This window comes from Furipterus horrens, unplaced genomic scaffold (genome assembly GCF_987537825.1).
Source record: "Furipterus horrens unplaced genomic scaffold, mFurHor1.1.pri manual_scaffold_1, whole genome shotgun sequence".
Lineage (NCBI taxonomy): Eukaryota > Metazoa > Chordata > Mammalia > Chiroptera > Furipteridae > Furipterus > Furipterus horrens.
Genome location: NW_028327171.1, coordinates 30,905,553 through 31,027,448, shown reverse-complemented (window position 1 = coordinate 31,027,448; position 121,896 = coordinate 30,905,553). Strand labels below are relative to the sequence as shown.

The 121,896-nt window shown below is 35.2% G+C and overlaps 1 protein-coding gene and 1 pseudogene across 1 annotated transcript; one reads left to right on the top strand and one right to left on the bottom strand.

Moving 5' to 3' along the window:
• The first annotated feature begins 850 nt into the window (after positions 1-850).
• ZBBX (zinc finger B-box domain containing) lies at positions 851-104,448 on the top strand. Its single transcript, XM_090285909.1, is given in 20 exon segments — positions 851-918; positions 5,432-5,545; positions 8,843-8,933; positions 15,659-15,707; positions 16,566-16,675; positions 23,764-23,859; positions 45,008-45,166; positions 50,465-50,639; positions 58,878-58,998; positions 68,063-68,172; positions 68,550-68,650; positions 69,787-69,866; positions 71,914-72,050; positions 79,087-79,394; positions 82,763-82,916; positions 83,713-83,808; positions 92,576-92,806; positions 102,324-102,462; positions 104,203-104,281; positions 104,284-104,448. Coding segments are annotated over 20 exon segments (2,583 nt in total).
• LOC150020828 (ATP synthase peripheral stalk subunit b, mitochondrial pseudogene) lies at positions 61,156-61,922 on the bottom strand (annotated as a pseudogene).
• Positions 104,449-121,896: the final 17,448 nt, after the last annotated feature.

The following is a 121,896-nucleotide window of genomic DNA, read 5'->3' as shown; positions in this document are numbered from 1 at the left end:
AAGTAAGGACTCTATGATATTTCATTTTATATTTCTTTAAGAGTATTTTGAATTTAGAAAATTTTATTCATATAAAATAGTTTTGCATATGATTCTGTAATTCATCATTACAGAGTAAATTATTATAACACCATGAATAATTGGGAAACTCAGGAAATAGGGTGTTGTGAATAATTTAATTTTCCGGTTAACTTGGAGTTAGGCAGAAAATATTTTTTGTTTCATTTCTTGTTGAGAATTCTTTCTAAATATGCTAATTTTCTGTCTTAGGCAGAGCATCATTACAATTTTCTTTGATAAATGAGGATATTAAAATGCCTTGGGTAATCATTACCTACTTTAATTCTCATTTTACATTATCATATATGTAAAAAAAGAGGTTTTAAAATTTGGATTGTATCTCTTTACACTATATTTAGCCTTGGATATTATATTTGGATGGGGACAAATAACTGATATATATTTTTATAATCTTAACATAGGATAAGCAAGAATATGTATTCTATTTGTCTTTATGAATGCATTCTTCACTTTCAGATAAATATTTGCACAGCCTTTTGCTGCATAATTATTGGTAAAATTTTATTTCCACTAAAAATGTTATATTTATAACTTTATTAGTATGTAAATTTATATAACTTACAATAATTAACCATATAAAATAATTCCTTGTTGTTTAACCTTTGATTTAGCCTTTTCCCTTGTAACAATTTCTGTTTTTCACAGTTATATGTAGTTTCAAATTTGTAAGTTAACTTCTTTCCCTCTGATATAATTCTGTTGTCTTTGTTACTTTTTTAGAAGTTTCCACAAATCATAGTTATTTTTTGACAACACTAAGACAGCGATCATGAACACCAAAGATTTTGTAGTTCTTCCATGGGGAAAACCTGGACATTCTGTAAAGCTAAAATATAAGTAAGTGCATACATATTCATTTAAGTAGAAATAGTTACTAAAGTCTCTGTATATTGTAATTTAAAATGTTCTTTTCACATGAGACTCTTTAATGTTTAACTAAAATTTTGTGAATTTTTACTCGAGTTTCTTCACAGCTGTATTTTTATCTGTAAGAGAGTTAGTTTGAAATATAAATCTATATAATTTTAAAAATAAAAACTAAAACTATTTATGCCACAGGAATCGAAGGGAAAAGTGAAGGTAGGGCTTACTAACTATTAAAACAATAAAAGAGAGTTACAAACATTTTTGTGACATTTATTCAAAAATTTAAAAAGCATTAACCTGAAGAAAATGAAAGGAACTTAAAATTGAAAAAGGAAATACTAACTAACCTAGCACTTTGTGTAATTAAAAGATGTTATGTTGAATTCTCCTTTCTCTGGAGGAGCACTTTCTGTTCTAGATTGTCTGGTAGATGCATTGAGCCAGAGCTGAGCAGTTCTGCGTACCTTGGGAATTTTGTGGCATGGCAGGGATACCAGAAGGGTCGATGTGCTCTTTGCATTTGAGATCATTTAGAGTCACTGAGAATTCCCAAGATCTTTCTCTCAAATATCACTAGGGCTAGCCAGCATGGGTTGGGGAGACTGTTGGATTTTATTTATTTATTTATTTAAACTTTATTTATTTTTAATCCTCACCCGAGGACATGCTTATTGATTTTTTTTTAGAGAGAGATGAAGGGGGGAAGAACTAGAGGGAGAGAAACTTCAATTTGTTGGCTCTCATATGTACCCTGACTGGAAACAGACCTGCAACCTAGGCATATGCCCTGGCTAGGAACCGAACCCGTGGTGTTTGGATTTGTGGATGACATTCCAACCCACCGAGCCACACCAGCCAGGGCCAGACTGTCAGGTTTTAATTTTAGTTTCTGACTTCCCTGATCCAGATCAAGAGTCCTGTGGTTGTTCAGTGTCTTTAGAGCTTTCCTAATTCTCCATTTACTATAAAAGCATCGTGTAAACTGGAAAATGTTACAACACAAACTTATGGTATGATCATGATAAGGATTAACATATTTTGGTGGGGATGGGAGCTATGCAATTGCTAGTATTACCAGTATCCTTTTTTTTATGCAAAAAGAGAAGGGCACATGCATTAGTTGATTTTAGTGATACGTTTCAAGTCTTTGTATATATACTTACCAATATTCATCTGACAAACATTTATTTAGAATGCTAGGGAATGGTGGCTACAGAAGTAGAAAGTCACAATATTTGCCATCAGGTACAATAACTTGTAAAGGATGTAAATAAGTAAAATTACATTTACAACATGGCATGAATCATGATGTGGTATGAATGCAAATGGCCTCAAGAACTTGGCCCAAATTGCTGGATTAAGGTTAGGTGTCCTCCAAGCTTTGTCTGGAAGATGCAGTTAGTTGGGTGAAACTTGGGCAAAGGCACAGAGACTGCATGGCCTGGGGACTTTCAGATATACCCAGTTGGCTAAGACTTATAGAACAAAGTTGGAGAGAAGGGCAGTGTTGTATAAATAACAAACTAACTTGTATACCACACTGAGGATTCTGGAATTTATCTTCGATATGAGGTGGGGATCACTGTTTTCTGACTTGTGTGTCTCCCTGATTTATCCATGATCCACAGCCTATAAAAACTAGAACTGGAACAGCAACCCTGTGGTAGTTACTCTGGAGATCCATTTCTTGTCCTTTCCTCATTCCAAGCCTATTTTCATTTGACATTGTCCTAACAATTTTCTTAACATTTGTCCGACATTTTCGTGTTTTCCATTTTCTGTACCGCAGTGGAGGTTTCAAAAACATTAAAAGTTCTCTAAGCAAATGAGTGACATAGTCATGTTTGGGCTTTTGAACTCTTCCTCTGGAAACCACATGGAAAATATTGTAAGCCCCTGAGACTTTGGGCTGGGACACCAGCTCAGGGACTAATCCCAAACTGTCCCCATCCCATCCCAGAGTGATCTTGTTCAGGAAATGGCATCATGACCTCCTGGTCACTCAAGAAAGAAACCCTGGATTGCTTTAGAAGTTTTCTTTGTTCCTTCCCTTGGGCAGTAATCTTCTTCTGGTCAGCCTCCAAGTTCAGTTTATGCGAATTTTTTATATTCTCAGATGTGCCCATTTTTCTCTACTGTCTCTATTATTAAGATTATTTTTTAAAGTATATTTTATTGACTATGTTGTTACAGTAGTTCCAATTCTTTTTCCCTTTGCTCCCCTCTGCCCAGTACCCCGCTTCCTCCAGCAATTCCCCCTCCCCCCCTTAGTTCATGTCTATGGGTCAGGCATATAAGTTCTTTGGCTTCACCCTTTCCTATATTACTCTTAGCATCCCCCTGTCTATTTTGTACCAACCGGTCATGTCCCTTAGTCCCTGCACCATTTCTCCACCTCTCCCTTTACCCTTCCCAGCTGATCCCCATACCTATGATTCTGTTCCTATTCTGGTTTGCTTAGTTGCGTTTTGTTTTTATTTTTTAGATTCAGTTGTTGATAGTTGTGACTTTGTTGCCATTTTAATGTTCATAATTTTGATCTTCTTTTTCTTAAGTTTAAGTTCCTTTGACATTTCATATAATAATAGCTTGATGATGATGAACTCCTTTAGCTTCACCTTGTCTGGGAAGCACTTTGTCTGCCCTTCCATTCCAAATGATAGCTTAGCTGGATAGAGTAATCTTGGTTTAAGTCCTTGCTTTTCATCACATTGAATACTGCTTGCCAGTCCCTTTCTGCCTGCAAAGTTATTATTAAGATTATTAAAATAGTTTCCTAACTGATTGCCTTGACTCCAGGTTGCACTGTTGTTTAATTTTACATTATGCAACCAGAGTGACCTCTCTATACAGCAAGTTTGATCAATTCTCTTAAAATCTTTTAATGATTCTTATTGCTCATAGATTCCAAATTTCAATTTCTCATCATAGACTCCTACACTGTCACCCTCAGAAATTCCATTTCCTCTCACTTTTGCTGCCCTGCACTTAATGCCTGGTCACATAGAACTTCTACTCCCTTGGCCCACATGTCACTCTTTTTACTGGTGCCTACACTTTTCTTTATTTCTGGAACATTGTTCTCACCACCTCCCCTTGACTGGCCAAGTCCTTTCATCCCTTAGGGCTCAGCTCACTCTTCACTTTCTCTAGCAATTGTTCCTACAGTCTCCGGGGTTGGACATTGTGTGTGACTTTCCCATATGCTCTGATACCTCCCTGTGCATCTCCAGCGAGTTCACTGTCATACTCTATCTCAGTTACCTTCATGCTTGTCTGTGTTCCCCTCCATACTGGAAGCTCCATTGGGTCTCATATCCTATCACCTACTTTAGTGATGGTGTGCACTCGGGCCTGAATTACTCCTTGTAGAGCAGATACAATGAAAGTAATGCCTGTGCCTCAGTATCTTTGCAGCTTCTCTGAACCTTCTTGATAGCTTTTGCCTCCTGTCACTTTTCATATATCTCTCAGGATCATGTCCATTTGGGGACATATCTTTGATCCACTTGCTCTTTGGTGACTGCTCACCATCTTTATAAATTAGTTCTGATCTCTATTATTCTTAATTTGGTTCCTTGCTAGAGCATGCATGGGTGCCCATGGTACAGAATTAGAGTAAACTGCTAATATAATAATGAATATACAGTTTTAAACTCACAATAGATCATAAGGATAGACAACTATGTTGGCTTAGACCTATGAAAGAGTCAGTAACTAATGCTGACTAGAGAACAGAATTGTAAATGAAGAAAATGGCTTGTGTCAAAAGCTTGATGAGCTTCAGATATTAATATTAAAATCTCTTGTACAAGAATCTATAAGGGGGCTCTTCTTTGTTCTCCAAGAAAGGTCTCTTATTGCCTTCCTTCAGAGGGAACATTTGATGGTATTTGGCTCAGTTCCCATTTAATCTTTTTGATAGCCCCTGTACCAAAACCTTTAATAGATGTTTTCCTCAAGCAGGCTCTGCTTTTTTATTTTTAAATTTTTTTACTATATACACATGACATAAAGGTAGAAATTTACTTAAGGTTTAGAAAAAATATGCTTATACAGAAAAAATTGTTTTTTTAAATTGTCTTTTAAATACTGTGTTTCAAACTTCTTGAATTCTTAGATAAAATACAGTATAAAATTAAAAAAATAAATTTTCCTTTGTTTGCTACTGTGTACCATAGATATTCATATATGAAGGCATAGCTCATATATAAAGTGAATTATGATTTCAAACCTCTAGCAATGCAATGGGGAAAACAAAAGTATATGATTTGAAGACATACCTTGTTTAAGGAGAATATTAATAAACAGCAAATGCTAACTTTAGAAAGCATAGTTCAAAGACGAGCAAAGAAAGTAGTTAAAATACTTTGTTTATTACTCATAATTTTACTTAAGAGACAAAGATGGTATACAATTATTTAGCCTTGTTTTTGTTTGTTTGTTTATCCTGCATAAACACTCTACCTTTAAACCTTATCAGAAACGCTCGAGAACTGAGGATGGAGAAAGTCCAGTTGGAGCTGGAGAACCAAGAGATGGAAAAGAAACTGCAAGGATTCCAATCAACAAGGAGCAAAGACAAGGAAGAAAGACAGTAGGTGGAATTCTTAGAGAATTTTAGAGGACTAAACTGAATTAAGAAAAAACTTAGGTGCTATGGTCATTCCTATACAGATCTGTCCTGAAAGAATAATTGCTGGCATTTCTTGATGAACAGGCAATATTAAATTTCTCAAATGCCATATGATTTTCCTTATATGTGGAATCTAATAAACAAGCAAACAAGATAGAAATAGAGTCATAGATACAGAAAACAGAAAAATCTCGTAGGCACAGACAACAGTGTGGTGATTACCAGAGAGAAAGGGGGTGGGGGAGGTAAAGGGGGGCTAAAGGGTGATGGAAGGAGACTTGATTTTGGGTGGTGAACACACAAGACAATATATGGATGATGTATTACAGAATTGTACACCCGAAACCTTTGTAATTTCATTCACCAATGACACCCCAATAAATTCTATTAAAATTTAAAAAAAAATTTCCCCCTACTTTTCATATTTTTAGTTTCTTGTACAAGGCATGTTCATTAAAAAAAAATTACCATTTCTTTTATTTTCCCTGAATCTTATTTACTCTTATATTTTCTTATTTCTTCTGAATCATTTATAGTCTGAAAGGTTTAGGACATTATTACAGTATTTGCCCTTTGCTCTCATAAAATTGCCATCAACAGGAGATTGTCAGTTAATGTTTTGGGACATTTTTCTTCATTAAAAGACTTTTTGAGGCAGAAGATTACATGTACATGTATAAGAATCACTCAAACCTTTAAGTACCTTTGAAATATTTTTAGCAATGTGGTTTAGCTGAAATTTTATGAGAACTCTCTAATATGATACCTCATATTTATATTAATTTTTACTGAGATTTGGTCTGATTATAAAAATAATAAGTAAATATGATAAAAGTCCAATAGAACTGAGAACTATATAATGGAAGTTATCTCTTAGCTCTAAGCTGATTCTCAGCCAATTTTGCAGCACCACTTTTAACAACTAAAATTTTTTTCACCACAAATGTCTTATCTTTGTACACGTTTATGTGTATATATGTGTGTGTGTGTATGAATGCGTGTGTAGCTGATGTATTTTATGTTTTTTGCAAATGAAATTATAAAAATATGTGAACTGATTCACAACCTACATTTCTACTTATATCATAGTGTTCCCACCAAATCAGCACCCATTGATATCGTTTTTAATGGTTGCATAGTATTTCTTTGTGTTTATGTAATAGCACTTATTTTTCATATTTTTATTAAGTTTTCAGTGTTTTTTGATTATATATTCTCCTATGGATACACTTCTCTATATATTTTTGCTTATATGTGCAAGAGTATCTATGGGATAAATTCTTATCTGTATATTTTAGATTAAATTATATGAGTAGTTTTGATATTGGTAGCCATTGATGAAATTGTCTTTCAAATAAGCTTCAAATGTAACTTTCTCCTAAAGAGAATACGGGTGCATGTTTTATGTGCTTTTGCTGGTAATGAATATCACCAGACTCTATGTATATTAAATTAGTTTCTGTTTGGTGCAAAAAGTGATAGTGATCAGATTTCTATGAAGTAACTTCTGGACCATTGAAGAAAATTCAAATGTTTATTGTAGTTTTAGTAATATTTATTTTTAAGTATAACTCTTTGAAAAATGTTCATGACATTCACACACCCTTTCTAATAACCAGAGCATTGGTTTAATCAAGGCACTTTAATGTTGTACATCATCCCAGGTGACAAAGTTTATTGTTTATCTTTCTGTTTTCCCCCTAATAATTTAATCACTAGTTCTATGTTTGGGGACTTCACTGCTTTGGACTTCTCAGTGGATCACAAATACGTCTGTGAATCAGAGTGTCTGAAATCAGCCCTCAAGAGGGAGTGTTCCTTAGCTCTTTTATAGAATTTTAAAAAATGTTCTAAAGCTTGACTGAGTTTTCAGAATAGTTAAATGCTTTTCTAAGGTCACATAGATAGTAAACATCGTATTCAGAATGAGAACCTGTCATTTAGTGGTTAGGACATTAAAAGTCCAGTGTTCTCATCTTGGTTTTATTTTTTATTATCTGTGACCCTGAGAAATTTTTCATCTTATTATTTTTTAAGTGGGAGTTTGACTCCCTCCTCTGTTGACTTAAGAAAAATTGTGAGTCTCAAATAAAGGTGCTTTGAAAGTAAACTGTAAAGCCAAACAGTTTGCCTTCTTCATAATCTCTGTTATCTTTCAGTGTAGGGCTAATTTGAAGCTTTAATAAGGAATTGATCATTTAGTAGATCTGCTGAATCTTTTTGGTTATTGTTTTACTTTTCCTCTTTACATTTGTGGACCTTAAGTTTTAAAACTGTAAAATTTTCTATAAATCAGCAAAACTATATTTAGTCATTATAATGTCTAAAAATGGAATTCTTCATCTCTTTGGATATTTCACTTTTATTTACTTCATCTCAAAAGTTCCAAATATGGTAGAGCTATACAAGGTCTGTCCAGAAAAAGTCCAGCCATCATCAGTATAATGAGAATGTTTTGCATGACATCAGTGTAACCTGGCAGCCAAGGAAAATGAACTGGAATGCACATGCATGAACAACGATGACTTCACTGTACTAGTCAGTGGGGGCGATAGATGCCATTCAGTGAACATGCCCACTGTGTGGCTGTCGCATTTAAAATGAATGAGCAAGTAGAGCAACAAATTTGCCTCAGATTTTGCATTAAGCTTGAACATTCATCTGTGGAAATTCTTTGATGATTCAGAAAGTGGCAGCTGTGGGCAACCAGTGATTGGCAGCCTCATCATGACAAGGCACCTGCTCATGCATCATGTCTCATGACGTTTTTTGGTGAAATCACCCAAGTGACTCAGCCTCTGTACAGCCCAGATTTGGTGCCCTGCAACTTCTGACTTTTCCCAAAACTCAAATCACCTTTGAAAGAAAAGAGATTTTAGACTGTGGAAGAGATTCAGGAAAATATGACTAGACAGCTGATGAAAACTGGGAGAACTGTGTGAGGTCCCAAGGTGCCTCCTTTGCAGGGGACTGAGTTATCATTGTCCTATGTACAATGTTTCTTGTATCTTGTATCTTTTTCAATAACTGTCTCTATTTTTAATATTACATGGCTGGATACTTCTGGACAGACCTCATATTTTAGAGTTACTGTGAATATTGTGGCATTATTAGTATTTCATTTTCATTTTGTGGTGGTCTGTTACATGTTAACAATTGAATTTCCATTTCCTGAAACAGGAAAAAATATATTTGTTTTCATTAAAAGGAGAAATGTATTTAGTTGTTACATTTATCTTCTGTTTATATGTATTGAAGGTCAAGCGGATATTACTGGAAATCTGGAAAAGTGGGCAAATTGGGTAATCAATCATATATAATGTCACAAAATAAAGGAAACGTTATTAAGGTAAGAAAATACTGTTTTATTCTCAAGCAATTTGCTAACAAGAATACATAAATTATTTCTTCAGGTCTTGCATTCCCTTCCTATTCTTGTTTTAACAACTTCGTATACTATTGGATTATGATTAATTGTTATAGGTTATGTAGAGCTTTAATATTCAGATATCTTTTTTGTTTTCCATCTACAAGCTGATCTTTAGAAATTCACTTTGAGTTGAAATTTTTTTTAACTAATTTTTTTCTGTTAAGTTCAGTGTTAGTTTCAAGTGTGTGAAATAGAACTGTGTAGTTCTATTTTAAGGTGAAAGCTCTTATTTGATGTAACAAAGAACAGATTTTTTTTCTCTGCCTTTTCATTATATCACGTTTGTTTAATATGTTAATGTTCTGCTTAAATAGTAATTATTATTCATATCATGTTGATTCTATATGTGAAGATACCCAAGGGAAAAAACTCACAGATTTTCCAGCTATAGAATTTCTTTATCTTTACCTATATATTGTAAAACATAACATTGCATTATATGTATGATTAAAACCAGACTGTCTTTTTGAAAAGAAAACTTTTGTTTCCGAATTCTTTAGCACAAGATTCATGAATTTGTAATTTTTAACTTACATAGCTTTTTTGTTTTATACACCTATTATTAAACTTTCATTGGGCAGTTGGCATCTACAAACATCTTACTTGATGCTTCTAAACTTATTGGTTTTGAAAAAGCATTCTATTGTTTAATGTAATTTTCTTACTAAAGTAGGTTTCTTTAATTTTTGGATTAAATATTTTATAATCCACTTTCCATTTTTTATTATCTTTCTGAGATATAGTGTTCCATGTTTCAGATGTTATTTTACATATGACATATTAAAAAGTCTGACTCAGTGGTTATTGACTTGTTTATTCTTTAGTATTTTTTAAGTGACTTCTTTGTCATATAGTGAATCTTCCTATTCTCCAGTAGATTCTGATCTAATGTGAAAGATGATTCATATATGAAAATATTTATAGAAAGCAACAGTATGTAATTTTGCCATAACTATTTAGTGTATGAACCATCTGTGCTTGGGCAATAACAGTTTAGTTCTCCAAATATTTCAAAGTCTACTAGATGGGTTTGTATAAATCATAATGCTAGTCCTCACAATCTTCATAATTGAGTGGAAGGATGAAAGCATGGTGGGGAGATGGGTGCTGTAGAAAGTGGGTGTAGAAGATGAGCTAGAACTGGAGGGAAGGCCTTCAATAACAGGCTCAGGAGTCTTAATTTTTAATATTAATTTGGTGAATGGAATTCCCTGACAGTTTTGGAGCAGGAGGATAGCAAAATTAAGATGATAATCTTTGATGGTTGATTTTGTTCAAATATCAAATGCAGTTGGAATTTATAAATATAGAGCAAATGATATCCAACCTATTCTGATTATGCATCACATCAATAAGGAATATATTTTAAGCATAGCTTTGTACACATGAACTCTTTATTTATTTATAACTAGAATTCATTTACATATATATATATATATATATACTTACTAATATATCATGTGCATTGTAAAGCAAAATATGGAGATTAATCAAGAGCAATATAAACATAAATAGATGTTTGTTTTCTTCTCTCTGATCTTTTCCTGAGCTCCCTCAGGCATACATACAAGCTACTTTGGTATTGAGGCAGAGAGACTACTAAAAAAATATAGAGATTCAGATAAGAAGAGTCTAACTTAAAATGTAGCAGAATATAAAGGAAAATATTAGACCAAAAAACCAGTGATAAAGGGAAGGAAGAAGTCAAATATATAATTTATATTGCAGCCTGAATTGGCTAGGAAACAGAATAGAGAAGAAGGTTAGAAAAAAAGTTCTGGGATATTTATTTAGACCTTCTTCCCTGTCTCCCTCCTCCATCCCTCCCTTGCTCCCTCCCTCCCTCCCTCCTCCCCTCCCTTCCTCCCTTCCTCCCTCCCTCCCTCCCTCCTCCCTTCCCTTCCTTCCTTCCCTCCCTCCTATTTTCCCCCAGTTTTATTGAGGTATGAGTGACAAATAAAACATTTAAATTGTACAATATGATTATTTAATATACATATGTATAGTAAAAGGATCCCCCCACTGAGTTAATTAATACATCTATCACCTCACATATTCCTCTCCTTTTTTGTGTGAGAACATTTAAATTCTACCCTTGTAGCGAATTTCAAAGATTTTGAATTTTCATTTGAATTCTCATGTGTTAGTTGAAGCTGAGAGAGTAAATGTGGTTCTTAAGAATTTACAAAAAGGAGAAGAAAGGTATAAAGGATACAGTCGAGGATAGGCAGGTGTGAGGGTAAAGTTCAAAGTATATGCAGGCAAAGAGAACTTTAATATTTACCCACTGTTTTGTATCAGTCAACAGTTTAGCTCTTTATCTGTTTTATCTCATTAAGTGCTTATATTACCCTTAAAAGGCAGTTGTTATTTTTTTAGTTCCACAGATGAAGTATTTGCCATCGGAAACATTAAATAACTTGCTGAAGGTCAAGTGCCAGGGCCAGGATTGCAAATGCAGGCTTTCAGGCGGGTCCTAAGGTAATTTGCCAGCTCTGCAGTAAAGGCAGCCTGAGAAGAGAAAAATGGTAGGAATAGAACCGAAGTATGATAATGTGATTTCATAGAAGAGGAAAGGGAAGGAGGGTGTCTTTAGAAAATATGGAGAAGTCAACATTGCCTAATACATTGTGTAGTGGACCAAGTTTTGAGTCTAGTTTCAGACCAGTGTTTCTCCACAGGGGTCAATCCTCCCCCTCCCCATGCTGCCCCAGGAGACATTTTGCAATGTTTGGAGACATTTTTAGTTGTCACCCTGAGAGGGTTTTTTTGTAGAGGCGGCTGTTGTAGTTGTTCGTTGTCCTAATGGTAGTAACGGCTACAGGCGAGGGGTGCTGCCATACATCCTACAATGCATTGGGCAGCCCTCACAGCAAAGAATTATCCTGGCCAAGGTCAAGAAACCCTGTTTAGACTAAATTTCTCATTAATTTTATTAGCTCTGTGATTTTAGGCAAGTTATTTGACCTTTGTGTTGCCATGTTTGTAAACATGCATCATGGTACTTGCTAACTACACAGAGTATTTAGCAGCGTGTGAGATACTAGGTGTGAAACCAATTGTAACGTTACCTGAAAATCAACTGAAAGTGCCTATTCATGGAGAATGAGAATTTCTAGAAACACTGAATATGGTTTGATGATTGGATGTAAAAATATTTTCAAGTGGTTGAAAAAGAAAGGCAGGTGGCAGTGAGAAAAGACTAATGTTTCAGTGATCGTGAGAAAAAGGATGACCTCCTAAGGGTTTGACAGGATCAAGGGAAGACTTTATTACATTGTTTTTTAGATTCAGGGAGAAGATGAGACAGTATGTAGTTGAGAGATGAACTCACAAAAAGGAAGTAAAAATTAAAGATGCAAATGAGAGAGGTGCCGGTTTCTGGGGGTGTGGTCTTTGAAGAGGCAGGTCATTAGGAGTTCTTCTCCACTGGGAAGGAGGGTGCATTTTCTCTGAGACCAGGAAGATGGGAGAAAAAGAAAAAGCAGGTGGCAGTAAAAGTAAATTTTTAGAGGTGTTATTTGACAGTGGGTGAGGCAGAGGAAGCAGTGGGAAACTTAATGGAAAGACCTCAACGTTTTCAGTAAATTTGAAAGCAAGATCACCTGCTCAAATTAAGGAAGAGAAATGGGGTAAATTTGAGTTTTTTGGAGTGGAGAAGTTCTGCAGTATACACTGTGTGTGACTGAGAATTAGCAGCAAAAAAATACATAAATTGTGGAAGAGCTGTAAGAGCCCACTGGAGTTGCTCAGCATGGATTAATAAGGGACCCAGTCAGTATTATTTCATCACAATGCTAGGTATGTATGGGAGGTTTAAGAGGAAGGAGGTAAGGTGATTATGGTGAGCACTGAGAAACTCTGATTTTGGCATTTTGAATGTGTGGCCATGTGGACTGATGCTTAGGTTCAAGGCTTTGTCATAATGGTCAAGTGGCTGAAGAGACACTTAGAAGTTCACAGTAGTCAGCGTGTTGGAGGATTTTCAGCTTCAGGATGTCAGGTGAGCATGGACATTGAAGTGTCCATGATCCTCCCCCAGAAATGTAGTGAAGAGAAACACTGGGCAGATTGCTGACCTTCAGGTGGACAAGGATTCTGGATATTGATAAAGGCAGTAAGCGGATGGTGAGAACCCTCAGCCGAGGCAGCTCAATGGTAAGAGCAGAACAATGCTGTGGAAGCAGCACTGAGGAGCAAACGGGGACAAAAGGTTTTCTTCTCCTGGTGAGTGAAAGGGAGTACAAATGAATCTAGTTCCTCTGAGAGTCCTGTGGTGAGGGAGGTTGTGTCAGAAAAAGATAGGTCCAGTTCATGTGAACAATTCGCAAGAGATGTTTTTAGGAACGGTTTAAGGCATAAGACAGTTAAATGACTATTTTATAAGTGCTCCATCGAATGACAGGGGGGCCTGGATAGAAGGACAAACAGGAGAGATGGCAAAGGTCAAGTAGTTAGTTAGATTAAGAATGAGAATATTTGTGTGGCTTGTGGGAAGAATGTGGGCCCAGCATAGCAGATTAGGGCATTGGAGGGAGTTTGGAAGCATCTGTGAACACCAGGGAGGCAGATGATGACAGAAGAGTCTGACCCCAGTCTTCCAGATGATATTATATGTCAGTGTGGTAGAGCCACTAAGCTGCCCTGGTCCTTGATGGCGCCCCTTCAGTGCCTGCTGGTGGAGGCATAAGTGGGTTAATAAGGCATACACTTTAGTATATTGAATTACTGGTATTTGGATATACCTACATATGCATATATGTATAGCCATATGTATGTACATGAATGTGTATGTGGATATGTGCGTGTGTGTGTCCCTGGCCCCTCAACTCTTTCCCAAACAGATAAAAATCAGATTTAGGAGGAAATTCTATTTTTGGAGAAATAGCTACTAACAGTTTGTTCACTGAAATATTTTTATGCAATCTGAATTATTTTAAATATATATGAGCAGGAAAATATTATTCACAAAACTAAAAACAAAGTATTAAATTTCCCTAATCTTCCTAATAATGGGTTCTGTTTGCTTTAGCAAATCCTTTCTGCCCAGGTAGTCTGCAATTCAGATGTATCACTAAGGTAATACTATTAGATAAATTGGTTATAAAAATGAGATTAAATTATTTGTAACTTGTATAGCATTGCAAGTTTAAAAATAAAAGCGTGATTCACTAAGAATTGCTTATTTCAATCTCATTTCCTTTCTTTCTTTCCTTTTTGCTGTGTTTGGTACATAGCATCTGAGAAACTACTTAAAGAATGTGAACAACAAAAGCCCTTTCAAAGCAAAACCATTAGATTCACTGAGAATAATTAGGCTGAAATTTTCAGATGACTGCATTTGGTACAGCCATAGACAGAGAGGCAACCATTGTTCTCATATCCTCATGTACAAATTGGGCAATTGAGCGTGCAAATTGCAAATTGAAAACTAGGCATACATTAACAGTGTCTGTGTAAATGTGCGTCCTCCTCCATGTTCACTTGTGTACTTTGAATGCAGGTTTTAATAAGACCAAGGCAGGTATGTGCAGTTGGTGAGTCTGTTTTACTTCTTTAAACCTTAAAATCCCAGGATTTTAAGTGAATATTTATCTGAAATACCTAGCAGTGAGTCTTAATTACTTATTTATTTATTTATTTTTGGCTAAGTCAGGGATCACACAAAATATATTTGAAGGTTAAGGTTATAAGCATTAAAACATGTGGTTCTCTAAATTAGGCAAATAAGATAATAATATTGGTTCCTCCAGTTATGTAAGCAGAGTAGCTCAGTCAAAATTCAGTTTAGACTCAGTCTACACAAATATTTGACTTTGTGTTTTTTGGAAAGATTAGAGATAGAAAAACCTTTAATATCTGAATAGTAGTGCTTTCCTTCAGAGAAGGAAAACTCTGACTCCAAAAAACCTCCGCTGCCTTGCGGCATACCTCTTCAGGGGAAAGGCTAGGGGAGTAAACCCCGACAGAAAATCCGGAGCCGGAGTCCCTAAGGCGGTTTGACGTTGTAGTCAACACCGGCAACTCCTGCGGCGCACCTGAAGCCAAGCTGTATTGACTCCGTCTTTCCCTTGGACCCTTCAGCTGCGAAGAGAGGGGGGGTCTGATGCATGGGCAACAGCAGACCCTCCATATCACCCTGCCCAGGCTCTGTAGCTTCAGCTTCACTGGAGAGGACACTCCAGCGTCATCGCAAGATGTCGATTCAACACTGGAGGAGACAGATACCGTGTCACTCCCGAGTCGGACTGCACAGCCATTCTCGGCGGTGCAGATAGACTCTTAAGAAGCTACACCATCGTCTCTCGAGACGGACGGCTGCCGATATATTCGATATAGTGCTTTCCTAAAATCTCTTCGTGATGATATATTATGATTTTTGTCTAACACATAATTTATGGCATGTTTAAAAGACTGGTTTTTATATATTTCCAAAAAATTTTAAATAAATTTTTATTAATTTAATTTAAAGGTTTTTTTTTTTTGCTTTTAGATGATCTATTGTATATTATTCTTTCAAAATGTTTGGTTTGTTCAAGATGCACAAAAACGTTATAGCTTTCTAATGTTTTTGTTAATGACTTAAACTTTCTTTGAATAAGAAAACGTATACCTAACAAATAGTGTCTATTTCATTAATACAGTTTTCTCCTGGAAAGATGAGATTAAAATTACTGAAGGAGCAGCTTCAAGGTAAACAGCTTACTACTGTATTATTAGCTGCTACAGATATAATTTCTTCTACATTTGAATTACATAAAAAATTAAAGTGCTAGAATTGGGGATTCTAAATCCCCAAATGGTGACTCTACATTTGATTTTCAGACTACATTTCACTTATGTTTGTTTGAAGGGGGAGCTTATTTTATTGTCAAAGAATGTCAACTTAGAATATGATTATAATATAGCATTTTTCATAATACTGGTCCTTAAAGTTTATTAATATAATCTTTTAACTAAGATAAGAATTTCTCATTATGAATTTATAAACTAAAATTTTATTCTAGGAAATTAAGATAATATTGAAAAATTCCTTTATATTTTGAACCATTTTGACAATACCCAAAACCCAGATCAATTTTGAATATATACTAATTTCAAATGAGACTTCTTAATAGAGGATAAGCACATTTAATTTGAAAGGTTAAGATGATTTGGTAGAACAAGTTCTAGATATATATATAAAACATTTATTACAGATGTCCTGTGTGGGCTTCCGTGTGATCCAGCGATGGGACAGAATGCTGTAGGTATTCTATCAAGAGCATAGTTTTTAACATTTATTACATTCTATAATTTTACGTGTCCAATTTAAGTGAGTTTTAAGCAAGGTGGATATAGGTGGATATGTGTGGACCTGTGATCACGGGAGGAGGATGTGAGCTCCCCAGCCTACTGGGAGAACTAGACTTGGCTACATGCCATTCTTATTAGGTAACTAATATTTAAATATTATTTGAGCATTTAGAAATATGCATACTTTCATTACTTCATCAATCAGAAATCTGAACATCATATTTTAAAGTGATTAGTCTGACTTTTTTCTTCCAGAGTCAGTAAGACAACCATTTAATTATAAAATGGCAAATTCTTCTGAAAGTGAAAAACCCAAGACGAAAGGGAAGCTTTGTGGACAGTGTGAGAACGAAGCTGCGCTGGTAGTACGTACACTTAATAAGATATTGGAGTAGAACTTACGCACGGGCTCAGCCCCTTCTCCCATCTGAGCCTACCTCGGTGGGCACGTGCTTTTCCTTTGTGACTCGTATTAAGGGCGAGGTGTGTGCATGCTGCCCATCCTCTCATTCCTGTTTAAGGCACTAGCTTAACCCATCCTCTCTGCCTGGGAGCGGGCCTATCAGCACACAAATATGCCGCAGTAGCTTCCATCTAAAACCAAAGCCAGATCTACAACAAACATTCTCCTTTGTCACCCACATCTCCCCTGTACTTCTCTTCTGGTAACACTTGAAGGGTTGACTGTACTTGCTGTCATCATATTCTCTTCTCCCATTCTACTTTTTTTTTTTCATTGAGATATATTTTATTGTGAAGTGGACAGACCTTAAATGTATAATTAGATGCCTTTTGACAAATGTTTACACTCTCATCAAGATAATGGAATAGCCCTGAAAAGTTCCCTTGTGCTTTTTCCAATTCATCTTCACCACAAAGGCAGCCACCGCTCTAATTTTAGCACTTTACATTTAGTAGTACCTATTTTTGAACTCTATGTAAATGGAATGATAAGGTATATATACAGGTGTGGGCAAAGTAGTTTATAGTCATGAGTATGCAAAACACAGAGTTTATTCCTGCATTATTTATAGTTATTATTAACCTTTTGCCCACTCCTGTATATATATATTTTGTATGTACGTTTTCTTTTGCTCCATATGGAGATTCATTCATGTTACATTTACTAGTAGTTTGTTCATTTGTATTACTGAGTTGTATTCCATAGTACAGATACATCAAAACTTGTCTATTCATTCACATGTTGAATGACGTTTGAGTTGTTTCATTATATTTCCTGTCATGTTTAAGGCTTCTGTGTACATTTGTGTGCAAATCCTTCCCACCACCACCCAAAATGGCATTTATTCTTTCTTTCCTTAAAAGTTCTGAAGTGAAAAAAACTGCAAAAACATAATGCTTTCTGATAGCTCTTTAACTTTTCGTAGGTGTCAATTCATGAATTAAAAAAAAATATTGTAAAATACACCATAATTTAAAAGTTACCATCTTAGCCAATTTAAGTGCACAGTTCATCGGCATTAAGTATATTGCTGTGCTACCAGCACCACCATCCAGCCACAGAGCTCTTTTCAACTTGCAGAACTGGAATTCTGTACTCAGTAAACAATAACTCCCCATTTCTCCTCCCCTCAGCCCCTGGCAACCTCTACTCTATTCTCTGTCTCTAGGAATTTGATGGTTAGGTTTCTCATATAAATAGAAACATATAGTATTTGTTTTTTATCAATATGTAGTATTGTCCTCATTTCACTTAGCATAATGTCTTCAAGATTCATCCATGTTGTAGCATGTGTCAGAATTTTCTTCATTTTTAAGGCTGAATAATATTCCATTGAGTGTATTTCCCATTTGAGTGTTTATCCATTCATCTATTGTTGGACACCGGATTGCTTTTTACTTTTTGGCTACTGTGAATAATGCTGCTGTGAAATGGGTGTACAAATATCCAAGTTTCTACTTTCAGTGATTTGGGGTATATACACAGAAGTGGAACTGCTAAATTCCCATTCTTTCTTGAACCCTCTTCACTCAATACAAGGTCTCCACTACTGTCCAGTAACTGCTCCTGTGATGGTTGCCAGTGACTTATGCATTCAATTCTTGATTCTTATTATATCTATCAGTGGTTTTTTCTTAGTTTTTATCTTCCTCTATCAGTACTATTTCATACAGTATCCCTCTCCTGTTTTATGACTCTTCACTTGGCTTTCTCTGAAACACCATTTTCTCTTGGTTTCATTTTATTTTGCTGGCTATCCTTTTTCAACTTTCTTTGTTGGTTTTCTGTATTCTTGATCCCTTAATGTTATGATGCCACAGGCCTCAATTCCTAGTCCTCTTCTCTAGTCTATCTATACTTACTCTTTAGGTAATTTCATTCATTCTCTTGGCTTTAAAGACCTTCTCTACTTCAAGGGTTAAGGCAGTCCTCCAATGACCCAGCTTGGTGGAAAACTCTCTGTCCAGCAGAGGTTTCAGGATCATGGATGAGAGAACAAATTTACCCAGGACATTGTCTGGAGGGAGGAAAGGTGCCAAATCTCTCTAGTGGAGAAGTGCATTGAACACTTTCTCCTGGTCCCTTTAATTGAAGAGGGAATTTGGGAGATATGAGGTCAAGACCTATGAATCATCAATAAGCTTTAGATGCTTGGGTTAGAGTTGACAGTTACTGATTACAGGTATCAATGTAAAGAACACCGTGACCAGTCTGTGTCAGAGTCTGTTAAACATCCTGATGACACACTGACATCAGGTACAAGGCTTCATACATTTTCAGCAATACACTGTTTATAGTCAACTAAGAGATAAGAAAAGCAGAGCAAGCTCTGAAGCATAATATGCATTCTTCAAATCCAATTCCCATGGGAACCTCCTGGGTGGCCTTCAAGTCATGTCTGCCACTTAACCTTTTCTGGTGTTCTGGTTGAGTCTGACAAGGCTCTCAGGAGCTTGGCTCATGGTTTTGGATACAATTCTTGAAACCACACAGAATGGTCCCCTACAGAGAGTTCCCAGATTTACATCTCTGACTCATACCTCTCCCCTTGAACTTTCAACTTAGTCTGTCTAATCAGCACTTCAAGATGAATGCCCAACAGGAATCAGTAACTTGAAATGTTCAAAACTGAACTTTAGTTTTATATCCAACAAATTTCCTCTCCCAACAGTCCCCTCATATCAATAAAGGTCAACTCATATATTACTGACCCCGACTGCCCCTTATAAAATAGCAATAACTGGGTGGCAGTCTCATTTTATGAAGCTTCTTCATTCATCCACATAACAGTTATTACCCTATAATGTGTATTTGTTTGTTTTCCACTCACCTTTAATGTAAATTTCACGAGAGTTGTGATTTCATTTTGTTTACTTGCTGTGGGCCCAATGGGTATTTGTTTAATGAGTCATTTCTTTAAAACTGTTCCGTAGGATAGACCTAAGATCTATCTTCCTTTGAGTTAGTATTGAAGATACTCCAATACTTTTTGTAATTTAATATATTACACATACATAAAAGGCAGTTTTTCTCTCAAAGAATTTAGTGATTATAACTAATATTGTGGAATATATTTTAGTTTCAGAGAATTCAGCCATACTCACCTTTGATTGAAGGCTATTTTACTAGCCTTATTTTGTGGCAGATTTAACTGGGCTCAAAGGATTAGAATGCTGTGAATCTAATAAAGGGCTAATAACAATAGTAAATATAAAACTCTGGCTGTTGGTAAAATGCTCTTACTATTGCATCATACTGTTATCTTATTTGATGTAATGGTGGACAATCATTTAAGAAAATCAGCCAATTATGCCTGTGTAGAAATGTTTCCAAATATAAACAAAAATGTTAATATTTTTGAAGTTGGAAGTATTAAAGAGACTTACTGGTTGAATCAAATTGTTGAGGTTCATTGTTCATGATCTGAAAAAAGGATTTATGTAGTAACTATGAGTCAATATTTCTATAGAATCCTGTTCTATGTTGAGTACTTTCTAAAGGCTGTGGAACCTGAATATATGGCATATGTAGGTAAGACTTGACCTGAAAATAGAGGGCCAGTTTTTCCATAGAATAAGAAACACAAGAAAATGACATTTCAGACAGGATAAATGACATATGCCTTTCATGGAAAGCAGCTGAGTGACAATGTATGCAGTGGTTAAAAAGCTGATTTGCCTGAAAACTATAGTATATAGAAGCTGAAATTTAGGACCTAAATGTACTTAAACATTTCAGTCAGATTTTAGTAAAGGATGTTCTTTGATTTGATGAAAATAATATACTTGTCAAAGCACAACAACAAATTATTTAAAAATTCAAGCTAGGCAGATCTAATGAAGTAGACTGTGGTAGTGTTAAACTCTGAGGTTATCCTGTGTTTTAGTTTCCATCATTCAAGATGATAATGCTGGTTGGATAATTAGAGTCAACCTTTCTATATCTTATGATAGGGTCTTCATCAGGGAAAATTGTATATTGGGGTAGCGGTTGAGAGCTTGTGTTTGGGGGGGTTTCAGTCTCATCTTTACCTTTTATTAACTATGTGATCTTTAGCACATGACTGGATTTTTCTATATTCCTGTTCTCTCATTTGTAGAATGGAATAATATGAATAACAGTAGTCTATACCTCTGAGCTATTGAGGACAGTGGATTAATGTATGTGGGGTATTCAGCATTGTGCCTGGTATATTGTTAGGAGACAATAAATTATATGTCTTTGTTCTTAGCATATTTACTTATGTCTTGATGCATTTACACATATTGATGGTGAAAAGAAAATCACACTTCTAATTTTTTTTATTTTTTAAAGAAGTTACAGTAACTTTAGGCTATTTCTATATGGCAAAAGTGAACTGGATAGTTAAAAATTACATATTAATTTGGCAAATGTGGATAATTTAATTAAACTCCAATGATTTCTGAAGGCTTAGTACAACTGATTGATCTAGCCTTGATCAAATTAAAAAGATGTTTACTGAAACTGCACTTGGATGTTCCATCATTTAAGAGGTATCTGTGCTGGAATGGAGTGCTTATCTATGTTCTTATTATGTTCCTGCTAGTTATACAAACTGCCTAAGAAGACTTTCCTGTTGGTGGTCATTTTAACTCAATTTAAATCCAAATATGCTTGTATAACAAAATATATAAGCTTACTCTGCCACTCCAGCTCTGATCTTCCAGTCCACAGTGTCTGTTCAGCTACTTTCATTAAGAGTCTGTTGTCAACAGATACTCGGCTTAGAATTATATGTTGAAACTGATTTTCTTTCCTCTCTATTACATTGTAAAACCATTGCTGAATATTTGTAACAAGTGTATTAAAAGATTAGCAGATAAGTAAAATAAAAGTTAAGCAGAATACCTTTTGAAATTACAGTAATACAGGAATACTACCATATATGTATATGAAAGTATAGTTTTTAATTGTTTTTGGACTTGAAAAGTTATGGACTTAGATGTGTTTATCATCATTTCTCCAAGAAACTGTAGCTTTTGAAACAAAAGTTGAAAGGCTAAGACCAGTTCTCATACCTGGGATTGTGTTTGTTTTTCTTCCACTTAAATAAAAAATCCAGTGCTGTGTAGCTAATCATATATGAAAAAATATATACTTGGATTTTGACACATACCAGAATATGCAGTCACTTGAAATATTAATTTTATTCATTTATTTAATTGCAGATTTTATAATTTTTTTCAATAAATGATTAGTACTGAAATTAATGATCAATAATTGATTTAATGATTAATAATGTGGATTATGAGTAAAAGCTTGAGCTTTGAGCCAGAATGCGAAGTTGATATTCTGGTCTTATTAGCTGTACTACCTGACACTTTTTAAATCATTATAATCTTTTGTTACCTCATCTTCACAATGGACATGTGTTGATCTTCACCACTTTAGAGGGTTATTGTGAGGAGCAAATGAGAGGAGCTATGTGAAGCCCTTAGAACAGTGAGTAAATTGTGAATATTCTTATTTGATTCTAGCCTTCCTTTTCCATTTCATCATAGTTACATACAAATTTCTCACTCTTAACCTTTTTGTAGTGCCGTTCTAATCATTTTACACCTGATAAATCTGTCTGCATCATTGTAGGTAACTATGTCATCCTATGGGGTCTTATACAATTAAAAAAAATTAATGGACTTAAAATGTCTATTGGATTTTTAGTAAGAATTAGCCTGCTTTTCTATGTCTTATACATTCTAGTGCCTGATTACTCAGCGTGCGGTCTGTGCCCCAGCGGCTGCGTAGTGCCACCTGGAAGCTAGGTAGAATGCAGCATCTCAGGTGGCATTGCAACAGGGTCCCCACGATCCATGTGCACATTGCACTTTGAGAACCGTCACCGTATTGCACATTTCAGCCCACCATTGACCAGTACAAGGCAAAAGAGCTTGGTCAACCTCTCCCCAGTCTGCCCCAAATGCTTTATTTTATGCTTATGTTTCCCTCATATGAGGGCAGAAGGAGGAGGGGGAGAACAGGTGGTGGGCACCCTGAGGGTGGGGAGGAAATAAAAGAGGGTCAAAGGGAATGCAAGCTCCTTGACCTAGACTTTCTGACACCACCTCTCCACGCCTCATGCTTTGTTATTTCCAATAACAGTTCTTTACCTAAGCAAACTCAAGAAAAGAGAGCGTTTAGCTTTTGCAATTTTTTTGTAAAATATTGTAAAGAGTGTTGAAGTGGCTGTACAACTGCATGGTAGTGATTTCACATGCAGCAAAAATTTCATTGTCTTTTAACTTTTAGTTTTGCTTGGTACCATCATAAATACAAGTGCATCACATTTTTCAATTTATCTCTAAATTTTAAAAAATTATAGTTTAACACTGTAAAGAATTTGGAAGATAAATATATACTTGTCCATTACCATTTCATTGCTCATAAACATTGCTGATATTTCTGATGCAGTTCTATCCAGTTTTTAAAAATATTTTCCTTTAAGGAATCTTCTAAGAATATTTTTAAACCATATTTTGAGAATCATCAGTGCAGGAGTGCCATTCAAGGGAGAGTGTGGGGACTTTTGGAGACAAATAGTGTACATATCATTTGAAACTTAATTGTTCCCTGTAAATCCATACAGACAGATAAAAGAACTGAATTTGAAGTAGTCTTTACCCAGACAGAGATAGTGCTGTTTAGTTTTAACCAGGTCAACAAGTTTGACCTGATGCTGCTGATTGTTTTATGATTTATTCAGAAATTGTATATGTATACCTCTATCTAACACAGATATAAAACCTGCATTCTAGCTATTATAGTTATTTTGATATGAGAGTAATTTGTTTACAAATTAGTTTTTCTCAGTTAAATCTTATTTGGGACAAATAGTTGTCTCAGTTATAATGACATATAGGTATATAACTAGAGAAATAAAGATTTAATAAAGATAATAGCAATAACATATTTACACAAACTTTTTCTCAAAGTCATATAATAAGATTGTAATTTTAAAAAATATCTTTTAAGGTATGTCTTGAATGTGGAGAAGACTATTGTTCAGGGTGCTTCGCTAAAATTCACCAGAAGGGGGCACTGAAGCTCCATAGAACAACTCCTTTGCAGGTATGACTTGAAAAACTTTAAAAGTGCTTTACTGGTAGTGTATTTATAGAATGTTTCAAAACAAAGACATTAAAACATGCTTAATTATCTAGAATTTAGGATGATTTACATTAATTTCTAAAATTGTATGTACAGTCTTTACATATATCTTAAAATTATTTTACTGGACGCTAATCTGGATTCTAGTTCGCTATTTAAACTGTGTTTTAATATAGTTTATGAAACAGCTTGATTAGAATTTTTAGGTTATGCATTCTACCTGTGAATTTGAAATTTAAAAATTAGACAATAGTTTTATCTATTGTTTTAAGTGAACACATGAGTATTATTTTTATTTATAAATAGAAATCTCATGTTTCCTTGTTTAGTTTTTAAAATTATTATTTTATTTATCCTCACTCATTATTATTTAAATAAGCTTATTTATCAGGTTTCTACGGTTTCTACTTTTCCTTCTACATATTAGATGCTTTATTTAACTCTCATATAGTCATAGCTTTTTAAAATGCTTCAACTCAAACCATGTCAGGTAGTCTTAAAATTCTAATAGTTAAGCAACAAATATGGTTAAATATAGATATGATGCTATACCACTTATATGTAATGCTGCATTGATTTCATTCATTGGACAGCAATTTATTCCACAAATGTTCATTGACGCAGTGTGTGTGGTGAACAGCGGCCATACACGGATGAGTAACATTAGGATCCAGCTCTTGGGCCTCGAGATAAAACTGACAACCATGGACCTTGTGTAGTGGGTCAAGGATTTTATTATCTCAGAAGCAAAAGGATGGAGATGATTAGATCTGTATTTAGAAAGATTCAGTGGTAGATTTCAATCTTCACATGTTACTTGAATATAAATATTGGTAGCTCTACAGAGCCAAGTTGTGATAACCACAAAACATAAAATAGACCTTTCTCATATCAATATTTACCAGAGTGGGTTACTTTCAAGTGGGTACTCAATATTTAGGGCCTCCTGGCAGAAATGACTGAAGAAACAAGAAAAAGGAACAAATAAGAAAACCAACTACCTGTTATTCCCCGCCCCCCAGGATGGTACAATCAAATGGTCATAGCAAATAAAAATTGATGTATATAAAAGTGAGTGTAATTTTTAACATAGAAATAGTTTAGAATTTAAATAAAGACACTTCCCTTTAAGGGGAAAAGGTGTAGTAACCCCACTGTGAGTTCATGTTAGGAATTTTTCATTCAATGATTTATTCAGCACGTTTTTTGAATTATCACTCAGTAACTTTAGGTACTGTGCTAGATGGTATAGAACATACAGAGGAATGAGACATGGCTTTCCCCCTCAACTTCCAGATTTGACCTTCAAGATTTATCCAAGTTTGATTCCTCTCTCTGTCTCTGTCTCTCTCTCTCTCACACATGCACACCCACACACACAGGGAGCAGGAGAGGAAAGGAGAAAGAGAGAATATCACTATCAACCGTTGTTGAATAATTATCTGCAAAGTAAAATTCATGATGAGAATTACTAAGTTATCTTGCTTTTTTTCTCCTTGTTTCCATCATCCCTGTTTTTCCCCGAGTTAAGGTGCTCGGTGCTGTGCCTTGCCTGATGACCACTGTGCAGCAGTTAGTGGGTATCTTGCTGTGTTTAGCTCTTATAAAACCAGTCATATCATGTTTTTAGTTTTCCACCATTTTGGTAACTTCAAAATCATGAGATTTTTTTTTTAATTGACTGTTGAATTTATACTGATTTGAGAAGTTCAGGCAGACAGCTAATATCTGAATATTAATCATTATTATATAAAAAGCAAACAATCTAGGCTAATAGCTGCTGTATTTTGTATTCTTTACCCATGCTGATGTTTCTGGTTCTTATAACACATTGCTAAATTTGATTGTTGTAAATCATTTAAGCCCCTATCCTATAGCTCAGTGAGCCTGTACAAAGTTCACAGTCAATAAGGACCATTTTATTCTGGCATATCTTGTTTTATTTATGACATAAATGTCTGAAGAATTGAAGGCAAACTATTACCACTTCCATGTTGACTAACATTATAATTTTTCAGGGCCTTTCTTTTGATTTATGATTAATTTATACTTGGTAGTGAGTCTCACACAAGTTTATTTTTTACCTCTTCCAAACTCTGTTAAATAATTATCTGCAAAACAAAGTGTAAATGTATGAGGGGAATTACTAAGGATGAAAATTCTACTTCTATATTTAGAATGATCTTCAACAATAAAGGTTTAAAAAAAGGTTATCTTAGTAAGTAAACCTCACATTGATGAAAAACAAGGTCTTGGTATATCAGGCATTTCTATTTCCTTTTAACAACATACAATCAAACAGAAGAGACAAGGTTAATCAGGGAGAATAGAAACTATGGGAAAAACAAAAAGCATTCATTCTAGTGTGAAGTATGACATGCACAAAGGGAGGTTGGACTGAATAAATCATTAATAGATTCTGGTATGTATATATTCTTAATTGGAATGGAGATTTTCTTAAGTGGAAAGGGGAGACCTTGGAAAGTGGAGAGGTTAGTGAAAAGAAATAATTGAGGCATTTATATTTAGCCTCTTACATTTTTATCTCCAAAGAAAGGTATGCCTGTATCAATATGGATATAAGTGGTGATATATGCTTGTTTGAATATACTTACAGGAAAGGATCAGGAAGAACCTCCGTGGTCATCAGAGTACAATTTATGCTTACTGACTCTGGTAGATTTTATTTTATATTTATTTATTTATTTATTTATTTATTTATTTATTTTGGTGATCAAGGAAATGTCTATTCAAAAGCAGTTATTAAGCCTATCAAGTCACAGCTTTGATTACTTAAGCTTATCAATTAAGGTTAAACTCTAACATCTGAGTTCTAGCTTTTACCCTATTAGTTTTTACAGGGTTGGTTTACAAACTAAAACATAATGCACAAAAGCTACATGATTCCAGAAGAATGACAAGCTTCTGCCTCAAAGCCTGTTTCCTCTAGACCATCCAAAGAATAAAGCTGCCACCCTCTGCCAGGTCAGCCCGATCTTGGCTGTGCCTGGAGTTCCTTCCTGTACAAAATACCATCAGTTGGGAAATGCAGGCAGCTGCAACATGATCATCCATCTGTCCTGGAGGAAGGAGAGCCTGAGATTCAATTTTTTTTTTCTTCTTTTAGTTGACAATGACCAATACTAGTTTTGGGCTCACATTATCATTATTCTGTTTAGAATAATACCGTGTTTTTATTTTATTTATTTTTTATTGAGATATAATTTAGATATTAATTTCAGTTTTACAACATAATGATTTAACATTTCTTTTTCTGCAAAATGTTCACCATGATAAATCTAGTTAACATTTGTCACTATACATAGTTACAAAAATATATATTTTTTTCTTGCAATGAGGAATTTTAAGGTCTACTCTCTTATCAACTTCCAAACAAGCAATACAATATTACAAACTGCAGTCACCGTGCTGTACATTACATTTCCGTGACTTATTTGTTTTATAATTGGAAGTTTGTACCTTCTGACCCCGTTCACCCATTTTTCCCACCCCCCAACCCCTGCCACTGGAGGCCACCAGTCAGTTCTCACAATACAGTATTTCTGAATCATAGTCAGTCGTTTTGGATAACATGCTTACTTAATTGGATGACCTTATTGTAGCCTGTTTTAAGTGCTGTGCATACACATATCTGTAGAGGCTATGGCGCGCCACCCCGACCCTGCTCTTCAGGACTGAGTCGCTAACTTCCCTAGCTGCCCCAACTGCTGTCCACGGATGAACCATGGTTGAGTCTCTCCCCAGGAATTTCCTTTGCTCAAAGGGAACTGTGACCTCCAAGCTCAAACTCCATCTTCAGAGGCAGCCCATTTTCCGATCTAATTTCTGGTCATGGTGAGGGTACAAATCACCAGCAGTCCACTTACCTCAGTTGTCAATGACTCTGATGGGCCAACAAAGCTCCTCACCTTGGGACTGGCAAGTTGCATTGAACTCAGCTGTTCTCTTTGCCCAATTCTGCTTCCTTCACTTGTCCACAGGTATTCTCAGGGCACTCTGCAGTAAAAGGCAGGCAGACAGATCTTTGAATTCATTTCCTGGGGAACCTGACCCATTACAATAAGTAATTTTGGGTAAGGTTATAGATAATTGTTGGCCTAAAATTAGAATAATTTAGTGCTGCAGTTTTGAAGGCCAATATATAACCACTTCTTCTTTACTTTCCAAGTTCTGAACCAAGTGAGAAATAGTCAAAAGGTGAAAATCAAGATATTTTATTACTGAAACAATCAGAATCGGTGGTTGTGGAATGAATGTACAGACAAATTCAACTTCCTGATGTTTCCTTGAGTTGAACTATTTTTTTGTATCATCACTGCCAAATTGTAGGCATTTACCTTAGGCAGGGAAGGGCCTCCCTGGTAAAACTGCTTAATGGACATCTACGTTGGAATTCATCCCTCTTTGGGCAGGCCGCTCTTAAAGAATCTAGAAGGGGCAGAAGGCTCACTTTCTCCTCCTAAAGTCTCACCAATAAGGTAGAAATATAAGGACAGGGAGTACATGTTCTCTCATAAAGGAATTATTATAATTCACATGATTTTAGAGTCCAGATGATGTATAGACTCTAAAATGTATGTTTTTGCTGTTCACATTACATTTAAAAATAAAGCACGACTGAGTATTGTCACGTTTTACCTATTTCTTTAATGGGAATAATGTTTGTTTTTTTGCCCCTCAAGTCTGGGTTCATTGTCCTTCAGGATGATTATTACTTTGCACTTTCTCTACCAAGAGGCTTTAAAAAAATATTGTTATTGATTAGTCCCTCTTTTATATCTTCTGCCAAATTTTAAATTTTGTGAAGAGAGGGACTGTGTTTCTTATTCATCACAGTATTTTCAGTGCTTAAGTTTGTACCTGGTACATATAAATCAACTTTTGAACAAATGAAAATGTGAATGAATCCCTAACGACATGTCCAAACTCCTGAAATAATTTAAAACTATATTTTAAGTAGCACTGTTTATTTTTCTCTGAGTGTTGAACACCAGAGAGTGGATAATTAAAAGAATTTATGATATGTTAATGTGTTACGTTGGTGAAGAGTTAACAAAAGCCTTGGCTCGTTAGTATGAGAATTTGACATTTAGTTAATTTTCTAGCTCTCTCCCTGGGAAACAGATAAAAGAAGTAATGTCTGCTGCGTTTCTAGACTCTTGATGGGCAAATTGCATCTAAACGAGAGAACTAGAAATAACCTGGGGTAAGACATAGCTCTGAGTGTGGTGAGCTTTACGGCTGGCACATGCGCGCTGGGGCTCTGGCAGTCCTGCAGGCAGCTAAGCGAGGTTTATCCCGCAGCTACCTGCGCTGTGCTTCTGCGTGAACTGCCGCAGGACTCCAACCCCAGAAGGTGCTGTCCTGTTGGCAAACTGTTGTTCCTGTTCTTGTCCTCAGTATACCGATGCCAAGCCGTATACCGTAACAGCCCTATGAGCCTGGAAGTTCAGTTAATCCAGGCAGACTCCTTGGTAGACATTGCAATTAAGTGTTTAATTAACCAGCATTTCAAAAATCAGAAAGGTGGGATATCAAAAAGATAAATGAAGAACACTTTATGGGCATTATTGACTTGAATTTTTAAAAAAGAGCTTTCTTGAGATATACTTTATCAATGGATTGTAGTAGAGCCACAGATAGGTGCAACTATCAGCACAATTAATTATAGAACATTTTTATCAGCTCAAAAAGATACCCATTTGCTACTACTACTTCCATCCCCTCTATTTCTCTCCCTCAATTCCTTAGCAACCACTAATCTATTTTCTGCCTATTCTGTACATTTAGTTTAAATAGGATCATGTAACACATGGGCTTTTATTTTTACTCAGTATAATATTTTCAAGGTACATCCATGTTTTTGTACTTCCATTTTGCACTTCCACCAGCGGTGTGTGTGAGTTCTGATTTCTCTATGTCCTAGCCACCATTTGTTATCTGTCTTCTTGATTCTAGCATCTTAGTCGGTACAGAGTAGTATCCCACAGTAGTCTTTATTTGCATTTCTCCAATGAAAAAATGAGGTCAAACAGCTTAGGGACTATTTGTATATCTTCCTTGGAAAAATGTTCAGAAGAATTTTTGAGAAGACCCAGGTGTGGGACTGTTTATTAGCCTGCACTTCTGTGAAACTACGTGGGTGGTGATGACCTTTTAGATGCTAGTACTAAAAAAAGCTAGAGGAAGAGAAGAGATGATACTTGAAAGGAGCATTTGAAAGGGAGAAAAGAGTTTCTGTTACCATTAGTGAAGATCTGGAGGAACATAGTGGTTTAGGGAGCATATTACAGAAGCAAGTGGCAGATACAGTGGAGAGGGTAGATCAGTGCAAGGGTTTAATGCAGAGACAGCCCGAATCAATGTCAAAGGGAAAAGCAGGGTTTCTAAGATATTGACACTGAGGAAATCTTTAAGATAACACTCATATATGCAAGCTCAGAAACTCACAGGGTGGTTGTGTGGGTCAAATTAAATGACAACACACATAAAAGTATTCTGCTCTTGTCAGGTGCTCCATCCATTAGGTTTTAGTAGTCAGGATGCATTGTTAGTAGAAATTCAGTACAATTCCTACACCGTCTAAATTTAGAAACTGGAAAACAAAGTAATATTAATAATAATGAATCTAAAATACTAATGAAGTGGTTACTTTTGGTTTTAGAGCTCTTTTCCAAAATATTATAGTAATATATATTTTGGAATGCTTTTGTGAAAAACAGTGAAAAATACAGACTTTCTTCTTATCTAAATAGAGGATAATTGAATGTCAGCTTTGGAGGGGACCATTCAGATCATTAGTCTAATCCCATGTCTGAAGCTTTATTAATCACATTGATGCTGGATATTTGAGGAGCCTTTGTAATTTGCAGGTGCTACTTATTTTATCTTTGGTTTTATCATGGATTCTGACAAATTTTACAGTAGTTTTATTTACTATAAGTGTGTTTATTGGATTTAATGGAATAAAAATAATCTAATTGTGATATAACAGCACTACTATATATAAAAATCAGATATGACAGATTATTGATTGTTAGTTAATGAATATTATTCTAATCTGCCTAAGAATCTGTCATTCAAAGGATTGCATATAAAATCATTTGTTCCTCAGGTAGCTCAAATATGAGTAATTGCTGAAAGTAGCTAACTCATCTGGATGCATTTCACATGTAATATGAGTTTAACACAACAGTAAGTACTTGCTAAGATAATTAATATTGTGCATAATTATATGGCATCAGAACTGCAAATAGAAAGCAGATTGCAGGTGTGAATTTTCTGCATTGTTTTCTTGTTGCTATTCTGGCTCACTTTTAAGATTACTCTCTAAAAAGAATTTTTTAATGTTCTAATAAAACTTGAAAGGCACAATTATTTATACTGAGATCATGTTTTGGTATTTTTTGATACCAAGGTACCGGTGTTTAAAACTTTTGACAAATGTTACCTTTTATGCTATTTTATGCTATACTGTCTTATTTTAAAATACTTTAACTGCATCATTTTATTTTATTATTTTTCAGATGTTACTTTATGATAGTACTAAATAAAGAGTCTAGATTAGTTTTATTTGACATTTACTATCTGTTGAATAGCAAACAGCATTTATATCAGGGCCATGTGTCCAGGTCAGGGGAGAATAATAATACATAAATCTTTGATTAATAAAACCTGTGGTTTCTGTTAGACCTTTATAAGAAAGGTAAATCTGAGGGTCCTTTGAGTTCTACTTAAAATTCTACTTAAATGATACCGAAATAAGCAATAAACTTCAGTCACATGAATTTCACACTTCCAGGATTTGATTCCTGTCTGGCTTGCACCAAGTAGTTTTTTATACCATTGATATTTTTGTACTATCCATGCATATTCCATTTCTGTTTTTAGAAACATGATGAGCAGAACTGGATTTAAAACATGATTCTGTTGTAAGTTCCCCTGTTGCAGTTTTTTAAAAGCATATTGTATACTAGTGTATAGTTTATTATATATATATATATATATATATATATATATATATATATATATAAAACTTCAGAATAGCTCAGTGTATGAATTAGATTTAAGCTCAGTACATGTGACCTCAGTGTTCAAAAGCAGTGACACAAATGCATTTCTCAAATCAAAGGCTGGAAGTAGCCAATCTAGGGTAATATGGAGCTCCAAAGGATTTAGGGATACTGTACAGGCTCTTTATGTTTTTTTCTGGCTCTAGCATTGGGGAGAGGGTGCTCTGGTTCCCAAATTACCTCATGGCCTGAGATGTCTGTGAAGCTTCAGTTGGCACCCGTTGCAATTTTATTTCACCCTGTACATTTTTGGTTTGCTTCTGTTTTTCATTTATTTATATGATGATTTTTATTCAAAATCTGTTTTTATTTTTTAGTTTCTGGCACATGGAAATTCCTGTCCTTTGCTTCTCTACTTTTTGAGCTTGCTGGAACTTAACATTTTTCTTATTTCCTCTTGATCCTTACAGTAGATAGATGTAACTTTTGGTTAAATGATTTGTAGATGTTTTTTCTTTAACTTCCATAGAAAATTCAATTTGACTCTGTGTCAAAGCATAGGGAACCAAATTTGTACTAGAATACTTACACAGATGGATTCATCACTAAAGCAAAATAACAATATGCCCTAAGAATAGAAGGCGCATTTTAATAATGTAGAAAAACTGAAAGATAAAGCTTATTTTTTCATTCCTGTTTAATAAATTAGGATGCTTAAAATTATGTATTTTTATAAGTAAATTGTTTTTACATTGCAAAGATATTTTGACTAAGTGGAAACTTAATGGGATCTTTGCATCTTGTCATAGATCCATGATAACTTGAGGAATTTATCTGCTTGGTGTAGTTAGTATTCCTTCTTTTCCATGTAGTTCTCAGTTCAGAGAGATTTAGTCTGATTTGTTATTGTTGATTTTAGATAACAGAACCTTTAGATTGTAATTATGCAATGTGTTCAATGCAAGGTATAAATAGAAATATGCTGGCAAAATAATTTGTAGAGCTTTATTTGAATAAATAGATCTCGAGCAAGTATTTTATAATTTTTAATAAAAATTACTTTGCTATAAATTAAAGCATAATTCGTCAGTATATATGTGTTTCTGCCATAAAACAATATAAATTTGTATGTTATATTATGACAGAAACACATGTAACATCGAAGATATGATTTCTGGAAAATTTCGCCCTCTGGAAAATCACCCATTAAACTAACAGGGCTTCAGGAGAAATTAGGGTTAGGGGAGGGCCACTCAATGCCTGTGGCACTTGGTAACTGGAGCCCTAACAAGAACAGTTAACCAGCCTGATAAAACCACGCATAGGTGCCTTGAGGACTTGTTTCCTTCTCTATGGCATAAATCCTGGTAGCAATTCACTTCTAACAGAGATCATTTTCATCAGAATGAAAAATCTCAATCAGGCTGTCACTTCCTTTATTAATCAATTGTTTAAACCCAGGGGGAGTATTTTTATAGTGTATTCATCTGCACTCACATTTTTCCAGATAGCTTAACTTAGTGGAATGCATGGTTGTTCAATCCATTAGACAGTCAGTACTTGTGCTAAGGGAATGGATTTCTATATATTTTCAGCTTTTTTCTTAAGGTCTTCATACACTGATTGCAAAGGTTTTGGCTTTAATTGTGAGACAGCTTGCCCCCACTTGCCTCCAAACAGTAATGTGCTGGAGAAGAAGACGATAAGAATCAATAAAACTCCAGTTTCACTGATACCATTCTTCTATTTACCAATTATATATGCTGTATTTTACAGCAAGGAAAACAGAACAGACTGTACTTGGGAAAATATTGCTGATATGTGAGGGGTAGTGTTTTTCTCAAAAGCAGGCCTCAGTGAATGAATGAATGAATGAATGAATGAATAGAATTATATATTTGAAATTTTAAAATTCTATTTAGTTCACAATATGATATTTCTTAAATGATTTATCATTTAAAACTATCTTGAGTACACCTATATTCAACACTATGACTCACTGAAGCCAATTAATTAATGTTTCTTCTGCTGTAACACAGTATTTTTTTCTATGTGTTTATATGTATCCAGCATTTCCTTCTTCACACTTAAAAGGTAATATTGGTCTAAATTATGCGTGCATTTCTGGATCACATAAGGCAGCATGGCGATGTCCACATGATCATTAATATTTTTTGCTGGGTAGTCAGGGTTTGGGATGATGATGGTAGGTAGAGTTTTGAAGCCCTGACGCTATCATAAAGTATATCATTTTTCTAACTAAACCAAAACTTTTACTATTGGACCTTAACTTCTACAAGGTGCCATCCCTTACAGAATGCTGTAAAATATCAATTCTCTTTACTTTGATTAATGATACATTGTCAGAGTGATGAATTCTTCTAGAGTGTAATTTGAAAGATAATATCATTCTAGGGAGAAAATATAAGAAGTTCAGGTGAAATCCTACCATCACCCAGTGTAGTGAAGGATGTGGGGGGAATCTGGAAATGCTGGCAGTAAATCACGTTCTTTGGTTTTAGTTTAAGCTTCTATTCTATTCTACAGTGAGATACATGATTTACTATGTGCCCTGAAAACTGCTTTGGTTTAGTTTATAAACATTTTTAGCATGTAGAGAAGTTGCTCAGGTAATTTTAATCATTTTCAGTCCCCTCTGCTTCCTGTTGATGTTTTTTAGTCCTGCTATATGTAAGTTTCTATATTTAGAAGATGGAAATACTATTCCATCTTTGTGAGTTTTAAAATTTGAAAATATCTTTGATAGATATGATACAGTGTAACGATATTTAATATGCACAGTGTTCTACTTCAAGTATTTTATAATGATTCTCACTCACTGGCTACTTATTATTTAAAGTGATAGTTTTTATTTTATCAAGTGAAAGATAATTTGTTTTGTGTTGCAAATCTAAATGGGTCCTTCTAAGCAGAGACAAAAAGGCTGTAGAGATACATATACGCCAAATTCTTAATAGCTGTTATCCCTGGGAACTACTCTTCATGAATTAGAAAGAACCTGTATTTTTTACTTTTTAATTTGGTGGTGTTATGATTTATTTCCACTGTTTTCTGTAATTTTAAAAATGTTGTTAATATAAAGCTACATCTATGTATTTCTCTATGGCAATGCTTGAGTATTTTGGGCAGGAACTTTCCTTCTTACACTGTACTGTCCCTCACATTTCAGAATATTTGTTAACCTGGTCGTTACCCATTAAATGTCGGTGATGCTCTCTCATGATTGTGAAAACCAAAAACACTTTCCTATGTTTTCAAATCTTGTTGCCTAAATTGGGAGGCACTGATGCTTGTCTTTAGATCTCTTTACACTAGCTTGAGCAAAAGAGAATTTTTCTTATTGCTGAAGGCCTCACAGATGTCTTGTAAGGGAGTAGGGATGAAGTGGCTGAGTCATGGTAGGAGCTAGGACTGGAAATGAAAAAGCTGTTGCGAGCCCAGGGAAACTCCTTCTTCACTCTCAACTTTATTTATTTATTTTTCTGTGTATCTACTTTATTCTTTTCTTATAATTAACAAATTATGTATTGACATAACAAATGATCACCAAAAGACCAAATGTTGCCTTCTTGATTCCAAATCTAAATTCTCATGAAATCAGCCTGGACCAAGTGCTCACTTCTTGTCCAATGAACCTTGGCTCAGAGGGCAGATATTTTTAAAAGTAAATTTACAAATGTGTGCAACAATCATTTTTAAGTATATAGTTCAGTGTGTTCACATTATTGTACATTTAAACTCCAGAATGCGAACTTGCAAAACTGAAATTCTATACACACTATAAAACGTTCTACTTTGTTTCTATGTGTTTGACTACTCTGCATGCCTATATAAGTGGAATCATACAGTATTTGTCTCTGGTGACTGATTTATTTTATTTAGCATAATTTCCTCAAGGTTCATTTATGTAATGTGTCAATTTTATCTTTTTTAAGGTTTAATAATATTTGATTGTATCTGTATACCATTTTGTTTATTCATCCATTGATGACACTTGGGTTGCTTCTCCCTTCTGGTTATTGTAAATCATGTTGCTTTGAACATGGGTGTACAAATATCTCTTTGAGGTGCTGATTTCAATTGTTTGTAATATTGGATTGGCCAAAAAATTCATTTGGTTTTTTTTCTGTAAGATTGTTTTATAACACTTAGTTGTCTTTAACTTCATTTGAAACTATTTTGTTTGATTGTATTGTGACAGCTTTCATGTCAGTGTGCATTTAAAAAATAACTAAGCAAAATTGGTGAATTTTCTGTAACCATTTTAATATTGAAGATGGAGGAAAATACACAGCATTTTTGGCATATTATGCTTCATTATTCAAGAAAGGTAAAAATGCAACTGGAAACACAAAATAATTTGTGCAGTGTATGGAAAAGGTGCTATGACCGATCGAATGTGTCAAAAGTGGCTTGCAAAATTTTGTGCCAAAGATTGCTCGCTAGATGATGCTCCACAGCCAGGTAGACCAGTTGAACTTGATCATGATCAAATCGAGACATTAATTGAGAACAATCAATGTTACATCACTCAGTAGACAGACAATATACTCAGAATACCCATATCAATAAAATTATTGGTGAAAATGAAAGAATGTGTCTTTTATTTTATGGAAAAAACTAAATGGACTTTTTGGCCAATACAATATATACCCAGAAGGGGAATTATCAGAATGGTAATTCTATTATTAATTTTTTGAGGACCTTCCATTTTTTTACAGCAGCTAACCATTTTAAATGCCCATTAATATTGTGCAAGGGTTCCAATTACTCCACATAGTCACACTGTTAGCTTCTGTTTCCTTGATATAGCCATCCTAGTGAGTGAGATGGTATCTTGTGTCCACATACATAATAGAATAAGCCTGTCAATTGTACAAATAAAACTTCTGATGGAATTTTGATAAAAATTTTGTGAAGTCCTCTTGGGGAAAAATGCCATCATACAAACATTGAGTATTTCATTCCATGAATGTGATTTTTATTTCATTTATTTAGAGCTTATTAAATTTTCTGTCTTCTTGAAGTGAAGATTGAATTACTGATTGTAGACCTTTCTTCCTTTTAAAACAAGTACATAGAGCTGTAAATTTTACTCAAATCACTCCATTAACTGTGTCTTATATATTTTGATATGTTCTGTTTTCATTTTCAGTCAAATCAAGATATATTCTAATTTTTCTTGTGGTTTATTTTTCATCCAGAGGTTACTTACATGTGAGTTGTTCAACTTCTAAGTACTTTGTTATTTCCAAAAATTATTATTTGCTGATTTTTAATTTTTTCGTTGAGGTCAGAGATCATGCTTTCTATTTCAATTCTCATAAATTTATTCCCTCTTATTTTATGTGGAGCATATTGTATGATCTATCTTGAAGAATATATCATGTAAACTTGAAAAGAATTCATATTCTGATGTTGTGAGGTTGAGGGTTCTTTAAGTGTCACTTAGGTCAAGTGACTAAAGGTGCTGTTGAATTTTTCTAGATCCTTACTGATTTTCTGCCTAGCTGTTTCATTAATTTCTAAGGAAGAGGTATTGAAATTTCTTATTATCCTTTTTAAAGGGGTTATTCACTGTTTAGTTGTTTTTTATTGCTTTGTGTAGGTTAAGGCCCTGTTCTTAGTTGCATTGTAATTATTATATCTTCCTGTTTTTCTGACTGTTATTATGAAGTATCCCTCTTTGTCTTGTTATATTTCTAATTAATACAACCACTCCAGCTTCTTTATGCTTATTAATTTCAAAGTGTATATTTATTTTCATTCTTTTACTTATAACCTATTTGTCTTTGAATCTAAAGTCAATCTTATAAATGACATATAGTTGGGTATTGCTTTTTTTAAAAAAAGTCTGACAATTTCTGCCTCTTAGCGGGAGTGTTTAGTTCATTCATATTTAGTGTAACTATTGGTGTGGTTGGGTTTACATCTTCAATGTTGCTCTTTGTTTTTCATACATGTCCTTTTTTTTCCTTTAGTTCTCCTTACTGCTTTCTTTTGTGTTAAACAAATATTTTTTATTCCATTAAAATCACCTTTTTGATGTGTGTATGTATATGTATATATATGCATGTATTTACTTAGTGGTTATTCAAGGTAGTACAATATACATCTTAGAATAATTTACATTAGTGGTGACTTATTTTGATAAAATGTATACTATTTTAGTTCTATTTTCTCTACTTCTTTGTGATATTATTATACATATTATATCAATGTTATAAAGCCACAGTCGTATTAGTTATTGCTCTATATAATTTTATGTATTTAAATTAAGAGAAGAAAAAAGAAAATAAATATTTAATCATTTGTTATATTTACCCGATATATTAATGTTCTTGGAGTTTTACCTTACTGCTGGTGGATTTAATACCTTTCAGCCTTAAAACCTTTTTTCAGTATTTCCTTAAGGCAGATCTGCTAGTAATGAATTATCTCTTCCTTTGTCTACTTGAGAATGTCTTAATTTTTGCCTTTATGTATGCTGGTAAGGAGGTCCGCCTCCAACGCCCCGGCTCAGTGGGAAACTCTGTCCAACAGAGGTTTCAGGATCATGGCTGAGAGAACAAATTTATCCAGGACACTGTCTTCTGTCTGGAGGGATGGGAGGTGGCCAATCTCTCTAGGGGAGAAGTGCACAGAACTCCTGTCTCCCATGCCTTTTATAGGGAAAGGTATATATGGGAGATACAAGGTCAAAATTCATAAATCATCAATAAGCTTTCAGAGGCTTGGATTAGAGTCGACAGTTACTGATTACAGATATCAATATAAAGGACACAGTGACCAGTCTGTGTCAGGGTCTATTAAACATCGTGACACCACACTGGCATCAGGTGCAAGGCTTCATACATTTTTAGCTACAGATTGTTTATAGCTAACTAAGAGATAAGAAAAGCAGAGCAAGCTCTAAAGCATAATATACATTCTTTAAATCCAATTCCCATGGAAACCTCCTGAGTGGCCTTCGAGTCATGTCTGCCTTATAACCTTTCTCAGTGTTCTGATTGACACTTATAGCCTATGGGCCTGGCTCACGGTTGGGTCTACAGTCCTTGAAACCACATAGGATGGTCCCCTACATGCTGGTTTGCTGAATATACAATTATTTTTGGCAGTTTTTTCTTTTAGCACTTTCTATCATTCCACTGCTGTCTGGTCTTCGTTTTTTTCAGATGAAAAACTAGCATGCTTATATATGATGAGTTATTTTTCTCTTATTTCTTTCAATTTTTTTCTGGTTGTCTTTGGCTTTTGGTTTGTTTATAGTATGTCCTGGTATGAATCTCTTTATGTTTGTTTTTTTGTGGAGTTTGGTGAGTATCACCTTGGCCTTTTAAAGTAATAATTTTCATCAAATATGATAATTTTTGGAGCATTTATTTCTTCATATATTTTTTCCTCATTTTCTTCCTGTGATACTTCCACGAAATATATGTTGGATGCTTGGTGCTGAGCCCTAAGTCTCTAAGGCTGTGTCTATTTTCTTCAACCTTTTCCTCTTTGGTTTTCAAATTGGATAATTATCTTGATCTATCAAGTTTACTGTGTCATCTTTCTTCCATTTCACATCTCATGTTAACCTATTTAGGCCATACTCAAGAATATTTATTAAGTTCACTTTGATAATTTCCATTTCTTAATCAACCCTTCTGTAGTTCTCTCATTTTCAAGAATATCCCATTAAATGTTTGGCTCGTCTACTGCTCACCCCAACTGGCTCCGACACCTCAGACTGTCAGAGCCGTAGGTTTTCCTCAATCATTTATAACCAAGTTTGCTAGTTCGTTGATAATGTCATGGAAACTTCAAGATCCTCTCCTCTGCTGAGAATCAAACACACTTGGAATTGAGCAAGACCAGTCTTGTGCTAGTTGCACTGATAGACTTGGGAAGGGAGATATAAAATAGGAACAGCCCCATGCACTCTTGCTCTTATTCACTAATATCACAGAAGTTTTTCTTGTGTAAATAGTTCTCAATTTGTTGTTTGCTTTGGTTGATTTCCTGTAATAGTTTTTAACAAAATTTATCTAATTTAATATTTGTTTTATGGAGATATGTTTATTTACTGACTTCTTTAATATATGGAAGTCTGAGATTGACTTCTGCCTATTGAATTTGGTAGAAATTCTCTTTTCTGGATATTTGAACAAGTTATCTTACAGAGAAGTAGTATATTGTTATCTAAATAAAATGGTAGCAATCATTTGATTGCAGTACTTTGTGTTATCACTCTGCTAGGTGTTTTTCATTCAGAACATATATGCAACAGTTCTGCAAGGTAGTTCTGTCTTCATTTTACAGGTACAAATACTTAGACTCAGTGAAGTACATGATTTGCCTTTTTGTGCATTATTAGTAGTGTGATTTATTCTACCTGTGTTGACATTGACTTAGCTTGCATATAAAGGACAAATGTTCAAATGGAATTTTTAGACATTTTTATCTCAGTAAATCAGTTAAATTTGATTCAACCAACATTTCTCAGGTATTTAACCAGCGTTAAGCAATGTTCTAGTTGCAAAGTGTGAAGGACAGGGCTGCAAGAGAATTGAAAGAGGGGGATGTAAAACATTGTATATAAGGCAGGAGAAGACATGGTTCCTTCTCACAAGGAATTCATAATCACAGTATTCAACCAATTGTATCACAATTGAATGATAAGTGTTTTGATACAGTGATGCTCAAAACTTAATGCACATTCAAGTTACCTCTTAAAATTGCAATGCTGATTCATTGAGTCTGAATGGGACTCGGCATTTTGTGTTTTTAGAAAGTTTCCAGGTGATGGTAATGCTGCTGATTTATGAATCGCACATTAAGGAGCAAAGCTCTAGTATCAACATAAGCAAGGATTTAAAAGATCACACAGAAGATATGTTAATTTTGCTACTGTTAATTGAAGAAGAATACTTTGTTTCAGAGAGATTAAACAATTTGCTCTTTAAAGCTATTTTTTGTAATGTCATTGTATATACACTGGAACTGGATAACATTTGATCTGGGCCTAAAATAATAAGTAGAATTATAATAGGAACACTCACCTTTCCAAGTAGAGAGGGAAACTTTGGCATGACATGGAAATCATGTATTTATGCACATTATTAATGAGAAACGTCTTTTTGAAACAACTTTTTTTTTCTTTTTTTGCTAGTTGAATCAACATCCAATTAGGGGTAGTTTCTAAATATGAGGCTGTACATTAGAGTAATGCTTGCTGCAGTGTCTTAAAATGGTGAATTTTAATATTTTACTCACTTAAGAGTTCACCAGAGATATATGTTTCTAAGACATCTTCCCTCTTAAACAATGATTTGGTGACTTTTACCTTTATCATTCACCATATTTGATATGCATCTTCCAAGGTCACCATACATCTTTTTTTTTTACCAAGCTTGCTGAACAGTGAAAAAGGTAGAGAAGCCACATCCATTTCTTACCACGTTGCCAAAGGAAGGGAACTCATTGCTATTTCTCCCATTCAGTAAACTATCACAGAGCTCCATCAGATTCAAGGGGAGAACCTACGTAGGTGGAGAGATGTGAGAATCTAGCAATTAGTTGTCAGTTCTTCTAAGGAGTGAGTATGGGAGATTGAATCAGGAGAACAGGAAACTGCAAATTATTAAAACGTGATATATTTTTCACATATCTAGGAACTTTTAAATATTGCAAAATAGCATGTTATAGTACTGTGGTGAGTTCCTAATCTCACTAATTCTGTTAAATTATTCACCTCTTAATTAAGAGATAGATGATTTAATTTGTTCATAATTCTACTCTTAAAAAATACTTTTAACTATGTTGTTCAAAAGATAACTTTTTTCAAAGTTTATGTTGCCTCTCCCAACCCTCCCCAAATATGTAGGTGATAGAGAAGATGAGAAAACATGAAAATAAACCAGCAAAATAAATTAAAAACAAAAAATTGAAAATTTATTTTATTTCCAAGAAATCACAAGTAAAGCACGTTTTCTGTGTTAACATAATTTAGTAGGGAAAAGGATCAGGCTAGACAGAGGAAAACCTTGCTTTTAATCAAACACTGGCATTTTGTATCCATTGGCTTTGACCTAAGCTTTACGAGCTTGGGTTTTCTTGTCTAAGTAATTGGGGATCAATCTGTCTGTTCCTTCTCCTGGAATGATTATTTTAGGAATAAGAAAAATTGAGTAAACATATCCACTTTTAAAACTGAGGAAAGTAATATTTAAGTATATGATTTTCAGGGAAAAAATTATCCAAATTAACAGAACTTTAAGACATCCAAATAACAGCATTCCATCTTATCAGTTATCCATGGTGTTTATCATATTTTTAATAGTAAACAATGTAAGAATAAAATCATTTTTGACCACTTCATAGTTTTTTAAGATGCTCCCTTAAAATGTTATAAGAATTATTGTAACAGTGATAGCAAGGTTCATTTTAGGACAGGAATAATCTTTCTTTTGTATTAATTAAAAGTAGTTATTTTAACTATTTTTAAAATCAACAGATCTTTATTTTAGGAAATTTAAAATCAGGCTTTGGTTGGGCTATTCTGTTCAAAAACTATTTATGACAATACAGGTATTTCTGGAAGGATAAAGCATCACCATTGGCTTGAATTTTTTTCTTTTCTCTCGCCTTCTTTTCAGTTTTCTTTTTTTTTTTTTTTGTTATATCAACTGTATTTAGCTCCAATTTATAAACTATAAAATGTACCCATCATTTCTATGTGCTCATTATTTAAAAATCATGGTAAAAAAACCAAATAACATAAGTGTTCCCATCTTAATCATTTTTAAGTGTGCAGCTCAGCAGTGTAAGTATGAGTAGTAAATCGTCGTCGGCAGCCGTCCATCTCGAGAGACGATGGTGTAGCTTCTTAAGAGTCTATCTGCACCGCCGAGAGTGGCTGTGCAGTCCGACTCGGGAGTGACACAGTATCTGTCTCCTCCCGTGTTGAATCGACATCTTGCGATGACGCTGCAGTGTCCTCTCCAGTGAAGCTGAAGCTACAGAGCCTGGGCAGGGTGATATGGAGGGTCTGCTGTTGCCCATGCAGCAGACCTCCCCTCTCTTCGCAGCTGAAGGATCCAAGGGAAAGACGGAGTCAATACAGCTTGGCTTCAGGTGCGCCGCTGGAGTTGCCGGTGTTGACTACAACGTCAAACCGCCTTAGGGACTCCGGCTCCGGATTTTCTGTCGGGGTTTACTCCCTTAGCCTTTCCCCTGAAGAGGTATGCCGCAAGGCAGCGGAGGTTTTTTGGAATCAGTTTTCCTTCTCTGATGTGCCCTGACTGGAAGATCGAACCAGCGACACTTAGCTCGCAGGCCGACGCTCAATCCACTGAGCCAAACCAGCCAGGGGATGAGTAGTAAATAAGCCACAGAGATCTAATGCACAGTATAATGCACAATAATAATGTACTGTAATTATGAATTGCTTTTTAAAAAAGGGTTTCATAGGTCTAAATGGGCTTTTGAATCATCATTGGGAGATTTGAAGCAGACACCACAGATTTGAATATGCACAGCAATATATGTGCCTAGGTCACATTAGTTGTTTTTTTAATGTAATTTATTGATTCAGTGTGAAATAGTACTAGTTAATTTGATGTTCACTGATTTATTCCAGAATCAGACTGAATCTTAACAATTTTTATAAAGGTCATACTGGAAAGTTTCCCTGTAATCTTATCTATTTAAATAGGGGACTAGATAAAAATTTAAAAATAAGAATATTTTTTATGGGAGAGCACAAAATAAATAATTATTTCTGATCCCTGCTGGAGTTTTCCTCTGTTTTGAGGACATTTACTAGGAAATAAGAACCACTGCTTTTGTTCCTAATGCCAGGTTCTCAGAGAGCCTCTGAAGGGCCTGCATCTTTCCCCTGGAAATTGTTTGGTTCAAGCTCAGATGGCATTCATAATCCTGCAGTGTCCTTGGGCAGATCAGGGTTGCTCTGATAGGAGACTCCTCAGTCAGTGATAGAACCTTCCCAAGATTTTCCTGTTCCTTTTTAGCCACTCAGAAGAACACACCTGTAAAGGTTTTTTGAATTATGTTTCTTAATCATTTATTTTAATTCTGGAGTCCTTCTCCCTCCCCTCACAACTTATTTTCCCATGTGTTGTTTTCTAGGCATGGTGGTGGCATTCCAAGATTTAAGGAGACATGATATTTTATTCTGTGAGCTTATGTACTATCATAGAATAGATAGACACCAAAGATGATGTAAAATCAATATTGTAGAGGTTGATAGAGACCTACTCAGAGTAAGAAGAGGTTACAGAGATTGGGCACCTCACACAGTTGAGAAAGGAAGACAAGGAAAGGTTCCTAGAGGTGAGAGTAACTTGAGACAAATCCAGACAGAGAAGTAGAAGTCTGCCAGGCAAAGAAGATAGTAGAGGATGGAGGGCCTTCCTGATAACTGACTCAGCAAAGGCAGGCCATGAGGAGAAACTAGGAGTGCACTAGGGAAGTACAGGTAGACACTTCCTGATCTGCATTTTTAAATAGTTAATACTTCCTAAAGATGCTTTATCACCAAAGAATACTTATTACTGCTTATTCTGACTCCTGCTAGATTAGCTATATTAGTTCTTTAGCTATGGTATGCCTGAAATAACATATCTATTAGTTTGGGTTGACAGAGCAGGAAGGCTTATGAGTCAGAATTATATACTTCTGGGGTCATTTCCCAGCTCTGCAAGCCACTCATCATGTGACCAAGGGCAAGTTAGTTGAACACTCCAAGCTTTTGTTTCTTTATTCCTGAAACAGAGATCAAAATAGGTAGGCTTTCCAGTTGACTTTAGGATTAAGTAACATGTTTCTAAGAGACTTAGGATAGTATGAGCCCAAACTAGCCCCTCAAAAGAATGGCAGCTTTTAATATTATATTGGTTGATGTAAATGTCAATTTGTATTTTTAAATATTAAATAAAACATTGAATTTAGTAGTCATGGAGTAATGAACATATGATTTAATGTATCTAAGTTACTTAGGCTTACATATTAGGCTTTTTATTCATATTTTGTTCCTTTTTTAATAGGCAAAATCTCAAATAGTATCCAATGTATTGGATGTCGCCCATCAGTTTATAAAAGAAGTTAATCCCAATGAACCCAAAGGGGAGAATCACTCTTCAGAAGAGATTAGTATAACTCAGCATAAACCTAAATCTCCTGTCCTGCAGGAGAACAGCTCTGAGGTAAGCTGAAGAGAATATAGTAGACATTTTCTGTCACAGATGATCATGGAGACTGTCATGCATATACTTAACTAGAGCTGTAGAGTTTTGAAGATTATTGTATCATATTGTTGTTTAATATGAATTTGTTTTTTATAATCAAAAACACCCTGACTATAAAAATCCCTTTAGGAGATTACTTTGATTCCACTGAACACTGATTTTCTGATGAATGATCTTTTGCCCGTGTGGCTTTCTGGGCATTTCCCCCATGTCAGAAAATAAATGAGTGTTTGAGGAACATAAAAGTAGATAACACAATGCAATATAATGATTTTATATTAATCAGAATTTCAGAGAGGCTTAAACTACAAAATATTGCCAAATGTTTTGGTGACAGTAAATCTCCAAGTTATTTAAAATTGGATTTATAACAAATTCTGGTAGTTATTGAGATTGATTACTGATCCCACCATGTGCTAGATAAGTTTTCATCAGCTTATGTCCATATTTTTATGATAGACTTGTGTACTGAATTTTAGCAAAAAACAAACTTCCTCAGATTTTGAACTGTGTAGTAATTCTCATTCCTTTAGATATAACTCACCTTTTCATTTCAGTTCAGAAATAGTATGTAACTTCTTCAAAGTCACACAGCTTGTTACTTGGTGACAGAGTGAGGATTGGACTTCATCAGTCTATTGAGTTCCAAGCTCATGCTCATAGAACATAAAAGAAAACATACTCTATGTTAGTGGAATCTCTTTTCATTAGGGTAACTATGCTTGCATTGTCCAGGAAAGTCAGCATATTTGAATGGATTTCACATTCTAATAGACCTGTCATGGGTGTTTGTGAGGAAACTCTCATAATTATAATAATAATATATTGAAGACTGATAATGTGCCAGACACTTTCCTAAATATTTTATGTATAATATCCATTTTTGTCATTTCTTGATTCTTTTTATTCCAGATGAGAAAATAGTGGCAAAAAAACAGTTTTTATAAAGCATCCAAGAAATTATTGATAGCGGAACTTATATTTGAATCCAGATCTGATATCAAGTTATTTGCTTTTAACCACTACTCAGAGACTATTTCCTTCATGCCTGCCTTTTTATCTAGTTTATCTTATCATTAATAATAGTGATAAATCAACAACTAACATTTATTAAACACCTGATGCTAAGCATTGTGCTTAATATTTTACCTGCCTTATTTTATTCAGTAATCACAATAACCATATGTTTTGCATTATTATTACTTCATTTAATAGATAAGGACAGTGAGGGTTAAGTAAGTAGCTCTACTAAAAAGCTACAGAGCTTATTTCTTTGCCTGTGCTTCTAATTCCTACATTAAATGCTGCCTCCTGTCCACATAGGTAACTGCTGTATAGACCCTCCACCTCTTGTCTTAAGAACCTTTAGTTCAGTAGCTTCATCTAGAAGTATATATTTAATCAACTTGAGAAATGTTAGAGAAACACACATAACTCAACTCAGTGTCTCTGTGGGTAGGGTCCAGATGTGTGGTTCTAGCGACTGCTCAGTGGTTCTGGTGAGTATTCCTGGTTGGGAGTCACTGCTCCTGACCCTCAGATGTGCACCTGTGTGCAGTGTATGCACTGAAGCGATGCCCCATCACTGATCACTGGTATGCTTGGTACGCTTCTGTGTTGAAGAGCAATGGCTCTCCAGCTGTAATAAGCATCAGAAGCACCTGGTGTGCATTTCTGGTCTGCTGTTCAGATTCTGATTTTTTTTTTCACATCAGGGTTCCAGGCCAGGAATCTGATTTTTAATTAGCCTACTTAGCAATTCCAAAGCCTAGGAGAGTCAAAATGGAGTAATGCCTAATATCAGTCTAAGGGCTTTGCTTATGGCTTCAGGCCCTGGATATCCTTGCAAAAGGGTGCAGTTCATGAAAGAGCTTTCATTTTAGAGACTGAAATCTGGGTTTGAAATACTGACCCTGATTTTCTTATAGCTCTCATAACACTGGGCTATTTACTTAGCCTTTTTGATCCTCTGTTTCCTCTTCTGTAAAGCAGGGACATATATATATATATATATATATATATATATATATATATATATATATATATATATATATATATATCTTCAAATTTTCTACCTTTTTAGAAGTGGTCAGGGTCATCTTGGTCTCTGAGTAGAAATAACATATGACAGTTCTGGGCTGAAACAGTTAAGAGCCAAAGTACAATCCACTGACTTTTTCCTATCCCACCACCATTGCATGGGAACCAAGTAATCCAAAGGCATAGCTATAAAATCCAAATGTCTTAGAGCGCTGATTCATTCCTTGGAAAGGAGCTGCCCTGCAGAGCTGCTGGAATCACGGCATACTTAAAGCATTTTGTAGTAAATACCAAGTTTCCAATGCTTCTGCATCAGTGCAGTGTACATATACAAGCATATGTTCACATATTGCTTACTGGGTGCCTGTCATTACTTTCCCACATACTTCTAAAACTCACTCTTTTCAAACTATGTTCATTATTTCTCCTCCACAACCTGTAGGTGTTACTGGAGGTGTCAGCCTACCTTCCAGCTTCCCCGGCTGACAAGGACAGTTATCGTCTACGGTCTGTTCTCTCCCGCCCCTGCATAGCCATGCACTTACCACGTCCCATGCAGTCTACCATCTAAAAACTCTTTTGAATGTTTTGTCATTTCCATTCTTATTGTTATTCCAAATACTGAAATTAGTTTTTCCTTAAAGTGCAAAAGGTTTATAGAGTGTAAATTTCATTTCATTCTCTCCCCTTCTAGAAATAAATATTTCCAATTTTGTATGTAGTATTTATTGAAACCAGCATTACTATGCTTTGCATATTGCTCTGCAAACATGTTTTTTATACTTAACAAAATATTTTGATATCCTTATAAGTACATTCTAAAACCTTCTCATTCTATTATAGGGGCTATAAAATACTTCAATTTTTGACTTTTAAAAACCTAATTTCCCCTGATTCACATTTATACTATTTCAGTTTTTGCCAGTACAAACTATAGTATAAAGAATAATTTGGAAAACCGTTGTTTTTCATATATATGTATATTTACAAAATATATTTCTAAAATTCCTAAGTGAAGAGGGTTATGTATTTATGATGTTGGTATCGTCAAATGGCTGTGACATTTTCTTTGATTTCTTTGCACCCAAACTCACTATTCCCCAATTTCTCTCTTTCCCACAAAACCGTGTGGGACTCCTCAATGGCTGTGTTTCCAATAAGTTTAGGTCTGACTTACTCTGTGTGGGATCCTCCATGATCTGCCCCCTATTTGTCTTTTCACCCTTTACATTTTTCATATCCAACTTACCACAAAACAATCAAAACTACTTGCAGTTTCCTGCCTTTGTGCTGTTTGGCTCCGTGTGTCAGTCTATGTATCATTCCTGCTCTCTGGTATCCTGCCCCTGCCCACTTTTTCCCCATAGAATTCTTGTTCATCTGAGTTAAAACCTGCTACTCGCACCTGTTTCTGTTGTGGGATTATTAACCTGTATTTCTGTGGCCACAGAGAAGGAAAACTCTGACTCCAAAAAACCTCCGCTGCCTTGCGGCATACCTCTTCAGGGGAAAGGCTAAGGGAGTAAACCCCGACAGAAAATCCGGAGCCGGAGTCCCTAAGGCGGTTTGATGTTGTAGTCAACACCGGCAACTCCTGCAGCGCACCTGAAGCCAAGCTGTATTGACTCCGTCTTTCCCTTGGATCCTTCAGCTGCAAAGAGAGGGGGGGTCTGCTGCATGGGCAACAGCAGACCCTCCATATCACCCTGCCCAGGCTCTGTAGCTTCAGCTTCACTGGAGAGGACACTCCAGCGTCATCGCAAGATGTCGATTCAACACGGGAGGAGACAGATACCGTGTCACTCCCGAGTCGGACTGCACAGCCATTCTCGGCGGTGCAGATAGACTCTTAAGAAGCTACACCATCGTCTCTCAAGATGGACGGCTGCCAACGATTTCTGTGGCCAACAGCTAGCATAGTGTTTGGCAGGTTCCAAGATCCTTTTTCTTTATATTAAATTTTTTTATACACTTATTTAATGACCTTCTCTCAATTGTACTCTAACAATCTGCCTGTTTATTTTGCAATTAAGAAGTAACCATAAAAGATTCTACTCTTGTATCTAGAAGATACACAATGGAGATTTAGTAATGTCATATCAGTATAGGTAATTCACATTTGATAATTCCACATTGGTATGGAATTTATTTTCCTTTAGTTTCCTAATTTGGATGTTTTCTGTGATTCAGTGGATAATTGCCAAATCCTACTTTTATTTTCTTCTGTGTGTTCACAGTGGATCTTTATTTTATACTGAATTCAGCCTTTCCCCCATCATTATGCTAAGAAGTATGCAGTGTTTCATGTGCATTTATTTATTCATCCACTCAAGTAACTTACTATGAGCACCAGTCTGTGTCAGACACAGCTCTTTCCTGATTTTTTTACATTCTAATGGGAAGAGGAAGACAATAAATGAATAAACATGTACTGAAATTCACAGAGATAAGTTATTTTGAGAAAATAAAGCAGATACAGGATTATAAAGGGGGGGTCTCTACTTTTAAGGTCACCAGCAGGGTCATCACCTGCTCTCTGAGTTGGTGACATTTCAGCAGAGACTGAATGAAATGAGTGGAATGACTGTGTGGCGACGTGGAGAAGGTGCATTGGTTGCAGGCAATGGGTCCAGTTAGTGCAAAGCCCTCAGGCAGGAATGTGCAGTGTGGGTTCCCAGAACGGCTGGGATTTAAGTTTGGCTGGATCCGGGTAAGTGAAGGGGAGAATTGAAGGAAGCGAAGTAGAAGGCAGGAAGCATAAGGTTGTATTGGCCCTTGTAAGTCCTAGTAGGATCTGGGGGCTTCATAATCAGTGGAGGGTTCTGAGCGGGGGCCTGACATGATCAGACTTACATGTTCTAAAGCTGCTCTTTCTATTCTGGAGAGGTTGCAGGAGCAGGAGATTGGAGGAGAAATAGGAGGGTCACATACAAGGGTGCTGTCACTTCCCAGGGAGAACACTGGTGAATAACGTCATGATAAATCCTCAGTTCTGTAGGCTCCAGTTTTAATAGTTTCTGAAGAGGCCATTTATAATTGCTGATACACAGTTTTAAAGAACGAGTAAAGCATATAAATAAGCACAACTTTAAAACATTCTATTCTAAGTTAAAAAAAAAAAGTGTGACTTAGAATGCCTCACAATTAATGCTACCTGCATTTTAAGATACAGAAAATTTAGAAAAGCATACTTAGATACATTTTTAATTGGTTTAGATGGAAGTTTCAACAACACAAAAAGGAGAATGTACAAACCCAAGAGATAGTCTCATGTGTGAAAGGTCATTTGATGAAGAAGCTTCTGCCCAGTCCTTTCAGGAAGCTTTAAATGAATGGAGAACTGGACATCATTCTGACAATGAGAAACAAAACTCAACTGCAGCAAAACCAGGTATAGCTATTTTTATAAAATGAATGTTGTAAAATAGAGCTGAACTTATCTCCATTCTCTGTGAATACAAAAGCAATGTTCAAAACTACTAATATTGGGATAGCAGTTTGACATAACTTCTCAAAAGAATATTCACTGTATGACCATTGGGTTGTGATTTAATATTTATAGAACCGCTGAACTGGGAATTGGGGATGTTTATGCTTGTTTCCTATGTTAATTCAGGTTCTCAAATGAATAGAGAATTGGTTTCTTTTAGCTTCCCTTCTCCTAGCAGAAAGTTTTTTCAAGACAACTATTCCTTTATTGGACTGAAATTAAAACACATAATACAGGAGGGTCTGTGAGATAAGGAAGTAAAGAATTGTTTTATATGTGTCTTGAAAAAAATGTTTCAAATACTGCCAAGAACTTCAGGGGAGATGTGATTTGTCTTCTGTTTTTCTTTGTTTTTGAAGAGATACTTTCTGTTTTTATTTTTTCCTGATGATTTTCACACTCATTTCCTAGACACTTAAGAACTAGATGACTGGCATGTACAGTATCTTTGCTTTGAGTTTCTCAGTATCTCTTGAGGAAAATCATACTTCTAGAAGTATTTGATTTATTAATTTTATTACTCAGAATCTTGTAAGGACTTCCAATAGCTTTTCATTGAAAACAAAGTGTTAGATAATACATTTCAATAATGTATCTCAGTTGATAGCATCCAATTTTGTTATTTTTATTTTTATTCTTTTTCAGTGAAGGAATTCTCCTGATTATTCTTCCTTTATAACACAGTATAATTTCTGACATCTTACCACCTTCTTATTAGAACTGGATTTTTACTAAATAATGTTCTCTCCTTCAAATATTTTCTTACATTTTTATGATACATAAATTTATTAATATTTCTAAGACTTTATTTGTATACTCTCTTTTTATTATGTGCCTCAATATAATGTTCATTGACTATGTTTTTTATGTACTTTTTATTTTAACTTTCATATTTTAATGAGCTTTTTAGTTTTCTGCTTTGAAATGGGCTAAGTCTTTAATAGAAATATGTTTTCAGTTGTCCACTTTGAAAGACCTAGTATTCTAAGTAATAGAAGGACTGATTTGATAAGTCAAATTAGGTCAAGGAAGTCCAAAAATGACTTAAATTAAAAAAAATTTTTCAATTATAGATTACATTCAGTATTATTAAGTATTAGTTTCAGGTGTACAACATAAAAAATCATACACTTTAAAAGTGTTCCTCCTGATATTTCCAGTACCCACCAGGCACCGTACATAGTTATTTTAATGTTGTTTACTATATTCACCGTGTTGTATTTTATATTTCTGTGACTATTTTGTGACCACCAATTTGTACTTCTTAATCCATTCACCTTTTTCACCCAGTCCTATCCCACTCCCCTCTGACAACTACCAGTCTGTCCTCTGTGTATATGAGTCTGTTTCAATTTTGTGAAGTCATGTGGTATTGGTGTTTCTGTGACTCATTTATTTCACTTAGCCTAATACTCTGTGGACCCATCTATGCAAGTGGTAAGATTCCATTCTTTTTTATGGCTAATATTTCATTGTGTATATGTGTACCATAGCTTTTTAATCCAATAATCTGTTGATGAGCACTTGGGTTGCTTTCATGTCTTGGCTGTTGTAAATTACACTGCAATGAACATAAGGATGACTATGTTCTTTAGAATTCGTATATTGGGTTTCTTCAGCTATATACTCAGAAGTAGAATCACTAGGTTATTAGGTAGTTCCATTTTTAATTTTTTGAGAACTCTGCACACTGGTTTCCATTGTGGCCACACTAATCTGTATTCCACCAACAGTGCATGAGGGTTTTTTTTCTCCTCATTCTCACCACAACTTGCTCTTTATGGATTTACTGATAGTGACTATTTTGACAGGTATAAAGTAATATCTCATTGTGGCAAAACCATTTAAAAATATTCTCTTTTATGTAGAAATAACTAAATTATAACATCAATATCGTGATTATTTTAAATGATTTGGTTATAACAAAAAAGTCACCAAGAAGAAAATGTAAGTAACTTAATCTTACAATCTGATGGTGAACAGTGTTGACATGTTGCTAAATTTTTTTCTACAGACACAGTTACGCACACACACACACACACAGAGGAGCATAAGTGAAGTAAAACTGTATATGCTATTTGTTACATTTTTACTTAGATTCTGTTATGGATAACTTTTTATATAAATGCATATGTTGAATACACCATTATTTGCATAGCATTCTGTATGCCATGATTTACTTTATCAGACCTTTACTGGCAAAAATTTGTTTCTAATTATCACTATTTATAAAAAAAAGTTATAATAACTATCTTAGCTATTTGTATACTTGTATAATTACCTTAAATTAAAATTCTAAATGTAGAAATGTTATGTCAGTGTTGATTTATTGTATGAAATTTTGATGAATATTATCAAATTGTCTTCTAAAAATGACTGTTAGTTTTATGCCCACTACCAATGTGAGATGACTATTTCCCCATACTTTTTAGTTTTTTAACTTTAGCTAATTTGATGGACATTAAATTTTTATCATTTTAGTTGGCATTTTCTGTTCTCTTGTGAAGTAATATTTGGTTATTTTAATTTTTTGGTAAATATATTTTGTTATTATTTATGGATATTTAGGTACAATTAATGTTTTAAATATTAGGGGTATAAAACATTCCTTTCTTTTAATTATTCTTTCAAAAGTAATAAGTAAATATTATGTGCTATATGGGGAAGTGATGTGCAAAAGTAGTCATAATCTATTCTGGAACTTATAGTCAAGTGGAGGTGACAAAATCAATCAAATGACCAGCAGAAGCTGGAGAAGCACAAAGCCTACATCAAGTGAAAATTACCATGCCCTGAAGAAGGTGCAATATCTTGTCAATTTGTATCACATAAGTCTGTGAAGCAAGCAGAAGAAGAGGTTTTTAAGAGTGTTAGATTAAGGAAAATAAAATATAAGAATAAATCAAGTTGGATTTGTCAATATAGATGAACCCATACAAGGATGGGTTTTAATGTGTTGGTTCAGGCACTTTAGCAATGACATTAACAGTATTACAAGTTGGTTAATTTTAGCCTGGACTTGATTTTTCAATTAATGACAGAGAGATGCTGCACGTTTCCTGATATTTTGTTGAGAAAGGACTTTGAAGGCACTGAGATATAGATGGGAAAGTTGGAATTGATAGTGTGCTACCTACTCAGTCACCCTTTGACCATACCCCCTACAAGGGCCTAGAGGACCATCTCATCATCGAGGTGTTAAGCAACAAACTCTTGTAAAAATGTTTGTTATGGCTGAAGATGATTGTGGATGTAGATGCTTTAATGGAGTTGAACTGCCTGATTTCAAAGGAATCATGGCAACCTGGAATGGTAGAGGCCAGGTGTTGGCACATACTCATCAAAGTTGTAGTGGAAAATTGCCAAAATAAGTGTCAGGAAAGAGTAGTAAATAGATCGAATCATTTAATTTATAGAGGTCTATAATGCTAACTGGGATACCTAAGAATAAAAAAAACTGTAGTCTTCTGTTTTGCCTATATAGGTAGCAAATTTCTATCTAATGGCAGAGACCCAACCTGAGCCACCATATTGGAAATTCAGAATTTTTATAACATTCCCAGACCTAAGCCAATCCACACATTTGTATCCTCTTAATTGAGATAGAGTCAAGATCCTCCTATAGGATATTGTATTGTGGCCATAAGGGTACACTATGTACCCTGCAAGCCTTCACTACAGAACTTATGGGTATTTACCAGGGTAAGTATACAATGAGGAGAAGCAATACATCTTCAGAAGGATTATTAGATTCTGGCTCTGGGCTTACACTTATCCCTAAAGACCTTAAGTATCACTATAGTCCACCAGTCAGTCTTAAGGACTTAAGGAAGGGAAGTGATAGATGGAGTCCTGTCTAGATTCTGTCTCATAGTGGTTGCATTGGTACTGTGAGACAATTATGTGGTTATTTTCCCAGTCCTGAATATGTTTTGGGAATGAATATATGTAAAAACAGGCAAAATCCCTATACCGGTAGTTTGGCCTGTGGCATAAAGGTTGTTATGGTATTATATCAGTAGAAGACCCTAGAACTCTTTCCCTCCCCTATCAACTTCCATGATAAAATAGCATTCTAGGAGCAATAAAACATTTCTGGGGATTATAGAGATTAATGCCAACATAAAAGGCTTAAAAGATTCAAGAATGCACCTTTTTATTAGTTTTTTTATTTAACTTTCCTTTTTACTGCAAAAGCCAATGAATGGTCTTGGAGAATGACCATGGGTTCTAGCAGACTTGATTAGGTGATGATGATGATGTTGCCAATTGCAGTTGCTCTCCTGGATGCAGTGAAAATTAACACATTCTCTGTGGCTGGGTGGACAGCTGTTGACCTAGTATAGGGGTAGGGGTTGGTAAATGTGTTCTGTAAAGGGTCACATAGTAAATATTTTAGCTTTGGGGGTCATTCACAAGTAATCAGCTCTGCCATTGCAGCATCAAAGCAGGCAAAGACAATACATAAACAAATGAAGTGTGGCTATGGTCTGTTAAAACCTTATTTATGGACACTGACATTTGGATTTCATATAATGTTTACATGTCACAATATGTTATTTTTTTGATTATTTTTCAACCATTTAAACATGTAAAAACCACTCTTAGCTGAAAGGCCATGTAAAAACAGTTAGTGGATAATATTTGACCTGTAGGCTGTTGTTTGCTGATCTTTGACCTATCAAATATATTCTTTTCTGTTTCTTTTAATAAGGATAATTAGAAATCATTTGTTTTCATGAGGAAGAGGTAACAGTATACCTTCACAATCTCACTCCAGACCTACATTAATTAACTCTCCTGATGGACCTCGATGGTCTTGATATTGCATGAATGATAATGCTTGCACATTTGACTGATGACATGGTGCTAAGGGGATTTGGTGAATAGGGAGCATGCGGTATAGGCTGATTATATTTCACCCTATCATGGATGGGGCTGTGATTTGTCCTATGGGAAAATCTACATATTTTAGATACAGATTTGCCTGTAGTATGCCTGCCAGCAGAAGCTTGTTTATCACTGTGGTATCTCACACATTGTCTCAAACCAAAACTCTCAATTTATTATGAAATAGATATATCGATCAGCTCTTACCCATGGAATTTACTGATCTTACCATGTACAGTGTTTCCAGAAGCAACTTACTTGACAGTGTTGTGGGATGCCTTGCTGAAGGTCCAGCTCAGAAACAATAATCTTATGAAGTTGGAGTGCTTTTTCTATAGGGTGCTGTATATTATGTGAAATGCCAGTCATGCTTTTATTAAACAGGTAGTTGAAATTGCCCACAGGCATTTTGGATCTCAGCATCAATAGTCAGGAGGGGCACAGTACAGCTATACTGGCTGAGCTTCAGACCCAAAGAACCATTGGATTGTTGCTACACAATGAAGGAAAGATAGATTTCATATGGAAACCATTCAATAGCACACTTATTGATCTTTCTATATTCAGTGATAATGTTCATTGAGAAAATGTGGCAACCCAATGAAAAGTGGACTCATATTGTTTTGGATCCTTTGGGCATGAAGATTTGAGTCACTCCACCGGGTAAAAGGTGGTGGCAGACAGTAAGGTGAACATGGAATGAGGGGGAAAGAAGGAGGTTATGGTAATCACATCAACTTGGGCATCAAAACCAGCTACAAAATTTTGACCATAGTTATGTTGAATTTTTTTTCTCCTTTTTTTTGTAGCTTTTTATAATGTGTACTACTGGTATCTAACATTATAATTTAGGTTTCACTTGGGAGTATCATTAAATTGAAAGCTCCCCATGATACAAAGTACCTATAGAACTTTGTGTTTTTCCTGTACTTCAGACATGAGTTTTTCTTTTTATTTTCTTTCTTTCTTTTTATTTTATTTTCTTTAATTTTTTTTTTTTGAGAGAGAGAGAGAGAGAGAGAGAGAGAGAGAGAGAGAGAGAGAGAAATTATTGTTTAGATTTAAAATAAATAGACCCCGTCTCTCCAGATCCATTCTCTTCCATTTCTGCCCTACTCTGTGACCCAAGAGGTTAAACTCTAGGTACTACATCACCTGAGCTACTGAGCTTCTTTGTTCTCTGGTGGTTTCTAGTTGGGTTTGGCCAAGTTGAGACACTAATAGGACACTGAAGGGTGAGAAGAAAGAGGCAGAGGCATTTACTCTCCTTCTCCTTGTTGATATGCAGTGACTGCATTCTCTACCTCTGTTATTAGGATCACTCAGACAATCTCGTCCACAGCTATTACTCTCAATAACTTCCTGTAACAGTTCTCTGACTTAGTCCACTCGAGCCTAGGGTTGGTAGAAGCTTTCCACTCTTCCCAGTCTCTAAGTGCTGCAACATCACTCAATCCCTTAATCCTAACAAGTGATTATTAATCCCTTCATTTGATTTTCTTCTTATTACCACTGTAAGTTTTCTTTTTCTTGTCAGGACCCTGAGATACAAGTGATCAGAAAAAAGAAGCATAAAGTATTAGTAGAGCTGAAGGTAGGTGGGGGTGTGTGGCTAGACCTTAGACAGCAAAGGATAATATTCTAGCAAACAGTCTAGAGACAAAATACAGGTCTGGAAATACAAACATGTAGAGAAAATATAGATTGGCATAGAGATAGGTGGAAAGTTGGTAAAGGCATTATCATAAAAAGATAATGTTTTAAAATGAAGAAGTGAAGTCAACAGTTCAACAGTGTGGTTGCTGTGGAGAAATTATTAAGATGAGAACTTTTGTTGACATAATATGTGATTTTTATTTGTCCTAGAGTATTACATGTGTGATTATCTGTTCATATATTATATGTACATATTTGTAAATATTTTCCTTTTCCTAAAATATTAAGTAGATACAAAAGAACATTTATAAAAGTTATATAACTTATAAAGAAAAACAAAACAGCAAGCACATGTTCTCTCCCCTCTTCCCTTCCCTCTAAGCAATAATCTCTAGCTTGAATTTTGTAGTTTTTCTTCCCTTGATCTTCTTGCAGTTTATTGCATGTGTGTATCTCTAAACAACATAATATTAAATTTGCAGGTATTTGAATACTAGGTAAGTGGAAAGCTAGTATATATTTTTTTTTTTTTTGCAACTTGTTTATTTTACTGATTATTATTTACTGGCATAGTTGTATTTCCTTCATTTTCACTGCTTAATGATCTTCTGTTATATGAATATAGCACTATTTACCTGTTTAAATATAGATGGCTGTTTGGATTGATTCTCATTTTTGCAATTACAAGTGATGTATTCTATTGTGTAGTGAATTCTATTGTGTAGTACGATTCTCCTGGAACACATGTACACACATTTCTAGGATGTCTGTTCCTGGGAGTGGAATAGCTGGGTCATTGGTTGTGCATATCTTTAACTATACTAGATACAACTAAATTATTTTCTTATATGTTTGTACCAGTTTACACTCTCATCTGCAGTGTATAAAATATTTGGTTGCTTCCCATTATCACCAACACTTGTCAGATTTTTAAAAGTTTTGTTGGTATGATAGAGATAAAATGGTATATCTAATTTGTACACCTTATTATAAATGACATGAAGTATTTTTTCATGTTTCTTGGCCATTTAGCTTAGTAATTTACTTTGAATTTCCAAGTTTTCTAGTTATTTCTTTCACAGAAATCTCCATTGCTTTTAAGCATCTCTGAATAGTGGTTTTAATTTGGTAGAACTTTAGAAACATCTGAAGCATCTGGAAGTAAATTGCCATGTCTTCATAAATTCATGAAGACAGTTGTTTCCTCCAGGTGCCATTCTGAGTTGTTTATTTTCTGTTTCCCATAATATGTAAATATTGTCAGTAGCTATAATGCATACCTTTATGTTTGTGTGTGTGTGTATAATATATAATGAATCTATTTGTATTTATTTTTAGTATTTAAAAGAATTAGTTGCTTTTAAAAACCTTGTGAATCATAAGATTCTTTCATTTCAAGAGATTATTGAAGAAAACTGTCTATATAGTCATTTGATAAATCATCAATTTTAAACACTTGCATTATTTAAGCCTAGAACTATTGATTATAAATAAATATCAGAGTATGTTTGACAAGTTCTGTATGTTGAGAGAAGTTATGATACTTTATAGACTAGGTTACATTAAGTGTGTATGTTATGTTTATTGTTATAGACTCACTGGAAGAATGTGAGGTACAAACAACTTTGAAAATTTGGAGAGAACCACTTAATATTGAATTTAAAGAAGACAGTATATCTTATATGGAAAAATTATGGCTTAAAAAACACAGAAGGTATTTTCTGAATTTCTGCATTGTTAATAAATATAAAAGCTATGTTTTTCACTTATGCGGCATGCTTTTTGTAGCAATTTTATGTGTGCTTCACACTTGCATAAATAATTTTAATGCAATATTAAATTTCCATGAAGCTTCTACTGTTGTAATAAGAATTTTAATTCTATTTATGTATATGATATATCATTAGTTTAGGGTTTTCCTTGAGAAATGTAAATGTAAATGTAGGGAAAAGGCACACAACAGTATAAAATTGAAGCATAATAGCAAAATCATGTGAAATAATGAAAGACTACTTTGAAAAGTTAGTGCTCTCGGACACTTTACATTAGCATAAACTTTTGAGGCTATATTTTTCAGAATCTACTTTTAAGTTTAATTAGACCTTTAATTTTATAATTTTATTAATAGTATTCAAATATCTTTTATTCAAAGATATTATCATTAGATTCACCATTTCATAAATTATTTAAAACTTAACATTAAATATTAATAAACAGCATTTATTTTTCATAGTTCTTAAGGCTGGGAAGTCCAAGTTAAGGTGCCAACAGATTCAGTGTCTGGAGACTTCCTGGTTCGTAGGTGCCCCGTCTTCTCCTTGCGTGCACACATGCAGATGGGACTAGGAGTACTCCTCAGGTCTCTGTTATACGGGCACTAATTCCATTCATGAAGGCTCTACTCTCATGACCTAACCTCCTCCCAAAGGCCTCACCACCTACTACTATCATCTTGGAGGTTGGAATTTCAACTTATAAATTTTGTGGGAACACAGACATTCATAACAGAGTTTTCTGCTCCTGGTTGCCTGAAGGTGATGTTCTACTTTCATACAAAATATGGCCATTCTATTTCAGTAGCCCTACAATTCTTAACTCATTCCAGCACCAAAAATCTAAAGTTTACATTATTATCTAGATATCATCCAAATCAGATATGGGTAAGACTAATATATGATTCATTCTGAGGCATATAATTTTCTAATTGTGAACCTGTGAAATCAAACATGATATGTGCTTCCAAAATACAGTGGTGAGTCAGACATAGGATAGATGTTCCCATTCCAAAAGGGAGAAACAAGAAAGAAGAAACAGGTACTGAGCTAATCTGCAACCCAAGAGGACAAATTCTATTAAATCACAAGTCTTGAGAATTAGCCCCTTTGTTGATGCTGTGCTCTCCAGATCCACTGGGATGAGGTCCTACCTTCTAGATATACTAGAACAGGGGTCCAGCCTTTTGGAAACACTGAGCCAGAAGTCTTGCCCCCATAGCTTTGCTAGACAGAGATTGGGCCTCCAATTCTCTGGGTGGCTCTGGCCTTGTGGCTTTGGATGGCCTCATTCCTACAGTGTCTCTGTGCTGGGTCACATGCCTCTCACTCTCCAGTGTTGGAATCTTGTTATCCTTCTAGTCCAGGGTCACAGGGGTAGCCTTGTCCCTACAGTTTACAGTGCATTGCTGTATGCAGTAGCCGGGAGGTTTCTTGCTCTGTGATGAGGGGGATCATCCAGATGACTTCTGAATTGCCTTCAGGTCATTCTTCTATTGTATTGGACAACATGTCCTGGCTTCTGTTATGATGGCTGACTAATCTCTCTCTCAGATGATCCTTTGGCCATACACTTCCTGTTTTCTCCTGAATAGGCTCTTTCATTCTTTTTAATATGGGTAGGCTGGGAATGTTCCAAATCTTTAACTTTTGCTTCTCTTTTGATTAATAATTCTGTCTTTAAGTAATTTCTCTCTTGCATTTTACTATGAGCAGACATGAGAAACCAGGACTCTCCTTCAACATGGCTTAGCAATTGCCTCAGCCATATAATTTTGTTTTGTTTCAACTTTCACTTGATTATAAGATGGTGGAATTAATTACAAGTTTAAATTATAACTTGGTAGTCTTTAGTCAAGCATCAAATTTTATTAATGGCAAACTGCTTATTCAAAAGTAATCATGGAACAGTAAGAGGGACAAGAAACATCTCCCTGGTCAATAGATTGTTTTAATTCTGTCATTAGATGAAACTCATACTTCTCATTTTTATATGAGGTAAACTGTACTCCAGTAGGTGGCGATACAGAAAGCTTTTGTCATAGCTTAGTTTCCTTTCAGTCAAGTGTTTATAGCTGTCTCGGTCTGGATAGGTTTATTCACAGAACTGGCTGTGCTTGAGCCTTTATTGCAAGCAGTTGTAGATCTGCAATGCACTTGGCAATTGTCTCCTTTTCCTCTTGTGCAGAGATGCTCTGTACCACGTTTCTCCACCCATTTTATCATGTGCTCTTGTTCCTTCCAGTACATCATATTATTCACAGAGATAAGGTAGTCCAGGCTATTCTTTACCTTCTTGTATACTCTATGCAGCCATTCCCAGTAAGTGACCTCCAAGGCCATCACAATCTTATTCCTCCGGACATCAAACAGGTAATGGCACTTTTGAACCAGTGCCTTCAAGGACTTCTCCAGATTAATTGCATCTTGGATGTTTTTGATGGAGGCCCATTTCACTTTTTATAGTTGGGCAATTTTTTGCTTATTAAGTTCATCAGCAAATTCCCCAATAGAGGCACCGCATTTTTTAGTTACATAGACAAGCAACCTTATTGTTGATATGGCAGGGCCATTTCTGAACTAACCAAATGTATTTTATGGTTAGAAAATATATCATAAGCCCTGTTCCGAGCACATAGGATCCTGTTACACTGCTTTTAGGATAAAGGTACTGAAAGAATTCCTCAGGGGTCAGCCCATGATGAACTTTTCCTCTATGTTCGAAAAGAGCAGGTACAGGGGCAAGACTTGGCTGCCCAGTCTGGAAGACCCTGATTGCTTGCAATACCTCTGGACTGAGGACAGCTGTGTTCTTGAGAGAGGGGGCTGTGATGGCAACAGTAGCAAGTACTACTTGAGACAACATTATCAGCCAGGGGCCACTTGGTGGTCATGGTGTCCCAGTGACCTGGGTGAGAGAGTCTGTCAGGGGCAGGATCAAGTTGGTTGCTCTCATGTATGTAATTTCAACACTTGCAAATTCTACCTTTCATAAAACCCTAGGACAGAAAACACAATTCAGCCATGTTCTTTGCCAGCTTATTAACATAGATTACCTTCCTTCATTGTCTGATACCATGTTTCTTATTTCCGTCTGATACCTCCAAATGGCATTTACCATCTGTATTTCTACTGGCATTTTATTCAAGATTACTTAGGTATTTTCTAAGAAGACTGAGGTTTTTCTACAGCCCTCTTCTTTTCTTTCTGAGCCTTTACCAAAATTGCCTTTAAAGGTCTACTTAGAACCATGTAGCCTTTTTTCTAGCATGAACTTCAAACCTTTTCTCCCCATTACTCAATTCCAAAGTTGCTTCCTCATTTTTAAGCATTTATTACAGCAGCACCCTGCTTCTGATACCAATTTCTGCCTTTGTCCATTGAGATGTTAGAATACTGCAGACTGGGTGGCTTATAAACAACAAACATCTATTTCTCTGAGTTCTGAAGTTTGGGAAGTCCAAGATCAAGATTCAGAGTCTGGTGCCAGCCTGCTTTCTGGTTCACAAGAGGCTGTCTTTTCACTGTCCTCACATGGCGGGCTCTGCCTCAATGACCGAATCACCCCAGAGGCCCCACCTTCTAATACCATCACATTTGGTGTTAGGATTTCAACCTCTAAATTTTGGGTGACACAAATATTCACATCATAATAATTAATAAATATTTTAGGGGAGATACCTTGAGATGATGCAAAATCTGCATTTCCTTACATTTTCATTTACTAATTCTAGCATTTGTCAGCAGATTTTGCCTGCAGCACCTGTTGCTCTCTGCTCTATTGATAATTTTTAAATTTTATTTTATTCTTGCTTATTCTGTTACAAGTTGTCCCAGTTTTCCCCCCTTTGTTCTCCTCAGTCTCACCCCATCCCCTGCTCCCACAGTCCATCCCCATCCTGTTGTCCATGTCCATGGGTCATTCGTACATGTTCTTTGACGAGTCCCTGCACCTTCTTTCACCCTTCCCCCCACCTCCCTTCCTCTGTCAGCTCTCAGTCTGTTCCCTGTTTCCATGGCTCTGGTTCTGTTTTGCTCATTTGTTTATTTTGTTCATCACATTCTTCTTATGAGTGATACCATATGGTATTTGTCTTTCAATTTTCTATTTCCTTCATTTCTTCTACATTTATTATTTAATTATTCTAGGAAAATTATCCATTATATATATGTATATATATATATATATATATAAAATTTAAAAATTAAAAAATATGATGCCATTGTTCTTTATTTTAGGACTCATACAGTTTCGGCTTTGCCCATTGAGACTTCTTCAGGTTGATGCTTCTCTTCTTTCAACATGGTTTTTGTTGGTTGGTTGGTTTGCTTTGAACGTCTCCTCAGTTTTATGGCATTCAAGGTGTGTTTATCTGTCCTAGCCCAGGAACCATTTCTCCAAGGAATCATGATTCCTTTTATTAGAGAATAACATATCTGGGCTCTAGCTATGCCCATTGCTACTCAGGTTTCATAGATCCTAGATGTTCTCAGAGAGTATATATAAAAAAAAATTTAAACATGAGTTCACACTCATACCCCCAACTCCAAACCAGAATCATGTAGTTAATTTACATTCTCTCTTTACTTATTTCTAGTTTCTTTCACCTACAATGTGAGAATTCTGGCTCTCATTATCTATGATACATTTATTACTTTATCAGATTCAATATGTGTATAAAGTAGTTTCAGAATTGCTAACATCATTGTGAGAAACAAATTTACCACTGGAGTACATTGTTTGTGTACAGTGCTTTTTATTGTCAGCCTACAGTATTCAGTCACAACATTGTTTTCCAAAGTTGCTCAGGTCATGACACTCATTTTTTACCGACTGAGTTTAGAATGATTTTATCAGTCATCTATTATTTTTTAAAATTTGACTATTATAACTCATGTATGGTTCTATGATTTTTTCCAATGCCTCAGATCACGGATTTACCATAGTACCAAACAACACATTTCCATCACCCCAACATTTGCCCATGCTTCTCCTTTGTAGTCAGCTTTTCTTCCCCAGCTATGGCAACCATTGGACTATTTCCATTATTATACCTTTGCTTTTTCTGACTATCATGTAAATGAAATCATACAATATGTAGCCTTTGTCTCTTTCATTTAGCAAAATGCATTTAAGATTCATCCATATTCCTGAGTGAATCAAAATCTATTTCTTTTTATTGTGGAGTATTATTTCATCATTGGTATATTAAGTTCATTTTTGCAAATGTTGAAAATATCCTGGTGTGGCTCAGTGGGTTGGGTATCCTACTGCAAACCCATAAGTTGCTGGTTCAATTCTCAGTCAGGGATATCAGGTCAGGTCCCCAGTTGGGGATGTGTGAGAAGCAACCGAACGATGTTTCTCTCCCTCTTTTTCTCCCTCCTTTCCCCTCTCTAAAAATAACTTTAAAAAACCTTTTTTAAAATAAGAAAATAAAAATATACTGCTGATTTCAAGTTTTTTGTAATTATGGCTAAATCTGTTATAAATATTTGTGTATAGGTATTTGCTTGAATATAAGTTTTTAGTTTCCAGGGCAAATATCTGATACTGGATTGGCTAAGTTTTATGGTGAGTGTTCGTCTTTCTGAGAAACAGCCAAACTGTCTTCCATAGAACTGTGCCGTTTTGCATTTCTTCCTGTAGTCCATGAGTGTTCTAGTTGCTCTCCATTCTTGCCAGCACCTGGTATTTTCAGGTTCTTTTTCTTTTGGTGGTCACTTTATTAGGTGTTTAGTTGTATCACACTGTGGTTTATTGGCAGGGTTTTAAGTTCATTCATATCCTATTCTAGTTATTCCTATGTAACTACTGTTTAAGTTTTATATGTCTCTTTTTAAGTATGATATTTGTAACAGTCCTTCAGGTGTGAAACTCAGTAGTGCATACCTGTCATTTGTCTCCTTTTAGTTTAAATATCATCATGTAAAAGTAACATCAAGTTCTCTTATCTTTTATGGTTGCTGCTTTTTGATGACTTTCATATTGAGCTTGTTATACAATAAAAGAAGCACAATTTTGTTATTAAACGACCACCATCATTTGTGCTTGGACACATACAAAAAGCTTTAATCATGGGCACATGAAGTCCTGAGCTATGCTGAATACTAAATATTAGTAAATCTTATTAGAAAATAATGGTTAGTGAACATATTCACTGGGGTCTTGTTTACAGTTATTTTTTAACAGACCTTTTTTTTTTTTGAGTTAATGCTTTATGTCTTAATTACAGATGCTAGTGTAGAACAATCAATCTGCAATTTACAAGTTTGTGATTGTAAATTGATTACAACATTTCTGATGCTGTGCTTCTAAAAAGTTTCCCACATTGGTAATGATCATCATGGTTAAGACTTTATCTTTGCCTGTAATTGTCACATTTCTAATAGATTTATGAATATATGTTCCATTGTATTTTGTTTTTGTATTTCTTCTCTGATTTGAATGATAACTTTTTGTATTGTATGTGCAACCAATATATGTGTTGACAGATCTTACTAGCCATCTTAACATCTCCAGTAGATTTTTTAAATTCTAGGGAAGTTTCATGAAAGGAAGCATAAGAATTGTACTTTAGACTAATTTAAGGGTGAATATTAACAATTAGCTGGTTTTCCCACTCAAATTCCCCTAATATCTTTAGTACATTTAATTATCAATTCTAGCTGATTATTAGAAATAACCAGGGCAAATATTTAGAATGCTGATTTCTCTACCTAACCCCAGACGAATCTAAAAATCAGTGTTTTAAAGGATGGGTATGAGACTGCATTTAAAAAAGATCTTCCTCGGTGCTTCCGAGGCAAACAGCGTAATGAATTCACAGAATACATTTAGAACCACTCATGATAAGTTTCCTCAAGTGAATTGATCGATGTTCAGTTTAAAATTTTAGGTAATCCTATTTTTAAATATATTTTATCCATCCTTTATTTATGTGGCATGATCTCTTAACAAGGCATGGGTGCCAGGGTTCCAATATCCAGAACAGACTTAGTTTACTGACTAACTGGTTGTTTTTTTATTGACAAATCACTTAAATTGTCTTGGCCCACATTTTCTCATCTGGAAAATAATTGAGTTTATAATAAATAACTTATAAGGGTTCTTAGCTCCTATGCTTTACTACCTAGACTCTGTCAGTCTTTGGTTCAGGGCTTTACTGATAAAATTAAATGTTTTCACTTCATGAAGAAGTATTTGGATAATAATACATTTGTGTGTATCTATGGTTGAATTTTAATACAGTATTTCCATATTGGATTGGAAGGATTTCTGGTGGCCAGATGCCAGTTTGTCTTTGATCTTAATATTTCCATCACTTAATTAAATTATGGATATAAAATGAAATGCTCATTGAATTTTTTTTTTTTTGGTGAAACATTATTATTTTTATTTTAAGAAGAAAATTGCCTTCCCCAAATATGGGTGCCAATGGAATGAGGGGAAATTTAGACTCTATAACTTACAATCTTTTTTTTTTTTAAGTTTATTTAAATAACAAGTAACTCCTTCTCAGAGCCGCTAAGATCTATAAATCACTATAATTTTTTAATTTAATTTAATTTTTTTAATTTTTAATTTTTGGTTTTTCAATTACAGTTGTCCCATTTTTCCCCCATTTCTCTCCCCTACCCAGCCCACCCCCTCTCCCATAATCATATCCCTCCCCGTTGTCCGTGTCCATGAGTCATTTATACACGTTCCTTGACTAAACCCTTCCCTTGCTTATCCCCCTTCTCTCCCGCCCCCCTCCCCCCTATTGACTGCTATTCTGCTCTTTGTCCTATTTAGTTCGTTTGTGTTGTCCTTTAATCTCCTGTATTAGGTGATATCATATGGTATTTTTCTTTCTTTGCCTGGCTTATTTCACTAAGCATAATTCTCCCTAGTTCCATCCATGTTGTTGCAAATGGCAGGAGTTCCTTCATCGAATTTTTTAAGACACAAAGCTGAATAACATAAATATTTTGGAGTGTCTGATACACACATAACTTATATTGAGAGAACACACATAGCTATAGATTGCCAAGAAATTATCAGCTCTTTAGTGCCTTTGCAATTGGGTCAAAGGCAATATAGGGTAGTGGTTATGAATATGGTCTTGGGGAGGCAGATGCCTTGGATTCAAATTCTTCTTCTGTATTTATTACCTGAATGACTTTGAACAAGTTGGTTTATTTTTCTGTGCCTTGATGTCTTCATCTGTAAAATTAAAATAATACTAATCCCTATTTAATGCATCTACTAGGATTAAATACCCCAAATTATAATAGAACAGAGCCTGATACATGCTAAATTATGTATCAGTGTTACCTACCAATATTATTAAGAAGGCTCTGACCTTTATCTGAAGACTGCATTAGATTGTATGGTCTGCAAGGCCGACAGCTACTTCTATTTTTCATTAAAAAGTAACCAGCTTCCCATAATCTGGTACTGACCTCTGGAACCAGTGCACACTCTTGACATCAGAGAATCTCTGTGTTTCAATCCCTTCAACATGAGATGGACTACATCAAACCTCATTATTAATGGGTGGCAGATGCCACAGTCAGAACACTTCATATTCATATCGTGAGACCCTATTTTATTATAACGTATTCTCGTTCTCTTAGAACTTATCAACGTAACGCCAAAGCGGTAAGACACAACAGACATTTGTAATTTAGCTTTTTAATAGTGCGATATGCTTAATGGGCTTCATGTGGCTTTTGCAAGAACACTGGCTTCTGTCACACTTTTATTTTTCATACTAAACAAAAAACAGCATGATACGCAGTTAAAAAGTATCATATTATGTTAATTTGGTTTACAAAGTTATTTTAGTAGATTAAGATTCTATTACACAATCATACTTTTCTTCTGTGAATTAGAGGTATAGCTATGAGTTAATTATTTATTTTGTAGACCCACTCCTTTGTGAAATAAATCAAGATTTTTTCTGGGAAGTTTTAGATAATGTACTTTAGATTTTTAATTGCTTCCTTCTTGTTTTGTAGAACTCCACTGGAGCAACTTCAAAACATGCTACCAGATACGTTCATTCCTCAGTGTACAACCATTACTGAGGTACAACATTCTCAGAATGAAAGTGATGAAGATAGTGATGGTTAGTTCAGTCTTGATTAGATATTTTCAAATTTATTATTTCAAATTATATACACTAGGCATTAATCAGCATCCACTTTTCTTTTTCTTTACTATATCATTTTCACTGGACTATGTATCCTTTTTCTGCCAATCAAAATACATACTTTTTCCCATTTTATGGATTTACTTTGCCTAATTTAAGTAGTTTCACTTAAAAATTGAATGTAAAGAAAATGTGTATTTTACTTGAACTAGGAAAATGAACAGCATTTATATATTTGTGTGGATGCAGAAGAGAATATTATTTTTTTTATTTTTGGATGTGTTATTTGAAGATAGGAAATTCTCAGGTAAAGTGTATTCTTTGATGATATTATTTCCAATCTTATTTCCTAGTAGAGGAGACCAAAATACAACTCCCAGTACCTTTTCTGCCAGTAGAAGAACTAAGCATAGAGAGACCTGAAACATCTGTAAAAATAGTTGAACTGGATGATGTAAGTGCATAATGACCACTCATGTTACTTAACAAACAAGAAATGCATAACATACATTTAGTTACAACTGCATTTTATTTGCAACAACTGTTCTTTCATAATTCAATATAGTTTAATAGGAAATTTATAAGTGTTTGAATTTAAACATGCTGACAGTAAAAAAAGAATATTATTTTAGTGTTGGCAGTAAATTTATGTACTGATAAAGTGCCATTTTTTTGGAAGCATGTAGTATGAGAGGTAAAAAGACATTTTATTCTTTTAACTTATGTATATGTGTAGTCATTTGTTTTATTTAGTTTTTTATATTATCAAGCTTTTCAACAGATTAATATGGTGTCAATTTAATAAAATGTATATATTAAGTTTTATGAATGTCATTAATATTGCTTTCTATTTAAAGGAAAAATAGTGTGAATATTTAAGGATTTAGTAAAATAATAACTTGAATACAAACCTCTAGAAGACAGCAAGTAGACTCAGCTAAAGCTAGAGCCAATTACAGCTAGAGCTACAGACTGAAAGTTTAAGTTGTGACATCAGTACATTTCTGACTTTCAAGCTACCCAGTAGTTAAATATACCATTTATCCTCAAAGAAAAATGCTGACATGTAGGAAGTACCCCTTTAAATACTACTTTCTCCCTTAGGTTAATAGCACCTGATGTGTGTATGTGCATGTGTGTGCTTGTGTATGTGCACCTAGCTACATTTTTATTTCCCCTCTGGATAAATGTCAGTGATTGAGAAAAATAAATATGCACACACATGCATATATGTGTATGTATGCTTGTTACTAAATTCTTGATGCATATAGTAAGCTTAAAACATGCTGGCAAGAGAAGTAAAACATCTTAGTCAATAATCTACTTTGTACTTAGTAATTACAAAATAAAATATAAGTTATTGTTGGTTCTGAGTGTGATAATAATGATAAAATGACTGACAGAGCAAACGCCCTCAACAAATATCTTAAATGTTTTGGGTTCTTCTAGAAACTCATGAGCTATCACATAGAGTCAGAGAGCTCATGACATTATTTGTAGAAGAAAATTCTCTATTACCTACAAGTTAGCTGGTTAAAATATAGCATATTTATTGAACATACTAATATTACACAACATGCATTTAATAAGACTTATGAAGAAGAACTTGAAGAACAAGGAAACATCGTGCCTTACAAAGTTGAATTAGCTGCTACAGATAGTCAAAAAAGGTAAGCTTTTCTAATTCACCTTTGATGCTTATTGAAAACCTACCAAAAGTCAATTATTTTTTTAAATGAGAAATTTATAATGTAAAAAACAAGTAACATTAATGGTAGAGTGTATTTTACTAAAGCTGTGTTTAAATTTGTGTATAGTATTGCTAATATATGTCAACATTCAGCAATTTGAAATTTGTCCATAATGATATATTTATAAACTTACCTAATACCTTGATTATTTAATACATGGTTTTGGATTTAGGAATTGTGATTATTTGAAATTTCTGACCACAGCTGATGTATTTCATATGAGTTTTGTTCATTCTTTTGAAGATAACTGAATTTTCCTCACTCAGTTAGCTATGAACTCTAAATAAAGAGATGTTATTAGTGATTAGTTTGAGAGTTGAAAAGAGCTCCCAAACTATAGATTACTTCCTTAGTAGATTTTACTGTGTGATAAATAAGTTAAACATAATGGTTCACTTTGCAAATTTTGTAGAATTTTGTTATTTCCAAATGCAAAATACTATCTAGCTTTATTTGTTACTAATGTCAAAAATTATTTTAAGTCCCCTTCACTGTTGATACTTTAGCTAAGATTTCAAGTGTTTAGACTGCAAAGTATTAAATTGTTTAAACATAAAAATGAAGTTTTTATTAATTAGCCCCCCTGCCAATTCTTTGCTTATATGTTCAGATCAACTAAGGTCCCTGTCAGTATTTTGGAACGGCAGTGGGCTTTTATGATGTAGCACACATAGACCCAGATATGTGGCTGCAAAAGTGCTTTTGACATTTGACATTTTGACAGAAAGCAGTAGACAACCTTCTGGTCAGCAGATAAGAGGTTTTTATCCACTAATACACCCCTAGGGAAATGAAGGGCATTTCTGCTCTCTAATTTGATTGTTTTATGTATCTTATTATACAGTTTTGCCTTGATCTCTATGTATGGTATTAGAGAAGGTAGAAAAAGTTATTGATCATGGTTTGGCAATAGTTTTGCATCATAAGTTTGTAGGTGCCCTTAGGGCTGCTTATTTTCTTTAAGAAAAATCATAAAAAATCATACGTGACAACACAAGAGGCCCTTTTTGATTAAGCAAAATCCATGAGTTTTTATGATGGTACTATGTAGAGCTTACATAAATATCAGGTGTCATTAAATACATTACCCAATTCATAGAATATGTTATTTAAATTGTTAAAATGCTTATATATAGTAATCATCATTAAAAATGGGACAAATACCACCACATATGCTATTTTAACTCTTATAGTTCATTGATGAACAGCTGAAAGTTTATTTAAGTATAAAACTTTGATCTGATGGAAGGACTTGATTTGGGGTGGTGAATACACAATAAATTATACAGTTGATGTATTATAGAAATGTATACCTGAAACCTATATAACTTTATTAATGAATGTAATCCCAGTGAACTGAATCAAAAAACCTTTGATTTAATCAGATTTCAATGAGATTGAAAGATAACTCTCCATCTTTTGAAGAAAGAATATAAGGAATAAAACTTAATTCCAGAATAGTTTTTTAAAGAATCTTTCAATTAAAATTTTGTAGTTAAATCAGTGTTGGCCCAGTTGCCTATTTCTTTTAAATGCATTCTACTATTTAGTAACTTGTAGTTTAGAATGTGTCTCACAGCAAGGCTAAAACAAGTATTAAATCAATGTGAATACAGTAGTCCCTCTCTATATTGCGGTTCACTTATCGTGGCCTCACTGTATCGTGGGATTTTTAAAAATATTATTTTTAATTATTTATTGTAGGTTTTTGCTATATTGTGGGATTTTGTGGTACTGTATATGTATGTTGTTAAAGTTATGTAGGTTTAAGAGTGTAGAATAAACGTAAGGTTCCTACCTCGCGGGAGGATTTAGAATGTAATACCCATGATAAGTGAAGGAGTACTGTATCCCTGTTCCCTTAAGATTTTATTATATTTGTTTATTTGTTTTAATGAGCTGGGATTCTTTTTTTTTAATATTATTTCTTTCAACTCTATTTTTTGCTTGTCTGTAAACATGCAAGTTGCACATTTCATGATTATCAGAATACTTTTCTGTATGAAAATGACCTCCATCAGCATCATGTTTTCGCCAAGGGAAAAACAGACTTCTTACATCTTTATCTAAGCAACAGCTCTAATTGTGAAGATAACTCAAAAGGTAACTGTTTTTCTTGTTGATTAATATTATTAACAATACATGTTGGTTATTTAATAAAGCCAATTAGTACTGCAGTATATAAAAGCTTTGACTATTTTACTGTTCATTTTAAACCCAGAAAATTTAGTACTCAGAAAAAAATTGGTTGAAAATATACCCACATGGGAGCGTAGGACTTTACGGGATTCCAAATCTTGTCCAGAAGGTTTTTTTTTTTTTTTACTTACATGGAGCATGGTGTTCCAGTTATTTGTGGGAAAATGCTGAATATAGATGTCTATTGAGTTTCACTTTAAAGATATTTAAGTTATGTAACTAAACTTTATATTTTAGAGCAGTTTTAGGTTCACAGCAAAATTGAGCAGCAATTAAACAGTTCCTATATACTCTTTGCCTTCACTACTCATAGCTTCTCCCACTGTCAACACCTCACACTAGAGTAGCACATTGGCAATCAACAAGCATGCATTGACACATTGTTGCCACCCCATACCCATAGTTACATTAGGATTCAGTCTTGGTTGTATATTCTGTGGATATAATGACATGTATCCAGCATTACAGCTTCATACAAAATAGTTTTCCTGCTCTGAAAATCCTTTGTGCTCTGCCTTCTCATTCCTCCTTCCTTCCTAACCCCTGGCTACCACTGATAATTTTACTGTCTCCCTAGTTTTGCCTTTTCCAGAATGTCATAGAGCTGGACTCATGCAATGAGCAGTCTTCAGATTGGATTTTTCACTTAGTAATATGCATTTAAAAGTGCCTCCATGGTTTTTCATAGCTTGAGAGCTTATTTCTTTTTAGTGCTAAAATTCCATTGTCTGGATGTACCACAGTTTATTTACACTTGCATTTTCACTTATTGAAAGCCATCGTGGTTGTTTCTGAGTTTTAGCTATTATGAATAAAGCTCTTATAAATATGTGTGGTTTTCTGTTTGGGCCTACATCTTCCACTCATTTGTGTAATATCAAAGAGTGTGATTGTTGGACCATATGTTGTGTATATTTGATTTTGTAAGAAATTACCAAAATGTCTTTCAAAGTGGCTGTACCATATTGCATTCCCACCAGCAATGAATGACAGCTCCTGTTCTCCACATTCTTATCAGCGTTTGGTGTTGCCAGTGTTTCAGATTTTTGCCATTCTAATAATTGTACAGTGGTATTTCATTGTTGTTTATATTTGCAATTCCCTAGAGACTTATGATGTAGAACATCTTTTCATGTGCTTATTTTCCATCAATATATCTTCTTTTATGAGGTGTCTGTTAAGGTTTTGGCCCAAATTTTAGTTGGGTTTACCTTTTTCTTACTGTTGTGATTTAAGAGCTCTTGTATATTTTGATAACAGTACTTTACCAGGTACTTTACCAGCCTTGTCTGTGACTTTACTTCTTATTCTCTCAGCAGTATCTTTTACAGAACAGACATTTTTAATTTTAATAAAGTCTGGCTTATTGCTTCTTTCATGGATTCTGTCTTTGGTATTGTCTTCAAAAAATTCATCATGATACCCAATATGATCTACATTTTCTCCAGTGATCTAGGAGTTTTATAGTTTTTCATTTTACACTTAAGTCTATCATTTATTTTGAGTTAATTTCTGTGAACGGTGTAAGGTCTGTGTCCAGATTAATGTTTTGGGCAAACAGCGGTCCTGTTGTTCCACACTGTTTGTTGAAAAGATGATCTTTACACCAGTGTATCACCTTTGTTCTTTTGTCAAAGGTCAGCTGACTATATGTAGGTCTATTTATAGATTCTCTATTCTGTTTCATTGATCTATTGTTTTTATACTTTTGCTAATAACACATTGTCTTTATTACTATAGTCATATGGTAACCCTTGAAGTTGTATATTGTTAGTTTTCTGGCTTTGTTCTTTTCTTTCAATTTTGTGTTGGCTATTTTGTTTTCTTTGCCTCCCAATATAATTTTTGGAATAAATGTATCAATATCCACAAAATGGTTTGTTGAGATTTTCATTGGGAGTGCATAGTCTCTATAGACCAATTTGGGAAGAACTGACATCTTGATGATATCGAAGCTTCCTAGCCATGAACACAGATTGTATATTTATTTAGTTCTTCAACTTCTTTAATCAGAGTTTTCTAGTTTTCTCATATAGATCTGTGAGAAGCACTCATAATAAAAACACCATGGCACAGGACTTCAGCAGTAGCTGAGGCATTGTTTATTCACAGGTCTGCAGAGCTGGGCACAGCTAGGCAGGGCATGTGTGCCGAAGCAGAAAAAGCAAACTGGTTTTATACTGATGCCAGTACCCTGCCCCTATCTCCCCCTTTTCTCCATTACTGGATGCTCAGGAGTTACCATCTAATGCAATTAACTAAGTGTAAGGGTAATTTAATGAGGGGTCTGTTTCCAGCTCTCCCTTGTCCTGTGTTTGGGTTTGGTGATAAAGCTGTCCCTAGCTTTCCTTTGAAGAGTCCACCTGTGTTTGGGTGTGGTGATAAACCTATCTCTAGCTCTCCTTTGATCTCAGCTCTCCTTTGATCTCAGAGGCATTCGTGATGAGCTGCTGTATGTCATTTCTTGATTTGTATGCTAATATTTTCCCTTGCTTTACCTTTGACTTGAAGACCAACCCCCTAAATCAAGACTCAATTACATTTTCCTTTGGTGTTAATTATTTCCTACCGGCTTGAGTGTCAAGTTTCTGTGTCCCTTACAGATCTGTACATAGTTTATTAAGTTTATACCTAAGTATTTTATTTGTTTGTGTGCTAATGTAAATGATGTTATGTTAACTTCAAACTCTACTTGTTCATGTTGGTATATAGGAAAGTGATTGACTTTTGTGTGTTGACCTTGTTATCCTGCAACCTTGCAACAATCATTCAGTTTTTTTTGTTTTTGTTTTTTTTCTTTTGGTTGATTCTTCTGGATTTTGTACATAGATGATCATATCATTTATAAACAATATCAGATTTCTTTCCCCAATCTTTATACATTTTCTTTTCTTTTCTTGTTTTATTGATTAACTAGAATTTCTAGTTCAGTCTTGAAAAAGGAGAGGTAAGTGGGGAGGAGTTAGCATGTTCTTCATTGTAGGAGTAAAGCTCCTAGTTTCTCCGCATTAAGTATGATGTGAACTATAGTTTTTTTGGTAGTCTTTATCCGGTGGAGGAATTTCTCTTTATTTCCTGTTTGCTAAGAAGTGTTTTCTTTTTATCATAAATGGGTTTTAGATTTTGTCATGCTTTTTCTGTATGGCTTGATATGATCCTGTGATTTTCTTCTTTAAAGTGATATGATGAATTAAACTGATGTATGAATATTAAACAAAGGTATCTAATTTTTATGGCTTAACAGGGCTTCCAATAAATAAACTAAGTTAAATCATGCCTGTACTTCCTGCATCACATTTTAAATATTAATTAATGGTTATTTTGTCTCCTTTTTAGCAAAAGATCCTAATAATGGAAATTTGTCACCTTGAGAAAATATTGTAGCAATTGTTGCAGACATTCACATGTAACAACTGGCATGTGTTCCTACCAAAACAACAATAATCAGTCAAATAATTTCTATTTAAGTTTATAAGTACAGCTTGTTGACTGGTCACAAGTTAACTAGTGTTTTCATGCCCAAACATTGTTGATCAGTCACAAGTTAGCTCATGTTTTCATGACCAAACATTGTTGACCGATCATGAGTTAGCTCGTACTCATATTTTCATGCCCAAATGTTGTTGACCAGTAATGAGTTAGCTCGTGTTTTTGTGCCCAAACATTGTTGACTGGTCACAAAGTTAGCTCATGCTTGCACTTACATTAGCTATTTCAATTTCTAAAATTCAGGTTAATATACAATATTATAAAATCTTTCTTCATCTTGTTCAGTTATGCTCACTTTATTATAAAAAATTACTTTTCTTGATATTTAGGTTTTTATCGCAATTTTAGTATTATAAAAATTTCAGCCATGATGGATCATGATGATGTAGAGTTTTTCAATGAATTATATGCAAATGCTTTATCTGATTGTTCCAGTGATTTTGAAATATGTTGTAGTGATTTGGAAACTAATAGCTCATCAGAAGACAGTTATCAACCTGATATTAGACTACCAAAAACGCAAAAAATTAATGTAATAGAATCTGAAAGTGATTTTGAAGAAGAGCATATTGAAAGTGATATTACACCAACTAAGAAGAATTATTCAAATATTTCTGATGTGATTGTGGAACTTAGTGATCCGTAGAGCATCAGTAAAGTGATGGATTTACTTTTAATAATGATTTTTTTGATATAGTTGTTTCTCAAACCAATTTATATCACTGTCAAATGGAACAATTTTATAAAAACTCTGCTAAAACTTTACCATGGATGGAAGTTACCACTAGTGATATAAAGAAGTTTCTCAGTTTGTTGATATTGAAGAGACAAACTAAAAAAATCACATTGGAGAGATTACTGGTCAATGGACCCTTTGGATGAAGCACCAGTATTTCCTAACACTATGAGCAGAAAGAGGTTTGAGCAGATTCTTTCATTTTTCTACCTGAGTAATAATTCAATTCACAAAATACATCTAGTGAAGACAGACTATATAAAATTAGACATCTTTTGGATTACTTTATTCCAAAATTTCAGTCTTTGTATATACCTAAACAGGAGTTAGCCCTAGATGAAGCAGTGGTACCGTATAGAGGATGTATCAGCTTCAGAACATGTAATCCAGGAAAGGTAACAAAATATGGGATTTTAGTGAGAATGTTTTGTGAAAGTGCAACTGGCTACATTTGCAACTTCAAGATCTATTTGGGTGAAGGCCAAAAAGCTACAAGAAACTGTATTATCTGTCTTAGAGCCGTATCTTGATTCTAGGCTCCATATAGATCAAGATAATTATTATTATAGCATTTCTACTGCTGAACTATTATTAGAAAAGAAAACACTAATCTGTGGTACCATAAGGGAGAACTGTGGTTTGCCAAAGGTACTAAAAGGAAAGTCAAAGAATCTTCAGAGAGGGGAAATGATGCTTTTATGGAAAGGACCCATTGTTCTTATATCATGAAAAGATAAAAGATTAGTGAATATGATATCAACTATTCACGATGCCTCTATGAAATCCACTGGAAAGCAAAAGGAGGAATTCTACAGAAGACATATTTAAACCTGCCTGCATATTAAACTACAACAAATACATGAAAGGAGTTGATTGAGCAGACCAATATTTGGCAAAGAGCAGTATCTTTCCAAAAAGTATAAAGTGGTATTAAAAAAAGTAGTATTCTTTATTATCAATTGCACTTTATTCAATGCACTCAAAATTTACTGTAATTACAATTTTCAAAATAAAATAAGATACAAAAAATTTCTACTAGAAGTAGCCAGGGAATGGAGAGCTGCTGATTCAAATGAATGCAGCACAGAACCTGGCACTTCCTCTGGTACCTCTGAAAGAGCTCCTTATATTGATTGACCATTCAGGCATTCAGGACAACTGAAAGACCACGTTTTAGAAAAAACAGTCACTGGCATAAAACAGAATCCAACTAGAACATGTAGAGCATGCTCTTCAAAAGGAAAGCGCAGTGAAACTAGATCTATTTGCAAAACCTGTCGTGTATCATTGCATGTAGGTGATTGCTATAGTGTATCATACCAAAAAAATAAAATAAAATTTACATAGAAGATATGTACAAAGTTTCATTTCAATTTATTATACATACATAAATTATATTGAAGTTTATTAGATTGTTTCACTTTCTTACTCAATTACAAAATAATAGCTGGTGACATGGGATAGGTTCTGCATAAAACTGATGGTCAACAATGTGTTAAGTTTATAAGTACAGCATTATTGTGGAAGTTTTATTAAATGAATAGCTTTAATAAAGTTTTTCTTATTAAAGCGTTTCTATGACACACAAGTTATTTCCTTTCTCATAGTATTTGTACAGTTTAAGAGGTGATAGTTGTTGGAAGTGAAAGTTGTAAATAGTACGTGTAGTTGCCGAGCTGTATCAATGCATGAGTGCAGCAAGCCCTTTGGCACACAAGGTAGAATTCATATAACTGGAGACACTTTTAGTCATAGCCTCTACTGTCTCACACAGTATACTTATAGGGATAAGCTCTTTATATCGGAAAGAGAATAAGGGATAATCAGATGAAGCTGTATCAAATCCAGATAATGGCATATTTATTTTTTATTTAAAATGAAAGTGATGTAATGCAAAAATTGTTAAATGATTTTATTCTTCAGGAAATGTAGACCGATGTTTCACAACCCAGGTTCCACATTGTAATCACTTGGAGAATTGGTAGAGGGAGAGTGAACAAACACACACAAGACAGTCCAATGCTTGAGCCTCACTCCCAGTGTCTGACTTGGTTGGTGGGGGGTCAGACCCACACACTGACAATTTTAAAGGCTACTCTCAGTTGAATCCATTGTGCAGCCAGATTGAAACCAATGATCTAAACCAAGTCATACATTAAAAGCAAACACGATGAGGTGGTGATTAGTAAAATCTTGCTCATTTTGTAGCATTCCAGGGACAGGTGTCCCTGCTGGAACATTCCATGTGCCCCTAACTGCTTCTCTTTCATCTGGCAGACTTCCCTTTGCCCTCCCCTCATCACTAGCATGCAGAGGAAAAGAGGTTAAAATGTGCAAATAAAATTACCTTTGAATTTTTTCTCATACATTGCTGGTGTAAAACTTGAGTGGGAGAGGAGGTAGGAAAGTGGAAATTGAACCACAGGCTGAATAAAAATTTGCATCAATTTCAAGATTTCATTAAAAAATAAAATCTTGCCTCCCTCCATTAGTATCTAGCTCATTAAGCTTTTAATGCCTAAGCAAATCATGATTATCATTTATGAACAAAAACTGCATAATAATTTAACACCAAGAACTCAATATAAAAATGTTAATAAAATAGTGTTTATTGATACAGGTTTACACCGCAGAGCATTTGGTTTAGAAACAGATTAATCAATTTATATGTTTAAATTTTTTTACTTAACTTCTATAAATGTGTGTTTTTGACAGAAAGGACTTCAAATACAATATTTGATAATGATGTCGACCCTGATGTTTGTTCTGCTGTTGAAAAATCAGGGGAAAGCAGCTTTTTTGAAAGACTTCTCAAAGAGAAAAGTGTAAAAGATATGGAAAGTAATCAGAAGTTGGATAATTCCTGCATATTATTTGAGAGCAAGGATTTTTTTCCAAGTGTAGATTTAGAAACACCTTCCATTAAGGAGGAATTATCTCAGGACATCAAAGAATCCTTGGAATTTAGCAAGCTTTCTGAGAGGCCAGACTTTGAAGATTCAAAAACTACAGAGTCACCACTGGTAAATTTCTATTATGTTTATTATATTAAAATTTTTATAAGAAAAATCATGAGCAAATTTTATACTCACACAATGTATTCTTAAATGTTATTTCCTATTGAAGTTAAAACGTGCTACCATATATAATGACGAGGTAGTTGAAGGTTGAGTTATATGGGAAAGAATGTTAATGACTTACAGGACAGATTCTAATATGGTAAATGCTATTATAATAAATGGTTTCTGTAACAAATAAAACTTTAAGGCCCATCTCATGCATCATAGTAAGAGCACTGTTATCTTTCAAAATGACATTTGTTATTATGAATAATTTAGTATAATTAATCCTTTCTAGTTTTTACTGTATAGTCACTGGTTAAAAATGAATAAAAGGCACATATATAGATGGAGTCAGGTTTTGTGGCTTCAGGTAAGTATAGGATTTAAAGGTGATGCCTTCAGGAAAATGGCTAATAAAGAAATAGGGGTGAAGTTTTTGTTTCTTAGGGAAAAAAGGTCAAGTAGCTCATTATTGCATTATTGCCAAAATTTAAAACTATATATAAATCTCTGTTCTACATACTGAAAATCTTAAGTAATAGTGATTACTGATAATAAACTCTTGGGTAACTGAGCAAGATAAATGTTAAATTCTTTGGAAATTGGGAAGTCAAATATTTTAACAACCCTTTAAAGTCATTTGAGATCAATCTCCACGGTGCTGAAACTGAAGGTGACACACAAAATCGGACTGAATATTGAGCTGCTGTTACTTCTGTTTGGGGATTGGATTTCTGTGCCCACTTTGCGACAGGCCTTGTTCCTTTCTGAAGTGTGAAATTGGAACTGAGGCCTCTGCAAAACCTTAGATCCCTGAAAGTCTTCTAAGTCTCTAAAGGACTTCACCAAGAGACATATTCACAGATGCAAGACCATGAAAGGAATCTGATTTCTGTGGGGAGCTGGGCCAGGTCAATAAAATATCCAACTTGAAAAGTAGATATCTTGAGCTTTCCGTTAGCATAGCTTTAGAGAGTTTGAATATACATTTCTTGCTTGGAATCTCCAAGCCACAAAATTAGCATTAATGTTAATCCATGTCTATCTATTGGTATTCTGAATTTATCTGACCAAACTAAATTCTAGTTCCTCTGGTAAGGCATAGGTAATAACAGCTTAGGTAATAACAGATTCCCCAAAATAAAGCCTCACTGCAGATGAGCTATTCTCCCTGCTCTCTCAATGAAGAAAACAATTGATCATAGATTCAATTTCTGCAGTCAGAACAAAAAAGACCTCTAATTTTCTAGTTTTCACAGGGTGTTATGAAGAGGGCTAGGTGACATCTGCACATGCAGTGTGCTGTGTTGTAGGAGAGGAATCCTGAGCACAGGAAACCCCATTCTTTTCTCCTGGGTGTAGGCCTGCTTTATCTTTGACCTAGTGGGAGATATCATCTTTTGTAACCTAATAAAAGGCATTTGGCAAAACTCACAGATACATACACTGTGGTAATTTATATCGTAATAGAAAGTAATGTGGTAGCTGAAATAAATGAAACAAAACTACTTTTATTTACATGGATGCATATCAAAAATATGATATTAAAATTGAAATGTAAAAGGATGCATAAAGTTTGATAGCACTTTTAGAAACATTTATAATGTTTATAACTCTATGCATTCAAATGTAATAATAGTCAAAAATATCACTGGAATAGAGTATGCCAACTGCAGTGAAATACAATTAGCTCGATTTATTTAACATATATTTTTTTGGTATAGAAATATGAAACGGATCTTTTAAAATACTGATATTAAATTGTCTGATCAAGTTAGATCATGTGTTGTACATATCTATATATTTAAACTATTTCATAATTCAAATTGAAGTGTTAAAAAGCTTCTAATCATATTTTAATCTCTCATGCTACTATTGTAAAAAAAAACTGGTAAATGATTACATCGTAGAGCACAGTGCTCTTTAAATAATCTACTTTCTTTTCATCCCTGACGACTGCACGCACTGTTTGTATGCTCCTCCTGCCCTAGTAGAAGCCATTCCATGAGCAGAAACTACTTAGAAATCTGTTGTGCACCAGTGGAAAATTCAGGAGCGAGCAATAGGGGCAATTTTTAACAATGGCATTACTTGACTTTCAAATCGAGTGTAAGACAGTTCATTTTGCACTTCAGTTGTCAGAAATTTAGTTCTTCCTAAAGGTGGAACCTCCTATGGAATTAAGTACTAACAAGCAGCAGCGAGGTAGGGTCAGGTGCCGGAAAGAACGCAGTCTCGTCACGAGCTCTTGGTTCTGGTTCTGAAACAACCAATATTTAACTTTGTGAGTTTGGGAAGAACAAACTAACCTAGTCTCATTGTTCTTACATGTAAACCAAGGCTTATAAACTCTTCTAGATTTGCAATTGCCTGATCCAAATATGAGCTCCACTAGGGCTGAAAGGTTCTGTAAATTGGTTTCAGTGTCTGGGAGAACCAGTAAAGATGTGATTATAGTGAACTTGGTCTTGTCTTTGAAGGAGATAATTTATTGATCACTAATTTGGTTTTGTAACATTTTACCATTTATATGATTTATAAATTTTACCAGAGTTATAATAATTTTCTTTGCGTTGGTTATTACCTCGAACAGACTGCATTGAGGCATTCATTAGGTCCATTATGGAACTTTTAAATACTGATAGCCACTCTGGTATATTTGAAGTCCTACTAGACTCATGTATATTTTAGTCTCATTTGTAGTCTTCCCTAGGATAAAAAAATATCCAGAAATGAATTCATAGAGTGATGGAATAAGCCTAGGAATCAAACGAGATAGACCTATATTCAAAACCTAGGTTGGCTAGTTTCTAGCTGTATAAACTTCTCAAATTACTTAGCTCACCACTGCCTCAGCTTTCTCGTTGCTTCATGGTGAGTATTTTGTTAATTTGGACTTTGTCTATGACCATGATCAGATCAGATTTATTCCCTTTGATATTTTACTTTCATATTTGAAATTTTTTTATATACAGAAAAAAAATACTAGCTCAAAAACACAGCATACGGAGGAGATTCTGTTTTCCAGATAATGTATGTGCAAAAACATTGAGGAAAGAAAACAAAGAAAAGAGAAGGGAAAACTTTGTTTCATGAATTCCTGTACTCTTTGGATGGATGGCAACTTTCATATAATTATGTAATTGTGGTTTATACATTTCTCAAAACCTACTATATATAAATGCTATTATTTATCTCTCCACTACTAGAACTTAAACTTGATGAGGGCAGAATCCATGCTAAGAACATAGTAGGTGCTCAGCGAATGAATGTACTGTTTTTGTGTGGACGAAATAAACTTAATTTTGTTGAACATTTTTATTTCCTAGTTGTTACAAGAAATAGCCCACAGAAGTAAGCCTATAACTGGAAAATATAAAGGACTTGAAAGATTCTTTGTTTCTGAGAAAAATGAAAGCATAAACATACTTCCTTCTCATAACGTAAAATGCAGCTATTCCAGTACTAAGATTACAACTGCAGGTAAATGCAGACATCAGATGGCCTGTGGACCAACCTAACAATTTTCTGACATTTTTTTTTTAAACAGTCCATTCTCCTTTTAAGAAATACTGGACGATTCTGTTCAACAAATAAAATCTTCTCATTCTTCTCTAGCTGACATTATTAGCTCTGTGTGAGTTGCCACACGTTTATATTGAAGGCTGCTATCAGAATGAGATATAACATGATAATAATGACATTGGGGAAGATTATGTTTAGCATTTAGAAGTGGCCCTTAATAAACTGTGAGATGAAAACTGTTTACATCAATTTATTAACTGTTAAGCATTATATAATAATTCTTAAATGCCATATTAAAAGAAAATCCCCCAGACCTCAGGATCTGTGGGGTTTTGAGACATAGCTGTAATTTTCCTTTTGAAACTAGATTTTGGTGTCGTGTGTATTCTTAAGTTTCTTACGTGTTGAAATGTGTTTACTCACATACAAACTATTGTACTTTATGTTATATTGTTTAATGCTTCTTAAATTATTTGGTTCTGTTCAAACGTGTGTAGTATCTTTGAATTTAGAGTTTATTTTTCTTTTTATTAGGCTAGTGAATTGAATGTTTTTTATTGTGTAATTATGAGATTTTGTCTTTCATAATATATACCAAACTGTTATAAATGTTCCTTATTTAGCTAAATGTTATTCAATAAGACAATATAATTTTATTAATACATTCAATAACACATACATAAATAAATAAAGCAACAACATGGATTTTTCTCTTTTTTAAAATTTATGTAATTGCTCCATTTTTCTATTTGAGCTGACAGAGACCGGCTCCCAGGCCCCCGCAGGAGTGCCCAGGCTGACGGTGCTGCTGCCCAGCGCTCACCGACACGCAGAACCCGGCAGAGAGTGGGTAAGGTGGCTGTAAGCCTGCAGTGCTGTATCGGTGACTCTCTTTGTTTATTAGTTTGTCTTCAGCAGTTTACTAGCCACCAGGAAGTTGATTTTCACAGTCTTATAACTTAAACTTAGTCATTTTAACTATCCTCTACTTTTCTTCCCAAACCCAAAAACAAAAACAAAAACAAAGTGAAACAAGCAAACAAAAAACCTAGTGTAGTCATTATTCCTTTCAAAAAATCCTGAGTTACCTTCTTCGTTATTTTCTGTAGCAATGTATTAAAGCATAAAATTTGTAAAATGTAGTTCAAGATATGGTGTATGTTTTGAACAATCCTTATCTACTCGGTTGCATTACACTTAGAGAAAAAGTGTATTTATCCTAAGTTTTGCATACCCCTCCGCTTGGTTTATGTGAGGATAAGATAATGGCATAACCTAAGCTTACCGCTGGTAGGCGTCAGTGAGACACCTCCATTCCAACGCTAATGCTGAGTGTTAACCCCGGGATCTTGATTTAATTCATTCGCTCCAAACAAAATAATTACACACTCTTTCTGTAGGATAACACTTCTGACACGTTGAATCTTTGTTGTAATATTTTCCTAGTGAGAATATGGGTCATTACTGTTACCTAATAGTACCTACTAAAGTAGGTTTCCTTTATGCTGAATTGCATATGAATTTGCAGTAGATGACTGAGGAGTTGAGGCAATTCAACACACATATGTTGAATATGTTAGCACTATGCTGGGCTGGAGGAGAAAAGGATGTGTAAGTAGTGTTCCCAGATGGGTTTAGGAGGGACACTTGGGAAGGGAGCGATTTGACTTTGTTTGAAGGCCATCTTCAAGCCATAAATTTAATTATATATGATTTGTGCAGATGTGTATGATTTATATGTCTCTCTTGCCCTAAATCCTATGTTTAAAGCTCCCTGGCTAAAATAGATATATTTCATAGGCATTTATATTGGGAAACTGTCAGATATGAGATATTTAAATGGAAAAACTATCCATTTAGATAAATGTTTTTTGACTCTATTGTTTGGTACCCATACTCATATCAGAGTCTAGATCAGCTTCAAAAATTCTGGTGGCTTCCTTCTGAGGAAGTCAAAAGAATTGTTTTAAGTTACTGTATATTGATGGAAACAAATTTGTTTGCATGCTGTGAAAAATTTGTTAATAGGATAAATATTTATACACAAGTAGCCCATTGGCTTTAATTATCCATTTGGAATGGTCAGTTGAAATCAATAATTTAATATAAAAACCACTTATGAGAGTGCCTACTTTAGGCCAGGCATCGCTGGACACGAGTGATATAAATAAGCCCTCTGAAGTGAATGTGTTTCCAGTCAAGAGGCACAGGGAAACATGGCTCGCCTCCTTTCACAACCACAACAAAAATTATAAGTAGACTACAAACCAGATACCACCCAGAAAATCGAGCTGTATGGAAGTCCTACAACCAAGGAATTAAAGAAGCCACATTCATCTCGATGGGCAGGAGGGGAGGAGACGCAGAGGTGCATAGGGAGGCACATCGGAAGGAGGTGGGGAGGCGCAGAAAGGGCAGTCCCATGTGTGGGGGGTAAAAATCGGGGGGGGGGTACTCAGGAGGGAGGGCTCCTGGCACCGCACCAGACCACCCAGCCCAGGGTTCCAGTGCCTGGAAGTTAAGTCCCATAACCTCTGGCTATAAAAACCAGTAGGGGGTGGGGCAGCAGAAGAAACTGTGGGATCCTCAGGATTCTCCTCTTAAAAGATTTGCAGACTCACTCCCTCTGGGCTCCAGTACCATAGCAGAAGCTGGAAGGGCACCAGTGGCACACGGGAAGAAATGGAAGTATCTGCCATCAGTGAGAGTGCTGGGGGACAACTTCCTCCAGAGGCCAGGCAGTGACATTGAGCCCTTACTGAGCCCTCCCCCGCACAGAGCCAGAGAGAGGCAACACCATATCTGACATTCCTTCAACCTGGTTCACATGGGTTTCCCTGCCCTGGCGATTACCTAAGGCTCTGCCCCATCCAACTTGTTGGTGCACTTTTCTACAATTGGCCATACTACTAAGACAGGGAGTCAAAGCAACTCTACCTAATACACAGAAACAAATACAGGGAGGCTGCCAAAATGAGGGGACAAAAAAACATGGCCTAGATGAAGGAACAGAACAAAATTCCAGAATTAGAACTAACCAAAATAGAGATAAGCAATCTCTCAGATGCAGAATTAAAAACACTAGTTATTAGGATGCTCAAGGAACTCACTGGGTACTTCAACAGCATAAAAAGACCCGGGAAGAAATGAATGTTACACTAAGTGAAATAATGAAAAATTTATAGGGAACCAACAGGGAGTGGATGAAGCTGAGGATCAAATCAATCATTTGCAACACAAGAAAGAAAAAAAAGCAATCAGAATAGCAAGAAGAAAAAAGAATTAAAAAAAAAAAAAAGCAAGAATAACCTAAGGAGCCTCTGGGACAACTTCAAGCATTCTAATATCTGAATCATAGGGGTGCCAGAAAGAGAAGAGGAAGAGCAAGAAATTGAAAACTTATTTGAAAAAATAATGGAAGAAAACCTCCTTAATTTGGTGAAGGAAATGGACATATAAGTCCAGGAGAGCACAAAGACTAGCAAAGAAGTTGGACCCAAAGAGGACCACAACCAGATACAACATAATTAATATGCCAAAGGTTAGATATAAAGAAAAAATCTTAAAAGCAGAAAGAGAAAAGCAGATAGTTATCTACAAAGAAGTTCCCATAAGAAAAAGAAACTTTGCAGGCTAGAAGGGACTGCCAAGAGTATTCAAAGTGATGAAAAGCAAAGACCTACAACCTAGATTACTTTATCCAGTAAAGCTTTTATTTAGAATGGAAGAGCAGTTAAAGTGCTTGTCAGACAAAGCAAAGCTAAAGGAGTTAGTCATCATCAAGTCATTATATGAAATGTTAAAGGGACTTATTTAAGAAAAAGAAGAATATCAAAACTATGAACATTAAAATGACAATAAATTCACAATTATCAACAACTGAATTTAAAAATCAAAGCAAACATACAAAACAGAATCACAGATCTGGAGATCATTTGGAGGGTTATCAGCTGGGAGGGGGATGGGAGAGGATGGGGGAAAAGTTGCAGTATTCAGGAAGTACAAATTGGTAGGTACAGAATAGACAGGGGGATGTCAAGAACAGTATAGGGTATGGATATGGAGTAACCAAAGAACTTAAATGCGTGACCCATGAACATGAACTAAGGGGGGGAATTGCCAGAGGGAATGTAGGGTACTGGGTGGAGGTGGGCAAAGGGGAAAATATTGAAACAACTGTTATAGCATAATCAATAAAATATATTAAAAAAACTAAACCCTCCTTCCTGTAACCTGAGAGTCCAGTGCAGAGGTTCTCACTTGTCAGTGGGAGCATAGTTAGCTGGGATACCTGTTGTAGCTTTCTTGACCTCACTTCTAGAGATTCTGATTAACTAAGGCTGAAATTAGTTCCAGAAATTTGCATTTGTTTTATCACTTCATATTTGCATAATAACTCCATGTTATACTAATATAGTAGGCCAAAAAGTTGTACGTTGAGAAAATTTCTACTTAGATATGACACCATCTATATGTTTTATAAAAGGACTGAGTAACATACTTTTGGAGATTGACATGTAATGAGTCGTCGTCGGCAGCCGTCCGTCTCGAGAGACGATGGTGTAGCTTCTTAAGAGTCTATCTGCACCGCCGAGAATGGCTGTGCAGTCCGACTCGGGAGTGACATGGTATCTGTCTCCTCCCGTGTTGAATCGACATCTTGTGATGACGCTGAAGCTACAGAGCCTGGGCAGGGTAATATGGAGGGTCTGCTGTTGCCCATGCAGCAGACCCCCCCTCTCTTCGCAGCTGAAGGGTCCAAGGGAAAGACGGAGTCGATACAGCTTGGCTTCAGGTGCGCCGCAGGAGTTGCCGGTGTTGACTACAACGTCAAACCGCCTTAGGGACTCCGGCTCCGGATTTTCTGTCGGGGTTTACTCCCTTAGCCTTTCCCCTGAAGAGGTATGCCGCAAGGCAGCGGAGGTTTTTTGGAGTCAGAGTTTTCCTTCTCTGACATGTAATGAGTAGTAGTTATAATAAAGGTAGGTACCTATGCAGTCTTTTAGGAATGGAGATGATTAAATAGCTGCTTTGCCACTGAAAAGTGCAAATACATATGGTGTTAGAGACTAAATGACATTTCAGTTGAATCTTGATGAATTTACAAGTTTTACCAGTTAGGGACAGAGAGAAATGGCTTTATGTGACAGAAATGGCTTTATTTCTGTGGCCTGAAATAAAACAAAAATTTCCTGGCTGTGCTATAAGTTATGGAACTCCTATATTCAGAACTGATGCCAGTATATGAAGGAATTCCTCTTTCTGTAAGAGTTTTTTAAAATTTGTGAATGTAAAAGCCTGATAGTTATGAAATACATACATGTTTAACAGCAAGTCCGTTGATTCTACCCACCTCCTGCCAAAAGCTACACCTACTCCTCCCCCAGCCCACCTTTCCGTCTCCATAAATGGCACCATCATCTAAGCATTGCTAAGCCTAAACCCTGGGAATCATTTGACTCTTACTCATGACATTGTATTCATCCCTAGTTTCCACTGTTTTCAGCTCTAAAATTAACCCTAAATCTAACCACTTCTATCTTTTCTGCTCAAGGTGAACCCAAGCCAGTTCTTCATCATCTCTTTCTTGTCTCTCCAAAATCTACTTTTACCTTTCCACGAAACTATGATTAATTTCCATCAAATTATAGTATTTATAGCCATTGAATAAATTATTCATATTTGTTGTCATAAAATTGTTTATAATGTATAGGGAATGAATCATATTTTCCATAAACTTAAGCCATAGATTGCATCATGTCAGTCTGCTAAAAAGCATCCCGTAGTTTCTTAGAGAAGATGGAAACAATCGTGTTCCTTACTGTGCATCACACAGCAGCACCAGGCTGGCCCTGCCCGTCTTTCCTGACTGCAGCTTCTCCCACATGGCAGCCCCACTGGCTTGCTTTCTGCTTGTAGCCAGGCCACACACATACCTGACTTCTTAGCTTTGAAATTTGCTCTTCCCTCTGATCCAGGATGGCCTGAAGCCTTCATATCCATCTTTGTTCTCTTTTTCATACGATTTATTCTTTTCCATTATTCAGCCTCCACCCAGGTACTACCTCCTTAGAGAGAGGTTTTCCGAGATCACCCCATCTATTTAATGCTTGTATCTTTATTTCCTGAATCACATTTACCTTCTCTTATCTTTCTCATAGAACCTATCACTAAATAAAATTATTTTCATTTACTTGTTTGTTTTATCCTTACCCCACCCGTAGTTGGAAGAAAAGCAAGAACCTAGCCTATCCTGTTAATTGGTGCTTCCTCAGTGACAGAACAGGACGGAACAGTGTAAGCACTTAGGAAGTGTTTCTGAATGAGTCCCTGGAGAGCAGGACTGTGTGTTAGTCTGCGGTGTGACATGTGGATGGAGATAACGTAACGTCCCATACACTTTTCAATATCTGGGTCCTGACACAGTGCCTGGAAATTTTAAGATTTGACAAATGATTTTGTAATTGGATTGAATTGGGTGTAAACTTAGATAAGTTCTCAGAGATGGAGAGGATTTAAGACACCATTCTTTCAACTTCTTACTTTTACTGGTGAGATATGAATTTTCATGTCTCAGATCACCACCTGATTTCTAATTCAGGGAGACTAGACAATAAGGTTCTTTCTTCCCAGTTTAGCATTTTTTCCATTAAACCATACCCCATATAAAATTTCCATGTGTGTTTCAAGAACTCTTAGAAAATACATTCCTATTTCTTATATACAAATTTTTAGTAATTTACACAGTTGAGCAAGAATATCAATAGGCAATAATGTTTTACTACCTTTATTTAAGAATAAAATATTGACCCTTTGATCAGAATGAAATTTGTTATTGAAACACTGTGCAAGAAGCATGTTGCCCTGATTATGCTTCAATTCTGTTTATAATCAGAATAGCAACAATAACTGCTGTTGTATAGAATACTATCCACTGAGTGATTCATATTTCCATATACTTATTAGCATTACCGTGACCAGTAATATAACACAAAGACACCTTTCTATTTTAACTTTCCATTATTTGGCATGGTTTCATTAATAGCCACAGAACATATATTCTTTAGCTAATACCAAGGACAGTTACTTGTGTTATATTTGGAATATAACTGTGATCAGTGTTAATATATAATTTCCCAAGATTACATTGCCAACGATAGCACAAATTAGTCCTAAAATAATTTCTTGCATTTATAATCTAAAAACTGGACTTTTGAAAAGGTATGGAATGATCCCCACAATAGTGGCATTTTTAATTAATACCAGCCTTAACTATGTCTCAGATCTTAACACTGGAAATGACATTGAATAAGCTTATACATTAAACAGAGAGAATGGCATACTCACCCACATGCATAAAATACATGTGTAAAATCAAGGGCCAAATTGGAGTATCTTCTGTCTCTTTCTGCATGTTGGTTACTCTACACTGCTTTTTGAATATATTTTTATCAAGAAAGATGGTCTGTCTCTTTGGTGTATGTGAAGCATAAGTCTGATGATCTCTGGTGTATTTTTATTTATTTATTTTCAATTGGAATCAATTAACCTCAAATACTGTGGCAACCAGATGTTGTTATAAGAGTTCAGCCAGTATTTGAACTCTCCTGAATTTTCTGAAGGACATCAATATTATGTTAAAATTTTCTCACCTTGTATTTATCTGTGTTGGCAGAAGTCTTGTTTTTGCTAATAACATCCTTTTGTTTTATTTTACTGAGTTCTAAATCCCTTTAAATTTTACTCGACTGAGACCTAGCATAATACAGGTTGAAGGGTATGATTTTTTGCATGCATCTAGAACTTTCCATTTATACAAGTAAATTGCTGTTCCACTCATTGACCTGTGCTTTTATTACTGTTCCTATTACTGCTTCATTATGCAGGAATGACCAATTTGCTTTTCTGGATGGCTATGAATAAAATAGTGATTCTTTACATACTACAAGTAAAAGGGGAAATCATTTCCGAATTCTTGTCAGTAAAATAATTAAAACAATTCTTAGGGATATTTACATTTATTTTTCTTAAAACAGAAACACAATTTTTGTCAGTTATTTTTCTTCAGAATTGTCTCTGAACACAAACAGACACAAAAGGTCAGGATCTCATTTTAATTTATTCATAATTTTATTCCAACAAAATTGTTTTCAAAATTGATTTCTGAAATATTCATTAAAATTGCTGCCCTTTGGGACTTACCTTAGTCAGTTTTAATTGCTTAAATAATTACATACTGCACAGATATTCTTTTTACGGTACTGGCTACATTCAAAGTAGATCTTTAAAGTTTAAAAAAGAATAACTCAATAGTCAGTAAATGTTTAATACATGACAACTGCCTAAAATTCTGAAGAACTCTTTTGAATTTTATATTTTTCTTTCAGGCAATATACTGGCATAATGCTATTCAGCATATATTCTGTCAAATCATAATTTTTTATGATAATGGCAATAGCAGTTCTCCAAAGAATTTAATATTTTACACAACATCAATTTCTGTTAAGGGAATACAAGCTTATTTATAATATAAATCACTTACACTTAACATAAATATATTTATCTAAATCAGAACAATGAATCAGCACATTTAAAACTAACTGTGCTCTGCATTTCCAAATTTGTACCTTGAAAAATCCCTTTATTAAAGAATCTTGTAACAATGCCAAACTGTAAGTTAATTATGTTGTATTAGTATGAAATTAGAGGGGAGTATTTTTCTTACTATGAAACCAACTACATCAACCTCTAATATATTTCAAAGGGTGTGACTGCCCTAGTAGACACAGTAATAACCTGATTTAGATTTGTGCTTCTGGAACTTTTCCACTAAATTGCCCTATAAAGCAGCAGAGTCAACTCATATTTAGGAAAATTAGAGATGTGATCTCAATCTTTAAAATCTATGTTTTTTAAAAAATATGTATGCTAACCTATTGTGTCTCTATTTTTTCTAATATAACAATATATAACAGGCTATCAGGTAACATTGTTTCATTAGGAAGTGACACCACATTTGTTCTATGTGTTTTTTTTTTTCTCTTACAAGGTACACTGTGGTAATGTCCTAGAATTTAAGGAACATGGCATAGCAGTTGGCTGTGGGATGGATTATAAGACTGAGTGTTCAATTGGTCTGGAATTGACTTTATTTGCAGATGTTTTGCTTTAGTTAATATTTAAATTATTTTACCTTTACCTTTAAGCAACAACAAGGTGGGGATTGACTGGGAGAGGGGAGGTGGGTAGGGCAGGGGAGAGCAATGGGGAAAAATGGGACAACTGTAATAGAACAACAAGAAAATAAATAAATCTAAGTAGAGGAAACTATACAGATACAAAAATTACAATAAGTTTGAAAAAAAAAATTTATCTTTTTCTGAATGTTGAAAAAGTATGGAAAAATAGCCCAGTAGTGTTCTTTATGATGCAGGTAAACTAATTTTGGATTAGCAACTTGTGGTAAAGTATGGATGATAATCTAAAATTTGATTTTTCATAAACTCCTTTGCATGACTTAACTACTCAGAGTTTTGGGGGCTGGTATTCTGAATATTTAAGCACTCATTCAGAATTTAAAAAGCAGCTGATTTAAAAAAAAATATTTTTCATTTTAGGCCAGATATCACAGAGACCTTCAACAGCAAATTCACCACTTTCTAACTCTGTTAAAAGAAGCTCCAGCTGTCTTTCCTTCTCTCATTCTCCACCAAAAAATGCCCCTTTTCAGTTATTATCTAGAGATGCTTCTGAAATTTCAGAAATGGAACACATTCATATTACTGATCACAATGAGCCTTTCTTAGATAGTGTGGAAAAGGAATCAAATGTGCTGAAAAATCTTGCAGGTAATATGTTTTTTTATTTTTATTTTCACTGTAGACAATGTTAACTGCCTTCTGCCTGATTCTTCATAGCATGCTTGCTCCAAGAAAGCAAGCCAGCAAACCTAAAAGGCTTTCTCTTTTTCTCTTTTAACCAGCAACTTTTGTTTCTGTTTTCTTGGATATCCCTCGAGGTCACCCTGAAAATATTATGTGTGGATGCCAGCCATGCAAGAGATAGTCCCCCTTAGGTCCCATAGTACACAATTAAATTGTATTTCATAGGAAACTTCATGTGGACAGAAAAAAAATTTTTTTCTCCTATCTGCAAACCCACTGAGTGGCTAATCTCTATAGCTTTTTGAAAACTGCTGCCCAACATCCTTGTTAGAGAATTAAGCTGTTAGATCTTTTAAAGCAGCATTTCTTAAGCTTCACCATATATAGAAAGCCTCCAGGGATCTTGTTAAAATGCAGATTAAGTCTCAGTACATCTGGATGGGGCCCAGATTCTGCACGTCTAACAAGTACCCAGTTGATACGAACGCTGCTGCTTGGCACACCAGTTTGAGGAGAAATTATATCTGTGCATTCTACTTCCTGAACCCTGATGAACGTAGCCTGGTAAATCATACCCATATTCTTGAATTTACAAAGATCTGGTTCAGTTACAAAACTTAAGGGGAAAAAAATCTTAATTTTCATCAGAAAGTTGTGTGAGCAGTGTGACAGAAGCCAGCTGCAAATGGAAGGGGCAGGCCAGAAACCACTCCGGGCCTGTATGTTTCACCCTCGGCTCCTTCCTTGTTTTTGTTCGCTGCTGTTGTTGTTTTAGTGATATTTACTCAAGAATCACGACTTTCCTGTTTTTCTCAAAAGAATACATCTTGCTTTTGGAAAATTCAATATAAAAAAATACAAAACGAAGTCAAAATTCCTACAAAATCTTACCACTCTGAAAACAACCACTAATAATATTTGATGAATATCATTTTAAACTTCTCTTTTTATATCATAAGTATGCATATATATATGAATTTATAGTTAAAAGAAAGAATAGACTGTTGGAAAGGCAGTAATAATTTTATAAGAAATAGACTTATGCTCTACATAATATTTATTTTAAGTTATATATTTACCTAATTTAACAAAAATAATTGAAATAAGACTAACAAAAATTATACAATTCAAAAATATATTTTTCTTCACAAAAATATTAAGTTGAACTACATGAAATTGACTTTTGGTAGACAAGAAATAGTATGATATTGGCAATTTTATATGTCCAACTTGTAATTTTTATCAATACCCCTTTAAAAATGAAGGAAAAGGCTAAAAACAAATAGTAAACAATTGAGGCCATTTTTAACTTCATAATTTATTTTATACAGTAATAATTGAATCCTTGTAATGGATAAAAATTTATTTATTTCGTATTTTTTACACATGTAATTACGTTATATTATAGATAGTGTTGAATACATCCCTGTTATGATGATATTGTGGATAGAGACCAGGCTTTCCCGCAGATCTGTAGGAAAATATTTCAAGGACCCAGCACGGGAGATTGTGGTGTGGCAAGATGATTTCTTAGGGTGGAAATAGAAGCTGTCCTCTGGGTTTCCAATTTTTCACCTCTGTCCATCCCGCCATGGAAAAAGTCTAACTGTGTCTTCAGCAAGGCCAAAACAAAAGACAGTGTCCAGAGTTCATGCTTCATCTTAGAGCTTAGTCTTTTCCCCTGCAGTCTGCTGTGGGCTCTGGAAGGTACTAGAACCACGTGGTCATGTGTTCCTGGGCAAGACAGAATGTGCTAATGCATGGGTCAAGTGAGGGTCATGTGAGAGAGAGAGAGAGAGGAGAGGGAGAGATTGATTTTTTGTTCTCCTGCGATTATATTAGCTTGGGTTTGCGTTAGACCAGGTGCTTTTTCAAAATGACAGATCAACTTCCTAAGCTTTCAGGGACTTCTTCATAGCTCCACCTCCTAGCTAGACTGACAAACCGCCATTGTCAAGCACCTCCCCCTGCACCCTCCCCACAGTCTAATACTGGAAGGGTGAAGAGAGGAGTGTTCATCGCTTTGGTGGAGTAATGATATAAACCCTGGAGAGTGAAGCTGTAGTTTCCTGGTGAAGCAAATAGGCTTATGTTCTCCAGTTTATTAAGCTTAATGTCCAATTCCCTTTGCTCCCTTTGTTAGTAACTAGTTAACTACCTATAGTAACAGTAACAGTATAATTCTTTCATTTTTTCAAATTTTACTTTTATTTCTTTATTAATAAAAATTCATATTGATTAAATGATCAGTACCACGATTTTTATTCTGACTTCCCAATTTTGAGCCTTTTATTTTGATTCTTCTCTTGAAGGTTTGATTAGGGAATTTTTGAGAATGTGTGCTTTACCTTTATGATTAATTAGCAAGTTAGCTAGATGAATTTAGTAGATCTCAATTTTTTCCCTTGCACTTGTACAGTTCTCCATTGTCTTCTGTCCTTGAAGATGGTGCTAGTTAGTCCCTTAGCACAGTTCTTCCCCTTAAATTTTGTTTGTTTAAATATGGTTGTCAAATAATTTTTCCCGCCAGGTAGAGCTCATGGTAGATCAATTTCTTGAGTTCTTTCATGTTTCAGGATGCCTGCTACCTTTATATTTGAATGGCAAATGGGCTGAGGGTAATGTCCTTGGATCACTTTTATCTTAAATCTGTACTACTTACTCATCATTTTCTGGGTTTGAATTCTGCTCTGAAGTAGTATGAGCCCACCTTGGTCTTTTACTTCACCCTCTCTCTTGCATGTAACAGGCTTCTTTCCTCACTGGATGCCTAAAATTTTTTTTCTATATCTTAAAATTCAGTAACTGAACCAGATTTTGTTTCAGTTTTAGTAATCCAGCCTTTCTTAAAACAGAGGGTTCTCTTTCTGTCTGCAAAGTAAGTTCCTCTTTATTTTAAAAGAATTTTTCTACTATTGTATATTTAAATTGCCTTTCTGCTCCATTTGGTTTCCTCCTGCTGAGAAACCTATTTTGTTTATGTTGGATCCTCTTTGTACAGTGTATTTACTTATATTTTCTTCAACTATTTTATCCATTTTTACTTTCCTTTGCATTTACTGTGATTCCCTCAAGTGTGGTTTCTGTGTCAGAATTTCAATTTTCAGCTGGCTGTCGTCCATCCTTTATTGATCGACTTAATAAATTAGTTCTCTAAAGGTATTGCTTTCACTTTCTTTAGTAATATTTTACTTTGGTATAATTTCAAACTTATAGGAAACTTGCAAGAATGTAAAAATGGTGCAAGGAACTTCTTTATACACTTTACTGAGTTAACTACCTGTTTACCTTCTGCCCTTATTGTACATAAGAACACATAAACGTAGGCCTTTTTTTCCTGAATCATTTAAGAGGAAGCTGCAAACATTATGGCCCTTTACCAAAAAATAATTCAGTGTGCATTTTTTTTTATGAACAGGACATTCTCTTATGTAAATGTAGTACAATGAGCAAAATTAAGAAATATAACATTGGTATATCATGATTCTTTAATCCACAGTGGATATCTAATTTTTAAAAAGTGTTTCAATGTTCATTATAAATTTTTTTCTGGTACGGAATTTAATCCAAAAACAGGTTACCATTTATATTTTCCTTTATGATGTTTGACATATTTGATCCATGAGACTCCTTTTTAAAATGTTGAGATTTTTTTGTAAAATGTTTTTATTATTTCTTTTGTAGTCAAAAGACTTGTGGGAGGTTTTCTAATGGTCTTGATCTGTTTACCACCAGATTGGTCTTTTACTTGATCATTCTTGGGTTCTGGTTTGTGTACATAGCTGGTTGCTATCCTTTTTTTTTTTTTTTTCTATCTTACTTGTTCATACTTATTGTGATGGCTTTGTTCATATCACCTTTCTTTTCTGATATAGTGAAACTACATCTTCTCTGAAATGCTTTCTGTCTGTACTGAGATCTGTCAGTCTTCTGTTTGGAGCTACATTTGTGAGTTAGATATTGCTCTCTTCTGTATCCTGCTAGCTCAACATCCTGGAGAGGACAGATGAAGGGCCAGTGAACTCAGCCTCCTTTGCTGGAGGATCTGGTTCTGTTATCTTTCTTTGGGTTCTATTAAATGCCAGATTCCATTGAACCTGGTTTCAGGTTTGTTCTCTCCCTGTGGGTTCATGTTTGCAATTTTCTTGCCTCTGCTAAGATCTTGTAGTAGGTGTATAGAGACTTTAAAAATATTCCGGAAGTTTTCTTTTTCTTCTTCACCTGCTTTTCTCTAGATTGGTGTGGTATTGGTCAATTATGTCAGTACTTTAGACAACTCTCCTTTTCCTGTTATTAGCAGTGGGGGAGCGGGAGAAAGTAGACAGCAGTAGCACTCAGGAACACCTCCATAAATCTTCTGTTTATTTCTGTGGTTGCCTCTTGTCAGAATATACCATAAGAACTTGTTTTCTTTCTTTGTTTAGTTCTTGTTAAGATTTTATTTTATTTTATTTTTTCTGCTTTTTATATTCATTTCATTAGAAGCTGAAGGAGGAGAGTTTATGGTCCATCTTTGTCCATCCATCATTCATTTGCTATACTCTAAATTACAAAAATCAAATGCACATCTCCTGGGAGGTAATCCACTAAAGGCAAATTGTAAAATGAAGCATGTCTGTTCTGACCTGGATCTAAAAGGATAACCATACAGTTTTTAATAAAAAAAAATAAATAAAGGGTTTCTTATTTTGATTGATGTTTCATTATTTACAAATGAAATAACAGTACTTATAAACAAGTCTTTTCATAGCCGTGTGTCTAACCACTGAGCTTTTCCCTTGCCTTTATTACTCTTATTCTTACATGATTCACCATAGCCCTGTGTCCCTCATTTTCTTATACATCAAGCCGAGTGTTTTCATGAGAATACATAACTTTTTATATGTGAAAGCAAGCACACACGGCATAGCCTGTGAGCCAGCAGGGCTTTCCAACTGGGCCAGGAGCAGAAGGCCGTCACTTACACACACTGGGCCCAGGAACAGCTCTCCTTTTACCTGGGAAGATTAGCTTTGGCTGAGTGCACAACTTTGAGACACTCCTGGAGCTGAGGAAGTAAGAAGATGACATATCAGCTGAATCAACCCAACAGCCAGTGAGGTGACAGATGCTGTAGTGAAATCAGGCCCTATTCTAGAAAATTCACTGATTCTGCACAAGGCTTTTTTGTATTCTGTTTAGCATCAATGGGCAGAAAAATTCCACCCACATTTTGCTACTTACGATGCATTCTGGTAAAACTCTGGAGATTCAGTCTCCTGCAGACACAGCTACACAATTTGACTCTTATACAAATGTAAATGTGTTCACGTCCCTGTGAAAGCTGCGTTTTTGTGAGCAGCTAACCTTGACCCGTTTTCTGTTAGCTTTAGGATGCATCCACTTCTACTAAGTTCTGTGGAAAACAGCTTTGCAAAGGAGCTGAGAGAAGAAAAGACAGAAAATGGCTACATTAACTAAAGTATTTCTTCTTTGACCCAGGTTGCTGTGGCTGATATTAGAGCCATTTCAGAAGTAGGTGAGGTGGGCACAGCAGGGAATGTGTGTGTGCAGACACAGCTTCCTGCTGAATCAGGAGATAAGGGCAGCAAAGCAAGGCGATGAAAGCCAGGCTCTGGGGCAGGCGGATGTGAAAGGGGAGCTGGTTCTGAAACACCACTTCCTAGCTTTGTGACGCTGAGCAAATTACTTTCTTAATCTCGCTTTGCATCAGTTTCCATGTATAAAAGATGGGCATAGTAATAGGCCCTATCATAAAATGGTCCAGTGGTTGAATTCAAATATGTATGAAATATCATGTTTAATAATATATTAAACATAATGTATTTATTTCTCTCAACAATAAGGAGTTTGGATGTCATTCTAAGAGTCCTGGCAAGCCACTGGGGATTTGAAGTAGAAAACAAACACACGTGTACGTGCACACAGACACAGACACACACACAAATTCAGCAGTGCCTAGCACATAGTAAGTCCTGGAAAAAATGTCAAATTATGTAAGGAAGCTTGGGTGGTGTTATTTCTATACAGTAAGGTAAGATGCTCTTAGTAAGTCTACATTTTATTTAAAAGAAAACTAAAATCTGTTTCTATTCTAAAACGATGTTTTCTTCTAGACTGCTTTGAGGATCATAGTTAGCTTGAGTTCATGCTGTCGTCGTCGGCAGCCGTCCGTCTCGAGAGACGATGGTGTAGCTTCTTAAGAGTCTATCTGCACCGCCGAGAATGGCTGTGCAGTCCGACTCGGGAGTGACATAGTATCTGCCTCCTCCCGTGTTGAATCGACATCTTGCGATGACGCTGAAGCTACAGAGCCTGGGCAGGGTAATATGGAGGGTCTGCTGTTGCCCATGCAGCAGACCCCCCCTCTCTTCGCAGCTGAAAGGTCCAAGGGAAAGACGGAGTCGATACAGCTTGGGTTCAGGTGCGCCGCAGGAGTTGCCGGTGTTGACTACAACATCAAACCGCCTTAGGGACTCCGGCTCCGGATTTTCTGTCGGGGTTTACTCCCTTAGCCTTTCCTCTGAAGAGGTATGCCGCAAGGCAGCGGAGGTTTTTTGGAGTCAGAGTTTTCCTTCTCTGATGTACCCTGACTGGAAGATCGAACCAGCGACACTTAGCTCGCAGGCCGACGCTCAATCCACTGAGCTAAACCAGCCAGGGGTAGAAAAGATTTAATTCAATCCATTTCTCAGCAATCAGGTGACCTGACAGTTATAAAGTAAAATTTAAATATAAATCATCCTGTTTACTCTTGTTCTGTATTAGAATATCAGGAGACTTGGATTTTATACAACTGACCTTTTAGCTTTAACACTAACGTGCAATAGTGCTTTTGTTAGCAGTTTTATTTTTTCGTGCAGTAAAAAATCAAGAAATGTCATCTTTGCTCCTGTTAACTTGGCAAGGTATTCAGAAATATAATTCTGAGAATGAGCAATTATACATAAACAGGCCCATTCTATTTGCACAATTGGAATTAGCCTTGTGTTTATTCAATTAGGACTCAACTGCCTAACACAGGCTGAATACCTTTTCTGGTGGTATTCTTTAAATCTAAGCATCACTATTGAGTTTTAGTACTATAATCCTACCAATTCCAAATCCTGAATTGACTGTTTTCCCACAGGTACCATTTCCTACCCTGAGGCATATAGAGGTGCCTTGCATACCTTGTGGAAAACTGAGAGAACCTAAAGTTAGAGAATTATTCTGGAACATGGTGGTTTATGCTATTGGTGAGCGAAAAGAGCTCAAGTCTAATTTCAGTTCTTTGACCATGTGGTTGTGTGAATTTCAACAAGGTGCCAGCCCCCTGTGAGCCCCTAATTTCCTAGTCTCCATCAAGAGGAGATGGAACAAAAATTTTAACTAAAAAAATCTTTTGTTTTCCCTCCAAATTAATCTTATATAGGTGCCTGATTGCTTTAGCAATCATCCTAAGCCTACTGAATTTCTCCATGTAGCATAATATGAAAATCAATGGGCTAAATAATTTGGGGGACACTTCCAGTTATACATGTACTGAGGTTTATCTTACCGCAGAAATAATCTAAGTTACTTTCAGTAGGGGAATCTGCTTACTCAAAAACTTTAAAGTAATACTAAATAACCCCCCCCCAAAAAAAAATTTCTTCAGTCAAGTGCATAATACACTGTAGTTTGGTGTTTGGTTGTTCTGATTAGGAGGATGTTTCCTTGTCACTTTCGTCAGAATGAAGAGAAGAATAGCACCCAGTAATTTTAACAATTTTAAAAGTAATCATAACCTTCTATACAAGTTAGATGACTCTTAGAATTGTATCAATGACAAAAAGAAGGCATTATGGCCTTTCTAGTATACTAAGCATTTATTTTTATAGTTGATTTTTTGGTAGTTATATGAAAATATGTTTACTTATACATTTGCTCATTTAACTTGCATGACTTTTTCCCACCTAGGCTGAATCATAGGCCAGCTTTATGAAAGGGGAGATGATTTAAGGCTTCTCCCTCTTTCACATACAAATGCTTATTATCTTCCAAAACAAACCAAGGAAACCAAAACCAAACCAAACCAAAACAAACACAAAGGGCAACTTTACAAGACTAAGCTTTGTTTTAGACTATATGGAGGTAAAGCTTTTACTTCTTGGAAGACAAATAGAAATAATAAAGTGTTTAACATTCAGACAAGTTGAAGTGTTGCACAATATTCTAACTTTAAGAGGATCACTTGTCTTTCCTTGTAATTTTATGAATTCTCAGGACATTTGACATTTTTCTTAAGTATAAAGTATATTGGAAAATCAATATGGCTGTGTGAAATAAGTCAGACGGAAAGAGACAAATGTTATAATAACACTTACATATGGAATCTGAAAAAACCAAACTCATTGAAACAGATTAGAATGGTGGTTGCCAGGGGCTTGGGCATGAAAAAACTGGGAGAGGTTGATCAAAGAGTACAAGCCTCCAGTTATAAGATGAAGAAGTTCTGAAGATCTTATGTACAAGTGGTGATTATAATTAATATTGCTGTATTATATACTTGAAAGTTACTGAGAGAGTAGATCTTAAATGTTCTCCCCACAAAAGAAATGGCATTTATGTGATGTGATGAAGATGTTAGCTAACACTAAGGTGGTCATCATTTTGCAATATATAATTGTTTCAAATCAACACACTGTATGCCTTAAACTTAAACAATGTTACATGCCAAATATAACTAATTAAGCTGAAAAATGTAATTGGATAATTTGCTAAAAAAATCAATATGGTTAAAGTAACTTGGAATCTCAAAACAAATTTACCTCATACTCTACCCATCCCACAGACATTAGAAAATGAAGAGATGATTAAAAATCTCTAATATCCTTTATATTACTTATTGTTTACCCTGGCTGGTTTAGCTCAGTGGATTGAGCGTCGGCCTGCGAGCTAAGTGTCGCTGGTTCGATCTTCCAGTCAGGGTACATCAGAGAAGGAAAACTCTGACTCCAAAAAACCTCCGCTGCCTTGCGGCATACCTCTTCAGGGGAAAGGCTAAGGGAGTAAACCCCGACAGAAAATCTGGAGCCGGAGTCCCTAAGGCGGTTTGATGTTGTGATCAACACCGGCAACTCCTGCGGCGCACCTGAAGCCAAGCTGTATCGACTCCGTCTTTCCCTTGGACCCTTCAGCTGCGAAGAGAGGGGGGGTCTGCTGCATGGGCAACAGCAGACCCTCCATATTACCCTGCCCAGGCTCTGTAGCTTCAGCGTCATCTTAAGATGTCGATTCAACACGGGAGGAGACAGATACCATGTCACTCCCGAGTCGGACTGCACAGCCATTCTCGGCGGTGCAGATGGACTCTTAAGCTACACCATCGTCTCTCGAGACGGACGGCTGCCGACGACGACGACTTATTGTTTAACTCTGGGTAAACTTTCTGAGCCATATGCTGTGCATTTGTTTCTTGAATTTATGTGTTGACAATTCATGAAATAAAATATTTCAGATCCTGGAGAAGAACTTTACAGCCTAACCTCAGAAGATCCACCAGCCTTCAACTACAATTTGCTTAATATAAGTCAGCCTACCCTAGATTTCTTTAAGACTTCATGTGCAAGGGGCCCCCATGGAATTGAGGAACTAAGGTAGGTTAAATCTGTAGATTATATGTGAACATAATGCTTAGTAGCAATTTTGACAAACCTCAACTAATTCTCTTTACTATGTAAAGAAAGATTGTTCTCATGTGTGTACTTTATATGGCCATTTCTTATAAAATGTTTGTGTTCTTTGCTGACCTATTATCATGACTTAGTAAAAGGCTAATTAAGGTATTACAATAATTTGAAGAGGTAACTCTCAGCTGCAAAACATGTCATAAAAACTTTTAAATGAATTTAATAATCCTTCAGCATTCCTTTTTAAGTTGAAAAGCAATTGCATTACTTTCATTGATTAACTTAAATTTTTTAACACTTTGCATTAATAGAATCTTACTCAAAGTGAATCAGGTTTTTAGAATAAAATATTGAGAGGTTTATTTCTTGAAATTGAGTCCAGGGTGTTAATTTGTTATCATTTCATTCTTTTATCACATAAGGTAATAACTTTTAGGAATGGTGATCAATTTATAAAGAATATAGGTTATACTAATAAATGCTTAAGAAAAGTATTTTATCATGTCACTCTCCTATTGACATACTAGAATTCCTTGAAAGAGCAGGAGGATTTATTATGGTAAATGTAAATAAAAGTCCCTTGATTTTAAATTCCTTTGACTGATTTGAAGTCTAATATTTCATTAAAAGGAAATCAAGAATGCTACTCTCTTTTCTTCTCAAGGAAGAAATCATTTAGCTAAAGTTCTTGGATTTTTGTATTTCTAACACTACATAAAATTTATTTTTAAAAGGGGTCAATATAAAGTTGCTATTTTTTTCCCTAAAGTCATTAAAAACAAAGTAACTAAACCTACCACTTACTGTCACTATTATTTCATAAAAGAAAGGATACTTAATACCAAAAATGTAAGGGGAACACATTAACAGAATAAAAAATTGCTTTAAAATTAAGACTGTCATGTAAAAGTCATTACCAGTAAAACTCTTTTTTATCACAGTTAAGTCTATACTGGATCACAGGTGAAAGTATAGGCTCTGCTGATTTAGCCTGTGTTGGACGTGAAAAAAGAAGCAAAGAATGCTTATATCCATCATGGAATCTTACACAGATATTTTACATTCTTTAGTGGCATACCTGGGCTGACAATCTAAACAACTTAAACCAAAACATCTGAATTGTGGAGGCTCTCCTCTGTTCCCCACTCTACCTTTTTTTCTCAAACTCTAGGACCCTGCACACTAGAGCTTCCAATAGAACTTCCTCTCCACAAAAAAATGCAACAAAATAAAATAACCTAATAATTGTTGTCATTAATTCTGGATTTGGCATATCTTGACTGGCTATCCACATAGTCCTAATTTACTGTACACAAAAGAGGTGATTTATCTGGCAGTCTATTCATTGGGATTCTATTAAACAGTCAATGTAATGATGAATGTCCTTAATGATGACCCTGAGGCTCAGCCAGTGTCTGAAGTGCCTTCTGAATCATCAGTGAAAGACAAGATCAGAGATTGTAAAATCGTCTCTCTTTGGTAGCACTATGGCTGCATTTCTTTGGGGAGAGGGAATGATGAGAATTTCTCATTAAAAGGAGGCTTGGTATATTGTGCACGTTGAAAATTACGGCCCCGGTCTGAGGCAGCCCCCTCACAGCTGCCTGCCTCCAGTGACTTCTACATATGTAGTATTGATCAGAAGATAAATGGAGAGTTGAAACCTGGTTCTGTATATTGTGTATTGATCTTTTAATGTATTTCCAGTTCTTCTGAAAAAGATACTGAAATTCGGTCTTTCCTGACTCTTCCTGAGAGCAGCACAGATGAGGAGGAAGAGGAATTCTCTTGACAAAGCAACTTGTTATCGCACTGCCGCGGCCAAAGAGCACTGAAGAATCATTTGTTCATAACTTTGTACATGTCGTACCCAAAACAAACAGAAAAAAGTTAACAACTGAAAAAAGTAACCAAGTGATTACTCTTCCATTTATTGCAGATGTTCACTATTAATGTGTCTGATATTTTAAGGTTTTGCAGACTAATAAATGTTAGTAAAATTATAAGTTTAAGGACTCTTTCTTTCAAATGACATACCATGTGTCAAATAATCTATATTGCAGGTTATATTAGTAAAATTTAGTGATTAAAAACATAACAGTTATAATTGTGCCTGTAGAACCTACCATAGACTATAACATTATTACATTTAAAGTAATATTTAATTGTCCAATTACATTTTAAATAATTATGTCATCAGTAAGAGTGTAATTTTGAGGGCCGAGTCATACTTGGCAGTATCATTAATTGTGCCTGAAATTCATTTTTTACTTTGGTAATAATAGATATTTTTTTTCTGCTGGTGTTTTGACATTTATAGAAGTTTTGATAGCTTCAAAAGTCCCTGCTAGCAAAAGTAAAAAGGACTCATGGACATGGACAAGGGTGTCGTGAGGGCAGTGGGGAGGGAAATGTGAAGGGACTAAATAGTAATGGAAAAAACACAATAAAAAAACTAAAAAAACTATTAAAAAAAACATTTCTGCTAGAAACAAAAAAAGGACACAAAATGAAGTGGACATAATGTTTACTCTCTGTTCTAGTAAAACACAGAAAAGACCGCCTCAAAGCATCTTATTTTTAGAGGGCCATTGTGATGGTTAATTTTTAGTGTCAACTTGGCTAGCCTACAGTACCCAGATATTTGGTCAAACATTATTCTAGCTACCTCTGCGAATGTATTTTTTAGATGAGATTAACATTTAAATCAGTTATCTTCTAGTAAAGCAGATTACCCCCCATAATGTGAGTGAGTCTCACCCAATCAGTTTAAAGGCCTTAAGAGAAGAAAGAATGAAGTCCTCTAAGGAAGAGGGAATGCTGCCTTCGGATTTCCTCTAGCTTCCTCCAGATTCAAGTTTCAGCATCAGCTTTTTGCCAAGCCTCCAGCCTGCCAGCCTGCCCTAAGATTTTGGATTTGCTAGCCTCCACAGTTGGTTCTGTTTTTCTCGTGAACCCTAATGACTACAGTCACTGTGTAGGACTATTGTGATAGCGGGAGAAAATAATAGCTATAGAAGTACTGTGCTAGCCTTAGGTAGTAGGAGATACTTGGGTTGGTGGGTGTTCAAGGTTTTGTAAGATCTTATAATTCAGGGTCTTAAGATCAGAAGAAGACATGGAGAGAGAAAGTTTTACAGACTTTTTAGGAGAGACTTCCCTTAAGGAGTTTGTGGACTTACCAGAAAAATATCCCTGCAGGTTGGTTGTGCCATCACAGTGGCAGTCATATCTCAGTGTTCAAACTTGTCTTCTCTGTGATGCTGGGTAGCAACCCCTTATGCAAGACTGATGGTTGTTGAGTGTAAATTCATCTTTGGTACTCTTTCCCATGACATCAGTAAATTGTGCTGACATTCCCACACATCATCTACTGACAGGAGAGAAAATGGCGTTGAAGAGACCTATAGCCATTTCTATTTATTTTAATAAAAAATGTCATTTATTAAAAGTGGCTAACATAAATGAGCAAGTAGCAATTAGCAAAACCCATCATACTATCAGAATAAGAAATTTTGAAACAAATACCTTAGAATAAAGATTGTGACTTCCCAGTCATTTTTCACTGTCTTCCGAACACTTCCTCTATTAACCATCCCATAGGGAGAACATGAGTCACCCTCGAATCTTCATCATTTGTCTCAGATGCCCTTCTGGCATCTTGTCTTGCTGCTACTAGCTCTAAGTCTTGGTACCTGTACTTAAAACAAGAATTGCCTGTTCAAATCTGTTATTTTTCTTTTTAGCATATTTGCTTAGGTTTAATGTTTCTTGACTCTCCCTACACTCCTTTGCTCTGAGACAACATCATCCTTATACTTTTGATGAAGAATATTGTTCCTCTTAATGATATATATAACCCCAGTGTTTTTCTCAAAGTGAAAGGAAGTGCTGTTCTATTCTCATTAGGGAAGTAGGACCACTAGTATTCTCTCTGTTTTCAGTTATAGCTTGTGTCTTCTATGAATTTAGCTCGGAAAGAAATTTTGTAAAATGCCATCATCTTTTACAACATAAGAGTTCTGAAATTTAAAAAAAAAATTAAGCTGATAATTAGTTGTCATCAATGCATTTATATCCAGAATTTGAAATAAAGAGTATATCATCGATTTTGTCATTTGACTTTCAATATGGCATTGAAATTAAACGTGAGGGTCCTCTGTGATGAGCAGAACAGACCCCCTTCTGCCTTTATTTGCTTTCCATAACTGCACATTTAGAAAAGTTCCTTAATTCCCTTGCCATTAGTCTAATGAGGGAATAAAAACTAAATAAGATTAGAGCCTTTGCCTGAAGCAACTTCAATGTGTTCTCTCATTTTGAAGCTCCAGCTTTAAATTGCTGTTTAAGGCAAGCTTCTAGTTCTGTTGAATTGAATTACAGACATCCAGAAACACCCCAACCACATTTCCAATACTAGAGTTAGTATGGTGTGCCTCTCACAACTATCATACAAATGATCACATGATATTGCATGTATGTTGGGATTTAGTAGTTTATATTCAGACTTGCCTGGTGGTATAATAACTGTATGAAATTATAATTTTATAGGTCCGGACATATGTACACATGATGGAATCAAACTGACATTACATTATATTTGATCGCTTTAATCTCTTGTTGCTATCCCTTGAAGTCCTTCACATCTAGTGCACTCTGAGTGGGTCACACTACACAAGCCAGGGGTACACTACCTTTAAGACCAGTTAATGTGGTGCCCTCCCTCTGTGCTGGCCAGAAAACCTTACTTTTCTTAAACAAATTGATGTTACAAAGTAGCTCTGTAAAAGGGCAGTCAGATGTTTTGAATAATGCCTTGATTTATTAAAAAAAAAAAAAAAAGAACAGTTCTCTTTGTCCCTATGTTGTTGGAAAGATCTTTAGCAACACGTATCTTGTTTTTGGCCACATGCTATTTTTTAAGGTCTCAAAATGTACCTACTCAATGAGACTTTCTCTAATATCTGTATAAATTAATTTATCTTCTTCCTTTTCCTTTTTGTTTCATGGCATCCTACTTTTCCCTTCATAACATCTACAATTATTTATTTGTCTATATTTTGAATGCTTATCTCCCAATTAGACTACATATTTCAATGGAGCATGGATTATGTCTATCTTGTCCACTACTATACACTTAACCCCTTACTATATGCTTAGTTTAGAATGATTGGCTTTTAGTAATGAATAAATGAATGATAAATAAATGAATGAATGAAGCAGGATCCAACTGCTAAGTCATCTCCATCTCTAACTTTTCTTGAGGGGAGGCAGTATGATATATGTAGTGGGAGAAACACAGGTTATCAGCTTATACTGTTGACTAGCTGGCAGATTACTTATTTGAAAGTGTTTTTTTTTTTTTTCATCATACTTTGGAGAAAAAAAATACTGACATAGCTCAAAAGAATGTTGTGAGAATCAAATGCAGTAATCAATGTGAAACACTTTAGTAACTGGAACGTGCTCTGTCATGTTTATCATCACTTTGTATGAATTTAGACTAGAGTCACTGACTATAGAAACAAATTAATGGATGGATCAATTAGTGAATTTAGGATAAAGTTGACATAAATGATTCATAAAAACCACTGAGAATAAAAAATGGAGAATAGTTTCAGTGAGTTGGACAATTAGATTGAATGATGTAGAAAGCTGGAATATATGTTAAAAGCTAATTATCTAAATTTATTTAAAATATTTCTGAAATAATTGTTCACTATGTTTACAGATTTCTTCCATCACGGGTAAGTTCAGAGCTTTAATATATTAACATTGCTCTGGTACTTTAAAAAACTCTGTACATGATATTTTCAGAGAGGAGAAATTTTAAAAACATACTATTTATACCTCCCCAAATCTGTTTTTTTAATAGAATATTCTGTTTCAGCATAATTTCCATCCCTGGTTATTTATTGCTAGCCACATTTTCATAAAAACAATCTTTATTTCCTTAGAGTTCATCTGTGCCTCTAGTTTATCCCCCACCTAAAGTCATAATTCTTTGTTAGTGATATCCTGATTGTTTGCTGGGTAAATGATTATGATGTTACAAACAAGATTATGACTTTAGTTGGGAAATAACCAGCAGGCATATATGAACTCTGAGGAAATAAAGATGTTCCTCTTTTAATGCAAATGTGTTTCATAGTTAAGGAAAAGGAGTGAATATTCTTGATGTCCTCTGTGAATTGACAGTTATGTTAACAATAAAAATAATTAATTGATTGATGGAGTTATCTTGTGTGTTTTTTTCAAGTATAGATAATATACAATAATAGTATGGAAACATAGTTCTGAAAAATCTCTCTTTATTTGCTCTTATTTCTGACAGTAGGAAAATTATATATCTATCCAAAGACAAATACACAATATTCTTTATTCAAATGCTTAGAAAGAATTCCAAGAGGGCAAATGTACTTCACCTTTATTTTAAAAATTAACTAAATCTCATATATTCAATAGAAATTAAGTATGAAAGATATGTTTAGGGAAAGTTTTGATATAATTTCACCTTTTTTTATGTAACTGTCATCTTTTTATAGGATGATTATTTTGTTGTGTCTTCAAGCAATGGCACCGTGCTTAACTTCTGAACTTAAAAAATGAAAGCTACAAGTGCAGGTGGAAGATGAACAGATGCATCTCTAATTTGTCAAAAATAATCATCACATTTTTTTTTCCCTCTGACCTCCTAGGCCATACCTCTGGAAGAATAGTTTGCAAGTTAGTCTATTGAATCCATTAGGATTTGGTTTAATTTTCTGTTACTGGAAACACCAAACAACAGCGGAATAACAGAAGTTTATTTCTCTTGTATGTCAAGTCTGGGAGTAGGCAGTCAAGAGCTGGTATGGTAATGACATTTTCCTATGTTATCGCCAGACTCAGGGTCACATCCAAGATGGCTATAGATCCCCAGCCATCACAGTCTGCATTTGAGGCATCAAGATTAAGGAAAGTGAGGAGAGCAAGATAGGTACCTGCTGTGGGAGACTGCTTTCTTTAAACCAGTATTCCTGGCAGTATCACACAACTCTTCTACTTATACCTGCTTAGCCAGAATTTAGCCACATCTAGATCCAAGGGATATTGGGAATATAGTTGACTAAATGGGCACATTGCTGCTCTGAATAAAATTGGGATTGTGTAACAGGGGAGATGGGCAGACTGGATCCTGAAAGCGACAGATACCTCTGTCACAGGCTCTAATGTTATCCTCATTACTGAACCACAACTGCTTGTTTTCAGAATATGCAGATTTTGCAGTTAATGTGGTTTGAAATATGTGGAAGAAGCCAACATTTTAAAATTTAAATAAGTCAAATTTAAGAAATGCTGCTATTACTTAAATGACTCAATTTTTAATACAAACCATATCTTTTTTTTCAATCTGAAAAACATATTTAATTAACAAAAACAGAGACCCCATCATTATTCAGCTTTATGTTTTCACCTTAGAATTTCTTATGACACATTCAACATCTCTTTAAAGTTCAGTCTTTGGGCTGGTGCCCAAATCCAATCTGCTTTGGCGAAGCTTTTCAATGTGCTCTGTTAAAAATACTGTGATATGAAATATTTGTCTAAAATGAATGTTGAAATATTATGATATTTTGAAACCTATGATGTTGGAAATTTTCACAAGAATACACAGAGAACAAATGTAAATTAGTTTTTTATAGATATGCTGAACATTAGTGTGGTAGAGCCAGGGATTACAGATGGTTTCAGAGATAAGGGCTCATGGTTATGTTTCCATACAGCAGTGCTTAAATCCTTCATAGTCCACTTATAAAATGAGAGCTCAATTGCTTTTAAATGGAATTATGGGGACTCTTAGGGTTTCTTGATTTATATCAGCAGTATTAAAGGGAACTGAGTCGCTCAAAAAAAAGCTTTTATGTTTGGGTATTTTTCATATAAAATGTTTTTTTTTGTGTGTGTGTGTGTGTGTGTATGAAATTAAAGAAAAGATCTGCCATAAAAGTTGGAGATATTTGGCCATGAGTCCTAGAAGATCTCTGAGGCCCATCTCAGTCTAATATTTTGGGCTTTATGTTGTCACAAAATGTTGTATGTTATCAAGATATGTGACTGAATTTGCATCTCTTTGCTCTAAGACCAGACTCCAGAGAACCATGGAAAGAAGACAGTTTCTCTTCCTCCATTAATTGAAAGCTATGTAACAATTATCCAACTTTACTCAGCTGTCTATATTGGCAACTCACTTTTAGTTAGATATGTTTCTTTCAAGTATAGAAATGCACTCAAGATATGAAATAAAGTGTGTTTCTTTTAGTAAGAAGCAAAATTGTATGGAAATCAAATAACAGCAACTACAGAAGGGTTGGCCTCACAGGAATTGTGCGTTCCTGAACCTGAGACAGCTCTCCCTCAAGATGGTATGGACACTGATGGGTCTCTGCTTTGGGGGGCACATTAGTTTTGTTTTCCCTGACTGATAGGCTTCTTGTGTTCACTTGCACTTTCTGTTTATGTCTCAGGATATTATTTATTATGGTTCCTTCAGTCCTCTCACTCTGCCTCACAGCCTTTCTCTCAGCTAACAATATTTAGTCTTTTGAATTTGTTTTTCAATTCTAAATCCAGAGAGAAAAGTTGGGTTAGTCCAGTTTATATTTTTAAGTCAGGCAGCCTGTTGCCTAAGAAGGGCTCACAGATGTTGTCAGACTCAGACAACAGTTGCCAGGCCATGGTGAGAGAGGACGTGAAGAGAGGGAAGGACAATTGGGTATAATACGTGGTCTCAGCATCTAAGCAAGCTGGTGACTGTGATTTAAGGCAATATAAGAAAAAGTGAAGTGAGTTTGGCATGCCATTGACTTCACTAAAAGACCCTTGAAAGAAATAACTCAATGGCAAAGAGAGAAGGTTTGTAGGTCACAGTTGTAAATGTTGGGGTGTGTGTGTGTTGACAGTAAAAAAAAAAAAAAAGGGTATTTAAGGGCTTATGGCCCATCAGCACCACCCTGACTATATGGGGATAGTGAAGATGTTACTTTCAATCTTGAACAGCAACAGCCTGAAGTGCAGGTTCTCCTACTAGACATCTGTAGAGCCATTCCTGTGACTGGAATATAAATATTACTCTATTTTCAAAGAGCCATTGCTGGAAAAGAGTAACCTAGAGCTTCATTCTAATTTTGTTTTCTAATCTCCTCATCATAGACACTTTTTTTTATTTCTGGGACTGATCTACTTGACAACTATGAAGCAAAATTACACACTTAATTTCTCTCGGGGCAGAGTATTCTCTGGAGGTCCAAGCAGATTTTCAAATCAATATTACAAATGTGGTATTTGCCTTCCCTTGGCTTGTATGGCACCCAAGACCAGATGATTCTGATGGGGACTCCTGCCTGCCACACACAGATTGCCTTTATTGGTTCTTGAAATGGCTATTTTCTTCTTTATCAATGGGCAACTAAACCTCAACCAGATGCTTGTGATTAAAATAAGGGATAAAGACAACAGAACTTATCAAGGATATCTCTCCTCCTGCTATCAGAAAATGCCAAGGTGAAAACAAGCTATTTATCTGCAAATAAACATTGCACTGGGGGTAAATGGTTTATTTTCCAAGTTTGAAATAATTATACTTTGACAGCAACACTCTCAAGATTTTAGGTTATTATAACATCATTAAAAACACATTTAGTTGCTATTAAGTGAAGCACAGTTCATTGCACTGTTATATAAAGGACAGTTTTGAAATAAAGCCAGTCAAAACAGTCACAATTTAATTTTCCATATTTCTAAAAAATATTCCTTACCTTGTCATGAATTCAGGTGTCTAATTCATGGAGATATCTCTGAATAGCAGAAATTTTCTTTTTCTATAAACAAGAATGATAGACCACACTTATAATAAATGACCAATTGTTCATTATATAATTCCTGTTTTAAAAAGTAGAAATAAAAATGCTTTCATTTTAAAATTAAATTTAGACAAATTGTTTTACTTGATTCTGTAATACCAGTCAACATAAATGCTACCTCAAACAAAGGAAAAGTTTTTGTGTGTTTTCTTTATGGAATCCCAACCATACAAAATTTAAATCCAGATTAAGCATCTTATTTCTTGGAATGAATCCCCTTTAGACTACCCACCACAGATCTGGTGAGAGGTTTGTTTATAAAGGGGTAGAATTACCATCCTTTGCTGAATCTAAAAAGTTTCTTTTAGAGAAGGAACAGCATACTGTTATATCTTCCATTGAAAATAGATTTTTTGAACCCTCCTCTTTAGCCATTCCGTTCACAATCATTTTTGCTCCCTGTGTAGTAAAATTCCTAAAAAGACATGTCTATATACCATTTCCATTTTCTCACCTCCTGTATTTTTTGACCCATGAAATTATGTTCCTGTTGTCACCACTTGACCATAGTCCGCTTGTCAATACTGACCTCCATATTTCCCAGAGCTCAGATCGGCCTCTAGGCATCATTTGATATGGTTGATTACTCCATCATCCTTGAAACTGTTCTTCACATATCCCTAAGGACACAAACATTATGATTTCTATTTTATCTCACTGTCTGTTCTTTTTCAGTATTGTCTGAAATTTCTTCTCTTTTTCCAGCTTCTGAAAGTCAATGTACTCAGAGAAAAATTTTGTAACCTCTTATTTATCTATTCCCTGTTTCTATCCAATCTTAAAAATACATAATTTTACTTTACAAATTATCCTCTTAACTTCAGATTAGGATACCAACATGGCCAAAGCAACTGTGGATCTTGTGAAAACTGGATCCTCTTTTGGTCTTTCTGTTTTCTTAAATGACAGTGCTATTCACCTAATTGCTCAGGCCAAAGACACTAGGAGTCACCTTTGCATCTTATTCTCCTTGCAGGCTCATATTCATTCTGTAGTAAGTCCTATGAACCCTATCTTGAAATATACCCTGAAATTGCTGTTTCTAACTGCCTACTCCACTCCCGCCTAACCCAATTCACTCTTCTCATACTTGATCCAATGTCTCTATTTTACAAAACAGTCAAAATTATTTTTTAAAAGTGAACATCAGATCACTGGCCTCCACAGTGCAAACTCCTCCACTGGCCTCACATTACATTCAGAGCTAAAGCCAGAATTTCCCAAAGGCCACCAAGGCTTTGTGTGATCAGGCCTCTACCCAGCCCTAGGTTCTCATCACTTGCCCCTCTTCCTCAGGCTCATCTTGCTTTGAGCACACTGGCCTGTTTGGTGTCATTTGAACTCAAGGTGGTGTTAGCTTCATACCTTTATACTCACTCCCCCTTTTTTAATGCTTTCTCATAGATCCTACATGGCTCCTCCACCTCCTCTGGTAAAGGTTTTACTTCAAATATCTCTCAGAGAAGATTGAATGGTCATTATATGTAAAGGGACCGTATACCTCTTCACTCTGTCCCCTTGCACATATCCTCCCAATATTAGTACAGAAAACATGTGTTTACCTTTTTACCTAGTGACCACCATGAGAATAGAAGCTTCCTGAAGGTGTGCATTGTCTTGTTTATGACTTCGTTATCAGGATGTGTCTGGCACAGAGGAGGTGATTAGTAAATATTGATCAAATGAAAGAATGTTTTTTTTTCTTTGCAAAGGTCTGTAGAGAGGGCAGTTGATTGGAGAGACACTCTTACAATAACTTTATAACAGATATGGAGTTCCTATAATGTATTGCAAGCACTTTTTATCACCTCACAATAAACCTATGTAGTAAATACTATTTTTAGTTCTCATTTTACATATGAGAAAATGGAAGCACAAAATGTTAAATAATGTGTCCAAGGTTAGCAGGCTAGTAAGTGAGGATTCTGGATTACAAGTATAGGCCTCCAATTCCAGAGTCTATATTTGCCAACATGGACAATGCTTCCTTACTACTTCCTACTATAATGAACTTTTAAAACAGTTTAATATTGATTTATAGGACAGATCTTAGCTTTAGATGCTGGAGTTGGCTCTAGGGTTATTTTTTTTTAGTAAAAAATCTTAACATGGGTTTATTATAAGTAAGTCACTTCAATTCTTAAAAATGTGTTTCTTTGAAAAAATTTAAGAATCTACTACATTGACTCAAATCTAGTAGAGATTTAATAGGTCAAGACTGAGTAAAATATCAAAATCAAAATCTACATATATGATAATATTTATACTCTTAGCTTTACAGTGGTCATTTTCCTTCCAAAGATAGAATTTGTAGTTGTTTGATGGATAAGAAGTGACTGACGGGGAGGCTAAAGAAAGCATATAGCCTTATTGTCCTTGACTGCAGGCTCATGTACCACTTGGATCATCAGATTTCCTAATGTGCCTTTCCAGAAAACAACTGTGCGAGGCACCTCACTAAAAACAATAGTCAGCCTTGGCTGGTGTGGCTCAGTGGTTTGAGTGCTGGCCTATGAACTGAGGGGTTGCATGTTCGATTCCCTCTCAGGGCACATGCCTGGGTAGGGAGGCAGCCAACTGATGTTTCTCTCCCTCTCTCTCTCTCTCTCTCTCTTTCTCTCTCTCTTTTTCTCCCTCCCTTCTCCTCTCTCTCAAAATAAATAAATAAAATCTTAAAAACAAAAAAACAATAGTCAATATTCACCTACTAAACATTTTTGACAATCCATTGTGTGGTAGGCCTTGAAGTAAGCCTTGAAGTAAGATTTGGAGCATAAATGAATAAAGTATAAATCCTGCGACAGGAAATTTATGTTTTGAAAGACACAATGTGATTGCACTAATGAATACAGACCAAAATTACCTCTGTGAGATTTGCGCTAAGGAAAGCTTCACATAATAAGGGGAACATTGGGCCCTGGCTGGTGTGGCTCAGTGCACTGAGTGTCGGCCTGCAAACCAAAGGGTTACCAGTTCTATTCCCAGTCAGGGCACATGCCTGGGCTGTAGACCAAGTCCTCAGTTGGGGGTGTGTGAGAGACAACCAGACATTGATGTTTCTCTCTCTCTCTTTCTATCTCCCTTCCCTTCTCTCTAAAAATAAATAAATAAAATCTTTAAAAATAGAAAGGGTGTGTTGAGAATAATTTGGGTTAGCCATGTCAACTCAGATAGGTGAAGTTGAAAAGCATTCCTGGCAAAATGTAAGTGGCAGAAGTAACCCACATATAGAAGACAACAGTGGCCTTTTAAGGTTTCTTATTAATAAGTTAGTTAATTATCATTTAGCTCTGTATTTGGCAATTAATAGCCTGAAAATGGAAGATTCTGAATTTCTGTGCTAAGATTATCTTAAAATTTGACATCAAAGATCAGTATCAAGTCCCTAAACACTAAGGACTTGATGATCTATCCTCAATGGATAGGAAACATTAGAGTCTGTTTTTCAAGTTATACATTAAGTAGTGATAACAGGACAAAGAAGGGCAAAGGAGACCTCCACTGATATGTGGGGACAAGCTGAAGCCAGCCATACATGGCAGGAGTATGTCATTCAGCATAACAGCAATGTGCTTGTTTGCCTTCTTGAATTTCTGGTAAAACAGTCATTACCAGGGGACTCTAGCAAAATGAGTGGTGGGATCAAGGGGTGTCTCCTTTTCCAGTTTTGTGTAAGATGGGAAGCATTTCAGTACTGTCCATTGAGATATTTATTGCTTACGTTGTCATTCACAAATTAGATTCAACACAGAGAGAAATATTTTATGTTAATATGCTTTAGACTCAGCTCCATGGAGCACTGGTGGTTCCAAGAAGACCCTTCAGGATAAAAGTTATCAGGGGCAGGGGGTGACCCTTACGCAAGTTTCAGTCACAGTATCTCCACTTCTTTCTCTTCCCTATTACTCTTTTGTATAAGATTTTTCTGCACCAAATATTTCTCTCTAAAACATTGAAATATAACTGTTTTAAGTACACTTTTATGAGAAATGAGTTTTTTCTCGTGACTGTTATTTATATTTTAATTGAGTGGAATGCTACTATGTACATGCTTGCTTAGTGCAGCCTAGTGCATGATTCCAGAAAATGGACTGCAGAGCACTTTTTCAGGGAAAAAACTCAGCTTGACTCATTGTTCTAATGATGCACTTTTATTTTAACAATTAAAAAATCACTTCAACTCTGTTACCTCTAGTTCTGCTGAAAGTAGTTCGAGAGAGACCCTCTTAATGTGTAAACTAACACTACAACCTATTTTCATTCACTTATAGCTGTAAGAAGCTGACCAAATAAGAAACATTTTTAAGTCTCTTTAATTTTATTATTAGAGGGGTTTTTGTGTTCTAAATATTTGAAAATGTTTTTGTGTGGACCTGTACAGATGAGGAGGGTCAAGGACCTAGGCTGTAGATATATTTCCTCAGTGGGACAGGTACTGGGGCTCAGGGGAAGGGTCATCATCCCATTATAGGCAAAGAGAGTGGTCTAGACTTACAGTAAACACACTGGAAATAAAGGGGAGAAGTAAGTAGCTGAGCTCATCTGCTGCCTGGTCTTCAGGGCAGTATACGGAGTAAAATCAAGGCAGAACCACAGCAAGAGAAAATCATGGGTATTGAATGATCATCAAAGAAGGGAACAATGGTATACGTGGAAACTTGGTTAGAGAATTAGGTTGAAGTCCATTTCTTAGCTTGAGGTTTCAGGAATATGGGGGGAAGGGTATCTGAAGAAACATCAAGGAGTCGGTGAATCCTATGAAATTGTAAACTTGGGTGATTTTGTACTGTGGAAGGAACCCATGGCTTTCTCCGGTTTTAAAGGGATTCACATATGAAAAGCTTCAGGATTGCCAAATGTGACTCAAGGTTAGATTTGACTAGGGCCAAAGTGAACTTAATGCAAAATAGCTGAATAACAAATTGCTTCCCAGTGAAAGACAAAAAGGAACTCAGAATGTGTGCAAGAGCCAGATTAACAGGAGGGTTAGACCTGCTTTGAGTAGAAGTAGAGGAAAATAAGCAAAGTGTAACTAACTTTGTCCTTATTAAAGGCTTCTCTCTCTAGTCAGAGTTAGAGCAATTAACAAAAAGTACCAATCCAGCCACATCAGTGGGAATCTGTGTGCTTCCTATCCAGTGAGCTTAGATGCCACAGATAAAAGGAATAGCAGTGGAGGATGGTCCTCAGTTTTAAATCAGATTGAGATGATACTGTCATTTACAAGAATGTTATTACAAGTGACATCATTTAAAAGGAAAATTTCATATGATTATATACTTAACTTATGCTATACCATTTCCCAAACATATATATTTTTGCGAGGGGAAAACTACCTACTTCCCACTGCTTAATGATTTTTAAAACTCCTACTGTTATATATATGAGAATATGTTAATTTGAGTTTATACTGATTTCTTCTGTGGTTTGATATATTTCAGATATGATATCAATTATATCTGCCGAACAAGATCTTTAGTATGCTAGTTTATAAAAAAATACATGGAATTAAGCAAGTATTAATCAATGTATTATGAGAAGTCTGAAAATAATACAGCAAGATGTCTTTAATTGATTTGCAATGGAATGTGATGGTTGGTTAATTCAGAAGCTTATTGGGAAAGCAATCTGGTCCTGATGTGGAGATAATGGGCTGCTAATCGCTATGCCTTTGAGCATGTTAATATCTTGTTTCCCTCCCACTATGTTCTCTCCTCTTAGCATGTCTGCCAAGCAGATCAACCTGAGTTGTTAGATAAGGTTAAAATGCTTAAGGCAAGGCATTAAAATCTCCAGCCACCTCACTCTCATCTACTATTTTTTTTTTTTTTTTTAGTATTTCAAAAAAGAAACATTGGGGCAATTAGCTGTCTTAGAGAAATCATTCTGTTAATGCCACATAGTTTATGTGTGGAACCATTAGGGATCAAGACAAACAAGTTGGGTCATACAGCTGGTTAAGAACGTATTTAGCAAGTGTGTAACAGAAGAGAAATTATAAATTTCTGAGGACTGTAAATATTTGAACTTAGACCAAGAAAAACACAAAATAATGACTTAAAGGCATACATTTTACATTAATTCCAACTTGACTAATGGGTTATAAAGGGCATTTGTTTGTTAATCATATGCCTGAAAGAGGAAAGTCTTAATAGAAAGTTAAGTACTAGAATAGACCCAAAAGATCAATTTTACCCAAACCGATTATTTTATTTAAAGAAAACAAAACTTGAGGACCAGAAAGGTTAAGTAACTTGCCCAAAATCAGAGAGCTATTTAGAATTAGAGCTAAAACTAAATTTTAACTCAGGATTCTCACACAGAATCTCTCCCAGAATGTATGCCCTATGGTTTCCTAGGAAGTTGCTCCCAAGAAAAATCTATATGGTTCTTTATTCTTTTATTGAAAAACATCTTTTCTGGACCAACCATGTTCTTAGTCCTTTGCTGAGCATTTTTGAGTTAGGAACCAATGAACTCTTGGCTTCAAGGAGCTCACATACAAAATATGGGGGTGGGGGGATAGTACAGCAGAGTGGTTAACTCTAGCAGAATGTCAGGTATGTGCATGGGTTTAGAAGCCTGTGGAGAAGGTCAAGTAGGGGATGGAGAGGGAGTGTCTAGTGATGAGCAGATAACTGTTAAGTCAAGGAGAGGAAACAGGACATAGTGCTCTATAAGCACTCTTGTATGGGATTTCAGTATTATCTCCCTTGAGTAGCTATAGCTTGACTAATAAATAAAGGACTAAATTTCAGCCCCAATTACTCCCTGTGTTTGAATTCCTGTGGGGTCAGGCACATTTCCATAACATAAGCAAAAGGATGTTCTGAGTTGAGGGACCATAATAGGCAAAAATATATAACTTACATCTGGCAGGTCATTATTAATTTGAGAGGTAGATCAGTTTTTATATACTCCTCTCACTCTTCCTCTTCCTAAGTCTATCTATAACTAATCAGTCTGTCTAAATGCCAAAGAGTAACACATTACATTGCTTACAATATACTAGAATATGCATAAATTACTATTTTGTCTTGGGCTGTAAGAGTGTCATTATTATATGTTTAAATCCTGGCTCCACCAATTGCTTATTAGTTATGTGAACTAGGGCAAGTTCTTTTTTTCTGTTCTATAAAATGCAGACAAAACATGGAGTCGGGACCTCATGACATTCTTGTGAGAGCTAAAAAAGTGAAAATATTTAGAGGGCTTCCAAAAGTGGTTGGCATAATAGTAAGTCTTATATAAATGTTAGCTCTTATTATCTCATTTGACTGACATACTAATTCTATAATGTCGGTAGTGGAACATAATTATCCCATTTAATCCATGACCTGCGTATCACTTCAGATCTCAAAACCACTTAAGAACTTGTAAGGTTTCTTATGGATTGTGGAAGCGCAAAGCCATTCTTACAATTCTTTGCAAATTCCTCATGGTTCACATTGTCTTGGTTGCCTTAGCTCTTTCACTCTACTCCTGGAAATGACTTGCCCTTTCTCACTGAGTCACCCCTCCTCCCTCCTCAACCTCTGCTATTTACCATCAACCATTAGTATAAAGCTCTTCAGTATAATAGAACTGCTATTAACATTTGAGGATTTTGACAAGGAGTCAAATTGTATTTCATACAGTAAACAATTTAAAATTGCATATGAGGCCTTTCTCCTGCTCTTCCACAGAGATTTCCAGTGCCTGTGACATGTTGTTCTGTGCCTCTATACTCTGACCATCTTCTCTTTCTCCCCTTTTATTTCTTCTTTAAGTTTATTTTTCTTTTCTAATCCTCCTTTCAATCATAAGAACCGTCTTTCTCTCATTTTCTTGTACAAGGAAACTCAGCCTTCCTTCTCACTCTTCCCTACCCCTCCCTTGGCTTCTGCTTCTGTCCTCAAGATCTTATCTTCTATCCCAAATGTTCTATTGCAGACCTTCTGTAAACAAAGGTGATTCTCTCCCTGGACCTAGACCAGCTGCAAGAAAATTGATTTTTCTTCTGCATTACCAACACATGAGAAAACAAAAACACCAAGGACTTATGTGGATTGCTGAAAGCTACCCATGTGATATTCAGCAGAACAAGAACTTGAACCAAATTGCTTTGACTCAAATTCAGTACACTGTCTGTTGTCTTCTTATTTAAGGAATAGCTATGAGATACTGCAGTGTCTTGTCTTTTGACATATTTATTGAGTATGTGTTCAATTGAAGGCACTGCTAGAGATTAAAAGTTTCAAAGATAAATAAGACTCAGTCTATGCCCTGAAAGTACTTAAAGTTTTACTGTGGGCAGCAACATTTTTACAGGTTGCAAAGAAAAGGACTTTGTATCAACTAGAGAAGTTCTTCTTTTGCCAATGTTGTGTCTTGGGCTATTGTCTAAAACTTTTGTTGAAGAAATAGTTTATGGTTAAGAAAAAAAAAAGGAAGGAAGTGAAATAAGAGAAAAGTAATCAATATAGATGGATTAGTGTAGAAGCCTTTTGCTTTATTATTATACTTCCTTAATCAGCCTGATATTTTATGATCAGTGATTTGATTCATTCTTCTTAAATAAACATTTATTTTTTTTAATTGAGAAGAATTTATAGATGAAAATAAAATAAACCTTACTCTATTCATTTATTTTTATTAACTTTTTGTCATATTTCCTTTGAGTTTTTGTCATAACACGCATGCACCTATAGCCAGAGAAAAGTCTTTCTGCATTTAATTTTTGTTATAAATTAAATGCCATCCCCTCAAAATTCATATGGTGAAGCCCTAACCCTAAGTACCTCAGAATGTAACCTTATTTGGAGATAAAGTGTTAAAGAGCTAAGTTAAAAAAAAAGCTTGTTAGGTTGGAGTCTTAATCCAATATGACTGTTATCCTTATAAGCCAAAAGACACCAGTAGTGAGCATGCATAGAAGAAAGGCCATGTGAAGACACAGCAGGAGGGCAGCCATGCACTAGCTTTGGAGAGAGACCTCAGAATAAACCAAACTTTTCAATACCTTGATCTTTGGACTTGTAGCCCCCAGAACTGTGAGAAGGTTAATTTCTGTTGTTTCAGCCATCCAAACCCCTCAAAAACCAATTCAATTGGTATCATGTTTTTTTCACAATATGAGATCATGAGCTTATTGTCATGTCAATAAAATTTCTTCATGAGAATTTTCAGAGTTGACAATTAATGAAGCCGTTGTTTCCTTAAAATGGCCTGAATAGGAAGCTATGGGGTTATCTGACGCAGAATAACTGGTAAGTAGGCATCACACTTCTGACCACAAATGATGTTGCTTGGTTGCAGTGGTACCTCATTATAGCAATGTCAGTTAAAGCTGGCCACAGGAACCTCCATTTCAGGGTCCTAGAACATGGTTACATGGCTATTAAGACTTGATTTGAAATGAAACTCTGCAGAATCGATTCTCATGGTTTTTTTTTTTTTTTTAAGCTCTTCATTTCTGAACTGGCATTGTGACTTGGTCTGAATTTCATTAAAATGATAA